The 144,179-nt window shown below is 35.4% G+C and overlaps 2 protein-coding genes across 3 annotated transcripts in view; both read right to left on the bottom strand.

The window, feature by feature from the left end:
* Window positions 1-18,722, bottom strand: part of LOC145676069 (uncharacterized) — a 23,891-nt gene extending 5,169 nt beyond the window's left edge. The window contains exons 1-2 of the mRNA XM_081746936.1: window positions 17,897-18,722; window positions 8,588-8,747 (exon numbers count right to left, since the gene is read on the bottom strand). Of these exons, the coding sequence (XP_081603062.1) occupies window positions 8,609-8,747; window positions 17,897-18,345 (588 nt within the window). The 5' untranslated portion in view covers window positions 18,346-18,722 and the 3' untranslated portion in view covers window positions 8,588-8,608. The remainder of the gene's footprint in view (window positions 1-8,587; window positions 8,748-17,896) is intronic.
* Window positions 18,723-56,979: 38,257 nt separating this feature from the next.
* On the bottom strand, window positions 56,980-124,714 carry LOC145676056 (MAU2 chromatid cohesion factor homolog). Of its 2 annotated transcripts, none has more exons than XM_081746925.1 (10): window positions 124,255-124,714; window positions 109,613-109,792; window positions 99,405-99,527; window positions 94,166-94,294; window positions 91,054-91,150; window positions 85,793-85,957; window positions 78,656-78,903; window positions 72,514-72,719; window positions 65,536-65,738; window positions 56,980-60,858 (listed from the first exon to the last, which is right to left on the bottom strand). In XM_081746925.1, exons 1-10 carry the CDS (start codon window positions 124,477-124,479, stop codon window positions 60,665-60,667), a joined length of 1,770 nt encoding a protein of 589 aa, XP_081603051.1. In that variant the 5' UTR covers window positions 124,480-124,714; the 3' UTR covers window positions 56,980-60,664. The 2 variants fall into 2 exon arrangements, with proteins under 2 accessions (XP_081603051.1, XP_081603045.1); XM_081746919.1 differs by having other exon boundaries at window positions 78,611-78,903; window positions 124,255-124,713.
* Between the last annotated feature and the right edge of the window lie 19,465 nt (window positions 124,715-144,179).

Here is a 144,179-nt window from a genome sequence, read left to right as displayed (position 1 = left end):
TATTAACAAGTAGGCCTATGTAAAGATCAGTACAACGTATTTTTATCAGGAGTCCTTCGTGAGTGAGTCGGCAATCGCATTTGTGACCAATTAGTCCCGGTTCCGTCTCCAAATGGACAATTTCTCTTGGATGTAAGTCGAGAAGCGGTTTGGATTCCGCTTTAAGCTTATGTGACCCCTTCCAGCATAACCTTGTTGTTGCATAATAACACCAAGGCGAAACAAACTCATTTCTGTTCATATCTAATATAAATACATAGAGTAAATTATTTAAACAAAAAAAAAAAAAAAAAAAACCTGGTATAAACCCAAAAAACCGGGTTTAAACCAAAAAACCTGTTTTTTTTTTTTCAATAAAACCCATGGTTTTTGCCAACCCTGCGAACAGCAATTAAATATTATTTCATGTTACATATGCTGCATTTGCGGGGCGAATGATTTTCACCAGAAAAAAAATTACAGATTATCACAAACTTTTGTTACCATGTATTTATTTATCAGGGTAAACGTAATAATCCGGGAATTTTAGGACTCTGAATTTTGACACTAAATAAAAGTTATTATATTATGTATTTTTTTTCTGTTGACATTTAGAAACTGAGTTTAGAAGATTTACACATATTCGCATATGACTATACAATCCCTATTAGACTGCGAGCTCCCTCATGGCTAAGCGGTTAGCGTACGCGCTTTTAGCGTGGAAGATTCAGGTTGGATCCCAGCGGGAGCTATGGTTCGGATCCTACGTTAAACTGTACGTCCACGTCTCATATAGCCTCGCTGCTGAGCGGGACGCTAAACTCACAAGTCAAATCAAATCAAACCTATTAGACACACTAATCCAGGGTTATTCTTTTGCATGATGTCTCCCAAGCAGCGAACTGACAATAAAAAATCATACTACTTCTTCCTAATTCACCAACGCACTAAAATTTATTTGTAGATTTATTTAATTCATTAGAGATACGATGAAGGCAGATTTTCGAATCGAATATTTAACTGCTTTTCTGAATATTTAATAAATATTTAATTAATATTCGGAACCGAATATTTAATTATCGAAGCGAATATTTAATTGTTGTTCGTAGCTTCCAATCCTATTCACCCACACCATCTGGATTTATCATGAAATGAAACATGAAAGGGAGATTCATGGTATTCTCTTTCATGATATTCCTGTCGAAAGCCCTGACGCCAACCTAAGGACTTCTACGCATTTAGAGTGGTCGTGTCTACAACATGCTGGCCTATGAAAACTCCCTGGGGAGGAATGGGGCGGAACTCCTCTAACTGTGCTCCAACGTAGTTGCTGCAATGGAAACTGTGGCGTCGGGCGAACCGGTGGTGGTGACACAGCTTTCATAAGGTTAGTACACTTTGAAAAGTGATCGTATACTTGTATAATCCGATCAACTTTCTGTATATCTACCTTAGACTCACTCGAAGTAAATTCACTAGCTTATCGGGTAAACTATGTGTACGTGATTATGTTTGCGTACGTATTAAAACGTTCTTTCCTAATAAAGCCGTTACTAAAAACTGGAGTACCCAGATGTTTAAAAATAAGCAATATACTCAACAAATGGTCCATCATATAATACATAAAGTAATGAAGGCACACCAGCAGTAAAACTTTTTATGCTGAGATACTGTAAATAACAAAATACTCGGACATTTATTTAATTAGAAAATTACACGAAAGAGTTAAAAAAAGGGGGGAGGCATATGTAAAAATGGTTATGAACCTGAGAACATTCATGAACTGAGTAAGATATTGTAGTGTATTAAACATCGATTAACATGTTGACATGCACACAAAGAAATGGAGCATTGTTACCTGACACGATTCTATGTTTAAGTGTCGGGCCTTTTGAATTTGAAAACCAGCTCCTTTAGTAAATAATATTCCAGAAACAGGCTGGTTAGCCTAGGAGGTACGACACTTATACGTATTTTCCAAAACATCTAAACAACTTGAATATCAAGGTCTTCAGTATTCTTATAGTTAGCAGTGCTACTTAAGAATTAAGACATTGCGACATTTATAAAAAATGTCATTTCGTTACATGAATGGTTTTCTAATTCAGTGGTTGTATTTGATAATTACACCCTCAAAAAACAAAATAAAGTCTACTTAACTATTTTACATACGGCAGACAGCAGTTTAGACTGTTTTTATCTGTGCCAGACATTTTTTCAGGTACCAAAACAAGTACTAAGAGACAAACGTAATCTTTCTAGGTTTGTTCTGACAGGATGTAACTAATTTAAAACATATACATATACAATCCATTAATTGTCTAGTGTTTTTCAGAAAATCGCAATTTTAGATTATCCATTTGTTTATTTCTGAGTTTTACCTCCCACAATTCCGTCTTTTAGGCTACACGTAATGAAGAGACGTGAGGATAATGAAATGAATGATAAAAGGACTTCTGACAGACAGGAGTGCCATTACTAACCAAATGATTTAAACCACTCTACCATGTTTACCTTCGCAAACCATGCTTATTTTTGAGTGTAAAGAGAAAATATTGTTTTCTCTGGGGAAACCCATATGAAACTCAGGTATAAAATTTCGTCTCGATACGTTGAACGATCGAAATCTAGATCTCTATACATAAGATTGACTGTCATTTTAAAAAATCGGCATTTAGTATTCATGAAATGTATAAATCAAATAAAGATTCTCAGTGTCCTCGAAAAGTGATAAGCCAGTAATGGCAGATGAAGATATTTGTACCATGAATGTCTGGATGAATTGACCACCCTTTGGATATCCATGTTTGATGATATGTTGCGACTAGCAATCATATTTGGTACCTTTCCGGTGACAATGAAACACATACACTTTTACATGAGATGAATCCAGATAGAGGGATTTCATTCTCTATTCCAGGAACTATTTTGTGAAATAATCTAAGTTATTTGCTGCAAGTGTTCTAGAATGAAAATTGATATGAAAAACTTGTTCCCTAGCAAGTGTCTCCTACAATGGTTTCAAAATTAATATATAAACATCCTAAAGCAGTATGGTGTTTTCAAAATTGCTTGGCTGTCTTGGAGTTTTCTTTCCCTCGCACCACTGATACTACATGGGATGTGGAAATACAACCTAACTTGAAATCACAGAACCACATCATAGCGGCCGGGTCAAGTGCTTCGATAACGTTAATTTATTATTTCCATAGGTCATTCATTTAAGTATTCACAGTCAACAAGCTACATTTCACAGAATTTCAAATGACTTGATTTGATTTTCAGTTTAGCATCTCTTTCAGCAGTGAGGCTATATGAGACGTGGATCTACAGTTTAACGTGGGATCTGAACCACATGAGTTTCGACCGAGAATCGAACCCGGGTTTCCCACGCCAGAGGCGAGTATGCTTACCGCTTAGCCACGAGAGAGCTCAATTTCAAATGACGTGCAACCATTATGTTATTACTTTTTCAGACATGTTTCAAATTCCAAACACTTCCTAGTTTCAAGTTTATTCGTAGCAGATTGCCACTCTGTTCTATCACATGATGGTTAGTCCTTTAGATGTTATAACTTACTCTACACTAAAAGTATCGAAAACATTATGTAGTGCTATTTTATACGCAGGATGTAGGCAATTCTCGGAATTGGATTATTGAGTTATTTAGAAAATTTCATAAACGTTACCGATTAGAATAAGAGTGTTAAGTCAAAAATAGCTAAACGCAACTACAGTTCCTTTACATTAGGTAGATTTGGGGTTAATTTAGCGTAACAGAATTGTATTGAAAGTATAAGACAGCATTGTGTCAGTTCTTGGATACAAATTAGAATCTACTCTTATTCACGAAGAATTGTTCTTCATGACCAAACATAATCAAGAAATACACTACTATACAAAATGCAAAGGAAGAGAAAAAGGCTAAGAAACCAGCTTGTTTGTTTTATTTGTTGAAGTTGAGGGTACCTCTTCAGAATTAAGGCTACATGAAACGTACTCCTACAGTTTAAAGTGGAATGCAAACCATTGTAATTTCTTTAATGCTCTTCCCACCAGGAATCAAACCCAGGATCATGTTTACCATATTCGCACGCTAACCACTAGACTGGTGGAGAGGGCTAAACATAGTCATGCTTAATAAAGCACACTAACATATTTATTTACGTTTAGTGCATTTTGATTTATTTCAGTACCTTCTTGACTACTTTCATGTGGGGACGTAAGTTCATAGAAAAATGAGAGCCTCTACTATGATCAGTTGTGATCAGATTCCATTATTTTACCAAAACTCCATGTTCAATTCTTGTGCTTCGGTTCTTTTCTAAGTACACTAAAGAGTTCTTTCTTTAATCTTATATTTTATATTTGTAAAGCTAACTAGAAAGGTGGACATTTTTTCGAGCTACCCGGTGTTTGAAAGAGCAATAAAACGCGTGCTGGCTAAATAATATTACTTATGCACTCTTTGTTAATACTATTGATGTTACTGTTGTTGTTTATTTTTTAAATTCTTTTTCTTTTTTTCCCGTTTGTTGACATTTCCCTGTGTAAAATGGCACCATTATGCTGTATCTGGGAATTTGTTCAATAATAAATAAATAAATAAATAAAAAATAGTGAACAAGCAATAAATGTTACTTTAAAAAAAAAAAATCAGAAACATCCCTCTTTACAACAGTCGCGCCAATGTTGTTTCAGTGTTGCCAATTCATAAGTCCATCTTGTTTCCTTTTAATGAGTAGAAAAGTTCTGAAAATGTTATTGAGTTCGATTTGAATTCTTGAACTTACTTGATTCTGGAACTTTTCGTATTTAATTACATTATTCCATTGTTTATCTGAGATATCATTGTCTTGGTTTAATTTTACTTCCATGGTTCCAATAAAACATAGTACATATTCGTTACTTCCTGCATTCTATACGACAGTTTATGCCAAAGCTATCCTATTCTCCGTCGCTAATTTTTTTTGCCCTACTTTTTTCTTCTTCTTCTTACTTTTGTAAACTTTGAATGTCAGTATTTGATGTTTATTTAAAGTTGATTTTCAATATCATTTAGTTTGCTTAAATCGTATAACTGCTTTTTTTTTTCTTTCTTGAGATACTAATTTACACACACTAAATAAAAAACGTTATGCAAACACTGGCCTTAACTATGAATGAATGAGGTAATGTTTTATTAATGTAAAAAATTAAAGCACTTTGTTTTCTCTAAATATTTGTGTGAAATTTATTTTTTCTTCTACTAAGAGTAATATCTAAGAGATTAATTTTATTTTTGTTCTCCAATTTCGAGGTAAATCTACTGTTTTGATTAATTTTGTTTCATTCCTATCGTAAAGTTTCCAAGTTCTTGAAACTATAAATAAAAAAGATGTCAATTACGAACCTGTAATATTTTACATAATGCTTCCCTGCTCAATATCCTTGTAATAATACCTTATTTATTTATAAGAATGACAAGGACTTGCAAACTTTACTAGAGAAATTAAACAAAATTCATTTAAAACAAAAAGTTACTGAAAACTTGGAGAAGAAAATAAATTTCTTAGATTTTATTATAAAAATATAAAATTTGCAAATATTTACAGAAAACAAAATGCTTCAAACTTTCACATTAATGAAAAAATCAGCCCATTTATTCAAAGTTAAGGCCAATGTTTGGGTTCTCCCCCCCTCCCCCCGAGTATATAAATTAGTATCTCGTGAAAAAATTCAGAAAAAAAATTATAAGGTAAATGAGTTAGGCACACTAAAAAGATACTGAAGATCAACTTCAAATAAATGGCAAACTAGTCATTAAATAAATCTTCAGGAGTATCCGGAAAGGGAAAAAAGAAAAAACGGAGAATTGAAAATTTACGAAAGTGACCTAAACTTTCGTTTATCGCCCAGATGCAGAAAGTAGCAAAAAGTAATGTTTGTGAATAACTGTAAAGTCTCCTATAACCTTACTGAAGCACTTAACGGAACCAAAATTATTACACAAATAGCCAAGTCCTTTCAGGCATTTACTTTGGAACATACCAATATAAATTTCCTTAGATAGGTATGCCACAAGGAAATTTAACAATAAGAGTTAAAAAACACATAAGGAGCAAGATCTTATGGTGTCAGGTTTTTCAAGACATCTAATGGAAACCAAACATTCCGTAAATAAACGGAAATACTTTACATGACTTCTTAGCAAATTGAAAGATATCTTTTTTCTTTTGTACAAAATGGGTAAATACTAACTACGGTCGCTGCACTAGTGCTTTCTCGACCATGTTACTTGAAACTGTTTATGTAGAGATTGATTAAATTTGTTACACAATTTGCAAGATAAAGATGGCGCAGACAGAGCCCAAATCGTCTGTTTTCACATTAAGTTCTCCATCAGTAAATTATTGTTAATACACTAATAGTATGACCCTGGATGCCATGATATAACATCACATACAAAATAAAGTCATTTCAAAAGTAAATTTGTCACAAACTTAAAATGCTTCCTCGTTTAAATTGATTTTAAAAACAAGATTGTTTGTTGATTGGTACGGCACCATCTTGTTTTCTCAACAACCAAAATTGAGAAAAATACGTATGAATCGTATTCTATTAGAACCATGGAAAAGAATTAAACCAAGGCAATAGTATATAGCATTAACAATGGGATAATATAATTACAAATTTTCAGAAGTATGTATGTTAAGGAATTCAAATAGACACAAAAGCATTTTCAGGGATTTTCTACTCGTTAAGGTACATTTTCAGGAATTTTCTACTCGTTAAAAAGGAGCTAGATGAACTTAGGAATTGGCAACACTGAAACAACATGAACGCAATTATTGGAAGTCGTACGTAGGGATGTTTCTAATAAAAGTTTAACATTTATTGATTTTTCATTATTATTTGTGCTAAATTTTTACATACATGTAATAAAGACTGGAAAAGGAATTGTTAGTGTACTTTAAGAAAAAATTGAAGTGCAGGAATTGGACACGGAGTTTTAGAAAAATAACAGAAATATGATCGTACTACAGAATCTCATTTTTCTTCGATTCCACGTTCCTTGATGACAGTATCAGCCAAAAAGATACTGAACTATTAGTTAAGAATTAAAGTACAATGCACTTAAAGTATATTTTATTTTAATTCACTATACATTAATGAACGAGGGTCATTTAACTCGAACTGGCAACACTGCTACGATTAGAGTGTTGTGTGGGCACGAGACAAATGACGAACGTAGTGTGTTCCGTAGATGTATACAAGTCAGTTCAATGCTGCTGCGGTCACATATTACGGTGTGTGTGGCGAGTAGACATTGTTAAAGTGATCGTTGTATGAAATACCGCCCTAACGCAATGTTCACGCGTGCAAAACAGCGTGTGTTTATGAAATTCCAGGTGGCACGAGAGTGAAATGGTACGACGATTCCCAGAGGATTAGTAGAGGCCTGTGGTGAAGCTGCTCTACCGTACTGGACAGTGGCGAGATGGGTTGTAGCATTCCAGGCGGACGACAGTCAACAGACAAAATGCATGGTAGAGGGCATATGCGAACGGCTACGGACGAAATTCATATTGCAAGACTCCGGATACTGCTTGACGGTGATCGGCGCTGGACTTGTAGTGAATTGGCGCAGAAGCTGAACATCTCTTCCGGGTCAGTGTTCCGCATGCTAATACAAGATCTTGGCATGCGGAAAATTGCAGCCAGATGGGTGCCCCATGCTCTGATCGAGGTTCAAAAGTGGCACAGATGGGAATGTGCGCGCCTACACCTTTAACGTTACAATGAGAAAGGCGATGACTTCTTGCACCGCATTATTGCAAGTGACGAAACGTGGGGAAGATCCCACGAACCTGAATTGAAACATCAGTCGAGTGAATGGCGCCACCCAGAATCTCCACGACCGGAAAAGCTTAGGCAAGAGCCAGCAAACGTGAAGGTGATGATGATAATGTCATACGACCACGAAGGCATTATCCTATCACATCAAGTTCCACTTGGCGTTACCGTCAATGCTGCATACTATGCTTCATACCTCAGTCACCATTTGCGACCAGCATTGCGGCGCAAACGTCCACACCTCCTGGAGTCAACCAATTCTCTTACACGACAATGTCAGATGCCATACAGACAACCCAGTACAGACTCTGTAACGACAATGGGGTTGGGAGGTACTGGGGCACCCGCCATACTCCCCGATATGAGCCCCTGCGATGTCGATCTTTTCCCCAACATGAAAGAACCTCTGAGGGGCAAACGTTTCAGAGACATTTCCAGGCTTAGGACGCACTGTCAACAAGCTCTCACAAAGTGGGGCTTTGACAGGTATTCAACAGTTACCAGACATCTGGCGAAGGGTTCAACAGGCTGCGGAGACGACATCGAAGGATTGTAAGCTTCTTAAGGTGAGTGATTCATTACATTACATTTCACAACTATGTCGCCACTTCGAGTTAAATGACCCTCATAAATGCGTAAACGAAAATCAATACTTTAACTCTTCATAGCTCATGTTTTCACCACAATTACTTTCTAACTTCACAATGCACACTATTTTACCAAATTAGCCCAAACCATCACATGCAGAAATTATATAAAAAATAATAATTACAATTTACTGTCATCACCCATTTCACTGTCTAGAGTGATTTGTAAGGTCAAATACTGTATTATCCTCCTCCTCTTCATCAGCACCCAGTGGAGTCATTTCCAAATCCTCTCTATTAGCTACAATGCCATATTTTCTTACTTTAGTCTTTCTTCGTCGTAACCTACAAAAAGGAGAGAATATTACAATGGAGACTAATAACAATATATTAATACCCTTCATAAATATATGTTAAACTTAAAAGTAAAGGCTAAAATTTTATTACTAATAATATTACTTTACATATAACATAATATCATGGCAAGATTTCCAAGATCTTGAGGTTTATTCACATTACTACACTGTTCACAAACACGGATTTCCTCATTATGCTACAATCCAGTCTTTATGACAGAGTTACAAACCTGTGCATTCGACAATTACTTGCTCACGTACTTTTCATTTACAACTACGAAATATATTATCAACCCAGAAAATACTCTACGTATAATAAGCTCTATTAACGAACGTTAATGTTATAAATGTAAGGAAGTAATACTCATAATCTGGAAAACCTTCTTCAACGTTTAATTATTTGGAATATTTTTTAGTTATTTATTTATATTTTTTTCTTTAATCTTTATTATTACACGAACTAAACGAGAAATGGACAGATAGGTCAATATGAGACCCGAACCAAGGCCGATTATACCTACCTTTTAGAGGAACCCACACACAAAACAAGAACGCTAAAATTCAATCTGATACGAAGATAAGCTCACTCTTTTGTGCGCTACGGTCATCTTAAGCCTTGAACCTGAAACCAGACACCAAAGTTCAACACACAGATTGGATAAGGGGCGCTCACCTCTGATACAACCCGATGGCAGAACTTTGTCTTTCTGCGATGAGCTTTTTAAGTCAAAAATTTTCTACAAGAATTCTCCAAAAAATTTCTGCAGAAGAAACACTTGTGATTGTTTAAAATACGCTTTACGCGACGTAAAAAATAATTCAAACTATATTTATGCGCGTCGTCCCTGCATTTAAGACATCTACACATAGCAGACATGTTTTTACATTTTTCTGTTGGCTATATTTTTTTCCTCTGGCAATTTTTCTGCACAGGCGCGGCAAATTTTCTACGATCACATCGCAGATCGCGGCATGCTCTGCTATGGGGTGATGCAATACTAGGTCATGTGAATTTGTAGTAAACAAAATTGTGTCCGTGCGTTCTTCTGTTCCCTCTTACATTCTCACTCCACCAATTTTATCGTAATGATTCACTTTCATTAACTATTCGTCTTCTCTAGTCTTATAGACATAAACACGGGACTTTAAAGTTTCACTTCACTTCATTTTTCATTGCAACAAAGGTTAATATAAAGGAATACGATTTCACAAGTATTTTGAATTCACCATTATGTATTTACTTATATACGAACAAAATTCCAGAGCTTCATCGTGGCTAAGCGGTTAGCGTCCGCGCCTTTGGAGTGCGAGACCCGGGTTCGATTCCCGGCGGGAGCTCATGTGGTTCGAATTCCACGTTAATCAGTAGGTCCACATCTCATATAGCCTCGCTGCTGAAAGGGACGTTAAACTCACAATCAACTCAAAGAACCAACATTCCAGGTACAGCTAAATGCCAGTTTACATTGGAATATATAACAAATTTTTAAGACAATAACATGCAATGCAATAATAATAATAACATCTAAAGTAATAACAAGAAAGGTTAAATAATTGTGAATAAAAATTATCCACTAATACGTTGTAATGCAGAGTTATATGCAGCTTCAGTATTAAATAAATCGACGGGTGTATGTGATATTTCGTTGTATAACTTAGGAAGCCCGTGGAACAGAGGACGTTGACTATTGAAAGCCTACGTCGAACTATATTGAAGAGAGGTGTGTTACGTGTCTGCCTGAATGAAATCAGAAATACAATCTTAAAAGTAGGATTTTGAAGTTGAGTTTGCCATGCGTGAGCTTATACAAATATTTACGATCACTGATTTTATGGTGGGTGTCAGGTAATTGGATGTTTAGTGTTTGTAACAGTTCGTGCGAGGTACTCTGAAACGTACTATTGCAAGGAAGAAGTTAAGAACTGAACTTTTCCTGGGCAGATTTATAGGAGTTGCCATTGTTCAGGTAGGTCAAGAATATTATTTTCTTGGGAGGAGGAGGGAGTAGTGTAGTCGTTAACGCTCCAGCCTTTGTTGCGAGAGGACCCCGGTTTGATTCTCTATGGACACACGGTCGAAAAAGTGTAAAAATTTTTTTCAGGTCAGCCCAATCTGAACGAGATTTTCTTCATTCACGCCAGACAGGTCCCAGGCCGCTTCCTTCCTCCCCCAATTCTTTCTTAATTCCCTTTCCTCGGATAGTGTGATTGCCGAGGGACGTCATGCCTCATACGTGACGGGCTAACAAGGCCATAGCTACCGAGAATCCCAAAATCTAACTCCCAATCCTAGTATTCATATGTATAGAAATTATTGCCTTGTAAAACACTGCTAGAGAAGAGAGGTCTCGTATTTATGTTAATCTATACGAAAGTCGAAGAATCCTCATCGACTGGTTAGTTATTGTGATTATATGTACCGTAAAAGTTAGTTTAGTGTCAAAAGTAACTTGAGATCCTTACTATTGATTCTCGGCGATCCATTTATATTATATGAGGTATGTACAAAATTTCTCTTTAGAGAAAATGTTATGGAACTCCTCTTATCAGGATTCACTTTTCGAGTCATGTGTTACATCATGGGGAGAAATTACTTGTCTCGTTTTGAGGTCATTTTTATTGTTGAATTCCCATAAGATTTTGCAGTCGTTTGAAAATAACACGATTCTGCTGGAAGTTAAGCACTGCACACAAAACTACATGATGTATTTCTAAAAAATGACAAGATATGGTTGCGAGTAATCCAGTTCTGTTAAAACAAATTCAAGTGCAAGAACAACAACAAGAATAAACTAAAACTACTGAACAAAGAACTACTACAGCTTTAACTTCATTTCACGCAATTAAAAGATTAAAACTCAACATTATTATTATTATTATTAATTATCTTGATCAACAAAATTAATTTCCTACGATCAAATGTAAAAGAATTGCTCTGTGCAAGCTCATATTTTTATATTCTTAAGAAGTACTTACCCCAAAACATCCAAAAATTATCCAATCGTGAAGTTTCGGCAAAATATTATGCCTTCCTCAGCACATATATATATATATATATATATATATATATATATATATATTATTATTTTTTTTTTATTTAGAAAACTAACGTTATCTCTGGAACTACATCTCCTTGATTATTCTTTTCCGAATAGTATTGTAAAGTTCAGGAGGAAGGCAATAACTTTCTGCCGAAACTCACGACTGGATAATTTTGGGCGCTTCTGGGGAAGTGCTCTTTAAGAATAAAGCACGTAGATCATATTTTCATGTTGCAGTGAAAATTCCGTCAGTTTAATTGGTAGTTCCCAGATAAAGTCTAAGTACGAGAGGTGCTGATAGGTACGTAGTAACCTTCTTTTCCAATTGTAAGGTGAAGTTTTAAGAGCACTTTTTCTAGATACAGACCACAATTTTTATGGAGATCTAATATTTTTCCCTCCCTTTTTTTAACGAAAAAGTAATGTTACTGACTATGGAATTTTCCAATGTTAACTGAAAGCGATCGAGAAGTATCACTTCGTACAAAAGAAAATCCCACAAGGAAATTCATGGTACCATGTGCAAATATTAGGAGAGAAGGCCCTTCCTATGAGACTACGTAGAATTGGTGTTCCAATTTCAAATGTGGAGACTTAGGTACTGATGATGCGTCCAGGAGTGGAAGACTGTGTGAAGTAAACAACATCTGACAAAATAGACCTGATCCACGATTTTAGCCGATCGGAGTATTTGGGCTAAGAAGATTGTTGAGACAATGCACATATCCAGGGATTGTGTTGGACTCATTAACCACCAATATTTGTGCATGCAGAAACTTACATCCAAATGGGTGCCCTAAAGTTTGAAGGCAGATCAGAAACAGTATCTTATGGAGAATTCAAGACGAATATTGCGTCATTTTGAACAATCGGCAAATGATTTTTCAGACTATGGATGAAGCATGGCATCACCACTATGGCCAATCAGGTTCATCACAGTTAAAAACAGATCAAGACACAGAAGTCTGCAGGAAGAGTGCTTGCAACACTGTTTTCGAACAAAGATGGTGTTGTGATAATTAACTACCTGCACAAGAGCCAGTCAATCACTGAAGATTATTATTGCAGCCTTTTGTACTAATTTAACATGTTCTGAAAGGAAATAATCGAGGGAAGCTTCGAAAAGGTATGCTGTTTCTTCACGACAATGCTCACAAAGTGCACAAAATTCTTGTTCTGAGGGACTTACAGCTTCAAAGCACTCATCATGTAACATACTCACCAGATTTGGTCCCCAGTAACTATTCCCAAATCTTAAAAAAAACTTAAAGGGGAGGTTCTTCTCAGGTGACGAAGACAACTTTATAATGTCGCGCAGAGACGTTTATTTCCAGACCAAGCTTCAGACTTTTATTTGCAACTGTTAATGAAGTTACAGAAACGTAGTCAGAGGTGCATTTACCTTTGTGGGAAATATGTGGAATAATCTGTAAGTTTCATTGCTGCTGACCTTTTCCTTCCTGGTCGGGCTGACTTATCAACACCCCTTTGTTATGTCCTTATAAAATGGAAATAATTTTTCCACATTTGATCTCAGGGTATTGCAATGGACTATTAAAACCATTTTTGTGATTTATCTCGAAATGCAGCTTCCCATCGAGCTAAACTGTTCGAAGTGAATTTCTTTACATAGGTCTTAAAAGTCTCTCTTGAGCTTCGACCAAATAAACCAGATCGGGTTAAGGCAGCAATAATAAGGCTGAAGTCTTAAAACGTAATGGATATAGTCGAGCACGATACTGTCAATTACATAGGCTTTACCTATATTTGCCCTTTTAATTTCATCCAAGAGGGCAGCCTTTAGGGGGGAGAGAGTCGGGCACTGGGATATTGTTTACCTGCACGTAATGAACAATGTCTTGTACATTCATTGACATAGTTGGCGTCTTCAACTTTAGACATGAATGGTATGCAACATTATCTAAAACAATTGCACACTTTTCATTTGTTGGCAAATTAGCCATAAGGGTCTCTGAAACCATTTCTCGAATATCGTAGAATTCACATCGCCACGATTGTCAGTCATTGCATCGTCAATATTTTTCGCTGACAAAAACAGTTTCATATCCATCCGTCATCACCGCCAGCATTTTCATTATCATTTTGACCCTAGATACGTGAGATTTTGGGATACAAGAGCACGAGCTATCATCCCATCCTTTCCTTGAAACATCGTGGGTATCAAATATATTTCACCTAAATATATTACTTTTCCATCCTTATTCCATAATTGCCTTAACTTACTCAGATCCATGTATAGTCAAGTAACGATTTTACTTGATTCCACTTTCACTCTCATAGTATTTGAAACCTAAATATTTTAAAAGTCGGTACAATGTAACGCCCCATAAGGAAAGTCACATATTTTACAGAGATGATTAACAATTTCGTTTAAGTAGGTACGTACGTAGATATACCTTACCGTAGATATACGAATTGCAAGGCGGATTCAATTATCAATTTTTGTGAAACGTATCTTATTTCTACATTTCTTTGATGTCTTTGGGGCTCCCGTATCTTCTATCTTTCTCATGGTATTCCTATAAATTTCTAAAATCTTCGCAGTTTCACTACACGGTCCACTCCCAAATTAGTTTTTCAGTGCGTAGTCATACGCACTTAAAACAAGTTTCTGGCTTCGTTTGCTAAGTACCTCACAAATAAAGGTCACGTTTGGGTGAATCGAGTTGCTGCCCGAGACATATGTGATAGAGTAGTACTAAGTGTGCTTAATATGTCAGGGAAGTTTTAGGTGCAAAGCTCAAAGGGTTTATGAGATACAGCCACTAGAACGTCACATGGAAGTACATGTTATAGTCTATTTCAGTACGTGATGTTATGATCACTCATTGTGAATGTCTTCAATACGGATCAAAGTCGCTTCGAGAAGGGAAAGCAATCGTACTGGACGTTGAAGAAGAAAGCATTAGTGAAGATCAGAACAACAGTGGGATATGTGAGTGAAACATCTCTTTCCTATAGGATATTGCCGGTTGTGTCCATAGACGGGGAAATTCTGCGTCCCACGTATGTTCTGGTGGTTGAACCAAACAGTAGGTTCCCTGCAGTAAAACTAGCCGATCCGGCTAATATACTCTTAATCTCATTTGCTGGTAAAACAGCGAACATGAACAAGCAGAATCTTAAGACTTTCTATTCGGACGTCATATGGAAAAGACTTCCAGGTGATAGGAAGAAAGTCTTTCTGTTGCTTGATTCATAGTCTGCAAACAAAGACGACAGTCTTTCGTCACAGTGTGCAGAAGGCTTTGCATTGATCAAACGGCTAATACCTGGTGGATGTAGTGTCATGATTCAGCCCCTACATGTTCACTTCTTCCGTCCATACAAAGCCTTTGTTTGTTTCAACACTGATATAGCAATAACAAGAAATGACGTGAACATTTAGCATCGTGACAGGTTCATACAACTTCAGTCGTTCAGAATTTACCAATTCAGTACTCCTCGTTCTCGCAACATAGTTCGATTCGCTTTCTATAAAGGCTGGATTCTTGAATAAGGAGCCTGAAAGTTAGATCGTTTCTTACGATTACTGCTTTGACGGAATTATGAACGACAAATGTTTTAACTGCGACTTGATTTCGTTTGTCAGGTATGCTCACTATGAGCACAATATTTATGCAAGGCATGCACTCTTTTCTGAATTGCATGTTGATTGTAGTAATTGGTAACTTTTCTATACAATAACAAAACCACATCGGATTTGCAAAACAAACAATTTTCTCTTGTGCTTTATCATCTAAATATATGCCAGAAACACGAATATAAACTAGTTTAGAGGAAATCATAGGTATAAGACTTCTTCCTTATATTTTGCACTATGTATTAAGGCTAGAAAATGTACCTCTATGTGATGTTCTAGTGCTTCCATTCGGAGTTATAGGCTCTTGAAAACATGAACTTTAAAGGTCTATAGCTCCAAAACTACGGGACCAACCGTAGTCGGGTCAAGACTTCCCTAAGGAACTAATGTGTGTCCTATCCAAAAATACATGTTTCAGAATCCTAAGGTACTCACGAGGCAATTTTTATTGAGGGAGTTTGGCTACGGTCATATCTTTTCAAGTACTCTCCAACTGCCTCTATAAAAATTGTTGCGGAAGTACCGCAGGATTCTGAAACATGTATTTCTATATAGGACACATACTAGTTCCTCAGTGAAATCTTGACCCGACTACGGTAGGTCCCATAGTTTTGGAGCTATGGACCTTTAAAGTTCATTGTTTCATGTTTTCAACAGCCTATAACTCCGAAAGGAAGCATTTGTGCACCCAAGATGGTATATACTTTTTGCCTTATCTTGGTGTCAGGAATGAATCACCTCTCAAACGTTGTCGGTGTTGTTTTGAAACACCTATATATATATATATATATATACAACAGTCTTCTAGTCATTAACTTACAAGATAGCGTTTGTAACTATGGTCACTAAGACCAAATGGAGTTGATAAGCGACTGTCAATTATTTGAAACGTTGGTTCTGGTAGGCTATTTAGTTATCGGGAGTGTTCTTCGCAAGATACCTCGGATGATGATTTATTTATGGCACAAGCCACCATCGTAGACAGCATTCTTTATGTACGAACTGAATTTTAGTTGAAGAAATGAACTATACTTAACCTATGTAGAGTAGTAAAATACCCCGGGGCGTAAAAAATTTGTGGGCAGGGGGAAGTGACTTTAAAGGTTGAAGTATCTTAAATGATACCTCTAATACCGGGCATCTTGCACAGGTTAGTGCGTGTGTTTTGAAGAAGTGATTTCCATCTGTTTAACAAGGAATGCTAAGTGAGTTAGGTTCTGACCTCTTCCATGAAACTTAACCATTACACTCTATCGGTACACTTATAATTTTATCATCTCACACTTCCCATGTGCAGAATTAAAATAGCAGCGCATAAAGGTAAAGATTAAACAATATCGTATTATGCATAAAATCGACGTCTAATGATACGTAGATTTCATTTTACTAGGTGTACACAAACGAGGGGATTTGTTTTATGGTCCAGCCGGAAGTGTAGGAGTCTTAATGAAAAAATGGAACTGAAATTTTGGTGACTCTTTACTTTGGGCAAGACGGTGATATCCTGTCACTGTTAGTATTATTCACAGGTTGTCCTGATCCCTTGCTGTTCCTTATTCACGTAGAAATTTTATCATTAATGTCGTTGCGGTTCCTGATTCACATAGTATTGCCGAGCGAGTGAAGGTGGGTTTGAGTCCCGCAGGGCACGTTGTTTTCTTTTTGTTCTTGGGAACTGTAACTGCGGGAACCGTTTCAGATGAATCGGTTATTCTCACTGCCTTGCTTAAAGACTCGCCGAAATTTTTGTTGAACGTCCAATGATTATGCTCCTTAGGCTACGCGAGACGGATGTTACAACAAGTGAATGATAATGTAAGAATCAGTGGAATGAGAACAACACCGAGAAAACACGGACGACGTTCTCCACCACAAACTTACTTGGCAGAGAGTCTAACCATCGATACCACTCATTAGAGGTAAGCGCTCAGCCTTTCAGCCGCAGTGCTTCCCAGAAATCTGAATGAGGCGGCAGGCGATTAGCAGTTTTAAGTTAGTGCCCTGGGGAGCCTGCAGGGATATAGTATACATGAAGCTGCATCAGTTCCCGAAGGAGTAGGGCGCTCATACTTTTAGGGATTATTCATTGAGTATGTACGGACTTACAAAGGGGTAACAAAGCGACTTTTATTTACTTATAGACTGATACGAAAATAAAAAAGAACGTACCTGTACTTTATATATGCATGTGTAGTGCCTTTGTACTTTATCTATGACTATGTGTATGTGGGGGGAGGGAGAATTTAACGCATATCGCATGTCTTATGCACATGGATACTTCTTACTATTGCACTACGTAGAAAATTTATGGTATTTCATGTAGAAGTGGTAATAGAACAGAGAAGAAATGCAGATCAGGTGGTTTTCATGTATACTATTACCGCGTGCTTTTTCATTCATGTGAACCTACATGAAACAAACTTTTTATAATACCAACCTTGCACTTATTCACATACAAAGTCAAACAATTGTAGCTTCATTATTTCAACTTACCTAACAGCCCTGACCACTAAATATGTTATCACTATCACACTGAGCCCAACAAAAACATAAAACCCTCTTAAAACAGCTCCTGAGTTCAATCTTACTTTGAATTTCATTCTATCTGTAAGTGAAGTATTATTATATTCAAAGTCTTCATTTTGCTCTATTATGCTTTGTGTTGTAGAATTATTTTTATTATGTATTTCTACATTTAAAGAAGACGCTTTTTCACTTGGATTTTGTTTATGTTGTTCCGGACTAACTGTTGGTATGATTGATTTTTCTGGGGCATTTCTAGTATGCCGGCTTTCTAGTGGCAGAGACAGGAGTTCTCTATTAGTAAATCTTTGATACAGATTTTCATTATGCACTGTTTGTCCGTCAACACGTGTCATATATGCACTTTGAATTATGATCAATAATAAAAAAATAGCACATTTCACCATTGTGTTGTTCATTTTCAAGGAAACCAAAAAAAGTTCACAGCAGGCAATTATTACTCAATCATCTGTTTCCTTTCTCAATTTTCATTTTTAAATAACTTTTCTGTGTCTCCTTCCTTTCAACACATTAATAAATCTCATAGAGAATGTGTAGAACATTATGGTTATCTCTGAAATAAAAACGTAAACACACACGTAGTACTCTTTCTGCTTACTTCACAATTTCGAGTTTGGTCTTTTTTTCTTTTCTGTAACCCTTCCCCATTTGCTTCACAAAATTATCCACATCCTTTGAGCAACTCTTCAAACTTTCCATTTATTCTTTTCTTTTCAACATTATTATAAATTCAACAGGAGCACAATACAAGAGTCTTATCTGTAGAGTTCTTGTGAACTTCTGGGTGCAGGAACACGACACAAAAATGCAAAAATTAAATAAAATTGCTATACCCATTATCAAAAGTTTGCGTTTATTTGACGCAAGCCTGTACAGAAACAGTCCCTACGTCTGGTTCTTGCATGATTTGCGGAATGCAACCCGATGTGTAATACTTCTTGTAGACGATCCAAGAAACCTTGAACAAGACTCTTATTCAAGACCATTCAAGACTATTTGATGAAAAAGACGTCAGCACTGACGTCATTTTTCTCTTGAATTCAATAGTTTCGTTCAAGAAATTTCGTTTCGGTCCTGTTCTAAACAATCCAATTCAAGAGCATTCAATAGCCAATCAGCGTTCGAGTTTGAGTGCAGGAAAATACAAAACAAGTAAGATGGCGTCGTGAGACAGAGTTGAAGTTGAATAAATATCTTTTCGTTACTCTTTTCCATAATTATATGATATTCCAAGTGTGTATTATGATAAACAAAGCTAATATTTGCGCCGGAAGATATTGTTAGTATTTTTTGTTGATAATATTCACGATTTATATAGTTATAATCCTTGCATGCCCATAACTTTTGTTAAATTTTGAGGCAATGAGAAGTATAAGTATTAATTTGAGAATTTAATATACAAGAATACCGGGTGTAGATTAAGAAAGAAGAGTCCATTAAATAAAAAATATATTACTGACTTTTCTTGATTTAATAAGACGTTTTGTACTGTTATTAATCTCTGATAATATCAAATAATTGCGTACAGATTGATAATATGCTCACAAACTGAAGTATCCTGGAAATGATTACATGTTATCCTACTGTAATCTAAGTATTTTATCACGAAATCCACACGTAGTATTTGATAAGTTATTTCTTAATGTAGAGGTTGCTTTCATGTGTGCAGATTAATTTTACTAGTGCTTTCCCATAAGGTACAAATGTGCATCCTAACATATGCTACAAACAAGACTGTGCAATAATAATAATAAATAAATAAAATCGAAATGCTATTTAACAGTGTCGGGGCAGGAGCATTGAAGGGGGTCCACGGGAGAGTAGTCCGTACGGAGCAGGCGCGTCATCGACTGAGGTTATAGTACAAGTATAAGAATAATGTATAAATTAGAATAGTGCAACAAACCCTTGACATCGTATTCATTCATTTGAACTGAACTATAGCTCTTGTAATGATTTGATACTGGTAACATTAAACTTCTAAACATAAAATACTGGTTTCCTACATTATGCAGACATGTTTCGACAGTGGGAGTTATTACGGTATCTCAGAAAATTCTGCTTCATACACATTTTAACAGTAAAAATTACTATTCGTTTGACGGGTTATTCTTAACCAGTACCAAAACAGGGATAAATTTGTGAAGAAAGTCTGATGCAGATATGGGCGGTAAGTCCTGTAGCTGAAAAATTTTATCATTGTTTCGTTTGGTTTTCTGTGATTTCAGCCTTTTCTTTAAACAGTCTTCGATGCAAAGCATAAATAACATCAAAAGGCAGTCATTGCCTCGTGATACACACAATGTCAGGAAAAAGTTCGATTTTTTCTTTCTGAGTGTGGTTCTGTCATCAGCACTCCATTTGCAGAATCATATTTTTTTTTTTTTTTTTTTTTTTAGAAAAAAAGCTTAGTATAGGGACGATTTTATACCTAAGCAGCATTTTACTTTTTTAACGTCACCTAACCTAACTCGCATTTAATGTAAAAGGGACAAACTACTTAGTGAAAATTCGATGGGATTGCTGCAAAATCAATTGACCTGTTTTCTAAATTATTTAATATAATCTATTAAATTACAAATGCCTGCAGAAAGTTAAGAAAAATATGCTAATATTATAGCTATTCATGCGAAGGTCTGAACTAAATCACTACGCTGTTTCGCTTTCATTTGTTTTCATAGTTACAGGCGCTTGTTTTGGACTGCCATCTATTAACAAGAATATAAAACAGATTCAATACCTCTATGATCGTGTAAAAGTTGTTTCAAGTCCGTTCGAGACTATTGTTCAAGTGTCTCGAACAATACTCCTTTGAACGTGTAAATTTGAGGTATTGAATGGTCTTGTTCAAGCTTTCTTGGATCGTCTACAAGCAGCATAACGAAATCTAGCTTCTTAATTTTCAACGGTCGGTACTAAGCAGGCTATGAAATCCAAGGAGTTCGGAAAAAATCACTTAATATTTTAGGCTGGGTGAATCAATGACATAATTTCATCGTGCGAATTAGGTTATTGACGCTGAAGGGATAAAATGAGGAAATTACTTAACTTTTATAACTCTTTTATAGATAGGGACATGGATACAGAAAAATCAAAAAGTTAAAATTCCAAAGGATCTGTAACCGGGAATGGAACCCGAAACTTCATACACCAAACTAATTAGATCATGACCACTTCGCCCTAATGGTTACATCACTGACGTCTTCAGAGACATTTCCAATCTATGCCACTACTTCTAATCTTCTACGATGTTTTCCTGTTTCATAGAAATTTTCGCATCATTTATATTGATGTCACTCACCTCTAATATGCAAAATGTCCATTTGCAACTTCTCTCTCTTGTGATCGTGTGCATCAGACTGTTGCACAGTGTGTAAATTCACGAATCTAGGTGGCCAAAAACCATATCTCGACAAAGAATACTCTAATTTCCATGAAATCTCGTATTTCAGGTGACGTTTTGATTGCCACCCCATGTAAAGCTTAATAATAGTAAGTATGATAACTATACAGGGTGTCTCAAAAGTTCCCTGACATAGAGTACCTCTGTTATTATCAGAGTTACAATATAATGTAAGAGGAGAAACTGTCTCCAAATATAATGTTTCAATCTAAAGTGAAGGATTTTTATTTTTATTTTAATTGGACGAGCCGTTTGGGCTGTACACTCTTTACGTGTCCAATGTTAAATGAAAATGCAACGTTGCCATTTACCTGAACTCACAACATAAGTGAATGAAGTTACTGTCTATTACGCTAAGGTGTCAATGGCCAGCCACCATTTCAAACATGCACCAATTCACCATATTCTTACATACGTAACATCTCTGAGATGACTGGGAATACAAGGCACTGCAAACTTTCCCGTCCACCATTGTTAAGAGCAGCTCAGGTTCAACAGTAATTTTGAGTTTATCATTCACAACTATCTCTGTCCGCACCAGATCTTTTTCTTCTGTGTGAATACTTGTTACCTCTTCCCAGGCACGTAGCCAGGATTTCGTGAAGGGGGCGGTCCTCGACATGAAATACTGTGGGTTATCACACCAGGGGCTCGATCATTCTAAACTATTTTACTGGAACATATATTGGTTCGTTAAGGGGGAGGAGTGACATGAAATTCTGAAGGCCCAGGAGCTCGAGCAATCTAAACTACTTTACTATCAACATATATTGGTTTGTTAGGACTATAAAATGATTATATGTTGGTAAGTATTTTAATAACAAACTAATAAGAAACTATGAAGAAATCTTTAGTATAATAATAATAATAATAATAATAATAATAACGTATTGAAAAAGATTTTACAATATTTGCGTCCTTTCTCTGTTCATTCAAATATAACAATTTTCCTTTCATTATGACCTCAACTATTATAAAAAGTACATATTCACTATTATAAAAAATTTATATACTCAATAATGTCTTGTAAAATATTTTATAATATTTACGTTCCTTTGACTGTTGAATCAAAACAGAACTTTCTTTCCACATAAAATTTTGTTTTTATTATTCCGTCAACTACTGTCTGTTCCAAATGCCAGATTAAAGGAGCAGTAGAAAATTGGTTTTGAAATAATATGTTTGATACTGTAAAGTAGCAGTAGAAAATTGTTTTTGAAATAACATGTTTGATATTGCAAGAATGCGATGACGAAAAATTATGATAAAAAAATGTCCACGCTGTTACACAACGGTACTATGTTTTCGGAAGCTTGAAATCTTTATGACTAGTACAGAAATTCTGAGAATTTCGTAACTTTTCTAGAAATTTCAAATTCCCTGAATATTCCAGGAAGCTCGCTCATCTCCCCACCATGTTTGCAAGTAATACAAATCTCCTCATAAGAAAGAGTAGCCAAAAACTTTCTGTAGTTTTTTTTATTATTTTTAACGCTGATCCTTCTTTTTATCATTTCATTTTGTTTCATCCTTCCTTAATTTTTTTTTTCATTTCTGATCTCGAAGGTCCGGACCCCTCCTTGGCTACATGCCTGCTCTTCCCTAATTATATCCACATTTTCTTTCACAAACTTCAATTTATTGGGTCGACATTAGCGGACTGATTTCGTCTAGGATTTCGTCAAACCTCTACGTTTTATTCGTTGTGAATGGCAACAAGCTTGAGTGGCACAAGAGAAATGCTAAACAAAGATTCGTCGCTCGCTAATTCACCCACCACCAGTGGTCGAAGTGAGGCGGTATGCGGTGGTATGCCATACCGCCTCTGTTTTTTCAATGATGAAGACATACCGTCACTAGAAATACCTTTAATAAATCCATTTTTATTCACAGTAATTGATGAATAGCTTAGCACGTAAAAAGATTTTATTTCTTAAGTAGAAATAGCTTCTAAGTTGACAACACCGACATTTAAAAAAATCTTTTTCCTACCTTTGTTTTTAAAAATGAGATGTCTTCAAAGAAATTCATCTAATTTATATTTTGATGTGCCATATTGAATTGTTACTTCCTTATGTGCGTGTGTGTGTCTTCTTGCCTTAATGCATATAAATGTCGTGCTTTGAGCATGGGCAGATTTAGGAATTGTCTGCTGTGGCGGCAGAACTTCCGGGGGTTTGGAATATCCCTCAGTTGAGTGGAGATCCCTGAGTTTTCCCGCAAGAAATTGTTAATATAAAAGCTTGGTTTTTGAGGGTTTCGTGTATAATTCTCTATAATACAATATAAGGGAATATTTTTTCCAGAAAATTGTTGGGGAATCAAAGTCTCCATGTCCTCCTCCGTAATTATAGAGAAGAGCTCCAATGATTTTCAGTCATTATGTAAACAGAAACGCGATCTTTTAGACAACATACCCTCGCTGTATTCAGTATTTAGATAGCCGGTATGTCGAGTCAAAATCCTAATAAAACATACCGCCTCTGCTTTTTTCCCCCACTTCGAACACTGCGCACCATGAATTGTTGTTTATAGCGGCTTTGATCGGAACTACCATTACAACCTCACTTAGTCAATATGTTATATCGTTGTTGTGGCAAACTCGTCAAAATGTCTAGTTGAACTTTACACAAACGTTTATATTAACTGTATGATCAAGTAGATCTTGGAGAGATAAATCTCTGCTGCAGATATATCTGAATCGGTAAAGTTGGCTGGATAGCAGTTGTTTTTACTTTGACGCAGTTGACTTTTGTACGCCTTTGCATTGTCTCGTAATTCCTTATACTAGTTGGAGGTCAGTTGTAAATCTATCATCAGGGAGAGAGCTTCATCAGGTTACGTACCAGATTTACCTTGCACGAACATTTTTTTTAAGCTTCGTTGCGCGTTGTGGAGAGGCAATGACACCTCTCCCACTATGCTGGCAGCATCCTTTTTTTCCTGAATCACACATTTTTGAGTGCTGCAGCCACTGTTTCTTCATGTGATCCCTCTTCCACAAGAGTTTTAACTTTCCTTCTCTTAGATCTTCCACTTGGTTCTGCACAACGTTTCTGTGGACGTCCATGACTGTTGCTGCTGGGTGTATCACCTGCACTCTGTTGCAATGAGCATGACGCTACTTTATGTATTCCTAAATCGAGATTGGCATCCCCATTTAACCACAGTCATTGTATTTCAAAAAATTCGTCCTACTTCTACCATATTTCGTCCATCTGGATCTCATTTTCGCACACAGAATGCTAATACTGTTCTTCACTAGTTTCTGCATCTCTTCAGGATGTTGGTACAAATTAAACTGTTCTTTTACGTACTTCCAAGTGTCTTTATTACGTACACTTTCGTCACATTTGTTCCACTCGAAAATAACCCTACGAGTTAATGCACATTTTGTCAATGAAACAATGTTATTGTCACTCTGTTTGCACCTGTTTGCAGCAAACATTTTTTGTGTCCCTTTAAGAACACAATGAAAAATATATTTACAAAGTTTCGTCGCGGAAGACAGGAGTAATACCTTCTAAATGTCTACATATAAAAGTCTAACTTGTGATGCCGCGCTCCTATATTTTCCGTCTCAGGTTACAATCAGTAATGCAACAAATTTCGGCGCACTGTTTAGTTTGGAGGAGAGTTCATATCTTCATGTATTATATCCGCCTCTTAGATCAACAGACACACAAACTCAGCTGCCTTGCTGTGCACTTTTTACCACATTGACTGAGTGCTGTTACCGTATTTGTGAACTTACGTAAAGGACTCTGTGGTCGGGCATACGAAGGTCAGAGAACAAACCACACATTCTAGTTAGGGAGAATTTCGTGCACGTGATTATTCACCAATTGAGCTCAAGTCTCATTGTTGACGATAACGATTTTTGGCCACCTAGATTAATGAAATTACACACTGTGCGTTGTTGCCTCTCCCGAACAAACTACAGATCTGACTGATTTTTTAGTTCTCCGTACCAGTCGATACAAGGATGCCCGACTCACAAAACATGATTTAAGTTGTTGCTCATCATTGGTAATGGCCCACCGCTATACAAGCTCGAAATAGACGAGCTAGTTATTTCTTGGCTGAAGGATGGACATCATTCCGCTATGGATGATTTACCACGAAAAAGTTACCAACAGAAAAAAAAAAAACGATTTCAGATTTGTTTTAAGGTGGAAAATTACGAGTTATGGAAAATGTATACTTGTATTACTAACAGCTTATTTGTGTTATTCAACTTTGTACCTAATTTTTAATAAGTCTCTTGTTTGTTTTAGGTAAAGTACTTTGAATAAATATTCATAATAATTGCAATTATGCATATTTGTAACTTAAATTTAACGTGGTGTTTTAGTGATTACACAAATTACAATTATGAGCATACTTTATGGAGATGCTCTCACATAGGGTACCCGAGCACCTTTATAACCTATGAACAACTGATTTTTCAAGTCTTTTGTGAGAAAAATACTGTGAACTGAGAAACCATAACCTTTTCCATATTGTACAGGGGAATTTTGCTGCAAATAGAAGTTTCTTTTGGAATGCGTTCAGAAATTAACACTTGCAAGAATATTCTCTTAGTACAAATATATTTTAGGCACACACTAATTTCCCCCACCTCGAACTGTTTCAATTTCCTCACTGACAAACACTTTACCATTTTATATCGTAAAGGTCAGATCCACCGTTATTGTAACAGAGTGGTGCTTGAGCGATTGACTAGAAACTCGAACTCCGATTAGTGACAATTTCACAGTCTTGTTTTATTACAAGTGTAAACTCTTTAGTCAGTTCAGAAGAGGCCGTGGATCGTGTTCAGAGTTGATGACGATGGATTTTGGTGAGTTAGAGTAGGTCAAAGTGGATGAGAGTGATTCATGATGGGTGGTGGGTCACGGTGGGTGGTGGGTCAGAGTGGGTCACCGTGGGTGGTGGGTCATGGCGGGTCACAGTGGGTCACCGTGAGTGGTGGGTCAGAGTGGGTCACGGCGAGTGGTGGGTCAGAGTGGGTCACGGTGGATCGTGGGTCGTGTGTCATGGTGGGTGGTGGGTCAGTGGGTCGTGGGTCAAGTTTTCATTGACCCACGCCAACTCTGATATATATATATATATATATATATATATATATATATATATATATATATATATATATATATATATGTTCCTGATAACCTGATATTTTAGTTTCATATTGTAAAAGTTACATGGGTTTCGCAGCAATAATAAGAGCCTCAACAATTTTAACCGAGCAAATCATGTCTATTGGTACGGAGGGCATGTACCAAGGGACAACCATATATAAACCATAGCTTGCTTCCTCATTCTCAATAGAATGGGGATTTTTGCATTGTCAAGTAACTTTGTAAATACAAGGAATATAATGTTATATAAAACAAATAATATTGCAGCTTTTTCACATTATTTGTTGAAATGGCATGGAATGAGTATGGAACTAGGCGCATCGGTTTAAAAAAATACAAATTCATAAATTTATTAGGGCTACATTAAATAGCTATCATCACATGCAAAGTATTGTCCCTTGATACATGAAAATTTGTATCCCTTGGTACTTGCATCGCCCAATTTATAAATATAAGTAAATTTAACGAAAGGAGTGCATAATAAATTAAAGCGATCAGAATGTAGACATAGGTATCTTAAATATACTGGAGCATTTACTTGTTACTTCCACTTACGCGCAGCAAGAAACTTTGATATACGAGAAACATATATTGCCTTTCAGTTTACTTGTTTCTAACTATATGCAATTACTTTATAGTGCCCAAATGAAGTATAGGAAACTGAATTCAGCAATACGAAGGCAAAATTGGTACGAAATTCAGAAGGGTTGTAAGGATGGCACGTCCCCTGGTACATTATGTCCCTGGAACGCTTGACTTCCCCTACATTACCTATATTCACAGGAGAAAATTAAAGAACTACGTAGATTGTTTTTATAAGAAATTAAAGAATGCAGATATAGCGTAAGATCAAATCTTTAAACCACATTAATAATTTCTCTGTTAATAGTTTTATTAAGAAAATGCACAAATGTCTGTCAAGTTACTACGATTCCATGCGGTCCAGATCGGATTGATTTCCCGTGAGTACACCCTGGTACAGACAAAACACAATCATTTTTGAAAAATAAAATTTTTTAAGGGTCCGGATCCGTTGGACCCCTCCGTGGGTGCCCCATGGCTGTAACTATATTTCCCGACGGTTGATACTAACATGCCACTACAACAGTATGCTAAGAATCTCATACGCTATTCAGGAATATTAAAGGGGTTGTCATATATGCTGCAAAATGATGAATATATTGCTTATAGACCTAATTTGATTTAATGATTTAAAATAAAAATTCCTTTATACTATTTAATTCGCTTTCTTTCTTTCTCTATTAAAATATTGCGATCAACATTATTATCAATCAATTCTGCTGGTTAAATCTGTTTCATTAAATATTTGCTGTTTCAAATTTTACAATCACTTCTGCTTGTCCATGATGGCCAATTATCATGGGTTCTCCCGAAAATTTTAAATTGTAAGATGTGTAATTTCGTTGACAAGATAATGAAAACAAACTTTTTTAAAAAAATATATAGGAAAGCGAGTCCTTCAAGTCCATCTGCAAGTCTTCTTCTCCCGTATTGTTGACCTCCTTCTCTTCTAATTACATTTTTTTAATATTTAAGTTGTACTGGAAGTTTAGCCAACCATATTTCTCCGATTTGGTATTTTTACATACCATTTCTTTTTATTAAAAATGTTTTATGTATAAAAAATAACTGTATTTCTTTATTCGCAATGGTTTGTGTAATTAAGCTGCAACCAGGCACGTAGACAAGGGGGGCGGTCTGAACCAGAAATGAAAAAAATTAAGGGAGGATAAAACAAAAAGAAACTAGAAAAAGAAGAATCAACGTTAAAAATAAAAACAAACATAGAGCAAGCATTTGGTTACTCTTGCTTATGAGGAGATTTGTATTACTTGGAATACATTGTGGCGAATGAGCGGGATATCCTGAAAAAGTCAGGGCATTTCAAATTTCTAGAAAAGTTACGGAATTTTCAGAATTTCTGCTACTAGTTAGGGAAATTTCAAGCTTTCGAAAGCATAGTGCCATTCTGTAACAGCATAGACATTTTTTTTTTAAATCATAATTTTTCGTCATTGCTTCTCTGCAGTATTAAACATGTTATTTCAGAAGCAGTTTTCTACTGCTCCTGTAACTTGTCAATTGGAGCAGACAGTAGTTGATGGAATAATGAAAAAAAGAAGTTATGTGGAAAGAAAGTTCTGTTAACATTTGATTCAGTAGAGAAGGGAACGCAAATATTGTAAAATACTTTGCAAGGCATTATTGAATATGTACTTTTTTATAATAGTGAATACGTGCTTTTTATAATAGTTGAGATCATAATGAAAGGAAAATTGTTATATTTGAATGAACAGAGGAAGGAACGTAAATATTGTAAAATCTTTTTCAATCCTTTTTTTTTTTTTTAATGCCTTTATTCGAAGCTTCTTCATAGTTTGTTATTAAAATATTTATTAACATATCCTCATTTTATTGTCCTTACAAACCAATATATGTTGTCACTAAAATAGATTAGATTGATCGAGCTCCTGGGCCTTCAGTATTTCATGTCAGGCCCCCCTCCCACATTACGAAATCCTGGCTAAACGAACCAATATATGTTCCAGTAAAATAGTTTACCATGGTAGAATAGCCCCTGGTGTGATGACTACAGAACTTCATGTCACGGACACCCCCTTTACGAAATCCTGGCTATGTGCCTGCTGCAAGAGTTTTAAACGACAACGATTTATAGTAAAACTTAAAACGAAACTATTTTACACTTTAAATACAGAAATAAAAAAAATAACCCGTGACTAATTTTTTAAAAATTATGGGCCTTGTGCATAGTCGTTTTGACGTGTGATTAGTGCCACACTAAAGAATTCGATTAACGTGTTTCCTGCCGTAGTCAGGCTTTTAGTGTGACGCTAATCATACGTCAGAAAGACTGCATAAGGCGGTATAATTTTAAATTTTATTATTGCTTGTATATTTATTTGTTTTTATTAGATGTAAGTGTAATTTGAGAACATAATAGTTAACGTTTACAATAATGTACTTTCACTCCGAAATGCACGAGTAGAACAGTAATAGAAAATTATGAGTTTTGATAATTAAAGTAGATTTTAGGTAGTTCTTTAGACCCTAGTAGCAACAGAATATAAGAAATATACGATTTAAAGCAAATTTCTGATGTAATAGATTTTCACTGAACTGTTACATGACAGTGTTGTGTTAAGAGAACTAAATAACTTGAAGAGATGATAATGAGTGCGGGGAAAGGGGGGCTCAGAAGCAGGGCCGGATTTCCATGTTTTGCACCCATGGACCCTAGCGAAATTGCCGCTCATAACCACACCAATCGCATCGCTTTTCGAAACTTCCATTCTTCATGGATCCACTTCTTAAAATATTACTTTTACGTTTGCTACTAAATTATAATTATTGCTATTATCGTTATTACTGTTCTTATTTATCATTACTCATTTTATGTAACATTTTAATTCCTTCCCAGCTCGCGCCATGTGGACTTTGTGGTGGACAAACACCGTGCTTGTGGGTTTTCTCGGGGTTCTCCCATTTCCTCCCACTTTCTTCATTCCACCATTTCATTCATTTCTCATCATCACCGTCTCCTTTAGCCTAACCAGCATAACCGTGGGACGTAGAACTTAAAAATTTCATTTCATTTTTTTAAATTCCTATATCTGGCATTTGGAGTAGATTCATTAAAACTTACCTGGCTTCTGCCTAACCTATTCAACATTACATGATGTAAAAGACGGCAAAATATAAATCAATCTTAAATGATACAAAGTTATATTATTACCTAAAAATTTACAAAATGACGTTTCTGAAACTTTTGTATCAAAACTGTTTGCGTCTTGCTTTGGTATTGACAAAATCATTAATAACGTCATCAAAATCAAGTTTAACAGTCAAGTAATTTTTGATGGCTAGAACAGCTAGATTAATCAGTCTCTTCTGATTGTGAAAAAGAGTAGATCTCAAACAGTTTTTAATTCTTGACAGTGTGGAAAATGATCTTTCCGCCGCACAGTTAGTTGCTGGTGTGCGTAACACTTTAAGGCAAATACTTATGTTAGCACATAAGTTGTGAAGATTTTTCGATATGAGAAATAGGTTAAGCTGCGATAGTGACATTTCTTCAGCACTTCCTAACTTCTCTTGAGCTAAAAGTCCTTTTAAACGAACATACTCAACAACAAACGAAGATTCCTCGATGTCAGATGCATACACTTCCTGCAGAGAAGTCGTTCCTGTGGTGATTTCTTTAGCACTCAAGTTGCATAGATTTGTTAAGAAGGAAAATCTGCTGAGAAATTCATTGTAGACCGCGATTCTTTTGTTAAATTTGCAAAGCTTGTCAGTGATCGCAACAAAGGTTTCTTGGAGACGATGATCTGGGTTTTCCATCACCTTTTCCTCTTCTGATTCAAATTATTCTGATTCATCAAAGAATTTCTTCCTTTTTCTTAATCTTTTAATGTTAGGCCTGATTCCTATGCATTCACAATAACTTTTAGGAAAAGTCTGGACAGTCTTTAGTTTTTTTTTTCTTTCACCAGCCATCTTATAAAACTTAAACATACCTTTTAGTTCATCCACAACTATGAGTGTCGATCTACGTACTGCCGCCCTTTTCAGCAGATCCATCGACAACTGATCAAACCACCATAATAACCGAATTATGACAATATTTGCTACTCCTAATCTGCTACAATATTATCGTAGTCACGGCAATTTAAAAAAAAAAGTTTTGCTTATTTTATTGAGACGTTGATGAATAGTATTTTCAATAGTTTTATCGTGTTTTTAATATTTTTAAACTGTCGCTCCTTAAAATTTGCCGCCCTGGTCCCGGGCCCATGTGGCCCTTGCTTAAATCCGGCTCTGCTCAGAAGTAAATATAAAAAACATTATAACAAGGTCTCCTAAAAGATTCTTCCAATTTTCAGAACTAAGGGGCCATGGACCCTCCTAGGAAAATATCCTAGTTACGCCAATGGTAGTGGTAGCAGTAGGAGGAGGAGTAGGAGTAGTAGCAGGAATGGATTAGAAGCCCCGTAGGATTCGTTTTGTTCCTCCTTGACCCCCATGATATAAATTTAACCTTAGCTGCATCCTTGTGACCAACTTAAACAGCTAGCTAGGGTAGCCCGAGAAAAAAAAATACTTCCGGGAGTATTACTCTCCCGAAAGGGTCGTCTTATATTAGATCTTTATCACAAATGTACATTTCTCAAATTACTATACTTTTCTTTTTCGATAGTATTGTGAATCTAATATTTGTTTAGTACATATATTCAATCTATTTTCCACTAATCTTTGTTTCTTTTTTCTTTTACAAAGCTTTTCTTTTTTAATGATGTTTAGAAACTAAAGAAAGTTTTAATTCTGAAAATCAACCTTGAATAATAATAAATCTCATAAAATGTCTATTGCCCCAATCACTTTTTTGTTTCCGGAGACATTAACGCTCAACTTAGAAAACTCAATAAATGTAAAATCATTAAATATAACGAAAAAAATAATAAATTATACATTGCCTTAAGCGTCAGGATATCTTGGTAGAAGCCTATCAGTTCCATAACTAAGTTTTAGGAATTTAGTTTATCATATGAAAATATAACAATTAAATACGGCATATTAGTTACCACAACAAAGCAAGTATATATAGAACAATATAATGTAAAATTTCTCTGAACGTTGATATATTATTTTTCTTATTCTATTGTTCGCTTGTTTCTGTTGTATTAGAGAAGAAACACCTCCTCCAGTTCCTTTCCAGGCGGCAACGTACCAAGAACTGACAAATCGTTGCCACGTTGGACCGCAATGGATATACGTTGGAATAAGAAGGATGCTGAACGAACATCTCCAGAAACGCTAGATATGCGTCTGCCTACCTCTCTGATAAAATCAAGGCTTCTAGAACCCCATGCTCCACTGGTCTCGATAACTATTGGAGCAAATATAAATTTATCGAGGAGATTATTGTATTTCCTTTCCTTTTCTGCCTCTCTACGTCTAGCAACTTCTCCAGCATTCACAACGGTCAATGGCAGGCTTGAATGGGCGAATGTGTCCGAACATGTAAAATCCCATACTAGAGATTTGCCTCTCATCATGCCATCAGGTCGTTTACCATCGGAACGACAACAGCCTGACGGTTCACGAATCGAATGAATTCCTGCCGTCGTGAGAGCTCGCAAAATGATGTCATTAACAGATGAATGTCTGGTGTTTCTGCCTAAGCTCTTCATGCATGAGAGGCCATGCAGGCCGCGTTGGGTAACTTGATCCCCGCAAGCTGGACAGCGATGTGGCTCACAAACAGCTGAACCTAGTCTTAGGGCTACTGCGATTCGAAAGGTTTCATTAGACATGTGAAGGCCTAATTGGGAAGAAGGTAACGCATTTAACCATGCACCAGCATGGGGAGATGACGCAGCAAGAAGTCTAGCTTTATCCTCTGGAACAGCAACGAATTGTAAAAGAAGTTTATGGAAATGTACTGCTATTGGTGTGTACCAAGATGCCTGAGAACCTCTTTTGCTGATTTCTGGAAGGTCCGAATCTGTTATATTTATCCATTTGGTAGAGCCTTCTTCAACTATCCCATCTGGGTCCAGGTGGTAGCCTTAAGGAAGGAGAGCCTCGATTAAACGAAGGGATCCGTGGTAGGACGCTAAAAATGTAGGAATCGCCATATCAACGGTTCGTCGAATACCAAGGCCTCCTAATCCAACAGGTAAGGATGCTTGCATCCAAGATTCGTCACTCAAGGAGCAGTTCAAAATTGACTCCAGACCCATTTTGAGGATATGATCATATTTCTTCAGCAGTGGAATCTCATTCCAAGATGGAAAGCACCATAGAAAGTAGTTTAGGCGAGGGATTGACAATGAAGCACGTAGAAGAAAAAAAGCTCCGTGCGCTGAAATCAAGTCAAGACGAGACAGAAAATATTCTAATTTGGATATTTTGGTTGATAGCACAGTTGTAAATGCTTCCTTTGTGAGAGCAGAACCCAGAAGACAAGCATCCTGTTTGCTTAGGAGACGTATTCCTGGTGCAACTTCTCCAAATCTTCTGAATAACTGTTCGGATGTGACTTCATCTGATCCAAGAAAACCAACTTCGCATTTTGAGAAATTCAAATGTAAGCCAAGGGCTGACGCTTTCTCATTTATATGTGTTAACATTGAAAGGACTGCCTCAGGTTTGTCAGCAATAGTCCCATCATCCAAATACCAGATGTTTAGTTCAGTATTAATCGAATGTACTAAAGAATGTATTGTTATGGCAAAAAGTGCTGGGCCCAAGGGATCACCTTGTTGTACTCCTCTCTGGGATGAAATGGTGTCTTGGCCTAAGAATAGAAGAATGCATTAGTTTGTTCTATTCTATAACGCTAATTCTATATTATCACATATAATAATATATAGTTAACTAATGCATGCATTTTAATTACAACCATTATATTATCCTATTGCACACAAATATATCATATATTTATTTGTATGTAAACTAACTATACGCCTTCTATAACTGAAGTTATATAGTCGACTGAGGAAATAATTAAGTAACTGAATAAATAAATAAATCAGTCCACCATTGCCTATAGAGGAAACAACGTCTAGTTGAAAAAGTAACGTAAGGTAGCATTGATTCTGATTACCTCTGATGACAAGCATGTTTGAAAAATATGTGCAGTCAACTGATCAACCTGTTTGGTTGCACATGAAACAAATACCATTCACCGCCAATAAAAATAACAGAAAGAATTGGTAACCCTGCATGATCGAAAGGTACATTTTGCCAGCCCCCCACCTTGGAATTTCGAAACAAAACCTACGCCAATCGTTTGTGCTACGTTTGTGCCGGAATGTACCGCAAAAAGTTTCGTTTGTACCACTTCCGGTGCAGAGTTTAAAGTGGGGAGGCTGTGGAAACTGCAACCCCCACCTTGGAATTTTGAAACAAAACCTAAGCCAATCGTTTCTGCTACATTTGTGTCGAAAGGTACCTAGTGGTGCTATTCTAATTATTTTAACAAACGGTTCTCTCTCTCTCTCTACACACACACACACACACACACACACATATATATATATATATATATATATATATATATATATATATATATATATATATATATATATATATATATATAATGTGTGTGTAACTGAGATATATAGTAGACGGATAGATATAATTCTCTTGTGACGTGTAGCGACCTACAGAGCATATAAATGGTGTGACGAAATTATGTTGCACTTCGAATATCTTGGAAACGAATTATCAAGATAGATGGTTGTCAAAAAGTATTTAAAAGACCTTCATCCAGCAATGAATCAACAATTGTTAATAAATGGTATATATGAGTTTCAAATATAAATAACCCTCACTGTTTCACTCATATTATCCCAGTTCTCATTCTTGATATCTGAGTATTTGAGATTAAGTAATAAATGTCTATACCTTCTTCTGAGAGATTGTACTTTACCCTGTAGCTGTAATAATTTCTAAGTACAAAGACACTTAAAATAAAATTTTACCGTTTCCCCTGTTCCATTAATCTTCTTCTATGTACAGAGCAAAGTAATGTTCTTCAAATAGGTCAATTCTTTTTGGCTGTGAAAAATTTGTATTCCACAAGCTCTCTCTTCCAGCTGAAATTTGCAATGCACACACTTGCTATGCTAATAGAAATACAACAGATATAGAAACCTTATCTGCATGGTTTATTTTCGATTGCCAAAAATGGGTTCCGCTACGTGAAGTTGCCACCGCCCATTTTGTTCTTGATACATGTTGTTTATAAATCCTGAACAAACGAAAATTTTATGAAAACAATCGCAAACAAACGATCTGGATGGTTTATTTTTAAAATTCTGAAAATGGGTTCTGCCAGGTTTAAATACATACTTGGTTTGGCTTCTTTCTTTCACGCTTGGTTTGGTGATGTGTGTATGTATTATACATGTGTATGTAGGTTTATTTCGGTATAACAACCGGTTCTGCGAACTCAAAATATTTTAACAACCGGTTCGCCAAAACCGGTGCGAACCGGCTGAATAGCACCACTGAATGTACCGCAAAAAATTTAGTTTGTACCACTTCCGGTACAAAGTTATAAGTTTTAAAGTGGGGGACTCTAAAAGCGGCAGCCCTTCCACCTTGGAATTTCGAAACAAAACCTATCCCAATTGTTTGTGCTACGTCTGTGCCGGAATGTAGCTCAAAAATTTTCGTTTGTACTACTTCCGGTACAAAGATATAAGAGTTTTAAACTATTCAGCTCCCGTCTCCACAGGTTCCCACCATTGAATTTCGAAATAAAACGTATGTCGACCATTGTTCTACGTTTGTACCGGATTGTACCGCAAAAATTTTCGTTTGTACCATTTTCGGTACAAAGATATAAAAGTTTTAATCTAGAGGGCTGCAGTCTCCACAGCTCCCCACCTTAAAACGTCTATATCTTTTTAACGGAAGTAGTACAAACGAAACTTTTTTCGGTACATCCTGGTACAAAGGTAGCACTAACAATTAGCATAGGTTTTGTTTCGAAATTCCAAGGTTGAGAGGTGCCATTTCCCCAGCCCCCTATTTGAAAACTCTTATTTTTTTGTACCGGAAGTGGTACCAACGAAAGTTTTTGTGGTACATTCTAGTACAAACGTAAAACAAACGATTGACATACGTTTTATTTAGAAATTCAATGGTGGGGTAGCTGTGGAAACCGCCGCTTCCTATTTGAAATCTCTTACATCTTTGTACCGGGAGTGTTCCAACGAAAATTTTTGCGATACCTTCCGGTACAAAATAGTACAAGCGACTAGCATAACTTTTATTTCGAAATTCAAAGGTGGGGGCCCCCCACTTTAAAATTCTTATATCTTTGCACCGGAAGTGGTACAAACGAAAATTTTTGCAGTACATTGCGGTACAAACGATTGGCATAGATTTAGTTTCGAAATTCCAAGGTAGGGAGCTGCCATTTCACCAGCCCCCACTTTAAAACTCCTATAACTTTGTACCGGAAGTGGTACAAACAAAAATTTTTGCGGTACATTCTGGCACAAACATAGCACAAACAATTGGCATAGGGTTTGTTTCGAAATTCCAAGGTGGGGGGCTGCCGTTTCCACAGCCCCCACTTTGAAACTCATATCTTTGTACCGGAAGTGGTACAAATGAAATTTTTTGAGGTACATTCCTGCACAAACCTAGCACAAACGATTGGCATAGGTTTTGTTTCGAAATTCCAAGGCGGGTAGCTGCCGTTTCCACAGCCCGCTCCACTTTAAAACTCTTATAACTTTGTACCGGATATGGTACACACGAAAATTTTTGCGGTACATTCCGGCACAAACGATTGTCATAGGTTTTGTTTCAAAATTCCAAGGTGGAGGGGCTGGCGAAATGTACCTATGATTGAAGCTTACTAGGTCGACGCGTTGTATTCCTCACTTACTCTCAAACTACTTTCGCCTTTTGATGGGCTTAGCTTCTCGACTGCAAACACACACTATGAAATCAAAACGACTGAAATTCCATGAAACAAATACACTTATTCAAAGGTTTTTCATTGTATTTTCATTAACATTTTACAAACTATGTGGCCTTAATAACAGATAATATCCTGGTGACGTCTTCTGGATATTCCGTGGACATCACGACATAAACAGAATATCAATGGGAGGTCCTAGAAATGTATTACTTGTTCTCGTATGGTATCCACAGACCGGTACCAACTGTCGCAGAACCGGTCTTTTGATTCAATTTTCAGATCTGGTGCAAACACCAGTCCTTCCTTCCTTCTGATTTCTCAGAGAGAGCATCAGAACCGGTTCTAGAGTTTTCTTACATTTAAAATTCGAGTCCACTCTTACCTTACATAAAAGACTAACACAAGAACCTAGTTTCTTGACATCTGAGAACCAGTTCTGGTCCAAACATGTTCTTGAACCGGTTCCTGAACTGTGGTCAAAACGCAGAACCGGTTTTGAGAGCGGCACTGAAATGTAGGCTTGAACCGGTTCTGGGAACAGTTCTTAACCCTTTCTCCTCGAATGCGGCGAGAGCCCCGACATTCGAAATTTTCCTTTCTGCTTGTATGTCGGGGCTACCCCGCACTAATTTCGACGCTTTAATTACTCGCATGTCGACAGAGCCCCGCTTGTATGATTTAGTCGACAACTTCTGCCATCTTTTGGCCGTCTATTCAACTCCTTACTCGGCCGTTCCTTAGTCGACAACTGCTGCCAGTTTTATGCGTAAATCGGTGAAATGGTGGAGAAAGTTATTTTTCTGGCTATTAGAGGTAGCAATTGTGAATAGTTTCTTATTATTCAACACGCAGAGACAAATGAACCAAAATCCAAGAGTTGCCCATATTGACTACAGAAAAATGTTGATCACTCAGCTGGTAGGCAATGTCCGAAATACACAACGCAAGCGAGGGAGGCCGTCGTCTACAGATACGGAAGAAAGACTGAATGGTGCACCACATTTTATATATTCCAATCCAAAGAGCAATTTCAAAGACTGTGCAGTGTGCAGTGATAGAAAAGTAAAAGGTGGGAGGAGAGAGACTGTGCATTTTTGTAATACGTGCTCCAGAAAACCTGGATTTCATCCAGGTGAATGTTTCGAAAAATATCACACACAGCGTAAATATAGGTAACATATGTAAAAGGGCAGTTTATGCTTAATTTCTGATGTATTTTTAAATAAAACAAAGGTATTGTCTGTAATGTGGTTGTTTATTTGTATTGAAATGGTAGTAAGCAGAAATCACAGAAATTATCTCAAAATAAATCCGAGTAGTACAGCTTGCTGTGTCAAAACAAATTCGAGGGAAAAGGGTTAAAGTTCAGAAACCAATGGAACCGGTTTTGGGAAGGGTTTCTAAAGTTAACAAAACAATAGAACCGGTTCTGAGAGCAGTTTTTAAATTCAACAAAAATGAGACCGGTTTTGGAACCACTCCTAACTTTATCATGGGTTCTCGGTTCCTGAAATGATTCTGGAACAAACAGATAGGGATGCGCACGAGTCGAGACACGTCTCGAATCTCGGTTCAACCCGACTCGAGATTCGACTCGAGGCACACTTTGAAAAATTCGAGACAAACGTATTTCTCGACTCGAATTTTCGAGTCGAAACTGTTCGTAAAAATCTCGACCCGAATCTCTCGAAAATCTTTCTATAATTTTTAATATTATTTTGAAGAAAGTATTCACTCAGAAACAGCCTTGAAACCAATTCCAGCATTTATTACTTTAGAAAGGTACAGAACGCATAAACTTGATAGTTAATCTTCCGAGATCAAGATTTAATTTTCAGCTCAATTCAGTTAATTAAAACTAATAATTAATTGTCATGATATTTGACTGTACTTCAAATTTAATAATAATAATAATAATAATAATAATAATAATAATAATAATAATAACACTAGCCTGCAATGGTTCTGTTTTTCAACATTTGATGATGGATTAATATGTATCTTGGTGCGCTTAATCTAAAAAGGACCTATCATCATAGTTTCCATCACGTCAGACTTGTTTGCAAATACCAATGTACCAAATCTAGTATATGTCGAAAAATATCACAAATATGCGACTTAATGGCGTAGTTGTATAATCGATATTACCTTAAAATCACCACACATGACCCATTGATGATCGTCATACTTCATTTTCTGGAGAACAAATGGTAAATTTTCGTTACGTTCCTGTAAGTGTACAGAATGTCCCATGGGTATTAACGCATACCTGTTTTCGTTGTCAAGCAGGCAAACTTGTTAGGTTTCGTTTCTACGAATAAATGAATAGTTTCCAATCAGTGCTTTCGTACGGAATGTTAAATGTCTGGAACAGTCCACACACATCATTGCAGAATGCTAAGTCTCCTCCTGTCGACGAGTCTGAAAGAAATTGTTATTCTCTGTGCCTGAACCAGGATAACGAAGTACCAGTTGCTAGCAAATTCTTTTCTTTTGGCCTGGAACAAAGTAGTTCTGCCCCCTGTTTGGCAGGGAGTAATCCACACACCCCAACACCCCTCCAAATTTCTTTACACCCACCCCTGGATGGAAAAGGAATACCGGTACTTCCCCAAATCCAATTTTATCAATCAGTATCATATAGGTTATTTATTACATCAAGTTTAAAAAGGTTCAGCGTTTAGGAAAGAAGGCAATATTCTTATTTATTTATTTCGCTTCAAAATACGAAGCGACCTCGTTCTCATGTACGGCTTCGAGAACCACACGATCTCATTGTTTCGGGCGGTATTTCGATCAAAACAATCGACAAAACAGACTTTAGAGCTCATTTCTGACAAAAGAGATTGACGGACAGATGCAGATGACTGAAATTGGCAACGTTTTGAGTGGTCATTCACCTACCACCTCCTCAATAAAGAAAAAATTGACAATATAATAAGAAGCCTATATCAGATTCAGTTAGTAAGTGCTACTCTGCAACAGGCTCGCAATCAGAGGGGGGTTGGGAAGGCCTGGCCCTTCCTAAATTTTTCATGTCCCCTCCAGACTTCAATACAAAATGCACAATTTAGATATTTTTAAGAGAATTTTTAATGACTTGGCCCCTCCTAACATATTCATGGCCCCCCAAAGCTCTGTGGCTGGTTTCGAGCCTGCTCTGCAAGTGGTGTATCAACGGGCGGAATATGTTGGTCACTAAAAGTTGGTCAAGTTGGTCACTAAAAGTTACTTTTCTTTCAAATTTGTCACTAAAAGTTACTTTTTTGAGAGGTAAAGTGACTTTTTCGTGTGATTTATGTTTTGCATTGGCAGTTTTCTAAGAAAAGTATAAAAACAAATGGAAAAAGGCAGAAACCTGTTACTCATTACTCTTCTGAAAGCTTCAGTACTTGCTGCCACATGTGAAACAGTCAGCTTTATTCTCACTTCAGCTTTTATTCTTTCTAAAGCACAGTGGACGCTTGGTGGATGCTTAATTTCTCAAGGTGGGGTTGAGGACCCTTGTGTGTCTATTCTTTCTCCTATCATAATAATCTTTTAGTTTTCTCTCGTAATAGTTAACGCTCCGTTTAACGTTGTGTGGTGTGTTTGTGTGGTTCATCATGTCCGTCTTCTGTTATGCTTCTTGTATGTTCTTAAGAGTTGGTGATGAATTTGAATATTTCACGTTTTTGAGAACTCATAATGCTAAGTTAAATATATTGTCTGTGATGATGAAATTCGGAGATAGGCCAGAACTTGTTCCACTTACTCAGAAGCTTCTTACATCTGCTAAGTCAGCTTACCGTAACTACAAAGGATACTTAGAAAACCTAAGAAAGGAGGAAGTTCAAGAAGAAATAAAGAAGAAAAGATGAAACAAAACAACAAACAGAGGGGTGATGGAGAAATTGACAAAGAAAAAAGGGGCATGATGAGATTTTGGTCACTTTTTGGTCACTTTTTCGTGTGCTTTTGGCCATTTTTGGTCACTTTTCAACTATTTACAAGAGACCAGACCACTATAAGCCCCGGGATTATTAAAATTAGGGTACATTAAAAAAGACAAAACAGATGATACAAAATGTTTGTAAATTGAAAAACTGGATTTCTGGAAAACAATTAAATCAATTACTAATTTTCTTATGAGAGATATTCAGAGCCAATAACGTAGCCAGGAAGAGGCAAGAACGGAGATTAAGAGATCAAATAATATTACAACAATTAACGTTAACAACAGGGTTAGAATATTAAAATAATGAAATTGGAACTATGGACAGTATTAATTACTAAACGAATGTGATTTCAGCATGAGACGAGGGAATTTCTTCCCAATCAATATTTTGGAAAACAATCACCCACTAAAACTTGCTGGGGGTGAATAAATTGAAATAATAGCAGAATTTTGCAAAATAATTACAATAATTCGTATGTAATCAATTCAAATGTAATTACTGGGTAAAATAGTGGAGGTTAATTCCTTATACAGTGAAACCTCTCTTAACGGCCATCTCTCAATAGTGGATATCTTCATAAGAGAACAAACTTTCTTTTTCTTCCATGCCATAAATATGTGTGGTGTTATGAGAAAGAACCCTTCCTTTTAGGGACATCTCTCATTTACGGACAAATAATCGGTTCCACTGATGTCCGGTTTGAGAGGTTTCGCTGTATTACTTAGTTTAATAATAATAATAATAATAATAATAATAATAATAATAATAATAATAATAATAATAATAATAATAATAAATGCTCAAATGTGTGAACTTACTTTATTGAACCTACCACTGCGAAGAGCTGATATTATTATTATTATTATTATTATTATTATTATTATTATTATTAGTAGTAGTAGTAGTAGTAGTAGTAGTAATATTGCAATAGTTGCGTAACAAAATATACTGTTCTCTTTGAGTTTGTTTAAAAATGTATATCACTATTCTGAGAGCACCCCCATTTTATTTTAAACACCCCCAAGTAAAAATTTCTAGCGTACTTACTGCTGTTTAGTGAGATGTAATTACCAAACAGTCGCGAATTACATCGTTCAGTTCCGATTATGTCAATGGTTGTGGTTCAGACGTGCCAGGTTCGAAAGAGTCGTTCTCGTCGGTGATTTCATTTTCGGAACCATCTACATCAGGCAAACGTTCTGGTTATACTAGCACGGACACGTCTGGAATATGAGGGGCAGGACATGACGCCGATGGCACTTTGGAGAGACAATGTTTCTTTTAGTCTTGATATTGAAACCGTAAACATTGGTTGAACAAACGCCACAATCAGCACTGTGATTTTGTGGCTCGCGCCACACCATCGGAACGCGAAATCTGAAAGCCTGTTGTTCTCCCGTTAACCACCGTCTTAGTCCTTCAACACATGTATAGCAAACATAGTGGGCTGCCCAAGTTTTGTTTCGGTGTCCTGTTTCTACACCGAAATACGCGAGATACGCGGTTGCACCAGCACTAACAGTTGTAGTGTGCACCACGTTTAATGATGCAAATGCTGCATCTGCCGTTTTACGTTGCAAACGATTCGTTGTTATCATAAACAAATAGATGGCAACATTTCCTATGTCCTGATATTTGTCCATACGTTTCATATTTGTGATGATTTTAGACATATAACACATTGTGACACGATTTGCAAACAATTTTGACGTGTGGACAAAAACTAAGATCATTTTTGGATTAAGCTCACCAAGATACATAGGAATCCATCGTCCAATGTTGAAAAACATGACATAACCGAAATAATGCAGATCTGTGTAATTGATTATCTAGTTTGTATAAAACTATTGCGATAAAATGAAATTCATAAATTCTCTGAATGAGCAATTGGCAGTCTACAGTAATTTAACACAGTTATAATTATTGTTTTCGGTCCCACGAACACAATAGGGCTACATAACTCCTGGATTATTCGCTTTCCCAACTATTTTGAGGCTTTAGTTGCAGCAAATCACGAGTTACGGATAATATATAATCAGTGGTGCCCACCCCTCCTTATGTCCATGACGCACCCCCCCAATTGTCTACCCGTAAGTGTTCTTCCATGAAAAATATCTTCTTTTCGGTTAATTTTTACACTCCCTGAAACATATTTATACAGATTCTTAACCCCCCCAAATATTTCAATGACGCACTTTGCGTCATAGCCCCCCCTTGTGGGCACCCCTGATATAATGTAACATTTGTTGTACATCACATACGAGACTATTTTACATAGTATATTACAATAAATGGACTGCTTGAATACCAAGAACTAGTACAGATAGGTACATTTACGTTCTATAGATAGGTATTTTTTTAAAAGGATTTTTGTAAACACTAAATTATAAAACAATAAACTACACACAGTAGTTACGGTTTTGGCTCTCAACATAAAAGAAATATGGATTCTTCATGATCACTCCTGGAAAATTTCAATTTTGGAGTTAGGCCAAAATACACTCCTCACTTTAGACTAGTAACATAGTTGTTCAGGACCCTGGGATTTCCATCCTCTCAAATGAAATCTGAACGATCGCTTGATACATGCTGTTGTCGATCATATAGGAGTAATAGTATATTAAGTTTTCGAGCATTGGTGCATATCTGTATTTACACACTGATATAACTTTTAATATGAATTTATTTAGCCTTCATTTCTTATTCACTTAACAACGACTTCTCTCTGTTCTCATGGAGGCGTTCTTTCACTAGACATCGCTTCTGCGCACTGCTGAAGGAAGGATGGGTTTAATAATTTTTATTTTCCGAAATTCACGTATAAAATGTATTTCACTTACTCACTAGTCTAGTTGCAACGCTACTTCCTTTTTTCTTTCTTTTTTTCAAGACAATTCCAGATAGTTTTGTTTTGTGCTAGGAGTATTTTTATATTCACCTAATAAAATTACGTGTTCATTATGTAATCAGTTTCAAATTTACAGAAAATATTAATTTAAGTTCACAATTAAATCGCGCTAATTGTTTAATGTATTTCGAAGGCTTTTCTTTTTATGCAGCTCATTAAGGAAAATCTATTTCATAATCATAACATTTCTGTACTGAGAAACTATGAAAGTAAAGTGGATTCGACCTAGCCCCGAGGCCGCTGTGACTCAGTGGCACAGCTTTCACTCTTGGTGTGTGAGTATTCTGATTCTATTCCAGCTGGTGCCAAGTTGGCTTTGTGGCACAGAAACATCGTATGTGTAGATTTTCTCGTGGGTCTCTAGTTTCCTCCCACTTACTTCATTCCACCATTTCATTCATTCTCAACGTCACCGTTTTCTTTAGCTTACAGGGTATAATCGTGGGACGTGACGTAGTACTGAAAAATTTCTGGAATTTTATTTATTAAACTTTATTCTTCCTCACGTAACTTGGACACTTCTGTTCGTATATGTACCTAGTTGTATACTGTTGTGCAATTCTTAGAATGATAGTAAATTCCGCGTGCTATGTCACTTGCGAAAGTAAATTCCGTATGCCCGAATTGGCATAGATTGGTGGAACTTGAACCATACATAGAAAGTATGATAAGGAAGTAATAAAAAGAAACACATGATTAGAAAAAATGACACTTTTATTCAGAGTCAACGCTGAAACCACTGCGATCCATGTTGTTTCCTCAGACATTACAGAAAGTATTATTGTGTTTTTCAGATGTAAAGCATCACGGGCAGTAGCCAATGCTGTGCGATATTCCGCGCGGTGTTGCCGGATTTCGGACTCCCCTTTCCCTTCTCGCTCTTCCTCTAGTTGAGATTATTACACATACATTGGCAACATTATTCACAATGTAAATATACTATTTCAGCAAACTCAAAGATTTTGGCTGTGTATCCTAGAAGTATATATAGCAACATACCTGAATAACATACCTATTAACTTATTCCAGTGGAACTGCTAAACGTTCGTCTTCAACACTACTTCCACTATCGTCTATGTCAATTAATATTTCGCCATTGTCTGAATCTGACTCTTGTAAATTTTTTATTATGAGTTCCAAAAGTTGTAAACACAAAAAATAATTCTTCGAGCTTCACTTCGTAGCTTTTTTTCTTTTTCTTTTTTTTTAAAAAAGAAAATTCCGCACTTGTACTGGGTTTCCTTAAAGATATTGTCAACTATAATTTTGGAAAACAAATGAACTACCACGAAAGAAAGCAACCCAGACACTGATGAATTCTGTTTATGCTAGAAGAGAAGATGCGTTCCTACACACACAATCAGCTCCTTTGCTTCCATGTCTGTTCCTATAATAACATACTCTTGTACTTGATGTAGGTCTCACAACAACAATCCATCTGATTCGTAAGCAACCCGATATGGTCGAGTTTGTTTTGGGTTACAATAATTTATGACACCACTCAGACGCCTGGTGCTTTTGCATCCCTGCTAGAGGAGTAAACAAGGAGTACGTAATTGGCCACACATACGTAAGGTATTGAAACGAAGAAAAAAATCATACTGCGTTTCTTATGTCGAATAAGGAAGAATCTTCCATGAAGGCAATTTCAAAACAATATTACGAATGTCCCATACCTTCTGTTCTTCCACATGAGCTCCCGCCGGGAATCGAATATATATATATATATATGGATCAAATTGCAGAGGCTTGTTATTTAATTCGATCGCTTACTATTCTCAAGGGTGTAGAAACGGGGGAAAAGAGGGCCTTGACTTTCCAAACTATTTCCAGCCCCGAAATGAGGTTCATCTGGTATATGTTTAGCAAACTTATTTAATAGTTAATGCAAATTAGGAACGTTTATAATAAAATACGATTTTTTAAAAAAAGAAAAAAGAAAACATCATCAATACAGTTTCTGTACCTAATTACAAGGACGCTGATTTCTCTGTAAATTGGGGGGGGGGGGGTGCATTCAGATGCAGAAAGCATATATGATGATTTTAAGACAAATTGCATTCAAATTATGCCTAATATTGCACATTTACAAATAAAATGAGGGGCCCTGGCTCCCTCAGTCCCCCAGGATCGGCGCCCTTGCCTAATTAAAACAACTAACATTAATTATATGCTTTATATTCTCATTTTCCTAACTGGACGCTCACTGTGATCTCACTACTATATTATTGCATAATAATATCTGAGTTGATATTTTTTCGAGTTTTTTTCCCTTTAGTATTTTAACCTACATAAACACAAAGTCGGATAAACAGACTGCTAGAAACAGCATTTGTTTTCTTATGAATAGCTTATTGATTTATCTCTTACAATCCGGTTTTCAACTTCAGTACTGTCAAGATCCGTCTTTTGTTAAGGTAGCATCGAGAAAACATAATATGTGTATAGTATACATGGTGTGTTAAAATGCTTTCATATTCTGAAAGAGGTCATTTGTTCTGTTTTTAATGTGTGAAAAGCTTTCCTCCCCCTGAAAGTAATGTTCCCCTAGAACAACCTGTTGGTTACACCCCTGATTATCCTTTAATAAAAGTTGAGTTCCATTTCCAAATCGAAGAAAAATCCACTGGAAATTAGACGGGACTCAACGCTCGTTTTACTAATTGTTTTATATGGAAATCTTTCAAAGCGTGTATCATGACAACCAGTTGTCATAAAAAGATGTAGTTTTCACGTATGTGTTAGTAATTCTTTTCTCTACTTCGTAAAGTGAGCAGTTAATGTGCTAATACAATATTTCTAATAAGCGCCTCTGCTATTGTCAAGATTCGCAGTAGCGCGAGAAGTCAGCGTGCAGAACTGCTTGCCGCGAATTGTCAACACCGTTCAAAGCCAATTGGACGCCGCGTGAAGCCAACTCAAGGCCATGCCGCTTATCATCTGAAATCCAGTGTAAGTGGTTATTACAAGGTTCTATGATCACCACAGACAGTGATGCATGCTCTGCACTGTGCTTCCATGATACTTACAACATTGGTAATGAGTTGTTGAGATATGGAGCTCCATTCATCCACCAGCGCTGTTGAAAACTGCTGGATGGTCCTTGATGCATCTGGACGTGTTGCAACATGTCTCCCCATAGCAACCCAAATGTGCACGATGGGATTAAGTCGAGGGAAGGGGTAATTCAGTCAATTCGCCGAATATCCTCTTTCCAAGAGTTTTACCTCCACTGTTCGATGCGAACGCGCATTGTCATCTATGAAGGAAACGGTTGGGGCCGATGGCACCTTTTAAAAGACACATTTGGGGAAGGAGTATAGTGTCACAATAATGTTGACCGGTGAGTGTACTGCGTTCAAATATTGGAAGGTCGGTATGTACATGCACCATTATGTCCCTCCACATGCAATGGCACGGTTTGTAGCCATTGTTCTTTCCATTATTTTTTTTTAAAAAAATGTTTATATGATATAGGAGTTATATATGCGTTATTTCGTATTACTAACAAGTAGGGTATACAATATCTGAATTTTAGTTTTTATTTTAAATCTATTTTATAGTGTATTGATATAATTCATATATAATCATTGATAGTAAGATTTTTTGTTAAAATAATCATTAAGTATGCAAATATGTTCTTTGCGTTTGTTGCTTGTTATTTATTGTAAGTGTGAACAATGTATATATATTAGGCCTAATTAGAAGATATTTTCTATCAATTTTAGCCTGAAGACAAGACTAACCAATTCTACAGTATACTTTAGTTGCAACTCTTCGATTGGATATGGGAAAGCTTGGATAGCCATTTTGAAAAAAAAAAAAAAAAGTTCTAGAGAGAGGACTTTTATTTTTTTTTTTCCTTTACAACAGTCTCTTTCTTCTGGAGAAGTCCTTCCGTTCATTATATAATAGGCCATTCTAAGTATTCTTGGCGGGTTTGTTTAGGAACTGACATATCTAGCCGTAAGCCACATCTTGCATCTCAGTGCTGAATCTAGTTTTATTCACACGCCTTTAGAATCTAGCATCTAGGTCAAATTTAGCATAATTTCATTCTTTTATCAGGAGAACATGCAAAGAACGAACATTTAATGGTTGGAGCGATAGTGACGGTTAGAGTAATAAACCAGTCCGTATTCCTACTGCGTCCTGTTGAATTCACAGAAATGTTCAAAAATAAATTCAAGAAGTAAAATAAGATCCTACAAAAGACTGTTTACTTGTCCACAAGTTTCATTATTGTGAACTGAAACTCAACAGCGAAGTTATCTTGAATATTTCTATTCCTTTCCACTTTACAACTTGAGGTGAGATGAGGGTCAGAATAGATCTAGTAATATATTGCTAAAAGAAATGCTACAATACAGTGTCGGAAGCGGTATGCATTGTTTATTTTACTTACAGTGTTACCTCCCCATAAAATATATATTCATCCTTCCTCCCCTTCTCTTTTTCGAATACAGTGAATCGACTCTTCTGCTGAAGAAAGATACTAAGAGAAAATAGGAACATCTCTGTATTAAACTTTCTTTGAAGCACAGTTTTTTGTATTTGTAGGATTTTGCGAGTGTGTTTTCACACCAATATGAAGAGATACCGTGCCAAATCTTTTATCATGAACTCCTGCTGCGAATTCGTCAAGAGTAAACACCTGATCTCGCTATGCACATTTTCTCTCGCACACGTGAAATGGGTTTGTTGTTTCCAAAACAAATGGGAAGATAATTATCTGGTGCTTTTGTGCTTTTGTACGCACACAGGTATCATTGCTATGTTTTCAGATATCAGAAGAAATATCAAAATCATCCGATGCACATGATACGAATCAGCGAACAGAGGAAGGCAAAGATAATAGTAGACCAAGATTTCCACGTGGTACCATTATGGAGAATAAATACATTATAATGTCACGTAAATGCGCTTAAACCTATTCCATCTGTCCTTATAATTTTTCTGGTCTTATGAATTTCTCGGAAGAATAAATACGTCATATGTCTAGATTTGTACTCTTTCTAAACTAGGGAGGCGCGGTGGCTCAGTGGTAGAGCGTTCATCTCCGGTGCTTGGGGTCCCTGGTTCGATCCCAGCTCGCGCCGTGTGGACTTTGTGGTGGACAAACACCGTGCTCGTGGGTTTCCTCGGGGTTCTCCGTCTCCACTTTCTTCATTCCACCATTTCATTCATTTCTCATAATCACTGTCTCCTTTAGCCTAACCGGCATAACCGTGGGACGTAAAACTCAAAGATTTCTTTTCATTTTTTCTTTCTAAACTAATGAGTAAACTCATTAAGAATACCAACTGATATCAATAAACAGGAAAGAAAACAATACTTCTATCATTCGGTTCACATCTCTGTGAAGTTGTTTTCCTCAGAAGCATAGCTTACTTCTTTTCGAAATAGCTCCTTCGTGTCCAACTATGTTTAGTTTTGTTTCGTGCTAGGATGAAAGGGAGAAATGCAACATTTGCTTCGCGGTGAAGTTACACAGGGTGGCCCATTTTAATTTTTCCACGGAAATATCTCGAAAACATTTGAACATAGATGAACTGAACAAAAACTCAAATAGGAAATACCATGGGGCAAATCGAATGGTGATGTCGCGGTGTCCCCCAGGGCCACTCTTCAAGGGGGCCCGAGGCCCAACTTCAAAATTTTAAAAGGAAACATGGGGGGAATGACATCTCGTTCGATAGATCTTTAAAACCTAAAATGCGATGTGGTGAAAGATTTTTCATATCGGTCACCGTATTCAAAATGACTGACATGATATGTTACCTGTATCAGATAAATATCCAGTACAACCAATATGAAAACAGTTGAACATAAATGAACCAAACAAAAACTCAAATAGGAAAGCCATGGGGCAAATCGAATGATGTAGTCGCGGTGTCCCCCAGGGCCGCCTTTCATGGGGGCCCAGGCTCAACTTAGAAATTTTAAACGAAAATATGGGTCAAGTGATACCTCGTTCGATAGATCTTAATATACTAAACAGTGTTGTGGCAAAAGATTGTTCATATGGGCCACCATTTTCAAAATGGGCGCCAAGACATGGTGCCTGTATCTGATAAAACGTCCAGTGCTACTAATATGAAAACGGTTGGAGATAAATGAACAGGATAAAAACTCGTATAGGAAATCACACGGGGATAAATTTATCATTCCACGCCTCGCGAATAATCCAACGGAGAAAAAGATTATTAAAGTATAAGTGACACAATGCTAAAGAGGAAATTTAATTCTTAGAAAATTATTTTTCCGATCTCCCTCCGTGAGTGAGTGAAGTGGGAATGAATGGTAACATCTCAAACGAGAACCACACTTCTACTTGCAATAGGCATGGTTTGTCTGAAACACTTGGCTGTACAAGTGAGTGGTACTGTAATGAACCAATATTGTGCAGACGACTTCTGAAAATGAAATTTGAAATCTTTGAGTTTTACGTCCCACGCTTATGCCTGTTAGGCTAAAGGAGACGGTGATTATGAGAAATGAGTGAAATGAAGAAAGTGGAAGGAAAGGGAGAACCCCAAGAAAACCTACGAGCACGGTGTTTGTCCACCACAAAGTCCACACGACGCGAGCTGGGATCGAACCAGGGACCCCAAGCACCGGAGGTGAACACTCTACCACTGAGCCACCGCCCCCCAGACGACTTTTGAGCACAACCGTTTGTACCCATTGTTCTAAAATTGCATTGTTCGACAAATTGGCTTCGCATTTCAGTTGATTCATTTTTGCACAAATCATTGCCTGCAAAAAATGGAAGTTTTAACAAGAATTTTACCTACTTTTTTCCATTACAGACATCTATCACTTATAAAAACACATTTCAGATAATTTTGTTGTGTCGATACAATTTGCAAAAACTAAGGTTCTCATGTGCAATTTCATCGTTCCTTCTCGTCCCGCTTCACCCACTTACGGAGGACGTTGGAATGATGATTTTCTAGGAATTAGATTTCCTCCTTTGCATTATGGCACTTTTACTCTAATCATCATCTCCTCTGTTGCAACATATATAAACTCGTGGGGGCCCAGGCCAAACTTAGAACTTTTAAACGAAAATATGGGTCAAGTGAAGCCTCGTTCGACAGATCTGCATACTCTAAACAGCGTTGTGAAAAAATATTGTTCATATGGGTCACCGTTTTCAAAATGGCCGCCAAGACATGATGGTGGTTGCATTATTCTCGAGCTGTGGAATGATAAATTCCCTCTGTGATTTCCTATACGAGTTTTATTCTGTTCATTTATCTTCAACCGTTTTCATATTAGTGGTACTGGACGTTTTATCTGATATAGACACCATGTCTTGACGGCCATTTTGAAAGCGCTGACTCATATGAACAATCTTCAACCACAACGCAGTTTCTACCTACAAGAACATCTGCAAGCCAAAACGATCATGTTCGACAATGTTCCTGGGTTCACTGCGTGTTTTCATCTTTTGGCAGATGAATGTATGTCCAGAATCACTATTGGAAATCGAGTTGCAGACCGCGAAACGCATGTCTAATATGTAGTTACTGGATAGCAAAATTCGTTAATGAGTTAAGCAATTTTAAGAAAGAAGTAATTGTCCTATGAAAATTAAATTCAGTGGCGTACGAAAGAAGGGTCTCAGGTTTTAACATCCCTTGAGGAAGATATGTAAAAATAAACATCTACCATATTAAGAAGTGTATACCAACACGCCAAGTAATATGGAATTGTAAGCTTGAACTTAAAACCCTTGACGGAATTCTGTGTACGCCACTGAATAAATTTTATAGAAAACGTAATCTTAAAATATACTGATACTTGAAATTGAATCTAAGATTTTGATTACTTGGCTTTATAGTTCGAGATTTGTTGTTGTTTGTTGGAGTATAGTGTGTTTTCAGCACAGAGGCTATATGAGATGAAGACCTACAATTTTAAGTGGAATTCGAATCACAATAGTGTGTTCAAAATCTTAATGCTTTCCACCTAGAATCAAACCCCGGGACCACGTGCATCAAAGGCACACACGCTACCCACTAGAAATCGGGGAGGGAGAAACTGAGCCACCGCGGCCCCATTTCCTACCGCAAAAATGTTCCATACCGTGTCATAAGTTTCGGTTGTGAAAGGAAGTTTACAGAAGGAATTTACTGCAGATAAAATCTTCGGCTTCTCACTCCGAATGACATAAAAGTGTTCCAATTCAATACAAAGGCTGTAAACTAAACACTGCCCACAGTTCTTTCCACTTCCGAAGAGTCTGTTTGGCATTAAGATGACGCCGGTCACGTCAAACTCCTGTTCTGTCACAGACTAAGCTGCACTTGTATGACCGCCTAGAGATCTGGAGATGATTCATCAAATAGGTTTCCAATTCTTTTTCAGATGTAACAATATACTGGTTAACAACAAACAATATATATATACTATATATTGCTATATAGTATATCACAATCTTGTGAGTCCTTCGTGCATGTATAGTAACGAACATTCGTTGTCGCGAGAGGCCTGAGTTCGATTCCTGGCAGGGACTTTTGTAATTCGAATTGCACGTTAAGTTGTAATAAAATAATAGAGTATAACAACAACATACCGATATTCCTAATCCTAACTCCCAATCTATTCACCAGTCCATCTCTCTAATTGGGGTCTGCGATGGCTGAGTGGTTTCACCTCTGTTTCTGGTTTGACCCCAGTTCCCACCAAATGAGTCTTGTAGTGGACAAGCATTGTGTGTTTAAATTTTCTTGGGGTTCTCCCGTTTTCTCCCAGTTCCTGCATTCTACTGTTTCGTTCATTATCATCGTCAACGTCTCCTTTTGCTTCGGAGTAGGATTATGGGACGTAAAGCTCCAAAATAATATTTCTAATCTTCATTTTTAAAACACTGTTTTGATACACATGGTAACGGAACTGGCTACTCTATTAATGATCTGTATGCCTTCCCATTGATCTAGTCGCTAGCGCGTGCGCCTTTTGTGCATTTGATTCCAGGTAAGATTTGCAATGAAAGAATATTAAATTTAGAACGCATTACACGGAGTCGTAAGCTGGGCAGACCGGTAAAACAGGACAGGCAGCGAACTGTGGCGGAACTAGCATCAGACTTTAATGCTGGGCAGAGTACAAGTGTATCTGAACACACAGTGCACCGAACACTCCTAACGATGGGCCTCCGCAGCTGACGACCCATCCTTGTGCGAGTGTTAACACCACGACATAGGTAACTACGACTGAAATGAACAAGTGGCCATCGCCACTGGACCTTGGCGCAGTGGCAGCGCGTTGCATTGTCTGATGAATTCCAATACCTTCTTCATCATGACGATGGGAAGGTGCGAATCCGTCGTGTTCCAAAGGAACAGCTCCTTGACACATGTACTGCGGGATGAAGACAAGTTGGCGGTGGCTAATTACGCTCTGGGGAACATTCACGTGAGCATCCATGTGTCTAGTGGAGCTCGAGCAAAGCGCCATGACGGCCGAGGTGTATCGCACACTGCTTGCAGACTACGACACCTCTTCATGACGACCATGCTTCCCAACGATAATGTCATTTTTCGACAAGATAATGCACTATGTCTCGAGGCCAGAGGTGTGATGGAATGGTTCGAGGAACACAGGGACAAGTTCCAAGTGATGGATTGGCCACCCAACTGGCCGGATTTGAACCCAATCGAACACATCTGGGATGTGATTGAATGTGACGTCAGAGTGCATCGCCCCTCTACCCGGGATTTACGGGAATTAGGTGACCTGTGTGTGCACATGTGGTGCTAACTCTCTCCAGCGACCTACCAAGGATCACTGCGCCCATGCCAAGACGCGTCGCCATTGTTATCCGTGCTAAAGGTGGACGCCAACTAGGTAGGTAGTCATAATGTTCTGGCTGATGTGTGCGTATATTTTAACTCGTATATTTTGTCTCGACTCGAATTTCGAATCGAATCGAATCGAGATACAAACATATTTTCGAGTCAAGACAACATTTTCTCGAGACAGGCTTAAATCTCGACTCGACTCGATTTGTGCGCATCCTCACAAACAGCGGATTTTTCCATCCCTGGTTATAATTGATGTTTGCAAGTTTTGCTTTGGGTTTCGCTCCGTTATTTTCTCGAAGGCTAATACGGAATAAAGCCCCGGAGTTCCAATCTCCGCCAGTCCAATTTCTAAGTTTTCTCTGTTTATTCGTCATTATTCTATGCCTATTGATACTAAAATGCATTTGAAAATATTTAAAAATAATACTAATAATCAGTAGTTCTAGAACTGTCTCCACATGAGGTAAAATCCACAAATTCAGTGTGTGCACTCGTGAAGCACCAACATATCTTGTATATAGTTAAAAGAAAGTGAAATGCATTCTATCATTTCAGTAGTGTTCGAGAGGGCACTACAGTGACAAGTACGACTTAGGAACATTTTTAAGAACTAAGTTCATCCCAGCATTGCATGAAAATCGATCCCCCCCCAAAGATGTTGCTCATGTGCTTGTCCATCAAGATTATGCTCCTTCTCATCTAGCACTCATAACTTATGATTTTCTTCGTAACAACTATGTGTTGTCTCATAGTCCCTACTTACCAGACCTCCCTCCTAGCGATTTTTAACTCTTTCCAATAATAGACTCCCATCGTGGACGCTCATTTTTCAGTCAACACAATTAAAGAAGCGTTCTTGACGACCATGGAATCATGGAGTCGACGTTGTGAGAAATGTGTTGGGATCTATGCATTGTACGGAGTGGGGAAAAAAAGCAGAGGCGGTATGTTTTATTACGATTTTGACTCGACTATCTAAATATTGAAATACAGTGAGGGTATGTTGCCTAAAAGATTGCATTTCTATTTACATAATGACTGAAAACCATTGGTGAGCTTCTCTGTAGTTACGGGAGGGGAACATGGAGAGATTTTGATCCCCCGCCAACAATTTTGTGAAAAAAAAATAAAAAATATATATCCCCTTTTGTTGTATTATAGAGAATTATACACGAAAATGCTCAAACACCGAGCTTTTATCTTAACAACTTCCTGCGGGAAAATTCGCGGACCCCCCACTCGACTGAGTGATATTCCAAAGCCCCAGAAGATCCACTCCCACAGCAGATAACCCATAAATCCATCCATGCTCAAAACACGACATTATGTGCATTAAGGCAAGAAAACACACATAAGAAATAATTTAATATGGAACATCAAAATATAAACTAGATGAACATCTTTGAAGATACCTTATTTTAAAAACAAAAGATAGGAAAATGATAACAAAAATGTTGGTGTTGTCAACTTTGGAATTATTTCTACATAATAAATACAGTCTTTTTACGTAAAAAGCTATTCGTCAATTACTGCCAGTGACGGAGTCTTGATCACTGAAAAACCAGAGGCGGTATGCCTTCGTCACTAAAAAACCAAAGGCGGTATTGCATACCACCACATAACGTCTCACTTGTTGAGAAGTAATACAAGATTCAACTTCCTGAAGGGAGGAGTTTGTGAAATAAAACAAGTGAGTTTCGTTTCATAGTGTGACGACTACGGTAGACTTCCAAACTATATGAATTCAATACTCAAATTTAAAGTAGTAAATTCTTAACTTAGGAACTACAGATTGCAAAGATAAAATCTGTTACTCGGACACTGCATCCATATTAAAAAGCCATTACCCATTAAATCTTACTCTTTTTCTCTATAGAGCTTAACATTGAAATCGGAAGTACTAATTATTGTCTATTCTATTCTGTTGTAATAAAGGAATAAAATCAAAAGTGAACACACAATTGCGGTACTCAATCCATATCAAAAAATTGCATTTCGCTATTTATTTTCGTTTTATCCATTATGCGATCAGTGCTGTATGAAAAAATCCTACATTTTCACCACTTTATTGACGTAAGGTCAAGCATATAAAAACACCACCTTTTCACTACAAACTAAATCAGTAAGTTTTAACAAGGTTACCTGATAACTTTCACTCTAACTTGCACATATAGACATACATACTTCAAGAAATCAGTAAATCTCAACGTGATGGCCTGGTAACTCTACATACGTTTCACAGCGCTGTTTGTGACTCGCAGCTGCAACAGAACCAAGATGGATCGATTTAAATCACTTAATTTTTTAAATAAAAGTCGTTGATTTAAATCAGATTCCGAAATAAATTAATTTAAAGTGAAAATAAGTAAAATTCCGTTTCCGTTTTGTTATTTCGATTATGGAAGATAATCACAATACAATGAAATTTAATGTATGTACAGCACAGTAATGAAAACCAATGTCATGCAGAGGATGATTAGGGAAAATTCAGTTTTGAACGGGTAACAGGTCAATCCTGCTTTCTTCTCTTCGTAACATAGGAGTTTTAAATCGTTAACTTTTCCAACGGGGAAATCACCATTGACATTTAAGAGAAAAATTCTTTTTTGTGTGTGTCTGTTTGATTGTTCCCAGATAATAGGGGCGTATTTAGAGGGGTCCGATCCCCCCTCTGAAACTTAATTTTTTTTTTTAAGATTTTATAACAAGGCGAATTTATGTATTTTATACGTATTTCGTGCCGTAAGCTAGTTCCGACTTCTTAAAAATATGCCCCTGCCAAATATCAGTAACTTTTGTGAAAAAAGTGTCATGTTGATAAATATTGCTGTACTTTATCCTTAACGCTTAAGAAACATTGTTTGGGATTGAAATAAGTAAACGATTGGGAATTAATTCAAAATTCAACCTCAATACTTTCATTTAAATGGCATAATTAACATTTAATGCTAATTCCTAGTGTTTTTCTTCAGTTCGCGACTTGTACTGTACGAGAAGAAAAATTTAAATAAAAAATCAACAAAAATGATTTTTTTTTTTTTTAATCATGAATTTTGTCGACTCTGGAGATTACGCAAGTTATGCTCAAACGAGTGTTTCGAGCCACAGAACGGCTGTAGGAAACACGTGTAGAGTTGCAAGACCATCACGTTGAAACTTACTGATTTCTTACACTACGAGTGTCTGTATGTATAAGTGAAAGTTACAGTTATTAGGCAACCTTGTTAAAAATTACCGATTCATGTTAATAGTGGTATACTTACGCCAATAAAATTTGTGTAGATGGAAAATGTTCTCTTGCATATTGCAGGTAACGAGCAAGGCAATAAAATACATTTTGTTTGTTCTTCAGCCTTAAGATATATTTATTTCCTTTTAAAAAGTTTAAAAATCTACAGAAAAAGAGTCTTAAATTGTCCTGTGAACAAAATATTACTTGATTTTGTCATGATCTACTTCAGTTTTTATAAAATTTTGGCAGAAGAAACAAATAATAAAAAAGTCAATAGACTTGAAATAACGTTACTGAACTTAAGCACACAATCATTAAGAAACAATGTACACTTTTATTTGTTTTCAAAACAGGAAAATTTTACAGTTACTTTTCTTGATCAGATATTGCTAAGAGGCATAAAAGTCATACTCTTTGTATCTTTTCAGCAACACAGAGTGAAACAGTCCGAACTTGGACATTAATTGTAAACTGTACTACTATCATACAAATTTTCCCCAAATTATCAGACCGCTTTTGCACCTATATTAATTCATTTGTGCGGAAAGATGCCAGATCACATTCGTTCAGTTTAGAAATACAAAATTATTAAATATTAATGAATACTGATTTTGTTTATATTAATACTGGGTTTTAGGCACCAGTTTCTATGTGAGTACTACGAAAACTATGATGTTTATAGTTTCTATTTGTAAAAATGATAACATCGTTTATATGGGAAATTATAACACGAAACAAAAGTCAGCTGATCACTTATAGAAGATATCCAATTTCTGATTTTTCTTATGCATGACTATATATAAAGTATACATAAATTGTTGAACAACTGAAATATAAGTCCTAGGTGTTTACGTTTAAGAGTATAAGACAACACATCTGAACAACCCTGAGTATTAGTCAAATATGTTTGTCATAGAAATGAAGTGTAAGTAAAGACCAATGCAAAGTAAATATTTTGCTTTGAATAAAATTTGATCATAATCATATTTTCAACTACGACGATATTATCACCGTAATATATCTCAACTAGTTTAATCACGTAACTATAAAAATTTTACCTTCAATTCCTGAAAACAGTTGAGAATTTTAACAGTTCTCTTCTGACTGAAGGAACTGGTACATATGAAAATTTTTTAATATATTTCATAAATTTAACGTGTTACTTTACCAAGTTTACATATTAGATATATATCACTTTGCTTTACATTCTATATGGTAGGAAAAAAGGTTATTCCCTTGTTTTATTAGTGCTATAATATTATTCTAACTAGATGAACACTATATAAAATGTAACATAATTATGTATACGCTAAATAAGGCGTCATAGAATGGATTTGTACTGAAGATACCGAAAAGATAGCTTCTATTACCTGCATTTAACTGACCGAGTATTTTACTAAAAACAACGAGTAATTCTTATGACACAAATATAAGTGGTACAGCAATACCAAAATGACTAAACATGCCTTAATCTTGCAATTGCAGTTGATTAATGTTACTTTCAAACACTTTCAACAAAAAATACAATACCCCTTAAATTTAACGCTGGTATTTGTTTCAATACTCGCATGTTACCAGATCTAACCTTAGTTTATTGTAACACTTACACATTTAAGTACCAACAATGTCAGTTAATCGAATCTGTATCTAACACGATCATATACATTAATATAGAAAACAGAGATGATATTTTATTTAATACTGTCGATGTATACACATATATCTATTTAAATACGATAAAGTTAATATTTCAGCTAAATTGGCAACAGATCTTTTACATCAACCCATATAATCTCATACTCACAAAATAAATATTATACTCTTTCTTATCTAAATTTGCAAAATACATTACTAATTAATTTTAACACTCATCCATTCACTCATCCTGATTCTCAATATTATTCTTTCACAGCTCCATATTTATTTCATCCTGTCTATTAAAATGTATTTACATCTGAGATATCCATTGTCATATACCAAGTCATTATATCACATGCAGTCACGTACAAGTAGTGTATTTATCTCAACATTAAACCAACATCTTTGGAAAACTTCCAGAGACAATTTTGATCCAAGAACACGGCAGTTAGTTTAATTGAAAAGTACGTTTATATTAATGTCAGAGCATGACAATGTCAAGTATATTTATTAGTTCTACGAACATTTGTAAGCTTCTGAACATATTTCGAACATTTTCAAAATAAATGTTACTTTGACCTTCATGACATTTTCTACAGCTTAACAGTTGAAACATCATCTGTGTTAAACGAAGAGCCCACGCTTGAAGGAAAGTAGACTATTTTTACTGACAATTATTCGAGGTGAAACACATCGATTTGTTGGTATATACAATCAGTTAGCACCTTACAGAGTTATATGGCATATATTAACTTTGATTGCTCAATATACAATATTAGTACTCGCTTTACAAAAGCATGCCTGTACTATACAATATACTATATCACGATTTTATATATAATTCTTACACAAAATTGGAACTGCAAGTAGGAGCTTAACTTTTCTTCATTGCAACTTTCTAATCAAGTTTGGAAACCTCATAATTAAACATATACAAATGAAAGGAAGCGGAAGAATTAGAACTATTTCTAAGCGACATACCATTTTATGGTAAACAGTACTTATACTTGATTTCGTTTTTTAATATGAAAATATTACGTGAATTAGTAGTACTAGAAAATGATCCAGTTTATTATATGATGCGTTGCTTATTCTCGAAATGACATCTCCAATAGTACTGGTAATACATTATTTATAAATCACAACACACATGCAAATCGAAGCTCCTATTTCATAATACTTCTGTCTAACGACAATATACCTTGAATAAAATTTCACAGAAAGTTACTGAATAAACTTTAAAACCTTTTAGTTTAGTATTGGCACGGAAACAAACAAGAACAATATAAAATACTGTATATATCAATTCAGACACTTTTACCACGTGACACACTTCCTATAGCGAAGTGTTTTACATTTAAGAAAACGAGTTATATAAAAAATTAAAAGGCAACCAGTTCTTCACCGTACATTTCAGTAAACTGAAACAAAAATCGTACATACGACACACAGCACAAGATACCCACAACAGCCTCAGTTTTTTCCTCAATCCTCACTATTTTCCATGTCATCCATGAAGACAAAATATTATGACATAAGTTTCTTTATTTTCTTCTTAATATAGTCTTTAGTATAAATAGGCCACTGTAAAAGCAGGAGATAGTACTTCGATATCGCTATAGGATGAAGAATTTGAGGCTGTCTATGACGGAAGTGTTGTTACGTAAGGGGAAAAACAAATCAAAACTGGAACCATGATTGATCAAACAGAAATCCAAACTTTCACGTACTACTACGTCGTTTATGCCATAACTAAAAGATACTATACAAATGTATCCAAAAGGAAGAAAAATATCAGTTATCTGTCATAGGCTCTGTATTGCCTTCCGGAGATAGGACTATACATAAGAAGCGCGTAAGTTATCTCAAAACATTCTACCTATAACATAATGCAGAATATTTTACAAAAAATAGGTGGGTGATTTGAACAAGACTGTACTGTGTCACTGTTTATCACAGAATCGTCGATGTGAACCTTTATGACTATTCGTTCAAACCTTCGAAAACCTTGGTGAACATGTCTTGACGTAAAATTGTTGCGTTGTTTCAGGTACATTATTTAAACAACAAATTTACTAACGGATTACTTATGAGTGCACCATTGTCAAAATATTATGTTTATGCTAACGAACTGCTCTGCATTTCAAGTTTCAGATAAGAGCTCCTGATGTGCTTGGAGGAATTCCCACCGACACAGGAAAGTTCCCTTCTGTCCAGTTGATAAGTTTATGTTCTGACATTTGAGAGGCTTGGAAATGATCTTTGAGAAGCATTTGTGAGAAATTACAATGCATCTGGTAAGCTTCATTTTCTCTTGCTGGATCTCCACACAATCGATACAAGTCTGAAATAAAATAATAATAAAAAATAGGAGGTTTTGTATAAACGTTCTCCTTAACCCTTGGCCCCAGTGTGATTTAGAGTACTACGAAATGGCAATTGCACAGGGAAGAAGATGGCTTAAATCTTTCCTCCAACTTCTAACAGATCTTTCGAACTCTTGCGCGTAAAATTTTGTACAAATTTGCACATTGAATCCTAGGCTAAGGATAGGGTGAAGTTTTACGAAAAGTGAAAAGCGGGCTTGGACTGTTTGTCGCTGTTCACCAGATCTCCAAAACAGTTGGGCGTAGGTAACTGAAATTTATAAAAAATGTTTCCCTCAGACTCTAAACTAAGGACGAGATAGAAATTTCTAATATTCTAAATGTAAAGAGGGTGAAAAAGGTGAATAAATCTATTCTTGGTCTTGAAAGTTGAAATTTTCTAAGATGGAGTCTTAAGTAATTCTACTCCAAGGCGTACGTAGCTTTATTGGAAAATTTTACATTATTATTACGAATTTATTTTGAAATATTCAGTATACAGCCATGAAGTTCATGAAAATCTCATACAAGAAGATAATTCGGCTAATTACAGACGTTGGGGTTGATTTCCTGAAAATTCAATTTGTAGGATATAAATCTTTAGTAACAATTAACGGGAAAAAATCTTTCGATTTCGGCTGCAAGAAAGCAATTTTACAATCTAACATTGATAAAATATGCTCCTTTAAAATATATATACAACACAACACACAACAGCACCGACAACGTTTGGAAGGTGATTCCCAACACCAAGATAAGACGAAAAATATAAACCAACCTGGGTGCAGATGTGCTTCCTTTCAGAGTTATAGGCTGCCGAAAACATGAAAAATGAAATTTAATGGTCCATAGTTCCAACACTGTGGGACCTATCGTAGTCGGGTCAAGACTTCAACTAATATGTACACTATCCAAAAATACATTTTTCAGAACCCTGCAGTACTTCCGCAACATTTTTTATAGAGGTACTTGGTGAGAACTTTAAATTGTATATCCGTAGCCAAACTGCCTCTATAAAAATGATATTGCGTGAGTACTTTAGGATTGGGAACCATGCACATATTAGTTCCTAAGTGAAGTCTTGACCCGACTGCCATAGGTCCCATACTTTTGAAGATATGGATCTTTAAAGTTCATTTTTTTTTTCGGCAGCTTATAATTTCGAAAGGAAGCATTTGTGCACCCAGGTTGGTTTATACTTTTCATCTTATCTTGGTGTCAGGAATCACCTCCCAAACATTGTCGGTGTTGTTTTGAAACACCTTGTATATATATAGCGTTTTATTCCCAAGAATAAAGGCGCCGGTGCGCTGCTTCATAAAGGAATGGCAAACCTTTCAGGATACTACTATTATTATTAAAAATAATGTTCAGTAGCAAGCACATCATTGCAGAATTGTACCTAAAAACACTCACGTACACACATATAAAAGATGCTTTGAAAATGTCTGATTTATTGATAGGATGGCATCTTAATTTTATAATAAGGTAAACGTAACGATAATCAATATTCCTCTGTAGTTTGTTTCTTGCCTTTTCCTCTTTTTGTAAACGGGTGAAAGTAAGCTGCTATTGTTTGTTTTCAAAAGGCATCAAGAGTTCCATAAATACTGAATTTCAATAATAACACAAATACAGTACATTGTTCACATAATGTTCTTTAGAATACTAATCATGCTACCAAAATGTTCTACAAACCTCTACTAAATTAATGGATAAACTTTGCGAAAAATATCTAGGAGATGTTTTCACTTAATTCTCTTCCTAATAATAAATAAAAACAATTAATTGCATACATTAAAATAGGAACTGAACAAAGGCTCCTCTACGGAGAAAGTATAGAGATGGAGTACCAAAAGAATTTTTACACTGGCTTTCAGTTAAGTCGAACTTCAGCGACAGACAAATCTGTTGGGATTATTTCGTTGTGGGAGGTCAGTCTTTTCAGAAAAAAAAATCTGGTTGGTTCAAAGCCTTTATGGTTTATATTACCGTGCGAAGAAGGAACGAAAGAAACGGAGACGCGAAGACGTGCCAGCGAGCGAGAGACAGAAGGGCCCAAATATTTCTAGTCCCTGAATAGAATTAATTGACTTCAAGAAGGAACAAAGATTCGCAATTCTTTCTATATAGAGAGAAAAAGGTACAACAAACAATAAAAACTGTGATTTCCATATTTACTATTTGGTATTTTCGAGGAAAGGAAATATTCAATTTTCATTAAAAAAGTGCCGGTATCCCGTACCATTGCGTATCGCCAGAATATATATATAAACACATAAATAAAAAATCTGTTTAAGCAAAACTAGTAATTGTTATTGTCAATGGACATGTTTTTCAGGGTCATAAAATTGAGCTTTCGTTTGAAGGTATTATTATTTGAGGGTAAAACATTTGAGGTACAAAATTAATAGAAAAATAAGAGGGCTCGAGGCAAACTTATTGAACAACCCTACTATTATGTGATAGGTCCTAAGTAGTAATGTTCGCAAATAAATACTGTTTCGGTAAACCTAAACCAAAGATCTGCTTTAACTAAACAATTATGAGCCAAGTTATTTGATTTACTTCGTAGTATATATATAAATATTAATGTAACGATGTTTATCCGCGAACTTTTGGTAGACTGCCGCACGATTTTGATTATTTTTGGTATATGAGTTGACCCTGACTTAATTTTGTTTTCCATCGTATTATGAGCATGGGGTTGACACATAAAAATAACAGAAAACAATCGATTTTAGTGTCTAATCCAGAGCTTCCCAACTTCGGTGTCGCGAGGTATTACCAAGGATATCATGAAATGTTTTGTTATAAATTGAGAATAAGTAAACAAATTAAGAACTTATAAGAAAATAATACTAAATTTCCTTCCTTCTTTTTGTCCAGCGCATTAATTATGTGATCTACAATTTTGTGCGAGTAGCACTCAATAGTAGCATTAAATATGTCTGTTCTTAATACTGTAAAAACATGAAAGTGAGACTGTATAATGAGGAATACGTAAAAATGAGTTTCACGTGGTGCAGCGTTGAAGGGCGTCCTATATCGGAGTCCCTGAACGCGGAGAAAAAATGAACGGATATTATGACAAATTATGCCTCCTAATACGGTGTATCCGCGAGGAAAAAGTTGGAAAGCACTTGTTTAATCCATAGTTTTCGGAGTCGCAGAGATGCATAGTGACACCCTCGATGCCGTGTGAATTCAAATTCATCCCCCAGGGTACTGGTGGGAAGTGTCCAATCCATAGTTTTCGGCGTCGATGAGATGAATAGTGACTTGCCATTTAAACAGAAATCTATCCTCCGTTATTGTAGCAGTGCGAGGTGAGGGTGCAGGGGAAGGGTGATATTACGGATTTTTATCATTGCATATTCTCTGAAATGCGTACCCTACGGGGGAGGGATTAAAATAGTTTCCATAAGCGTATCCTTCCCGGGCGATGAACGGACTTTTCACATAGGAACTCAATTTACTTAGAAATTTAATATTTTATTATAAATTTTTAAATGTTGTGGTAACAAAGCAAAAATACTAGGAAATGGAAAGGGTAGTTCTTGCTTGTAATAAACTTATTTGTGCATTATTTTTGGTGTGCCTAGTTCAGACAATTTAATCATTTTATTTTGAAGGCTGCTACTTTTCCACGCATAGTGTAAGTAATCGTTGTAAATTCTCGCAACGGATATATCAGCAGCGGAGCAGATGATAGCAGTCGAGGCCTTGGCCGTCGCCAGTAGCCAATCACAATTCTACCTGTGCTTACGTCACTCTGGTAGGTGGGACTCACGTGAGCAGCAGGGACAAAGGGGAAGCTGCATGACATAGCCGGCATTGGGCGCGGAGACTCCGATTCAGGACCAGCACTTCACATATGCTGCTCAACAAAATTCATTAAAAAAATGTAAAGTTGTGCATATCTATTTGTATTTTTATACTCAGAATACATCCACATTTTCTGTTGTTAGAATTTTATGTCACCTGTAGAGATGTAAGTATAGTGTTCAGTACAAAATACAATCACTATTTTATGTGTACCATTGGCGTTATTCTGACCCGGAAATTGTCACCTCATGCTCGTCCATTGTGTTATGCATGGTGAGATATATTGATATAAACGAATTATTATTATTTTAAGCTCTCTTTCAGTTCAAATGATGCTGAAGTTTTATTCTATTTGTAAGTTTAAGGTGGTTGTTTGAATTTTTTCCTACGTGTGGTTAGCGGTGAAAGAAGCTATTACTCTAGTAATAACTTGTTTCGTCGTCAATACTCGAGCGAAATATTCGATCAATGACTACCAAATATGATGCTTACTCTACTTGGATTCCCATCCTATAGGGTAAACATCACATGCTTACTTAACAAAAACAATTCTTTCGAAATATTATCAAATTTATTTTATCAACTACTAAATCTTTAATATGTTGTGCAGAAACAAATTTATAATATATACTTGAATATATGGAACGGATGGTGAAAGAAAGAAAAAGGTGAATGGATTAATTAGGAGCTTCGCAAATAAAGAAAATTTCTTTACTGAGACACAATCTTTTAGCATCATAATATTAAAATATAATGAAGTCCCTTTCTTAAGTAAGTTTTAGTTAATTTTTAACCAAGTGAACACAAAGTGACATTTGGAAACGTACCTTTTAAGATAGCTGAAGCCCACAGTTGAACATGTACATCTGGTATCTTGCTCGCTAATTGCATGGCAGGTGTTACCATATTCATACTCTCTCGACTATTTCCTAGTGACAGAAAAATATGGCCGAGTAATACAAGTGAACAGGATGTTAAACGATTCAAATCTTCCGCATTTGCCATCTTCAATGTTTCCCGCAAATAACGCCTACAATATAAAATATTTTTTAAAAAATCAATAACTGTATGAATTCATCAATGTATGCATATTAACCACTAATTTATATAAAAGAGCGAATATTGTTGCCCTATGAGGTGCGCCAAGAATTAATTTATTTTTCTACTATATATTTCGCAAAGTCCACTGATTCATATAATCCTCCGTATTAATACTTGTACCGCTTCTTAATTCTACTGTTTCAACAAGGAAAATGTAAGTTCTGTGTAGGGTTTTTTATTTATTATTATTATTATTATTTTTAAAGAAGTAAAAATATCTACTAAATTTCGAGCTTAAGTGCTATTTTTTTTAATACCAAACAGAAGAAGAAGAAATTGCGAAGCGGCTCAAGAAGTAATCCGCAGGACTACATGAATAAGCAAACATTGAGGTTTGGGAAATATATAGTAGAAGAATAAAACCCCTTCACTCACACCTCGGACAAAAATATTCGTTTGTTTATACAAGTATATTAATTGTTCAAACAAAATTTTAGTTCACACTGAGCTCTAACACCGTGAGACCCACCGCCTATCCGAATGCTAATAGGATCTATTTCTTGCTTTTCTGTCTTACTTCATGTTATTGCATATCCTTTCATAAAGTCAAAATTTGAAAGATCTTTCTTAGGTATTTAATAAATTAGACGACACTTCGATGAGATTCATTTAAATAAAATCAGTGAATACAATGTGTGCCTACTGAAAATAATCTTCCGCCTTTAACAGCTACTAGTGTGCAATACATTTGCATGTACTACATGACGTAAACGTGCTCTTCTATTTAGTTTTATATGTACTATTAACGGTAGTGTTTCAGTATTTCTTAGGATTAGGAATTAGATTTCTGAGATTTCGGCATCTATGGCCATGTTAGCCCGTCCACATATGAGGGATGATGTCCCTTGGCGATCACACTGCCTTGGGACTATTGTTAGGTACCATCCTGGTATTTGGCTAGTGTGAATGAGGAAAACCCAGGAAAAACCTCACTTAGGTTGGCTGACCTGAAAAAGCTGTTAAACCTTTTCGATGGACTGTCCCCACCGGATCCAGTGCTTCCTGACACATGAGAAATCACTGTCAGATTTTACTCTTACAATATTTTGTTAATATGATAACGTAAATTCTTTACGCTAGATAAAATACTCTTCTTCTTTTGAAATTGTTATTGCTGTGAAAAACTTGTGCAGATTTGAGTAATGTTGTGCTAGTTTGATAGAAACTTAGTTCACTTTTAACAAACTATGAAGTTGTTATAATCTTAAATCTATGTTAAACGTATTATACATTAAACTTCAGTAAATATATACTTCCTTAACTCGCTGAAGCGATACTCCAAAAATAGAAATACATTATATAGTAAAGTAGCTTATGAAGTAGCATAACAACTGTTTTGAGTGTCTGTTCGCTGGGTTGACGAAATTTTTTATTCAATTGTTTATGTTGCCAAGTCTCTCTGTGGTTTGATGAATTTTTGGGTGGTAAATAAATCTTAATCATTTTGATTTTAGTTCACAAATAACATTCTGGGTTCTACGATGTGTGTTCACCTTTCAAAAAGACTACCATAAATAATTTTGTCTTTTGTTTTAACTGTCTTTTATGTAACATAATGAGTTAATAAAGATGAACATTAACAATTCTTATTATTGATAATTAAATTCCATCGTCTATCCAAGTTCTCCTTGCCCATATTCAAACCTGGGTTCCTAATTTTGATGAAAAATGGTCATACACATTTCTTTCAATGTAAAACAACGATCTATATAACACTTCAACTTCACCAACATTATGTCTAAATAAATTACGATATTCCGAGAGACTTGGTACAGGTATATCTCTAACGAGTTCTGGTTTCCCTGTTCACCTTTGTCATTAACTAAAAACACCGGCGAAGCAATTCATCGTGGATTTGAGCCTGCTGCAATGCCATCTGCTAGTGACTGGTGGAACTACGTCCAACCTAGCGACGAACGAGTAATCAGTGTTCCGCCGCTCTGTCTCTAACAGGCGTATTGGAAGCTGTTTGGAGCGAGCAGCCGTCTCGTCTTTTATTCACGTGACTCCACAGTTTCCTTCAGAGACCCGAAAGTTAGAGTGCCCAGCCAAGAATCGAATCTGGGGCAATGTGGACATGAGTCAAACGCACTAACCACTACTTTCTTTTTTCTCATTCAAATATATTCTGAGCATTGACAATTTGCCTGATACAGCCCTGAATTAGTTTTTGCCAATAAAATCATGTTTGTACCGACTTTGTGTTTACTTTTTTTAAAAAGATACCGAAGATCTTATGTAAATTTTTTTAAGACCCACTTTTCGTCCTATTTTTCTAAACTGAAAAGGAAACAAAAGAAAGACTATCGACTTTTTATCTTTAATGTTGTTGTTTGAAACTGTTTTTTATTTTCTTTTTAAAGCCTGAACTTTTGGCTTTTCTAACGTGGTACAGGTTTAATAGTTTTCAATCCTAGAACAAAAATTAATTTACCTGTAAGTTCTTTATATATATATAAATCAGAACATCAGTTAGCCTCTATTTTTATTAACATACTCATAAACTGTAGGATTTCTGAACAACTTAGTCGAAAATTTATTATTGTATGGAAATCGAGAGATCTGAAAAATCTAAGCTGTTACTAGATTTTAGTTATAGTAAATTTTATGTTAGGATAAGTGTTGCAGTCCATTTACTAAAGTTATTAAGTCCTCTTTATAGATAATTAACCTTGCATTTTATTTGTAAGATATTTTCGTTCTGTAAATGGTTTAGGAACAAACATCAAAATTGTCAATATTTAGTTACTACCCAAAAAATTCAGCAAACCACAAGGATACCTGTCAACATGAACTGAAAAAAGACTTAAGTCAATCCAGGAAACAGACACACACAAAAACAGTTATTGAGCTAGTTTATAAATTAATTTACTATATAATATAAACATCTATATGTTTGGATAACACTATATAAGCTAAAAAAGGAGAGTGTATAAATTGAAAATTAATATTAATAACGTTTAACATAGATTTAAGTTTACAACAGCATCTACATAAAGTGCCTGTTAGAAGTGAACAAAATTTCAACAAACTAGCACAAAATTACCCAGGTATTCATTAAAAAACTACTGTGTAAATCTTTCACAGTGATAATTTCGAAAAGGATATGTTGGGAAGTGAAATGGGGGCAAGTGACTTGCCCGATCTGCTGAGGAAGGTGTCAGGGTATATTGAAACAGTACAGTTAATAGTGCATTAAATATTTAAAAACGCAGTAAATAAAATAGTAAGAATTATAATAAATATGAGTCAATTCTTATCCTTAAATTACTATTCCATGAAGACTAAAACTAAAAACTAAACTCACTGACCATCCAGACGTCCTATTAACTGTGACATGGAGTCAGCACATCCACTTATATCCACACTTATGTTTTCTATGTAGATCTTTCCAGATCGGAATTCGCAAATCAAACAGATCTCTAATTGCTTAACACGAAATGATAACCACACCGACAAATTTGCTTCCCCACCAAGAGCAGAAATAAAAGACGCGTGAGGATAATGGAAAATTCATAATAATAATAATAATAATAATAATAATAATAATAAAAAGCCCAGTAGGTTTTATTGAGTAAAATTGAGTTTTAGGGGCAAAATTGAGTTTCGTTAGATTTTGTACATAAAATTAAAGTCACATTTATCGTATTTCTACTCAAAATACCATTTAAGCATTTTTGTTCTATTGTCCACATGAAATTATGGAACTCCTTTGTCACACAAAGGGAAAAAAATGAAATCTTTAAGTTTAACGTCCCACGTTTATGCCGGTTAGGCTAAAGGAGACGGGTCACACAAAGGGAATCTATGAAGCCTCACCGTGTATTGTGAGACACATTTTGCACACGCGGCATTCACTTAAATTTCGATTTCCAGAAGAAAGGAAGTAGCGTAATAAAAATGGATAATTCTATATAGTATAGAACAGAACCCCTAATGCAGTCAGGATTCAAATCCTGGGCCAGCAGCCCTGACTAAACATAATCATAGTCATACATCTTGCAAATAAAATCAGAAAAATAAACACACTGCTGAACAAGACTGCACTTATTTAATATAAAAACACATTTACACGTGACGTTTCGATCTTCTAGCCAAGATCCTCATCAGACGTATACGTATTATTTTTCTTCCATGCAACTCTTTTTCGTTTGTACGTGTGTAATTATCCAAATGTAGCTTTTACAAAACAGAAGATAGTAATTTCGTTTTTTAGGTGAAGTGTTTTCGATTTGTAATTAACTGATACATGGAGAGAGACATTTTATTATTTATCAGGATGTTTAAAAAGTATTGAGTCTTGTGCGCACGAAATGGGGCTGGTGTCCCAAATCTCAGGGTATATGAATCGCAACGGGTCAGGTCTAAGTCATTTGATAGGTGACAATTGCAACTAGTAGATGTGCAGAAAGTGGCGGAATTCTTGTAACCAGACATAAGGTATTGCACCGTAAAAATGAGTGTAATTTCAGGAAAACTTCACTACATTTCACAGTTTTATTTTGATTGCGCAGACCCGCGAAGAAATTTGTGCTATTTATGAACAAGATATATAATCAAAAGCAACAGACAAAAGATTGTTCAGTCACTTTCGTTTCGGAAATTACGATGTCCAAGATCCTCGTCGCTGTGGACGACCAAACACAGCAAAAGACGATATTCTAGCAAAAGTTGAGTAGGACCGGCATGTAAGCAGTCATGACATCGCCAATGACTTAAATATCCATCATCAAACAGTACTAAACCATTTGGAGAAAGCTGGCTACAAAAAGAAGCTCTAAGTTTGGGCGCTACATGATCTAACTAAAAAACAATTAGTCGATCAAATTTCCATCTGTGAGTATCTACTGAAATATACGAACTCGAACCATTTCTGAAGCAGTTGATCACAAGTGATGAAAAGTAGATAATCTACAACAGTAATGTGCGAAAAAGATCGTGGTCGAAACGAGAAGTTCTATACTATCGACAATTAGTGAGAATGCATTTAGCAATTCAAAAGGAACGACCGTTACTGGTCAACAGAAAGAGTGTTGTATACCACGCTAACAACGCCAGACCGCATACATCTTTAACATCCCGTCAGAAATTGAGAGAACTACGCTGGGAGATTGATATATCCACCGTATTGCCTGGACCGATACCATCCGACTATCATTGTGTCTGTCTGCAGAACACCGTGTATGGTGTTAAGTTAGTTTCAAAGAGGCCTGTGAAAACCGTGTGTGCCAAATTTTTGACCAAAAGCCACAGAAGCTCTATATAGACAAGACTACGGTTTTGCGGGGAAAATGGCAGGAGGTCATCGAATAAAATGGTGCACATGTTTATGTTATTTTTTTTAAAAAAATAAATTACTTCTCAATGTTCATCTCCAAAAGCCCAGACTACTTGATATTTGTGCTCATACGCAAGTATGAACTACAAAAAAAAAAAAAAAAAGAAAAGAAAAAAAAGAATGTACCCTCATTGCTTTTTGTTCTAGATTACAGTTGAATACCGTTACAGAGATTTGGTCAAGCACGAAACAAATTAGTTATACATGATTTCCAAACATATTCTCTTGCAAAATGGTATTTTGTTTTGGATATCTTATCCTGATAAGTACATATTTTAAGCTACTTTAGAAATTAGATGTGTACTGAGAAACATGATTGACTAAAGTTATTATAATCACATTGAAATTATCATTTCAATTCAAGTTTTGAAATATATTTTTGAAGAAGTTTGTTGTTTTTGTTTGTTTGTTTGTTTTAGCACCTCTCCAAAAGAGTTGGGATTTTTGCGCGGGGGGAAATTCCAACAACCCTGATGCTAACCATTCCACTACGCGTGAGAACATATTCCCATGAAAACATTAGGAATGAACATAAGTTAAAATCACCTGTAACATATTAAATATAAATTACAGTTTAGCGACTTTTTCAGCAGCGAGTCTATATAAGTAGTAGATTTACAGAGTTTTAACGTAGGACCTTAACATGAGCTCCCTCTGAGAATCGAGCCCGGTTCTCCCACTTTAAAGACGTGTACGCTAGCCATATATCCACGAGGGAGATCAACTGTAACATATCTCGCCAACTAAAACGTTACCCTCCCCCTATTTAGAAATTCTGGGACAATGCATGATAGCTGTTATCTGTTGACCCTATTAAAAGAAAATATATCTTCGGAAAGTAAATGTTATTAATTCTAAAAGGTAAAGAATTTAAAATGAAATGAAATCTTTTAAGTTTTACGTCCCACGGTTATGCCGGTTAGGCTAAAGGAGACGGTGATGATGAGAGATGAGTGAAATGGTGGAATGAAGAAAGTGGGAGGAAACGGGAGAACCCTAGAAAACCCACGAGCACGGTGTTTGTCCATCACAAAGTCCACACGGCGCGAGCTGGGATCGAACCAGGGACCCCAAGCACCGGAGGTGAACGCTCTACCACTGAGCCACCGAGCCCCCCAGGTAAAGAATTTATTTCGCATTGTATCTACCTTATTGTGCGCTGAGAGTGTGTTCCCTAACAAAACAGTTACTTTAAAATGCTCTGCTGTGTTTCTTTGAACACATTTTGTAAATAATCGAAATGCAACATGTGTCCCAAAAACACAACAGAATTTTTTAAGGTTTAGATTATTTTTGGCTAATGCACTGTATGTCTAATAAAGCAAACATATTCAATAACGTTCTTCCCAATTATATATCTACTTACTTTGCTTCGTTATATCTAGCTTGGAAGAAAGACTGAAGACCCTGTACATAATAAGCTGCAGCTCGAAGACTATGGGAGTGAGAAGGAAGATTTTCTGGGTTAATACGTTCCAATAACGCCTGGAACTCTTGCTCACGCTTGGCTCGAAGGTATACAATCGCCAGATTTAGATTTGCAAAGGTCCATAGTTCACGTTCCTGGGACGTCTACAACCAAAGATTCAATTATTAACGAAATCTCACAATAATATATTGTTAAAAAAAATAAAAACTTTTAATATCTATTTCATATCCTTCTGATTAAGTTCAAGAAAAAATAAATGGGAAGAGTGAAGCGTAACCAACGGTAAACAAACCTTGCATTCATGTAGTAGCACTTGATAAAACTGATGACAAATAGTTCGAGGTACGAAGCTTAATTGAAAAGTAATCCCTCCTTGGCTGTAAGTTTTTTTTTGTTTTTTTTTTTAAATTTGTTAACAGATTTTCAAAATTGTTTTTGTACCTGATAGCTATATTTTACAAGTATATGTACTGTACTTGTTTCCTTTGTTCCTAGGTGTCGTTGCTGTGCTGGTAACTTAAAAAGATGGCGTTCAATATGAGGATCAGGTTGACGCAGCGAGTCGTCATTGAGTTCCTGCGAACCCATCCAAATTAATCGCCGAATGACAGCTGTTTACGGCGACGTCAGCATTGTGACATGATGGACCAGGGAGTTGAAACAAGTTAATCCGGCTACCTTTAATGCGCTTGATCAACATAACCACGTAGTGGCCTTCCCTTCAACGCATCTGATGAGCAGCATCGAAATTTTGTCAATGAAATGAATCGTGGTAACCGTCGAATCAAACAGCAACAGGTCGCCGTAGGACTCATTTCCCAAGAAACAGTGCATTTTACCGAAACCGAGGTGGTGCAGGGGTGTCCCAAAATATGTGATCACTGGGTACTACCGATGCTTACGCAAGAGCACAATGTACATAGAAAGCAAGTTTGCCACGATCTGTTGGCCCGTTACGAGGTGAGGATGAAGCTTTTTCCAGTGCATTCTCAAGAGGGATGGAACATGGGTGTGTCGATTTGATCCCGCGAACAAGAGACAATCGTTGGAGTACCGGATAGCACATTTCCACGTTCCAATAAGTTCAAAGTGGTCCAAACTGTGGGGAAAGTCATGGTGACCATTCCTGAGATTTTTCAAGGTGTCGTGCTCATTGACTTCTTGGAACAGGAAACCACGATAAACTCTCAACGCTGGAGTGTGGAAACGTTGGAGAAGCTCCGCGCAGTGTCGCGCTGCGTCCGGAAGGCTTGAACCCTATTATACAGCACAACACCAGCTAGGACACGAGTCGCGAAACACAAGAGGGGTAGCAGCCCACAGCTTAAGGACTCGCCGTGCAGTCCCAATTTTGCACCTTGCAACTCTACCCTCTTCCCAAAAATAAAAGCGTACCTTAAGGGACATTACTTTCGTTCTGATGATAATGTGAAGGCTACCATTCAATTCAGGAGTCGACAATAACCACCGACATTCTTCTCCGATGTATTTGTATAATTAGCCACCCTGGTGCAAATGCGTAGGGATTATGTTAAAAAGTGAATAGTACATTACATACATAGTGTGCTAGTGGTCTACTACTCCACGCTTAATTGTATGCATGGGGAACATACCCGAGACCGTTCGGTCTCTTTAATGGATGGGTTCCGCCAAACAAGGCACCCCGCCCGTAGTTGCTCGTGCGTGGACCTGAGTGTTCGTGCACGATGTGCGCCGTCAAGATTTGTCCCCTAACCTTGACGCCTTAGCGTATAACCCCCATTCAGTGAGGGAGTAGGATACGCCCACTACGCGGCCAGATCGAAGTCCTTAGTGCCTACCAGTTAACTTACTGGTGGAGGCGGTCCTGCTAGCGAGTCAGGCCCTACCATACTCTGCAGGCATGGTGCCTGAGCGTTAAAAGGCATGCTCACCTCCCGCACATGTTCACCGTTACCCAGGTTCCTGGGATTAACTCACATATGATACCGAATTCCACGGTATGACCACAGCCCGACAGAGTCCAACCCAATCCGGGAACCCCAGGCACTGCCCGAGGGGGCTCGAGTCCCGGCCCTGCCTACCTCGATCGTTCAACTGGCAACCGCCGTGTGTAGGGATACCACACACACGTCGAGACGCTTCGCATCTCATCCCGGATCCAATGGTACGTGTTACGTCACCATTTGAGTTTGGTGCCGGCCCATATCCTACAGAGTTTCCTCCCTTCCGCGGGATCAGAGCCGTTACCCAGATGCCTGGGATTGGCCCCTCCTCCACCTCCGTTTAATCCCCCTAGTAGGCAGGAATCCGACACTTCCCTTCCGGTAGGATCGTCCATGCAATACGGGACTACCTCTCTTTAGTACATTACATACAGGACAAATGTATTTATCAGATACAAATAGTAGTTTGAAAATTCATCAATAAATACTAGTACTACTACTACTAATATTATAATAAAAGTTACAGCCATGGCAACATTAATTTTCATTCAAACCTCGTAACTCCCATCTTTTGAAACACTTTTAACTAACACATAACTTACTTTGAATAGGCTTTCCAATTAATTATCTTCTTCATGACAACACTGACTTAAAATTGTCCCATCGTATTTAATCGAGCTAATTTTCTTTTCAATGAGAACGGCAATATGAAGATTTTTTGCTTTCAAAAAACAAAAAAAGTATAGAATCTTACTAGTAACCTGGTCTCTCAAATGTTCTTTGACTTAACCAACTTTATAAATTAAATACTTATTCATTTACAACAAAAACGCTTAATTCGCTTTCAAGATATCATTCGTTACAATTAACACTAATGTGAATTGATTTTTGGGCAGAAAATTTAACAATGACATCTAAGAAAATTAGTTTACGAGAATTCCAGTTAACATATGTAACGTACTCTTTATTGAATTTTAAAATTTCATTTTTATAATAACTGAATCCAAGTGTAGACTATTTTTCTTTTTTAATTTAGATCTCTCTGTCTACATGAGAATTTAGTGTTTGATAAGACATAATAAACATAAATTATTTAGACAATGAACAGTAATTAAAAATAAAATACAAATAAAAAAGAAAGAAATATAAAACAAACGTATTAAAATGTATCCCGGAAAACGACACTAAAGATTGCAACTTCTAAGTGAAGAGTCAAAAAGATAATTTTGGTGACATTGTTAATAACATTTGAAGGTATAAAAAGTGAGTGTTCGTTTTCACTCAACCGTTTAATTCTCTACAATTTGAAAGAGTGGCCATTCATTCGAGCAGGACTAAATTCCGGACTTACAATGCCTCATAATTGTGCACAATGTGGCGTAATTTGAAATTGATTTTACCTATATTTAACACGATAATAATGTCTCCTTACTTGGCTAATAATATTTGTAATTGGCCTGGACGTGTGATAGGTACTCGTTTTGATTAACACACTTTGATGTAATAAACTGTTCACTGGGTTAAGTATTGTCTTGTTTTTATGTTTTATCATATTTCGAAAATTTTATACTAGATGGTAACTAAATTTAACATATTATTTAATTAACTTAATTATTCCTTTATTAAAGGTTTACATTACATATGAGAAAATCTATGATATCAAGTAGAGAGTTGTAAGAGTTCCCAACATTCTACTATTCAACATGATACCACAACACATTATACTTTATTACAAATAACAAAAAGACAATAATAAAATAAACAATTACTAACGCAAAGGAGTGAGGTATCGCGAACATTTAACATTCGATATTCATTTTCTGTACTTGGAAAGCTGATTAGATATTGATATTAATCACGTTTGCAAATCATCTACTACGACTGCTATTAGTTATTAATGATCAAAATTCTAGAAATACGATAAACCTAAGTTATTTATACCGTGTAAGGTAATATAAAAGAAGTTAAAAAAAAAAGAAAAAACTCAATTAGAAAATCGATACTAAACTGATGCGTCTGTAAGAGTAAATATGGTCATAAAAATTACAAGACCTATTACTGAGATCGAATCCTGCACTACCCAATTATTGCGTTCGAGGTGTCCTACCCCCACAAAAAAGCTTGAAAATGAGAAGCGAGTGGTCTGCAATGAGCCTACGAAGAATCTCGAAGATCCATGCTTTAATATGCGATATTAAGTAGTAATTTACGAAAACAGTTTTGAAACTAATTTTTAAGGAGTGTAATTACAGCTTATTAATCTACTTCATACAAAGGATAAAAAAGATGCCAGAAAATGGGTACTGTATTGTTCAAAGTATCACGATCTTAGATCACGTACATATACTTGGCACACTGGGGAAGATACAGTATACACTATATCTAAATTGAACAGGAAGAAAATACATCTGAATACTTTCGCAATTGTCATCAAAGAACTGTTTTGTCTTTTACTAATATAACGCCTTTTCTTCCCTCGAGCACGTGAATGGCCAGACTACAAACTGCCGGTAAAGCCATTTTAAATCACATTTGTGTAAACTTTCTTTAATGGTTTCTATTACGTACCATATCTCAAATAAAAATTACATTAGATCCTAAGGCGATAACAAATTACGAACGAGAAATCAGATCGGAACACAAAATTGACATAAAATGTACGCACTTTTACTAACAGAGGGACAGAATAGAAGGAAAGAAATATTAAAAAGAAAAAAAGAATGAAAAAGTAAGGAATGTTAGATCCGGAGTATATCGGTCTCAAAGTAATCTATATATCTGCAAAACAAGAAATCTACATCACTGACAATTTGCAACTTGAATTCATTCTAATTTCTAATACATAACAATACAATACTACAGAAGGGTGGGTCGCACATATGTGTACAAATTTCAACATTACAAACGCGTACAGTATTGATTGCATTGCGTTGTTTGAAGGTCAACACATATCTACGAGCTTGCAGTACTGTTTCGTTATTGTAATGTGCAATGTTTGCATCAAGGTTCCCAAAGTAAAGAGGATTTGGAAAGGGTATATCGTGGCATTTTTCCACGCCAACTTTTCTGTGTCTAAAAACAGTGCACAGAAATAGATAGACCATAAGATAGAATACTATTAAGAATTAAGCAGTATAAAAATCAAGAGGGGTTTGGTTATTAGTTCACCCATCGAAAGGTGTCGAATGAGACCGTGAGGTGTACTGACTCTACAGAAGCTGCGTCGCATAACTCTCCAAGATCTCTTCTCCCTTACACAACATGTGCCCCAGATAACTGTGAACCGCCCCTGCGTGACCAATTAAATCCCTGAAAGGTAGTCAAGTGCTGACGACATTACCTAGGTGAGGCAAATCGATGGGAGAGGAAGACCAACTGCAGACGCCTCTACGAGCGCCATCTATGCGATAACAAGTGCAAGTTCGTCGTTACACTGTATGGAGCTTGGAAAGCAACTTTCTCGAAAGCATTTATGGTCGTCGCGGGATACTGCTATAATCAAGATTTACTATTCGTCAGGTGTCTAAAAACTAAAATCAATTCTGCATATTATCATCATCACACACTGAGACTTATTTATAGTCCATTCGCATCAGGTTAAGTCCTTATCACATACAACTAATTCTACGCAAGATTTTTTATAGGCATGGAAACAACCACTAGCATCAAGGCTATTTCTCGAGAGGATTTTTATGGGTTTCTTCTCCTGAAGGGACCAGTTTCCTCGCATCGTGTGACTACTCTTCGGGGTCTGTGGAAAACCTGTGAAGAGAAATGTCAGAAAATTCTCTCTCCTTTGCTTCGTAGAAGCTTTCTACAATGAAAGTTACAGTCTAGGGTTATTGTCAAGACAATCTGGGGTTCACAGAGGCCGGCAAATGGTGGCTTCTCGTAAGGTAATTTAGAGTTCAAATTTGGACACATATACGAAACTGAATCTTCTGTACTATTTATACGTACTACAATCATTTATGTATCATAATTCATATTACTACTACATGCAAATAGTCAGAATCTTTACCAAACCACCAGAAAACCCACTATTTCCAACTCATGTACTGACTTGGAGTTTGATAACTGTCCTACAATCTGAGCAATTAATTACATACGATTTTCGCAGGCATTCCATAAATGTGTCTTTCACTTCTGCTCACCCGTAGAGCAGCCGTGAACTGAGCCTCTGCAGAGTCCATACAATTCATGCTCATAGCATACAGGCCAAGCAGAGTGTGAAGTTGTGGGCGATGAGACATTAGCAGACGAGGATGTTGTTGGCACAGACCACACGCCTGGGAGATTTCTTGTAAAGCAAGTGTCTTGTTTCCCATAACAAGTCGACACATAATTATATGCTCCAACAACATCAATTGGAATACAACTAAGATAGGTTTGTTGTCCACGACTGAAAGAAAACACAGACGTTCTTATATTATCAATCACTCATCATTATTATTACTATTATTATTTCCAATTCAATTATAAAATATCACAGGTACAATCACGTTAAAATATTGATCAACATAGTTGTTTTTAGAGACAAATATTTCTACGACGAAAGATATCTTAAGGAAATAAAAATATAATTAAAAGAAAAACCGCAAATCTTGACTAGTGTTGTAATACAAACCGGAAATTTTGGGTAAAAAACCAGTTATTTTTCCCGAGCTTGGAAAAAAAAACGGAAAAATTGAGAAAAATTGAAATCTTCGAATATTTTACTACGTCATTCTTTTAAAATGAAAAAAAAAAAATATTTTGTATTTACTAGTTTACAGTTAAGATCATTGAGTAGTTATTTCTTGTATTAGAATAGGAAAATTTTGTACCAACCAATATATTTACACCACTCCTTTAAAGTAAGCACTGTGATAGAATAGAGTTATGGCTAGAAAAGATACTAAAATGTAATCCTAGTTAGATTAATTAATATAGACGTATTTAAATTATCTTATGTAATATTATAAAGTTACCGTTTTACGCCAGGGAAGTGTTAAAATAACGGAGCCAGAATCATTTTAGTTATAACCAGTATGTTAAAATCAAATATATGTATTTGTGCTGTGTAAAATTTCCGGAAATTTTGAACCCATTACAAAAAATCTTTTGTACGGAAATATTGGCAAAACCTGGAAAATATAATTTAAAAACTATTTCTTTGCCTGATGCTAATCTTATTTGCTGTAACGTGTCTGCAGAATATATACAATGTATTTCGCTAGCAGGAAAAATATTTAAAGCAACAGCTTTTAATTTTACTTTTTAGTTTTCTGATTTCTGATAAAAATTCCTCTTTATCATTTGTATATTTTTCGAACAACTCAAACAGAGATATGATCTTATTTACATATACACACATACGCTGTACAAGTGCGTAAATTTGAGCAGCGACAAATATATTAAAGAATTTAACATGTGAAACTTTCGTTCCTTATTATTAAAGACAAGCAGAATACCCGTTCTTCGCACGGGGAGAATACGTTTTGGGTAAAAAGAACACCAAAACTGTCACCAATGAACTGGAACCCAAACACTATGAATTCGACACTAGTATCAATCATTTTCAATTACTTTTACATGTAACCCTCCCCCTTTACTAGTACTAATGGGGCTGAATTTGGATTTAAACATCTTCGGAAGTGTTAATGTTCATCTCAGAACCACCAAAACCATGGATTCGACACTAATATCGGGCACCTCTCCCCGCTCCCAAGTTACGAGGATGTAAATGGCATCGGAAATGTCACTGCTCATCTCAGTGACCCCGAAAATTATAGATTTGACACTAATATCGGCCACTTTCAGTTATTTTTATATATCTCTTTCCTACCCAAGTTGCGGGCTTGAATTTGGATTTAAATGACATCGTAAGTGTTACTGTTCATCAAAGTAACACCAAAAACTATGGATTCTAGAGTGATATCGGTCATTTTCGATCATTTGTATATATAACTCCCCTCTTTCACCCCCAGGTCACGCGCTGAATTTGGATTAAAACGGCATTAGAAGTGTTACTGTTCATCTCAACGACCCCGAAACCTATGGATTCGACGCCAGTATAGGTCGTTTTCGAACATTTTATATATATATCATCCCCTTTCCCCTCCCTAAAGTTTTAGCGTTGAATTTGGATTTAAACTGCATCGGAAATGTCACTGTTCATTCAGGGGTCCTGAAAACTATGGATTCACACTAATATCGATCATTTTGCACCATTTTTATATAGTCTACCTCCCCCTCCCCCAATTTGCGGGGATAAATTTGGATTTAAACGGCATCGAAAGTGTCACTGTTTACTTCAGCTTCCCCGAAAACTATGGATTCGATAATGATATCGGCTATTTTCCATCTTTTTTTATATACCTCCGCTTTCCCTTTCCCCAAGTTGCAGAGCTGAATTTGAATTTAAGCTTCATCGGAAATGTCACTGTTCATCTGAGCAGCCCCGAAAACTATGGGTTTGACACCAAGATCGGTAATTTTCAATATATATCAGCACTTCCTTCCTCCAAGTTGCACCTTCAAAGTGAAATGCTAAAATCCATCCCAGGCCCTAAATTCATCTATGTTGAAAATTTTTAGAGATCAGTCTGGTGGTTCAAGAGTTTTTAAATTACAAATATATTCACTTTCATTTTTATATAAATAGATAATTTGTCGCACTAGAAAATAGCTATTTGTTTACTTACAAAATTTTGTACATAAAGTTTATAGTGAATTCTGAATTTGAATATTAAATGATAGTAATTATATGTCTAAGTGCACGAGTAATAGTGAAATTTACCTACTGCTCTTTCTTTTAAGAAATAATTTGGTTAAAATTAACAAAATTTCACCAGATCAAAGAGCACATTAAGAACTGTTTCATTCAAGAGCCCTATTTGTTGCAAAACAGAAACGCTTCATGATGTTAGATATGTATGCAATTGTAAAAGTTCTATAATTAATGCACATCCAGGTGTAAACGACTAAAAGGCACATAACGGAAATGAGTGCAGACTGTTAAATTTCAAGAAGATTACAATTTTATTTTCGAATACTTCTTTTTTTAAAATATTCGCTATATTGAAATTTCTCAACTTACATTTTTCACGCGTTCGAAAAAAAGGTCCCATTACTAGTAAAACTAACCTAATACAAAGATTTTTGTTATTTTCCCAATTTTTCCGGAAAGAAACCGGAAAAAACTGTTTTTTTTTTCCAGCAGGTTCAAAATTTCCGGAAATTTTACAACACTAATCTTGACAGTAAATTATGAAGATCTTGTTTAAAACTTGTTCGTACATATAAGCAAGGCATAATGTGTATACACACTTTACATGTTATTGTGTCAGCGACTTTCAAAAGAATTGACCAATTGTAGTAAAGCTATCACTACTGTGACGGTGCTGTGCCATACTACTAACTGCAAACTATTAATTTAATTATACAGATACTTCACACTACCACACAAATTGCTATGTTATCTTTACGTCCAGGAAAACGAAGTTACAATTGGTGGATAACGTTCCGAAGTATTAACGAAAAAAGAAGTATATATTTATTTCTGTTGGTGAACAGTCACATAGTAAACACATATTTTTTGTACTAAGTTACACACTCTTGCCTATACTGAAGACTTACGACAGAAATTATTTTTCAAGTTATTATTACATATTCAAATTAGAAACTGCTTTCTATATCCTAAAGATGCAAACTCCAAGAGTGAAAAAATTAGGCAATATATTTAACTTTTCTTTTTCAACTGAAAATTGAGGCAGTTTGTTCGAAGTAGTTACTATGAAAAACTTTCGTAAAGCTCCGAAAACATTTGAAATTAATAAAGTTTACACTTTTGAAGCTTGCATTCTTCTCAGCACCGAGCTATATGACTAGCGAAGACAGTTTGAAAACGACGGTGCAAACCAAAATATATATATTTATTCACGAACAGAAGTATATATAAGCTTTGAGAAAGCAATATCTTATATATATCATTCGATTCGAACGAAAGTTGCACATAGAACGTGTGTGTGTACAAGGCACCTTATTTTGACGGTACCAGCACCAAGACCACAAAATCGTCGAACAATACGAGAAGTACATGGAAGCAATAGCAATCTTAACAAGGACATTGTACTACAACCTAATCAAACGTTCCCCTAATTGGAATGAAACAAAAACAACTACCAATCAGAACCTGCCTAGAAATTCACATCGCCGCCCAATCAAAATGAGAATCCCAGACTGACATCTGATTAAACGATTCCATCTACCAATCACTTTCTATCTTTTCCTTGTCAGTGCATATATATAAGGAATACTTCTGTTTGATTTTCTTATATTGTACTTTAATGATGAGAACAATGTCGTCAGTACTCGAGCGTTAGACAACGTGCAATTTACCTGGTCGTTATCACGAGAACAACTATAGTCATCACGACACTACGAAAGAATCAGATCTTATTCCATGGAGTGTAGTTGTACGCGAATCCATGGTGTGTGCAACATCACAACAACGTAGCGAATACTTATTGTGCCATTAAGTTATTTCCAGACTGGCCGCATAGTAGGGTTGGACATTCCGTAGAATTGCCGCTCGCATTATCAGTGTTCCCCCAGTGGTATACATGAGCTGAGAAGCTGAGTTCCAGCAACAGACATATCCTCGCCACGCATCTGGATAAAAGGCTTCTGCGGGCTTCCCTAACTGTCAGGATGGCGATCGCCAGTGCAATCAGAGCAACTGTAACAACTATGTGAATACAATACTAAACAATTACCTGTAGCACGCAGGTCTGCGTTCCCACGTTCTTCTCGCACGATTACTTGATTCAATACATGTTTGGTGCTATTGAGAGTGAAGTGGCAAGGAATAGAGACTTGTTCATCAGTGATGAAAGTCGTTTCTTCCTCGCATGTATCCCCGTAGACGTGCAGGAATGCAAGAAAATCCAGTTTGTGTCTGGATTCGTCATTCTGGTATTGAGGGCCCGGTCGTTTTTGATCTTCATTTATGGGAACATAAGCAAGACATCATATATTCGTGACATCGTCAACCGTGTTCTTCCCACCTCATCTGGACACCAACGCAGCAATTACACGGGACCCAATCTGCTAGCACGATAACACGCATTCTCTACCGGCAGGACAATCCAGCATGCTCTACTCGATATACGCCTTCTACTCTGGCCTGCTAGATCTCTAGACCTACGCCTTATGGAACATATGTGATCATCACGGGACGGGCCCTGACTGCCAGCCGAATTACAGCAACGATTATGGCTTAGATAAGCCAAAATCTACAATGAGTACCCGACAGGCACTCAATATCAGTAGACCGGATACCTGTCCAAATGGATGCATGTGTGACCGCAACAGGTGGTTCATATATTATTAAGGTGAGTATTGTATGTTTTTGAGCACTCTGTACAAAATGTTTAGGATGTCCCATGGGCGCCACAATGGTATCACTACCACCTTTCTCTTGTATACTAGCTTTGGACTAGATCCGTAAATTCCTAAATGGATTATCAACAGTGAGGATTTAAACAGAAAAATATGAAATACAATGATGATTTCGACAAGAAATTAAATTGAAGTGAGGAAATTAATTTTGTGCATTTAAAAGTTAAATTTCAGTTTATGAACTAAATCTTGATTTTTTCTAATTCAAAAAAGGTATTAAAGAAAACCCGTTTAACTATCACTCAATCGTGAGTTACCTAATAACTTCCTTCACAATTATACAGATAAAACACAATGTTATTATTCCGTAAGTTGACTAGTTTTTGCGAAACAAAAAGGTGGTAAGGGATGTATAATTGTTTTGGCTTTTATAATAAACTAACTTTCAGCTAGCTGGGAATTTTGCTCCCAGACCCCTGCCTCTACTGGCCTACGAGCTCGCACCCACCTCGAAGTCATTTTTGTAAAGAGTAAAAGATTAGAAATCCCTCTTTCGTTAAAAGTGGAATTTTCGAAAACGCTGTCGCGAAATTTCTGGAAACCCTGTGGCCTATGCCCACTTGTTTTGAAGAAAACAATTTATGTGTTAAGTTGAATAAGGAGTTATATATATATATATATATATATATAAATAACATGTATCTAATCTTATGGGATTTCGAGTACGGCCTTATAACAACTGCAATTTCCATATTTTCCTTCCCGCTTTTTTTCTTCCTTTCGCGGGAAACATCATCAATGCTGAAATAAGTCTTTAATCTTTAATTATTTTAAATAAAAAGAATAAATATCAACTTTTATTTCATTAAGTTAAGAAATTTCGAGATATAATCATCTTATTTTACCAATTGTGACTTCCATCCTTTTATCGTATAAAAAAACGCCGAGACAGGTCTTTAATTATTTTAAATACAAATCTAAATATCCAGATTTCATGTCTCTAACGTTAAAGGATTTTGAGATACGGTCATCGGGTCATAACAATTGTAACCCCACACTTTATTCCTTCCTTCTAGGGGAAATATTAAAAAATGGTGAAATATATGTTTAACTATTTTAAAGAGAAGTCAATATATGTACGAAATTTCACCTCTCTATCCTTCACGGATATGGACATTTCACTATAATATTTGCCACCCTTATCCCCCCTTCCTCGTCGAATTTCCAAAAATCCTTTCTTAGTGGTACCTTACCTCACAAATCCTATGCACTGTTAAAATTTCAAGTTTCTAGCGTAAGTGGCTTAGCCTTGACGTTGATCAGTCAGACACTTACTTACTCAGGTCAACTACTTGTCAACATGACAGAATCGATCATTTTTCACAATTTTAAACAGATTCATATAAAAACGCGTTTTCTCATAAAACGCACGTCTCTCAATGTGCTCAGAAAATATATAGCTAACTTCAGTTACTCACCTCTTCGCAAAGCAGAATTAATTTGTCGAGTGCATTTAATTTGTGCCTTCATAGGTTTCTTTTTCAGGGAAGTTTTCGAAAAGGCAATTAAATGTATTGAAAAGCCTGAGAAGAATATATCCCTAAAAATGCCTTCACGACTTCTACGGGAAAAATTCTTCTTTCTGTTGTTCAAGAGGTGTACTTAATCGCTGTAACTAAATACTCTGCTCAGAAATAGTCTCTTTCCTTCTCTTCTACACCGTCCGAAGAACAAACTTACGACTGTCAAATGCGATTAACAAATTGACTTTATATCAAGGGAGGTAAATAACTGACTTCCATTACTATTTTCAAAATGTCTTAGAAGATTTTTTTTCCTAATATGAAAACTTTGTCCCAATTCCTCCAAATATATATACATTACGTTTACAAAAAATATAAACTTACTTTTTAATTTTTCAATCTGAATTAACGCTTTGTCTGTATACTTCTGAGCTTTGTCCATGTATCCTGCTTGCATACTATGCATAACAGTTACAAGATAAACTAGAACATACAGATGTTCTTTGGGCATCCAAATGAACATATCACCGACATTGGTAGCTGTCAAAACTGCAAGTATAGAAGAAACGATTAAAAGTAGACTGGATTGGATAAAAATAGTTGGCTAACAGAAATAGTACATAATACTGTTATTGGTTTCACTAATAAGAAGAAACATTATACACAAACAAATTGGACGGTTAATGAACGTATGAAGATATTTGTAAATATAATTTATTTTTACTTTATCTTAGATCTACTATTGTACTTTTGTATGATCTATCTAACTAAATTTCTCCACAAGTGACTACTTTCTTTTCAGTTACTTCTAAGCAATTTCCTTGCCCTAGTAGCTCCTGTTAATGTAACACTTCTTATATTAATAGGAAATAGGGTTGCTACCAGCAGAAGACAGATTAGTCTTTCAAATACACAGCAGACGATTATTTCACAAATATATGTCCTTAGAAAACATAAAAATATATTTAAAAAAAGTGGTAAGTATATTTTACAACTATTACATAAAGACGTGTTCGAATGCAAAACTTTATCAGGAGATTCAAAGATTTCAATATGTAGCAATACTATGACCGCACTCAGAGGAAGTTCTTCCCGCTGGTCTATCAGCCAAGCGCAAGCCTTTGATGCATGGGGTCCCGGGTTCAATTCATGGTGGAGCAGTGAAACTTCAATACATTATGATAGGTCGAATTTCATCTTATGTACGTTGTCTCATAGTACTGAAAACGGACAGTGCACTTCAACAAACAACACTCAGTGAATTATGAAAGGCTGTTTTCTACAAGTAATCCACGATAAACCCACAGCAACCTTACCTTATCCATATCCCTATTGAAATTTAAACATTAGGCAAGGCTTCACTTGTGGGAAATATAGTGGTATAGGTGCATCGTTCAAAACGTTACCAATTTCTTTTCAAGTTGTTTTGTTTTGTTGTTTGTTTATTGAAGTTTAGCATACCTATTCAATAACGAGGTTATATGAGACGTGATCTTACGGTTTAACATAAAATCGAATCCAAGACCACCTCCAGCAAAGGCGCGCGCGCACCAGCCACTAAACCAGCTGGCTTCTTTCCAAGAAATGTAGCTCTGTTCACTAGGTACTTCGATACATTATCTGCACAGTTAATTCCTTCCCACTTTCTCATCTCCAAAATTAGCCTCTTTTTTCCTGACACAAGCAATAAACTGAGACTTTATCATTGCTGCCACGTCCAGTAGTGACCATAGTAATAAATTACTTTGTTTAAATTCTCATCAAAGTTTGTAGACTGGTAACATTACGCGTGAGACTACTTTGCCATAGACTGTTTACGAAAACGGAGATCAAGACCACACAAAATATGTAAAATGTACATATATCTATTTTTGTCGAAGACTGCAGAAGATAACACAATAGTAATAAAACTGTTCTTCAATTATCATTATTGAAATGAAATGAAAGCTTTAATTTAACGTCCCATTGTTTTGCTCTTTAATTAATGGAAGGGGCGGATGATTAATCGAAGGGATGATAGAATTGGTGGAAACGAAAATATGGGAGGAAACGGATCTTAGAAATACATGGAGCAAATGCTGTCCACAACAAATTTAATATGGCTGGGATCGAACTAGGAACAATAATTATTCTGTAATCAACATGATGAAGAACCGGAGAGGTAATACCCTCAGACAGTCAAATCAAACTGGCTACATGTTTCACAAAATCTACTCACACGAACCACTAATACTATCAAGAATTAATACTTAGTGATAATGTAATAAAAAAATTATGTGTAACTACCCAAACCTAGCTATTAAATCCATTTATAAAATAATTTTGATAAAATACGTTAAATTAAAGCAATATCCTAAAACATTATACAAAAATTATACATCGTATTTGGTTCGCGGAAAGTATGATATAAAAGGTTTTATTCATCTCTCCGTTCTAAGGAAGGAAAAAAAAAAAACATTCTAAATATACTCCGTAAGCTTTCTTACTTTTCTCGGCTGGTAATTTGGAAGTTAGAAACGGCTTCCTCTTCTTTTATTAGTGGAACATCCTTACCTTTGTTTCATTATATAAATGAAGAAGAACTGCTGTAAGAAAATCAGTGGTTTCCAGATTTGTTTACCTGGCGGCTCCCTTCGTAAAACTGCATACTTTCACGCCCACCGCCCCCAAAACACACACCTTCCAGCTCGTTGGTCATACGTGGTTTTTGTGTGTGTGACCTCTTCCGCAATTTGAGATGCTGCATTGAATTCTCAAATCTTCATTGACAGTAATAATATTAATATAATATTGACTGACAAAAAGAGTTTACACTTGGAAGGAATGGTCTAATGTCGAAGTAATTTCGTACATGTACATGTCCAAAATGATTGTCGCATATCTATAACTGTCTTCTTTTAACAATATAATTTCATAATGATTTTACAGCGTGCTTTTAATACTGATATTATGTGTGTAATCGGGAAATGTATATTTGTGGTAAATTTCATAGGAAAAGAATCATAAATACGAAAATTAGAATGAGTAAAACAAAATGTTGTTAAATGGACAAGAAAGTTTTATTGTTCTTATTTACTGTTCTTTTGACATGAAATTTGCCACATACACGTCTTTGCCGATTATACACATACTACATTATAAGAAATACCAGGCGAATTCGTTATCAAATTTAATTCCTACAAGAACATATTTATAGACATGCGACAATAATTTTGGACATGAGTGTACATACTACCGGCGAATATGCAAATGATTAAGCGATTCAATATTCTGCGGCGGCTCGAACGGCCACCAGAGTGTATTAGTTATGTCATTACTAAACCATGTTATCAGGCCTGATAGAGCACATAAGGGAGCACGTAATGACATAACTAATGCACTGTAATAACGGAGTCACACGGTTAGTGAGCACTGTAAAGCACCACGGACAATGCCGCGTGGCCCTGAGGAAACGTTACCAGCACTTAACAAATTTTGAATAGGGTCTTATTGTAGGTTTGCATGTGGTCGGTGGTCGAATCGTGCAATATCAAAAAAATGTGGGACACTTAAATATGACAGTGGCCCGATGTTGGACTGAATGGAAACGTGGGGAAACGGAAACTCCATGCGTCGTCATGGTTCCGGTCTACCAATTCTGACCACACCAAGAGACGATCGGAGTATTGTGTCTCACACACATCTACGCCTTCCACCCGGACACAAATAATGACCTCATTACAACACCTCGTGTCATCCTATTGAGAAAAGCATGTTGTCAGAAACTCTTTGTTCATAGAAACTTTGTGGATTGTGAAGGTTCAAAAATTGGCCTTCCACATGGATGGTGTCTGTGGTATGCAAATATATATATCATTATTATTATTACAGTCGTGTTTGTACCTTAATATTGTAATAGAGTTTGTTACGCTTGTTCGCAATTGGGGCAAAGATTGAGAAAAAATAATTTCTGGATCTTACTACTTATAGGCAAAACAACAAGTCTGTTATCAAAGCATACTGGAATCCAATACATTTACAAGAGCTCAGAAGTCCTCCGCAAATAGACGTTAGACTTGGAAAAAATTCGTCTGGAGAGCAATCACCATGTTTTCGAAACTAGAGCATGAGAAAGAAGAAAGGTTAATACATCTAGGTGAACTACATGGTAATGACAAAAATACGTTAAAGAACTGATTCAAGAAGTAAGTCACGTTACCCACCAATCGCGAACAAGCGTACGAGCGCGTACACTTGATGATTCAACAACAAAAAGTTCACAAATTAAGCATTTCAATTTTTCCATTTACTTTTAATAATCTCAAGTAACTACGTTAATACAATTGAAAAATCTCATCCGAATATAAAACTATTACACAAATAAGATCATGTCCTCGGAAGTGTACCAGTCACTTATAAATGAACAATTATAAAGGATTAACTATAAGGAAAACGTACCAAATGAAGTAACACGAGAAATTCTAAAGACTCGAACCAGATATTTCTAGTTTATCTAGTCTTTATTGGAAATAAATACACAATAGATAAAGTACAGGTGTTAAAAACATAAAATCATAAACAGAAAGGATGTTTTCGAAGCTTTCATATTTTCATGAAAGAGCCAGAATAAAGTTTGAATTAGTGAACCCTTAATAAATATTAGCACAATATTTATTAATCCCCTGGGAAAATGAGCAATGTCTAGTATGGGATGTCACTTGTGTTGATACTTTTGCAACTTCTCATATCGTATCAACATCTAAGGAAGCTGGAAGTGCGGCAGAAACAGCGTGCAGACGAAAACATTTAAAATATAAATGCTTAAAAGAGGACCATTTTTTCATTCCCTTTGCTGTTGAAACAATGGGTGTTTTCAGCAAAGAATCTAGGGAAACAAATTGGTTCACAGCTGGTTGTGAAAACAGGAGATCCGCGGAGCAAACAATTTTTAATACAGAGACTCAGTTTAGCAATTCAGCGGGGAAACGCAGCTTGTATTTTTAAATCATTCCCCTCTGATCCTACTATGGAAGAAGTTTTTTATTTTAAATAGTTAATCCGTTCCACGCTAGCCACATCTACCATCAAGTACTGTTATATGAAGGTTCAATTATATCACATTGCACAGCACAGTGTTGTCTGGAATTTCGTATATTATGTAATGCATTTATTCTTTGTACATCATTTTGTATATTTCGGTTACCTCTGGAATTGTCTCGGGATCTAAAATTTTTATATAATATAAATATTATTGGAAAAAAGCACAATATTGTACAAAGATACAAATACGACTATAATAGAAAATAATTTGTATTACAAACTTCAAGTTCACCCTCGTGTCAGAGCAATCTAAAAGTTAATTTCTGATTGGCGAAAAGGTTATTAAGCCGCAAGAACAGCTACAACGTAAGTTTAATGTAAAGACATCTTTTTCAATAATAAGGACAAACCTTTATTTCTGAAACGAAGGTTAGAGTAATCCATCAAAAGAAAAGAAAGTCAGAATCTCAACTTTAAATTATTGTTGAGTGTACTCACTGAATACAAATTTAAATTGGTTTTCTTTGGAGTGAAAGTGTATGGCAGATAGTCTAATTTCTATTACATGAAACGTTTCGAAAAATGCGAAAAACTATATAACTAAAAATTTACACCAAGAAACTTACGCTCGTCCGATGGCATTATAGTTTGAATACTCTGCTGTAACTGTTTCAAGCAGGGTTTCACAGTTTTTACTTGACCAACCATAAGGTAATGACAAACCTGCAAAAAACAAGCAACAATTTGTAAAATGAATGCACCGCTAAAACAACTGAAAGTAAATGAAAAGTTTTTTGCTTATTAATTTCATCAAGCATTGAATTTCTTTAAATGTATTCATTTTCTTTGCATCTCGTTATTATTCTTAATGAACCAACGACTTTAATTTTATACAAGATTGGTTCGAAGTATATGCAAATAATTAGCACACAATTGTACTGCTGAAACAATTATGAGTATGAGAAAAAATTATTCTCTCTCAATAGATTGTAAAATTTTCGTTAAAAATTAAAACTCAAGTTTTAGTGTGTAAAACTCAAATATTCAAGGCTTAAATTAGGCTCCTAAAATAGCACAAGGGTCAAAGAAGGAAACGAGAAAAAACAGCACATAAATGTTAAATATAGATGACAAATATCTTCTTCCCTCAATAAAATATACAATAACAAATAAATGATTATACGCTGTTAGCCAAGAATATTACAAAATGAAAATTAAATACCAGAGAAATACATCTACCTTCTATTCAGAATACAGAAATATTTCTTGAGGAAGCTTTAAAATAATAACAAGGTCACCAGGTAAATGGTAGTCCCGAGATCTTAATACCTCTTTTTAAAACAATAAAAGGAGAGAAATTCTATTTGTTGCTTAAACTACAGTTGGAAATTATGAAATATTTTAATATTTGCATCATTTCAATTTTTTAAATGAATTTTTTAAAGTAATTTCCACATTTATAGAGAAAACCCCAACGCAAACGTGCAATGAAATTCTCGCTTCATGACCAAGAGAGAGATTCGTATGTGTAATTATTATTATCATTGCAAAATCCACCAGATTAAAGCAAGAATGGGAGTGTTACGATCTCCTCCCCACTTCTCTTCGAAAATTCTTTTGTTCTTTTCAGAATTTCCTTAGACGAACTATATTTTTTTTCCAAGTCTCTTTAATTTTTATAATATACGATTTTTACTTTTTAAGAAAGGTCCGTTTGAAATTTCACATGCCCTTGAGAATGCGTGCGCGTGCAGGTGCTCGGTATCCCTTGCGTACAATTAAACGCCATTTTTCGTTCACAGCGTCACACTACGCTCCGTAGTACGAGACTTAACATATTTTAAAAAATCATGCGGTCCGGCGGATTTGAAACACAGTCATCCGGTTCCTAATAGCTGCGATTATTCATTACCAGATATTTAAGGTGACAATTGCAGTAAGGTGCGAAAGTGGGTTAGATCGTTTAAGGAAGATCGTGAAAACGACAATGCAAATCACTATTGGAGAAGAATTCGATAATTTGCCATACACTTCAGGTCTTCTGTCTAGCGACTATTACCTTTTCAGTCATCTCGAAGCCCTTTCTCAGTGGAAAGATTAAGATACTGACAAAAAGACAAAAAACTATAATAACTGGGGATCACTGCAGGAGATAGAATTCTATAAGGAGGGTATCCAAAAACTCGTTCGTCTCGATGATGAAACTGGCAAGGAAATTACGTAGAAGAATAGAATACTGTACGCAACTTCAGAATATATACATATTTTGTACAATGTCTATCTGTCTCGCTTTTATTGCGAAACAAACCTTACTTAAAAATTAACTTCCATAATATCCTAGAACATGTAACCTTTAAAAGGATAGGTGAGTAATCAACTCTTAAAAAAAGAGTACTTATCTTTAAATGTACAAAATTTTTTCCCGCTTTTCTCCAAGTACTCTTTCCCATTTTCAATTATTAATGCCATGTTTAACCTTGAAGCTATCTTGTGGCTAGATGACTAGATTTCTCGACCTTCACGCAGAAAATAGGTTTGGTTCCATGTCAAACTGTAGACTCACGTCTATATAGCCTCGAAGCTAAAAGTAATGCTATACTCCCAAGAAACAATTTACCATGGTTTTATTAGTTCTATCTCGAAGTTGGGTGATAAATAAAGAAGTTTAAATTCCTAAGATATGCGAAAACGAAGCACCAAAGACACAAATGAGAATGGATCTGTGAAGTCCCAGACGTTCAAAGTATTTTGAATGATCCAGTGCTGAATTATGGAAGTTAATAAAGAAAATTATATTATTTCCTCACCTTCATTGCATATAAAAGATAGAGCTCTGGAAATCCATGTATCAATACCAAAAATGATCCTCAAAACACGTAGAACTACATCAGAACTACAAGAAAATGGTCTTTAAGTATGGGGTGCTTTGTGCCTAATTCTCTCGTAGGTGGGATTGAATTGACCGATGTTTATTTCATTTTACTTGTTAAGCAAAAATAACAGCACAACTTCAAGCTCCATTTAATTGAATGCAAAAAGAATAAAGGAAAAAACGAAAAACAAAAGTGTCCGTTGATTCTTTGTTGAAAATTCACAGATCCATTCTCATTTGTGTTTTTGGTGCTTCGTTTTCGATCTGAAAAAAAACCATTTTAAATGGTTTTTATTCTTGTGTATGTGTCTCTTGTCTTGTATATCTCCATCTCCATCTTTGTAGGACTGGGATGAATTTAAAATGTTGACTCAAAAGAATGGAGGTCAGAAACATGTTTTCTTTTTCCACTTAGGATGGTTTTACGAAGAGAAGTGTTTTTGAATGTACTTGCTACGACTTATTTCTTGCTATATATATATATATATATATATATATAGTAGCAGATCCAGGATATAATCAAGGGAGGGGCTAAACCATAGTTTGCCGCTTTATCCAGTGTAAAGCAGGACTGAAGCCCATTTTATCCAGTGTATAGCTGACCGTCAAGGGGAAGCTATAGCCCCCCTTGCACCCACTGTATATATATATATATATATATATATATATATATATATATATATATTCAAAATATGGTAGCAAAGTTTTAATATGCGCAAAAACATTGACATTTCTTTTCACGTAAAATGAAAAATATTGGTCATAATTAAAAATGAAACGTGCACTACATTCAGTGCTACACTGAAGAGGAAAATATGTTTTAACTCCGATTTCTGCAATCTACTTATCAATTAGATGATACGCACCTGAAGGACTAAGAAAAATACTTTAAGATATTCCTTATGATGTTGACTACCTTGCCAGCCATCTACCAGGTGTCCGGCTTGGTTTAAAAGCGCGTGTACTTCTTGAATCTTTTTGTCTATCAACAATAGCTGCAAAAAATAAAATATATTAAGATAGAAAAATGCTCTTAATAAAACTTCAATTAATTATTTCGCATATCTTCCTTCCTGATCTATAGAACTATACTAAGAATACCGAACACCTATCGTAACTAAATAAAGTATTTTAAGTAATTAGCTACACTGAAGTTCTATTCCTGCGATTAACATTGTGCAGCTTGACTAAAATTTGCTAATCTTTAATAAAGAATATAGTGGTAAAGATGTAACTGAAATATTAAAGTTATCCACTTGGTATAAAAATGTATTTGGGTCATTCCACATCAACTCAACACAGTCATCCAGACTGACCTGTTTGGATTTCGATGAATTTTGGTACAGTTGTTGGATTCATAGACCTATGGAAAAATATCAAATTATAGGTCTCTTGCTCGATTTGTTCGTAAGTTATTTCTCTTTGAAATTTGAAAATTTCGAGCAAATTGGACGCGTTTTGAAATATTTAATGAAATGCAGAACAGCAATCAATTAAGATACAGACACGAGAGTCGTAGCGTTTAAAAGCTCTTTTAATGAACTTTCATATGAGATGCTAATTGGTATGGGTTATTTTGAAAAAAATCAAAAATGTGAAATTTTCAAAATTATTTTTTCAAAAAGTGACAATTTTAAAATTTTGAAAAAAAAATTTCAAAATAAGTTTATAATGTCTGTTTTCACCACCCAAAGTTTTGTTCTGGGATCTCCATGGGATCAGGAATTACAGTGCATAACTCGCACACATATTCAGGGAAAAAATGCAAAATATGTACATATTCCTTTTAAAAAAAATAAATTAGTATAATGTTTACACTTGTATCACTATCTCTGGTGACACACCTTGAATTGCTGGAATTTCTCCAGTTTTCTTCACATCCTTTTCTGTAAATTATATGTTCGACCAGTTGCTGTGACTGGATTGACTGTGCATATCACATCTGCAATGGAAACCCACAGTATATCAGGTGCTGTAGGAAAGGAAAATGAAGGTGATGGTCCTGAAGGGTGTAGGAAAGACACTTTATCATCTGTTGTTCTTTATCTTTGGCCAGAACATAGCTCATCCACCACCTGTCACCGTAGATGGAAGTTACATATCCATTTATATCACTGAAGGCAACCCCCTTTCCGTCAGTTGTTACAGATTAGGTGGTTGTAATGGTTGAATTGGAAAATAATTTAACATTTACCTTTGTCCCACCCTGTAGGGGTATGAAAGCATGGAATTGTTGTGTACCTGGAATAGCTATAGCTTTACTGTATCGGTTGGCCATTTGTTCTGTAGTTGTAATGTATTCCTCAAGGCTTACATACGTGAAGTCTATATTAGAGATATTCTTCAGCCCATTCAAAGAGTTACCTGGGAGTTACTATTTGGTCTTCATATGGCCTTTGAAGGCTTGCCCTAGCTGCCAGTCTTTTAACTGTTTCCCCAAGCCCATCACATGGGCCCTTTCCACGAGCTGTGGCTGCAAAATGCCATTCAGCTTCAACTCCGAAGTCTTCTTTATGATGACACTGGTTGATATATTTTTTTTATTTTTATACTAGACAGCCGACCCATCTGAAAAATAGTACATTTTACTAGGAAATGATTCAAACTTTGATTTCAGGAACTGAATCAATTTTGTCTGGAATAGGTAAACAGCAGCAGTGTTATGGTGGATACGATTACGTAATTGAAATGTTTTAATCCACTCTGTTTAAAATACACAACAAAAGGGTGAATTGTGGCCGTGTATTCAACCAGTGGTATGACTGTTCTTCATCTTGCAAAACAAATGAGTAATTCTCAGAAAAATCACAAATAACAACCCCTCTGTGTCCAGTAAATGTTCCTTCAAAACACTCAAAAAAGAACTCTGCTGTTTAGCGATGAAGTCACGATGAAGTAGTGCAGGTAGCCTCTCACAAAATAGGTCCACAAATTCGAGAACTGTTGTTTTGGAGTATTTTCAAGTTACACCTATCGACAGAGATCCACTGGCGGAAGGTAAGTGTCTCAATACCTTTTTCATCAAATACCTGCTCCAAAATTGTTCCGATACTGTTTGTACCTGAGCATGAAATACATTTTGAAAAGTAGCAGTCTACAGAAGCTGGACTACAAACCATCATCTGTAGACAGTCCTTGTATGTAGTTACCTTCCCGCTAGTAATTGATTTCATTCTGCAGTTTTCTATCATGAGTTTTACATTTTGATGCGTGGTACACACAGAGATTGAATGTGTACCACTCTTACCAGCAAAAACACAGTTTTCTTTGGCCTCAATTCCGCAAATTTGGATAAACCCACTTTGAATGGGAACTTTTCTTTGAAGAGTTTGTAGGCTTCCTGTAAATTACAAAGCATCAGTCTTTTCGATACTTTAACTTTAGTACCTGTGTTGTCCACCACAGAAATGCAGTCCGTAATTCCTGGCATCACTCGACTGACTTCGTCACTTGCATAAAAGTCTTTGACACAGTTAACAGTTTACGTTGGTAGGTCTTTTCCGGGTTTCATGTCAGGGCTCCACAAGACACCTTTTTCTTTCAAAAGTATCTTCGCTTGTCTTACAATGTAGTTGGGAGCCTGAAATTCCTGCATTGTTTTTCTTATACTCCAATTATCGGGCACAAGGGTCAGTAACATAACCTTCTTTTTTCTACTAGCGCAGCTTGCATATATCTTTTTGACATATTTTAGGAAATTACATTCAGTGTCACTGTCTTTATCGGTAGGTGCATGCAGCAATTTCCTCTTCACTGCAACACTGATCGTTGCTGCTTTCTCCTGCGAGTATGACTTGTAACCAATCTTCCTTTTACCCACAGGTGACTCTCCCATCTCTAAAAGAGAACTGTTTAGAGATTGAAGTGCCTCTGTTGTATTTGAATAAGGTAAATTACAAACATCTGCATCTTCCTGACTGCTGCCTGGTAGATGAGAAGCGGTATCTTGATCTTTCAAATTGGAAAGTTTCTTCCTGCAACTATCACACACTTTAGAATTGTCACTTGTTCCTAGCATCAAGGCAAACATCCACTGGGTCACATGTTTCAATCCTTTCCTAACGTGTGAATGGTTAGGTTTGTTAAATAGGTTAAAACAATTCAAACTCTGTCTCTTGTCTGAAGGATCCATTCTGCAGATTTGTAATACAGAACTCACTAGGACTAATGGCTGAACACAATGCATTTACATGAATCAACTACTCTCTTTCAGATCTGGAACTCTACTCTCCACTGACTAATTATAGTGGAGTACGATTGGAAGAAGCAGTTTATAGTCAGGTGCGGATATGCATAAACTTGCCCAGACTTAGAGTGGCAATACTTGTCATTGAAAAAAAAAATGAAATCTTTAAGTTTTACGTCCCACGCTTATACCGGTGAGGCTAAAGGAGACGGTGGTGATGAGAGATTAGTGAAATGGTGGAATGAAGAAATTGGGAGGAAACGGGAGAACCCCGAGAAAACCCACGAGCACGGTGTTTGTCCACTACAGAGTCCACACGGCGCGAGCTGGGATCGAACCAGGGACCCCAAGCACCGGAGGTGAACGCTCTACCACTGAGCCACCGCGCCCCCACTTGTCATTGGAAATTCTGCAAAGAGAAACTTAAGTCTTAAGCAGTGGCGGTGATTGGACGTTAAAAGTGTGGGGGGAGGGGGAAGGGCAAGGCATGATCTGGATATTTGTATATCAATGTTAGTTTTCCTGGTTGTTTCTAACATTTTGTTTGACGAAAAGTTTTATAAATCATAGGATACTATCTTTTTCAGTTAAATTACTATATAGCGTATTTCATATTTTGTTAAGTAAATTGACAAGAGCAACGCACGTACGTACTAGCCCTTTGTACTCTTAAACAACGAATGTGTAAGAAGAGATTTGATTCCTTTCTCATGAACATCTTAAAATTCTGCCTGGAAAATTGTGTGATCAGATTATTTAATAGGACTAACAATTTGCAAAACAAATAAATAGAAAAGATAATATTAATCATAGTAATGAACAATAGGCTTTTTTTTTTTTTTTTTTTTTTTTTTTTTTGTAGAAGTTATATTGAAACTGGGGACTAATAAACAACTTATATTTTTAATTCCACGTGCCATTAAATGTATGTTATTACCCTTAGAAAATGAAAAACAGTAAATACAAGCATATGCTACGGCATTTAAAGAAATACGCCAATTGCAATACTAATTGCTTTCAATTGCAATTAAAACGCAATTCCTGTAGCTTTCTCAACTCCACGGGAAGACAACTAATACGTACTCACGCAACGGCAAATATTATATGACACCATTTTTTCTATGAACCAATAATAGATACAAAAACTTTACATTTCCAAATAAAACTATATACATTAAGGGGTCACTTCAAAAAGTAGGAGGCAACTGCCCCCTCTTGTTCCCCCAATAATCGCCGCCCGTGGTCTTAAGAACAGAATAGGTACCTTTCTGGTAACTTGATGTACAATAGTAAATTTGATGAGTAAGTGATAAAAGTGTAAATATTATACTAATTTATTTTTTTAAAGCAATATGCACTATTTTGCATTTTTCCTTATATGTGTGAGAGTTACGCATTATAACTCCTGATCCCATGGAGATCCTAGAACAAAACTTTGGGTGATGTAAGGAGACATTATGAACTTATTTTGAGAGTTTTTTCAAAATTTTAAAATTGTCACTTTTGAAAAAAAATTCGAAAAGTTAAAAAAAAAAGTTTTTTTTTTAAAAAAATAACCCCTACAAAATAGCATCTCATATAAAAGCCCATTAAAAGGGCTTTTAAACGATACCACTCTCATGTCTGTATCTTAATTGGTTGCTGCTCTGCACTTCATTAAAGATTTCAAAACGCGTCCAATTTTCTCGAAATTTTCCAATTTCAAAGTTAAATAACTCAAAAACCAATGGAGCAAGAGACCTAAAATTTAATATTTTTTCATAGGTCTATGAGGCCAACAACTGTACCAAATATCTTTAGAATCTGAGATTTCAAGTCAGAATTTCCTCTGAAATTGTGTTGAACTGACGTGGAATGACCCATTTGTAAACAATGACAACTTTGTGGTTAAAACTATGAAAGACATTAACTGTACTCACCATTCCCTTGCTGAGTAGGAACAGAACTCTCGTATAACTCGCTCCAGATAAATGAGCGTAATCAACCCCAACTCCTAGTAAGCTGCTTGCAACTCCATAATCTCTTTCTGAAGCATGAATTTGCTACGGGAGGAAAATAAATACAATTTCTTAAAATATCACACGCTTTATCACTGACCTTACAAAATATAAAATTCATAAAATCTGAAGAAATTAATTTTAGAGACGTAGTACATTACATTCGGCTTGGTTTTATACCATAGCAAGAACAATTGTTTGCAACATGTTTGATGGAGAATACAGTTAGCTTATTTTTTTATTATTGTAACCTGCATTTCACAACAAAACGTCTTTTGGAACTGACACAGAACTATAATATCTACACCGGAATTCGTAAATTATTAATTCAAATAGAGTTGCGAAATAAGAATATTCACCTCGAACCAACAGACTTAAGGAACGAAAATACCGACTAGTTAAAACGGAAGAAGCGAAAATAAGTCAAACGAAAGTTGCGATACACATAGAAAGCTAGTCAAAGTAAACGATGTAAATCTCAAACCACAGAGCTCCTCTTCAATCAGGAAAATGTGAATATTACAAGGAGAGTAAGCCTTTTGCTTGGCAGACAACGTAATCGTCATGAAATATAAAAATAAATAAGACACCTATCAAACACACTACGAGTATGCACACAATGAAATCATCTTGAACTACACTGACAGTTCGAAAGGCAGCTTACGAAGTTCCTGGGTGATGCCTCAACTTGGGAATAGTCTATTCTACGGAAGTAAAGGTTCATACTTTCCTGTACGAAAATTCCATGCAGTGAGTCATAGAAAACAGATTAAATTCTGCGGGTTTGACCCCTTTACTGGAGTACTTCGTGCCCCAACAAAGAACGAGAGTTACACCAACCAAAGGTGGCACTTTTTGGTAATCTGCTGTGAAAATTCAATTTTCAGCATGCATGTGTTTAGCCAAACATACCTCCTGTTTCGCTGTTTTGATGAACCTAGCTGTTCATTGTATGTTCGTTAGTAGAGTGACTCACCAAAGGAAGCCTTCCCACCCCACGTCCGCTGACTTACATTCCCACCTTAGTGGGTATGAAAAGCACATAAAAGCTCATAATTTTAGCACGTGCAGACTAGTTCGTCATGGGTGATAGACGTTGATACTGTTACTCCGGTACAAACCGAAGATTCCGCTATCGTGGAGAATGAGTTAGTTAGACCATGGGCATGGTATGCGGGAGAAGAACTTAGAAACACAAGGAGATCGCCGTATCATCGCGGACTCTGAACTTTGTATTTTGCAGCGTGACGACTTATGAACTCCCAACTCAAGGCACGACCCAGTTCACCGAGGATTTCTAGCCTTCAAGGTAATCACCATTAATATTAGTCCGCCTGAGGTCGGTGAAACTAACTGATACTCGAGCCAATTAATATAATGTAAACTTATAAATGTTTTAGGATTAAAGTATTTTTGTCAACTTTAACCAACATGAGGAAAACTTAGAATCTGCATTGCATAAACTGATTCACCGATGCTACTGTACTATGCGTTGATGGTAGCTAACCTGTATTGTAATATATTCACTCACTCTCGTGTTTTCAATAAAGTAACTTAAGCTGAAACTAGGCCTTGACTAGTTTCCTACCCTAAGTCATATAATGTAGCTCTGGTCCTAGTCTAAGGATGTTACGCTGTCTTTAGAGTAAGAACTTATCGATTACCCAGTGATACCAGATTCCCGTGAGTACCTCATTTGGCTCCACAGAACGTCTCACCCTCAGATTGCAGTACAGGAGTAAATGGCAATGCTTTTCCTTATGCCCATTGTTGCCAAACTTAGCCTGAATTTCAGAGTTTTTTTTTTTTTTTTTTTTTTTTTTTTTTTAACTAGATATGGATAGGTTATTGTAGAACATTGTAATTGTATTCTCAATCAAATAATCTGTTTTTCCCATATCAAGAAGAATTTTCAAGTATTGAAATAAACTGAAACAGTGAAATCTTACTAACGGCAAATTCTAACATCGCGTTAAATATATCACGTCATAAGTTCGGAACTATAAGAGATACAAAGTTGAAACTTGAACAGGTATTAACACCATATTTGGTGTCAATGTTGGAAAAGTTTGCATTCAAAGATGCTTTTCGAATTTTAAAATAAAAAATAAAAGATAAGAGAAAGTGCATATACTATTGCAATGCAATATCTAAAAAGTTGACTAGTGAGAAACTTTTTTATTTTTCAGCTTAGATGGGAGTGCAAAGCGAAAAAAATATTGAGAAAGGATTGAAGTTATTTTTAAAACAAATTACAGGTCGATATCTTTCTTTATTTAGGTTTTATGACTTTTAGTGTTAAGAGTCAATTTTCCAAAGCGCGCGCATCTGACCAGAAGAAAGGCAGTGACAAATCTTGCCAATGTTATTTTCCTTATAATGTTTGTTTTAAAGTCACTGATATAGAGTTTCTTGCTATACCGATGAGTATACACTGTTGATGCTATGCGAGCACGAATCTACTGCTTAACAGAAGCATGATCGCAAAATCGAATGCTGGACCACACCTACGAGAAACATTGCGTCAACTCCACTCAATCTCATGTCTCCCTTACTTTACTTCGCTCGTTTCCCTTACTAACATTCAGACGTATAGTTTTTATTTTTTCTTCCAAGAAAGACAAATTTCAATCGCGGGTGAATAGTAATTAGTGAACACGAATCAGGATAGTAATTCAGTTAGCAATAACATAAATCACAAAAATGCAGTTGGCACTCAAAGAAAACCAACTGCTTCTTCAGATCAATATCTATGGAAGAGGAAAAAGCAGGCCAATATCTGTTAATAATAAAACTCCTCACTCATTGGTGATGAAAAGTTATTAGCTTTTGTAATTGATTCGTTTACAGTTCGCTGAATGCTGAAAATTTTGACAGCGAAAGTTGGTTTCGTTTGTAATTCAATTTTTCTTATTTACTGTGGATACGCAGATGAAAATGAAAAAAAAAGAAAGAAAAAAAAAAAAAGCGTTCATAACAAATAACTTCATGAGCTCACAAAACAGAATGAAAAGGATCTTTGTTCTTTTCCCCCTATGTTTCTTTAGGAAGCATGAAAGAAACAAAATATATTTTCGGAGTTTGATTATTCTGTATGTTTTTGTTTCTGCGCCCTACTATCTGTACCTAGTTGGCTGTCACTAAACGTGATTTAAAGTCACAACTTGTGGGTTTGTTTAGAACAGATATAATAGGGTATCTTTTCCTTCTTCTGTTTCCAGTTTGATAATGCGTGTCTGAGGTGTCAGAAGTGAGTATAGAAACTAGGGCGATTAAGTTCCTATTCACCATTACATTTATTGAATGTTGAAATATTTAAAATATTTCATGTGTCGTGTGCAGTGTTGTATTTACTGTGTTGTTCGTCATGGAGAGTGAAGTGCGAAAAAGACGTTTAATTGGTACGCTGCGTGGGAGAGAGGGTCAAATTGTGCCGAAAGTGTTGTAAGTGGAAGTAGTGAGAGTGATTAAAAGGTATTTAGGATGCGTCTTTTCTCCTTTTATTTTATATTTACAAATCTTTCGTTAATATTCGCAAATGCATTTATAATTTATTTTAACAAAAGAAATACTGACCAAAGCTTCAAACCCACTGTATTTTAAACTATAATATGTAACGGTTTCGGATATCTAACATATCCTTCCTCAGACACTATAAAACATAAATGAAAATACAGACATAGTCATTATTATGAACAATTTTCTTTTAAAGTTCTTTTAACAGACATATATATAGTCATTGTTATAAAAAAGTTTAATTTCTATTTGCTGAGGCCTTCAGCCAATCCCCTAAGTCTCTGTGTTCACTTTCCAACCAATCACGTTCCGCCATTTTTGGTTCTTATAAGGGCCTTTTTTATTTTCTTCTTGTCTACGCTATCCAAACTTCTTTGCCATAATTCATTAATAGGTAGGCTTCCTGTCCAGTTCATCAATTTATCTCTTCCTACTATAGTGTGATGGTTCATTTAGACCTCCTGGTATTTATTAAATATCATACTGTTGTTCCGCGGATAAAATCGTATCTAAACCATCGAAAGTGGGGAGCAGCCGTCTTCACAGTATACTTACCGATGTAACTTTTATTTGACAAACGGAATTGGATTTGTGGATATTTTGTGTTTTCGTAATATAGACGAATGAGCGTTTTCATACGTCATGTTTTCTCGACACGTATCACTATCGCACTACTCCAGATTTCACTCTTATCCAACTTCAGTAGCAGTATTTTACCCATTGTTATTCCTTAGTTTGCCGCACAATTGTTACAGGAACTTTCTGTGTGAAACTGTTTAGTCTTTCATTTATTTCAATCAGCGGTGGATCCAGGACGGACTTCTAGGGGGCGGTGGATTGTAATACTGCTACTTAGAGCTACTTTTAGCTCCAAGCTGTGGGATGGTTTTTATTTATATATAAAATAAGAAAGTTCCCTCTTGTGGAAGGCGATCGCCCCCCCCCCCCTGGATCCGCCCCTGATTTTAATCATATGTTTTCTATTCGTTTCATATGTTCTTTCGATGTCATATTGCTCTTATCGAAATTTTATTGCAAATATATAAACCATCATAAAAAGAAATTTCTAACACGCAATTATTATTCTGTTGTTTCATACTCTCCAATTAGCCGTTCCAAGTGAATTTGACTGAATGAAATGAAAAAGGGGTTCAAAATATATGAATTTAAGGAAAGCTTTATTTACAGACTGTGTCACTCTTTTTGTATTTCTTCAGAAGAAAACATACAGCGGAAGAAATGTGGCAACAGCGCGCTCCATTTACTCTGTACTGCAATCTAAGAGTGACACGCTCTATAGTATGAGGACATCAGGCTACCTCGCTCGCCGATCCTCTAATGTTAATTGTCCGATAACCTTGTATGTATGATGTATATCCTGACGTAGTCCAGATTTAGTATGGCATAAATACTCCAGTGTGGCGAACTTCCACTCACTTTGTCGGACAGAGAAGAATGGCTAGCGTATTTGAGCTTCCCAAATCGTTTTCTGACCGTACCAGCCGCTGAGAAACTAGTTAGCTAGCATTTCTTCCGTTCGTCGGCATCTCTCAATAACGGACCAACAAAAGAAAAAAAGCTACGCAACATAACACATCGTGTTACTTGTACTAAAATAACTCCAAACATATGATTAGATCAGTAATACACTCTGGGACCAAAGTTACGATACATATAGTATAGAACTGTTTTCCAATAATTTATTTATTTATTTATTCAGTGACAACATACTTTGGTAAACGCCCATGATATCGCGACACACTTGTTTCGTTTCTTTTATTATTAATAATATAAATTATAATACTGTATGCTGCTAATTTTCTATAAACTAGTGCTTTTGTAGAACTGGGCATTGTTGCAGCTGCTGGAGGCGTTGACTTGTACACTCTGTCTCAAAATTGACTAATTAATTATTAAATGCTTCGTAAAGTTCTAAAATTTCGTGACACAGCTTCTGGCACAGCGCGACACACCGGTTGGGAACCACTATAATAACGACACACCACATAATAGAACGTTCTTTACTGCTTATGACGAAGTCAACTCTCGGAAACATATCACAATTCTGGGAAACTCCTATTCCTGTCACGATCATTCTTTCTATTGCTTTAATCTTTGAGTTCCTGACGGATCAGATAACAGTTTGGTCTCAACCGATAAATTTAACATAATCGATTACTATAACCGATAACAAAAGAAGCGCTTTATCAGAGGGAGCTCTTAACCTATGTGCAGAACCTCTACTTTTACGCTCCCTTCATACTGACGTCGCCATCGAGAAACTTAAGCTTGTCTTCTGCTTCGTGCGCTAAGATTTACTAAGAAGACAAACAACTCTATTTATTTATTTTTTATTTTATTTATTTTATTTTATTTTATTTATTTTTTTTTTTTTTTGTAGGGCAAATTTTTATGGTAAAATCTTTCCGTTGTATGTTCCGGACTACGTGGACAAATGTCATATAATGGTTAAAAAAAATGTTAATATCTCGTAAGATAATATATTCTTTACGTGCGCTTGGCTGGACAGATATACAGTATGTGGCTTTGTAGAAGATTAAATTCTGAAAACAATATTGCAAGATGGTGTGGTCAACTCCAGTACGTGAATACATATATTTGTCCAGTATCTTTCGTGTTTTCTTGTGTGTGTGCATGTGTAAATAAATATGTTCTCTTGTGCTGTAGCAAGCGCAGCAATAATAATAATAAAAGTACATGCATTGTGTACCACAATTTTCCAAAGAATTCTCTTCTTGCTCAACAACTGGTTCGTGCATGTAAAAGAAAAAATAAAATAACTTTGAAAAATACAACTACTCGTTGTATACATTACACAGAAAAACCTTATTTGTGAAACCTGAACTTCAACTTCAAGCTTGCAGCCAGGGTAGAAAAAAAAATCATGATTTTTTTATTTTTATTTATTTTTTTTAAATATTTAAATCAAATCTTTCTGCTAATATAATACAAGTTCCGAACTGAAGAAAAAACATTCGGAATTAGTATTAAATGCTAATTGTACCATTTAAGTGAAAGTATTGGGGTTCAATTTTGAATTAATCCCGAATCGTTAACCTATTACAATCCCAAACAATGTTTCTTAAGCATTAAGGAAAAAGTACAGCTTCGTTTATCAACACGACACCTTTTTCCATAAGTTACTGATATTTGGCAGGGGCATAGTTTAAAAAAAAAAAATCGGAACTATTAAGATGGATCTTGCAGAAATAGGAATAAAAAGTAGAAACTTGATCAAGTTGGCGAAGGATAGGAGTCAATGGATAGCTTTTGTGAACACGTCATTGAACCTCCGAGTTCCATAGGCCATAAAGTTATTTTTAGTTATAAAATCTAAAAAGAAAGTTTCGGAAAGGAGATTGGACCCCTCTAAATACGCCTCTATTATCTGGGAACAAACAAACAGACACGCACACAAAAGAATGTTAGTCTTAAATGTCCATAGTGATTTCTCCGTTTGAGTAGTTAACGATTTAAAAATCCTATGTTACGAAAAGAAGAAAGCAGGATTTAACAGTTACTCGTTCAAAACTGGATTTTTCCTAATCATCATCTGCATGACACTCGTTTTCATACTGTGCAGTACCTACATTTGAGTCTAATTGTATTATAATTATTATCTTCCATAATCGAAATAACGGAACAGAAACGGGATTTTACTTATTTTCACTTTAAATTAATTTATTTCGGAATTTGATTTAAATCAACAATTTTTATTAAAAAAAATCAAGTGATTTAAATCTTTATTTAAAACATTCCACCCTGCTTGCAGCCAAAGAAAATTCTCAAATCAAATGCAGTTTCCTCAGGCATTCAAACTCCAATTCCTGTACAACATGAAACAAGATATGTTGAAGTCTATCTTTCATCTTCAAGTGTTTCGTCTTGTCTCCAAGTCGCACCGACAAGTATCTTTTTAAGTTCCGAGTCTAAAACCATGACAGTTTTCTTCTCTAATCTCGTTGGCAACATTCGTTCACCCAAATATTAGACCTCAAACAGTGTTTTAGTGTTACACGATTCATAATTAAAATAAATACATACATAAATTAACTCGTAACGAGCGCATTCATTTATCAACTATTAAAGATCCGCAAGGCATTACAAAATATACTCCAATAATAAATATTAGATCACACTCTTCGTGGATATCTCGTGGCTCAGGATTTTCATCATTTCTGGTTGAAATTAAGAAAAATGCCAGGGCATAAATTTATTGAACATAAGAGAAAAAATTCGAGGTGAGACGATAAACCTTCGAAAATCGAGTCAAATGAGACATCTACAAAAATTACGAGATGAGACAAAAAAAATAAATACATAAAAAATAAAATAAATAAATAAATTCCGTCTGGACTCATGAGTAATATTATTTAAGATACAAAGTATTTAGATATGAACCAGACTTTTTTTTAAGGACTTCATTGTATTGATATCGCGAAGTGCAATCATAACGTCAGCAATGGGTACATTAAACATAAACGTGTGGTGCATAGCCGACGTGACGTTTAACACGAAGGGATTATATTTTATAAAATTCATATGGAGCAGATATAAATTTGCAAATTTTAAACTTTAGGCCTGGATGTCGAATTTTCAACAAATTAAAATGTTGGACATCAAAGACGTTTCGCAACTGAATACACAGATAATCTATTATTATTATTTCTTATGGTTTAAAATATTTAATTAGATATCCCTATAAATAATCATAAACTAATTTATTCATGCCGGGTGTGGAACTCACCTCTCCATTGGTTCCGAAATTTACATTATCTCCAGGCCCAGCAAACTGCAGGAATTGGCCTGGTAACATACAAATCTATCTGTAACTTGGCATACATATATTCACAGTAACATTTCCTATATATATTAATTTTTAAACTGTAATTGTGATACAAAAATTATGTAGCTCATTAAAAAAAAATAACTGATCATGCAATATACATTGTTAATTTCCTATAATGTAAATTGCGTTAAAAATGTTCTCTTTGTTGCTGACTTATTTATTTATTTCTAGTTTCTGTGCAAGAGAGTCGCAATAGCAAAAATATTATGCATAAAGAAAGAAAAAAAGCTAAGTTCTGCCTGCATTGCGTGCTTCAACACACAATTGCTTCTCGCTGATGACACGCAAAACGAAGAGCGAAGCGTCTGCTCGTATAGCCTAACTTTCTTTCTAGTAATCTTGCGCCTTGTTTGTTTCTTCCGTCACTAGTTTATATGAGGAAGCATGTTTTCCTTAAAACAAGCTGGGATTTTAATGTTTTGATTTTGCTGATTTCTTCTTCAAGACTAGTCCGTTCCGTTGTCAGAATCTATTTACGTTGTAAATAAATTTAGGACCCCTTTCACTGTTTACGTTACTCGAGGCAAGATCCAGTGAGTACGGAGGATGATGCAGCACCATGAAACCCAGAGCATGTCAACGGTCCGCCGATTGCATTGTGGTGTTAGAGAACAGACGACATTGCAGAATGTGCAATACTGATCACTACCGAAGGATGTTCCGGGGTGAAACCATTCCAATAGTATTCCCTCCTGATCCCAGCAGTAATTGTTAGCATATTTCTACACGCTTCTACTTCTGCGCCTGGATGAAACAATTGAGCACCCATTGGGCAGATTTCTTCCAGATGCAAGTCTTGATGGATGATGATGTACAATGTTCTGCGTGAGAAGCCTGTTGCGTTCGCCAGATCATCGAACGTGATTTGCCATTTCTCCTGTATTAGGTAGAACACACGCTGAATATTGTCTGCTTTGCGTGCAGTTGCTGGACGCCCATTACTCTTTGCCCTTTCCCGTATTGTTCTTACCGCTTTGAACTCAGCTACCCAACAAAACTAGGTTTTGCGAGTTGGTACTGCGCTTCCACATACAATCACTGACCTCATGGATGTTTGACGTACCTACGCCTTCCTTCCAGAGAAACCACATATTTCTCCGTTGCCGTGTTAGCGCATACTCACGTCCCCACACTACCAGTTTGACGCTGCACTTATCTACCTGTGCGCAGTAACAACGTGGTCTGGTGGTTACAGGCAGCAGCATCGTATGTCTTCAACACACACCACTGACACACTTAGTCCCCGTTTAATGGGGCGAGTGTTAATTATTATTGAGCGACCTTAATACATCACAGAATTTCATTATTGCAGATATTATTTCTTAAATAGCTTATGTATGATTTCAATGAGATTGTGCTTGTTTCTCACCATTTGATTATATTCTACAAAAGGAAACCGAAGCTTTTAACAAATATACTGCTGTCGTAAAATATTTTTTTTTCTTTCTTTTCTTTTTACTTTTCTTTCTTAAGTTCTTTAATCTTCTATCACTTGTATTACACTTATTAACAATTCGATTCAATTATTCAAATTCTTAAACAACGTAACGTCTATAAAGACACTATTAGTATATATATTGAACATTATGAAAAATTCGTGTATTTCTCGTAATTGAAACATTAAATATTGCATAACGTCTTGTCTGTAAGTCTCTACAACGATATACATTGTGTTTATTATGTTTCCCCTGGTCTATAGAAAAAAATCGACTTAATATGAAGACCTAGAAATATGAATACTTACCGCTAACTGAAATATGAGACGACAGTGCCAGTAAACACTATGTTGAGAGAGTTCTATTGCTTTTCTCAGTATTGGTTTCGCTAAGTTGGCTTGAGATTGCTGTTCATAAAGTTCCGCCAGAACACTAGCTGCTTCAAATTTTACATCATCAAATCCATTGATATTCTGAGACATATACCACTGAAAAGAAACACAATTTAACAATCATAAGAGTAACTGAAATAATTATATTGTATTAACAATACATACATATATAACGAGAGAGGCGTAAAAATAGCACCAGCGAACTGCAAGAAGTGATTCCTTATACAGTTTTAATACACTTTCTTACAGAAAAACTACTTATGGAGACATAAACTGTCGTAAGTTTGACAAATCATTTTTGAAGTATTCTAGAGACCCTGCTGTCGATGGGTTTTCTCGTACCTCCCTCAAAAGAGAAGGGACAGATTACTTTGGCCGAGATCTTTCAATAGTTGGATGTGGACAGGATTGTCACATAGACGGGTTTCGCTGTGCACTGTCTCGTTAGCCATCCGAAGCCTACTATCTTCTCACTCTTTTTTCCAAAGCAAAGGGAAGGTTTCCTCCGTAACAGAGCGGCGGGGATAGGGCCGAATATGTTTCACATATTTTCCGTGGGCATACATGAAATGGAAAGGCTCTAATTTGAAATTATAGAACTCAGTTTAAGCTGTTAGTGAAATTATACAGAAGTTTAATCTTAACATCCACATTTTAAGAACCATACCGACCTATGTACGATACGGTGGATACAAAGATTTCCTACAGTTACTCAACGAACTCTCCCAAATCCGATGTGGAAATATGGTTCGCAAACGGATGCTTAGCACTTGTACTACTTCTTTTATAGTTTATGAAACTGTTTGAGATAACATCCACAATTTTAAAGTACCGTATTCAAATGTATATTTTTCGAACTTTAGAAATTCTTATAGGTCTGAAAGGAGGCGATCTATGTTCATTACAATACATTTCCTTCATTTAATGACTCATTTCCTGCAATTTGATAGTTTTTTCTGTAGAACGACGATAGACGAGAAGGAAGCACGTTGACTTGATATAACTAATTCGAGATTTGAACAGATTGACACACATTTCATGACCCCTGAACACCAAGAAAAGGAGTTTTGAGTCTGCCCGTCTGTTCATCCCAATGTACACTTGTCGAAAAGCTACATTGTTCAACGTATCCACATCAAATTCTAAAAGATTTTTATAGGATTCTACAGCCCCTGTTCTCTTTAGATTAAAGACGAGATCTCGTCGTCGCACTATCTCATCATGGTTGGTTGGTTGCTTTGGAATTTAGAGTCCTGTTCAGATTGAAGCTATATGAGACGTAGACCTATAACTTAACGTAGGATACAAACCATAAGCACCCGCCGGAAATCGAACCCGGGTCTCCCGCGCTAAAGGTGCGTACGCTAACCGTACAGCCATGAGGGAGTTTACTATTACATCAAAATACCACTGAAAAATATCGCGAATTTGGCCTGGGCCAATCTCAACTCTATGATTTTTTGCTATTTGAGGTGACTTGACTCCGTGATAACTGGATGTGTTTTCCAATGCAAATAGCAAGATAAACAAGAAGATATTTAGCTCATGTTGCAGTATCGTACATAAAACTTAATTACAATATATTTTCGTATTATTTTCAGGTAGTATCTGTGTGAACAGAACTGTAAATGAAACCAAATATGCCAAGAACTTATAAGAGAAAGCGAGGTAGCGGCACTTATGTAATTTTACGCCAGAAAATTGAGAGAGAGGTTTTAGGTAGAATTTAAAGAAAGGAACTGACTCAACGAGCTGCTCAGAAACCGTATAGGATATCCAGAAGTACACTGAAAAGAAACTTGGTGAACCTTGGTGAAAAGAAGGTGAACATCTAGAAGTTCCAGGAGGACAGACGGAACCGAGGTTAGTGCTGAAACCGAGAAAATCGGATATTTCCCACAGTATATTTCCCATCATGGCAGTGTGAAGGTGGTTTGTGCTCCGCAGATTTTTGTGTATTAATATGGGAAGAAATATCCGATATTGAACTAGATTTAATGTGAAGTGAACAGTAAGTACTGTAGATTATAATGGATTATTAACTTTACTAGCTACTGGTTCATTTCAGTAAATTATCAGCAATGAAACATTGAAGTGATCGGTCTAAAGAATATAAACCAGTGACAGCATTGGAAACTCAGTGTGAGAAAATTATTGTGATGGAAATTCAGTGTTACTAGGTCACATCTCGAAACTTTCATAACTGAAATTGCCGTGTTATATCAGTGTCATAGATACTTTTTAAAACTACACTACGACTAAATACTTTTATTAAATATGGTTAACATGAGATTTCCCAGTTTTTGTTAATAAAATTACGAATTTGGAGCAAGTTTTTGTACTTTTTGTTAAATATCAAGAAATTTATTGTTAAATATGGGAGTTTGTAGTAAATGTTCCAAAGCTGTTCCCAGGCAAGAACTGAATCTGAAAATTCAATGCAAAGCTTGTAAAAACATATATCACGGTACTTGTGTTAATCTCGCGGAAGATGATATTAAATTTCTTCGATCGAATGATCAAGCTTGGCGTTGCGACAATTGCGATCGAGCTAGGCGTTCTAGTATGGATAGTGACAAGTTACTGGAGACAACAACACAGTGTCCCTCCTTACTTGAAGTTTATCATTTACTGTTATCTATTAAAGAAGAAATTAGTGACTTGAAAAAATCGAACAAAGAAGTCGAAGATGAATTAGGAAAGTCGTTAAACTTAGCACACGAAAAATTAGATGAAAATTCGAAGCTTCTCAAAAATCAAAGTGAACTGTTAAAAGCATGCCAAGAAACTGTCGATACTTTAAAAAGTGAAAATTTAAGGTTGCAAAAACAAATAGATAAAATGAACTTACAAATTGATGAGTTGGATCAATACGGACGGCGTAACACGTTGGAACTGTGCGGCGTTCCTGAGCTACCAAATGAAAACATATTAACTACTGTAAAAAATATAGGTCGTGCTATAGACGTAGATATTAATGACAACATGATTGATGCGTGCCACAGAGTAAAAAAACATCCCGGTCAGGATGCTGCTAATATAGTTGTTAAATTTGTAAGGGGAATAGATAAAGATAGGTTCTTACATAGAAGAAAGGTTAAACGTAATTTAAATTGTAAAGATATTGGCTTTACTACAGGGGGACCTATTTACGTAAACCAATGTCTCTCTGTACAAAGAAAAATTGTATTCAGTGAGGCGCGGAAAATTAAAAGAGAAAAAAAATTACGAATATTTGTGGGTCGATTGGTCTAGTAACATTAAGTTGAGAAAAAGAGCAGATGACTCTGTAATTTATACACTTCGTACAATAGAGGATATTCGACAATTAACATAATTTATGAGTAATAATGATAGAGTGATTTCAATATGTTACCAGAATGTACGAGGAATTAATACTAAATTAAATGAAATATATACTAGTATTTTAACAGAAAACTATGATTTCATTGTATTGACAGAAACATGGTTGAACAATAGTGTATTTGATAGTGAATTTATTGATGACAGCAAGGATGTTATAAATAGAGGATCTGCCCATATGTATCTTCATCCTATTAAATCGATGAAGCCAAAAAACAACCGAGCATCGGCACGTCTGATTGGCTACTCTCGTTTCTGCCATCGTCTGATTGGCTACTTTCGTTTCCGCCATGATTGTTGGCTCAAAACATTGTGATTCTATTGGGCGGAGTGGGCAGAGTAGGGGTGGCGAAACTGTGACGTATGGCTTCAAGATTTTGTTGTAAGGGCAGATCCTCTATTTTATAAGATCCTTGGATGACAGATATATAGTTTTTCGACAAGATAGACCAAATAAAATAGGAGGAGGTTCACTTATAGCAGTATTAAAAAAGTTTCAAGTACAAGAAATTAGGATAAATATTGAACATGTTCAAATTGTCTGTATTAAGATGATAACAGGAGGTAGTACTTATATTATTGTATCAGTATACTTTCCACCTAACTCAAAAATTGAATCATATTATGATCTTTTTAGAAAATTTGAGGAGATCACTAATTTTCAGTTCTATAAAATTATTATCGTAGGTGACTTTAACATACCCTCAATTACTGATTCCAGTTTTAATCTTATAACTGGAGGTCATATTTGTGTTGCGCTTGCAAACTTTTTGTCTTTGTTTAATCTTCAATCATACAATAATATAAGGAATAATAATGGAAGAACATTAGATTTATTATTAACAAACTTAAAAGATATTAATATTACTAGGAATAATTGTCCTTTAGTAACTGAGGACTTACATCATCCTCCTTTATTAATTGAATTCTCTATTACATTTAAATGTTTAAAAACAAAGTTTAGTCCAACTATTATCTTTAACTATTGTAAAGCTGACTTTTACAATTTTTATAAGGATCTACATAAAATGGATTGGGGTCAGATATATCAATATGAGAACCCGAATGATTCATTAAATTATTTTTATAAGAAACTTGATGCTGTAATTAATAAGAATGTTCCTAAACGGAAAATAAATAAAAGAAGATCTTATCCATGTTGGTTTATAGCTGAGATTATAAATCTTATAAAACAGAAAGAATATTTTAGAAGAAAAAGGAATCATTCCAATTTTAATTTCCTCAAATTTGTTGAATTACGCAAAAAGTTGAAAGGTATGATAAGTAGATCTTACAAATTATACATTAGTAAGGTAGAGAATAATATAATTGAGAATCCAAAAACATTTTGGAGTTTCATAAATAATAAAAAGAGGGATAACAGGAAACAGAATCAGATGACTTGTGAAGGTAAATTGCTTAATTCCAGTAAAGAAATAATGGATTCTTTTGCAGATTATTTTAAGTGTGTTTATTCCTCGGATTGCTCTTCTTATACAATTTCTGAACCGAGTTATCAAGAAACAACCCACTGTTTAAATATTTCTACTATCACTGTAAAAGATTATGAGATATCTGTAAAAAAATTAAAATCAAGTAAAGTGAGTGGTTATGATGAAATACCTACTTATATATTTAAAGCATGTGGGGAAGTTCTTCGTGTTCCTCTTTTATATATATACAATAGCATCTTGAAATCTCAAATATTTCCAGATATTTGAAAAATTAGTAAAATTGTACCTATTTTCAAGTCGGGCAATCCATGTGAAGTAAAAAATTATCGGCCGATTTCACTTATATCTGTTCCTTCGAAAATATTTGAGCAAATTTTATACCAGAAAATTTTTGAGCATGTTAAATCTTATATATCAACTTATCAACATGGCTTTTATCCGAAAAGATGTACTGTTACTAACTTGGTCACATTTACTCAATTTATATCTGATTCTTTCAATGATGGCTACTCTGTGGACGCAATATACACTGATTTTGCTAAAGCATTTGATAAATTGGATCATACCATTTTGCTTCAGAAGTTGTCTAATTTTGGTTTTTCCTATGAATTACTAAAATTAATTTCTTCTTATTTAAGCAACCGGAAGCAGTTTGTAGTATATAAGCAATTACACTCTTTTATGTTCAATGTAAATTCAGGTGTACCACAGGGATCCAATTTGGACCCTTGTTTTTTTTTTTTTTTTTTTTTTTTTTTTTACTATTTATAAATGACTTACCACGTGTTATTAACTTTTCAAAATGTCTTTTATTTGCTGACGACCTTAAAATTTATAAGAAGATAACTAATCAACTCGATTGTATTGAGCTACAACACGATATAGATAGTTGTTACATATGGTCGCTGCAAAATAAACTTAATTTTAATATAAAGAAATGCTTAGTCTGTACATTTTCAAGACAATGTACTCCATACATCCATGAATATGTTATGAATCGTGAAACATTAACCAGAGTAAATTTTACTAAAGATCTGGGTGTATGGCTAAACAACAAACTTACATATGAATTACACATTGAAAAAATAGTTAATGAATCTTATAAGGCACTTGGTTTTGTTCTACGAAATTCTAAAGTTTTAAATAATATTCAAACTGCATTCAAGCTATTTAATAGCTATGTAAGAAGCAGACTAGAGTACGCAAGCGTGGTATGGAATCCTTTTTATCACTGTTATATTAAGAAAATTGAAAGAATTCAAATTAAATTTTTGCGACATATGTACTACAAGAAATATAGAAGCTCTTCATATGAAGAAAATATTTCTTATGATAATTTGGTTAATGAATTTACTTGTGACACATTAGAATTAAGGAGAGAAATAACAGATCATTTATTTTTGTATAAAATTGTAAATGGCCTTCTGGAATGTGATGAGTGTTTACAACTATTGAACTTCAATGTTAAAATGAAGGCGTTACGTAATCGGCAACCATTCTATTGTAAGAAATCTAATTCAGTGTCTCATCAAAACTCACCACTTATAAGACTCTCCAGGAAACATAATAATGCCATTAAAGGAAAAAATGAAATCGATTTTGCAATGACAATGAAAGTATTTTTGGCGAATTTAAGGGAGAATTTAAGTACAGGAAATAATAGTACTGGTAATTGTTAATAACGCCAAGTATTACTAAATTTAGGAATTATTTCGAAATATTGAATTTATATTGCCTTAAAGAGATTATTGTTGTGTAATTTTATGTATATATGTTTTTTGCTTTGCTTCGATTTATTGTGTTATTTTATTCATTAAGTCTTTTTTTTCTTATTTCTGTTATTGGTATATTCTTCTTCACAGTATGCTGTGGCTGTAATGTTGTGCAATGGTTAAGAATTATCATGTAATTGCAAATATTTATATTATATTAATTATTTGTACAATGTAATTTCGAATATGTTTATTATATATTGATTATTTGTACAATGTGATAGCTTATGTATGTTGTGATGTATGTTCGTAAATCTGCATATTACTAATTACATAGTTATAATGCCTATTGTAATTGGAGCTCAAGCTCTGTTATAGGTGATAGATAATAATAAAATAAATAAAATATTTAGAGATAAAACTGATATATTCCATGTTTGGTTTCCCACTGGATAGTTTTTATGTCAGAGTACTGGTGAAACCCTTACTGGACACAAATGGAGATACCGAAAAAAAAAAAAAAAGTTATGAATGGCACCAAAAGTTTCATGTCAAGACATCCAGAACTGACAAAAAGAATATCAAATATGAAGAAATCAAAACCCTGAGTTTCAGCTGAAACCTTGTACGAATATTTTGACTGTTTATCTACAGAAGTTGGAGATTTGCCCCCAGCAAATATCTTCAATTTTGACGAAATAAATTCCTGGTAAGATGATCCTGGCAAAAAGAAAATCATTACAAAGCGAGGGCTCAAGTATCTGGAAAGGATTTTGACCACCACCAAATTAATGTTGAGGGATTTTTGCATCCTCCTTAGGTAGTTTACAAATCGAAAGAACTGTAGATCATATTGACTGAGTCTTCGTAGTCTTCCTGGACGCAGATATAATTGAATAACCTTTGATTATTGGTTTTCGACACTTGTCTTACATTTAAAAAATAACAGGGGTTGAAGTACTCATTGGTGAGAACGTGTCAAGCCATATTGAATGTCAACATAATATAGACATGGCAAAAAAATATTAAATCGTTTGTCTACTACCAAACTTGTCACATCTGACGCAGACTTTTTTTTTCCTATGAAAGGCGCATGGAGGAAGATACTAATATACTACAAACTCAAAACTGAAAAGCCTCCTGTATCTAAAAGTTACTTCCCTAAGTTGTTCAAAGAATTAATGCCAATTCTGAAAATGAAACTGCACTGGTAGTTAACGAATTTTTATTAAAGATATCCCTTAAACAGAGATGGGATCATTAACAGATTATCAACTCTATATCATCTTTCCAACCAATCCAAAAATACTGCTGACGCTGAGGTCAACAGTCCACAGATGGGATGAAAAAAGAAAGCATGAAGAAATCATCTACGTCACAGACTTCTAAACCTAAGACCAACATTACTAAAAATGGAAAGGATAAGATTGCATCAGTAGCAAATTTGACTCTGGCTTCTCTGTTTACAGTGAATTTAAGGAGAATTTGGTAGATGAAATCAAAGAGAAGGGTAAGACAGTTGATGGTGACAAGGGAGAAGGCAAAAAGGAAACTAAACCTCTCAAGTTCAAATAAAAGGTTACGAGGTACAAACTTTGTGATTGTGGATTACGAAGGAGATTTCTTCCCTAAGGATGTTTCTGACAGAGATTACATGATCAGCACCATGATTATGAGTGATGCCTCTCACTGGAAGTAGCCCACAAATCCAGATCAGAGTTGATATGTCACTGATATTAAAGAAAAAGTTCAGCCCCTAAATGTAGTTAAGATGCAAGAGAGATATGTTCTGTTCCGGAACTTAAGTGGCTTTTCAAAAAGGGCCACTCTTTGTAATTACATGGTATAAACCGTGTCACCTACCCATGGATTGACTTGCACTGCCAATTTTAATTAAAAAAAAAAAAAAAAAAAAAAAGAATCCTTACGAGTAATTGATAATAACTAGAAAGTATGGATTACGACTCTAACTACATTAAAATATTTAATGAAAGAATCTTATTTGTTAAGATACAATTATGTTTAGCCTATAAAAAAAGTGAAGTTAGGTCATTCCACTTTACAGTATGTAAAATGCTAACACATTATACGCTTCCTATTTTACTTTGATTGTTTACTTGTTAAGATGCTTAAAAAAAGAAAAAAAAATATAATTACCATACATTATCTTTTTTTTTTTTCGTCCTATCATTGGGATTTCATTCACAAGATCAGGGTGCCCCGCCGCTCTCAGTGTTGAGTGAACAATAAATATTGCTACTGAGAAACTGTTGCGTGCGAGGAACACCTTGCAAAAAAAAAATCAACATATATGTCAGGAAATTTCTGATTTCGCTATTGTTCTATCATCACCTAAATTCTATTTCTTAAAAAAATGACAAGTGATTTAATTTTTTAAAAAAAAAACAACAATTTTTTTTTAACCCTGCTCTGGAGCACTAAATACCTAGGGAAAGCATAGTCAATAGTGCTTTGTATTCCGATTTCCTAAAAAATCATTTTACACCTGCTACACAAAAGCAAGGAATGTGTACTACTGGCAAGTGCCTTGCAGCAGGATAATGCCCGTCCTTACATTGCCCGTGCAACGGACGCCATTATATAAGATACTTATCATGAATGCCTGCCCCATCTTCCTCACTCACCAGATCTCACCCCGTGATTTTCCTTGGACCACGTTAAAAATGAAATGAAATCTTCCAGTTTAACATACCACGATTATGCCCTTTAGGCTAAGATGGATGATTAAGACATCTAAATGACGATGGAAGAATCGGTGGAATGACAAAGTGGGAGGAAACGGGAGAACGCCGAGAAAACCCATGGGCACAGTGCTGCCCACCACAAATTAAAGACACTAGGGGGAAAGAAATTCCAATTCCATAAAGACATGTAACAAGTTGCGCATAACTATTTGCGCAGCCAATTATAAAGCTTTATCCCAGAGCTACTGAGGAACTTTCTAAGCGATGGGAAACTTGTACTGTGCGTCGCAGAAATTACATAGAAGAATAGTATTTCTGTGTTCTTCATTAGTTTTTTTTTTTTTCTTTAAGTTTTCATTTGATCGAGCCTCGTATAATTATGTATTTTACTTTATAGCAATAGGTAGTTTATTTCTTCATTAGATTGAATAGAATCAATTATTCTTGTTATTCTTTCTTCCTTCTATCAAACGTAAAGCCAGTATGATTCATTTCCTTCACAAATTTTCAAACGAAGTCCAGTTTCATAGTGAAGATGCCAAACACAGAGTGCTTCATTTATTACGCTCTTCTTTGCAACAATGAAGACTTTTCTCTCTAGTTATCGGTTCTTACGGTAATTTTTGTTGTTTCAGTTATGTGATCTCGGTAGCCTAGTTGTTAACTCTCTGGTTTTTGGTGCGAGCGATCCTGAGTTGGATTCCCTGTGGAGAGACTCGGTCGTAAAGATATAACAGCGTTTTCAGGCCAGCAATCCTGAGTGAGGTTTTCTCTGGATTTTCCTCATTTACACCAGACAAATGTCGGGATGGTATCTACCATAATGGTCTCAGGCCGCTTCCTCCCTTACCTATTCCTTTCTTCTTCTTCAATTCCTCGGGCTGTGTGATCCCCGAGGGACCTCATATGTTTGACAGGCTAACATGGCCTTAGATGCCGAAAGCCCAGAAATTGAATTTCTAATTTTGGTCCAGTCACGAAGTATCAAAACCTTAATTAGAAATTAAAATTATATTCACTAAAGCACTTAAATGGTAACTGCGAACTGTACTGTGTGTGTAATAGCGATAGCCAAATATTTTTCAGTGTTTTCATAACCAAGATTAATTTTGGTATCCTGCATGTCACTTTGTGAAGGAGACTGGTTCCGTGCTTTAAATCTTATTTTAACAAGTCCTGGAACCCATATCGTCTGGAAGGATTTTACGAACATCTATCCTGGGCTAGGTTTAATTGGAATACCTAATAACAAGAGTGTGCTGAATTACAAGTTATTGGGAAGGGCACTAATTTTACAGAATTACACTGTTTGGGGATTAAATATGTTACCAAAGAATCCCAGGCAAACTAATGTGCAAGTATATTAAACTAGGTTACAAGTAAAATTAAGAATTTTTGTTTGGGACAAGGTGACTTTTTAAAATGCATTTACCACGCGTTATTACTCAGCAAAATTGAAATTCTATAGTAGCATGTTGGGTCTTGCGAAGGATCAGCCCTTTTCTCGTTACGTCACTTTGTAAGTACACTGTTTTTCGTTTCCGTAAATACACTGTGCCCTGGCCATAGTACGTACTTAAAATAAAATTTCGTTTTACTTTTTGAACTTTTTGTTCCGATTTCTGGTGGGGAGCACAAAAATTTAATTTAACAATCATTCACTTTCATTAATCAACAGTCTCCTTTAACTTAAAGGGCATAACGTAGGATGTTGAACTGAAGAAAAAAGGGGGAAAAATTATTTTTACCAGCACACGGTAACCATATTTTCGTACCAAAAATGAAATGAAATTTTTTAGTTTTACGTTCCACGGTTATGCCGGTTAGGCTAAAGGAGACGGTGATGATGAGTAATGAATGAAATGGTGGAATGAAAAAAGTGGGAGAAAACCCACGCACACGGTGTTTGTCCACCACAAAGTTCACTTGGCGGGGACTGAGATCGAACCCGGGACCCCAAGCATCAGAGGTATTTTCGTACCAAGTGGGTATGTGGTATATAAACATCGTGTGCGTGGGTTTTCCGAGATTCTACTACTGTAGATTTTATTTATTTATTTTTATTTATATTATGCATCAAGGTTACCGAGGACTGTGGTAATGAAATGAATGATAATAATGGAATGAAGAAAATCAGAAAAGGGTTCACTCGAGCAGACGGTTCTACCAAATAGAAAATGTTTAGGTACCATACGATGTGAAACATTTTTCGTGAAGGAATGAGAGTGTGAATGTAAGTAATTACTGTCAGTGCACAGGATCAGGGTGGAAAAAATCATGATTTTTTTTTAAAAAATCATTTTTGTTGATTTTTTTTTATTTAAATCGATTTTTTTTATTTAAATCAAATCTTTCTCCTCGTATAATACAAGTCGCGAACTGAAGAAAAAGCATTAGGAATTAGTATTAAATGCTAATTATGCCATTTAAGTGAAAGTATTGGGGTTGAATTTTGAATTATCCCAAATCGTTAACCTATATTAATCCCAAACAATGTTTCTTAACCCATTTAAATTATGCCTCTTTTTAAAGGTAAATTATAGACTTTCAGTGAAGCAGCTACGGCATCATCCCTACTTGTCCTAGGATAATGGTACATAGATCACTCTCTTTAGAACAGAACAGCTTTTGAAACGGTAACATTCACATTTCCCTATCATGTCCCAGAAGCGGGAAATTTTGAAAGTAATCGGCATTTTTCTTCTTTTTTTTTAAATTTTGATCTTCTCTGGATTCCCCTGTGTTAACGCACAGACCTCAAAATCAACTGGGAAATACTAAGGGGAGTACTGGTACTAAATATGTGTACAAAATTTCAAGCTTCTATTTTTAGCTGTAAGGGTGAGGAAACTATTGAGCTAAGAACTTTCCTACAATGCCCCAGATGACATGGATGTAAAATTTCCTCAGACATCCCTATTTATCCTAGGATCATGATTTGTACATTATTCTCTTCAGAATAAAACAAATTTTCAAACGGTACCCTTCAAATGTCTCCATCATGCATCTGGGGCGGGTAAATCACGAAAAGGGGGATTTTTTGTTAAAAATATTTTATTTTTTAAATTTTTTACCTCTGTGGACCCTCCCCCTGTTTTAAAGCAGAGATCTGAAACAAATCTGAAAAATATTGAGGGGCCCACTGAGCAAATGTGCAAAATTTCAATCTTGTAGGCGCAAAAGTAAGCCCGCGAAAAATATTCCCCAAATACCCCAGATTCCCGTATAAAACAGGATCTCAGGTAACAGTTCCCTGAGACATCCCTATTTATCCCAGGAGCATAGTACGTACATCATTTTCTTTAGAATAGAACAGCCTTTCAAACGGTACCATTCATATGTCTCCATCTGAGGCGGGAACATCACGAAAAAAGCCATTTTTTGTTAAAAATATCATTTTTTAAACACTTTTACCCCTCTGGATCGTACGCAGAGATCTGAAAACATCTGAAAATTATTAAGTTGTGCAGTGAACGAGTGTGCAAAATTTCAATCTTCTGAATGAAAAATGTAACCCCCCAAAAAATATTAGTAATAAGCATAACAAAAAATATCTTTTTAAATTTATGACGTCATCACACACTATGCCTCAACGCAGAAAGGCGTGAAAGCATATGTAACGTGTTCTAAGATGGCTCCAGTCTTGAAGAAAATGAAGTAAAAAGCCTTATTGGTACTTTTTTAGTCGAATAATGAAGATTCTACCTTATCACCTAAAAATAGGTGATATAATTTAAAAGGTTAAGCATTAAGGAAAAAGTACAGATTTTACAGGACAAGACAGTCAACATGACACTTTTATTCACAAAAGTTACTAATATTTGGCAGGGGACTATTTTTAAGAACTTACAACTAGCTTGAGGCATGAAATACATAAATTTCGCCTAAAGTTCTAATATTAACAAAAATAAATAAATAAAATAAATAAATGGAAGGGATAGGACCTCTCTAAATACGCCCTATTATCTGGGAACAAACAGACACGCAAAAAAAAAAAAAAAAAAAAAAAAGTCTTAAATGTCGATGGCGATTTCCCCGTTGGAATAGTTAAAGATTTTAAAACCCAAACCAAATGTTACGAAAAGAAGAAAGCAGGATTGCTCCGTTACCTCTTGAAAACAGGATTTTCCCTAATCATCCTCTGCATGACACTTGTTTTCATACTATACTGTACATTTGAGTCTCATTGTATTATGATTATTAACTTCCATAATCGAAATAACAAAACAGAAACGGAATTTTACTTATTTACACTTTAAATTATTTCGGAATTAGATTTAAACCAACGATTTTTATTTAAAAAATCAAGTGATTTAAATCAATCCACCCTGCACAGGACATTGAAATAAATTTTGAAAGATAGTGGAAGTCCGTATGTGTGTGTTCTTCCACTGTCCTCATTTATGTGTATACCCTCGTCGCAGATGGACTTCCTACTGACGCATCCCCTCTGACTCGGTTAACAGCATTCGTTCTATTTAGTAGCCACCTAACACAAATTGTTCACTCTGTATTTACTGAGCCCTCCCGAAGGCAATCTGCAAGTAGTAATGAAGCTCCTCATTTAGTGCATGCTCTGCTAAATGAAATACAAAGCTTGAATGAAATTTAGTATCCCCCTACAACTCGCTTCATAGCCCCAGTACCGAGTACCTTGTTTTCTAATAAATTGTGATAAGGGTAGAAAAAGCGGGCCCTGCGGGACTTCTGACTCCTTTCGCTCTCTCACCTATATTTTGTAAAGTAAGTAAAACTGGAAATCTTATATGCGCAAGATTGGGGGAGAAACTAAAACATACCCGCCAATGCACCGGATTCAAATCCGGTCGTGGCTAGGAACCCATGTTAATAATAATCTCGTCCTTAGCAACCTCGGTGTTGCGAAGGACGCAAAACTCAAATCCAGCATAGGAATACATATAGCGGCTTTCCAAAGCCAATTTTGACAACCGGAGACTCATACACATCAGTTGACTGACAAATACGTCTCTACACCTGAAAACGTAATTTTATAGTTCTCCCAACGAAATAATGTTTTAAAAAACGTTCCAAGAAGAAACGTACTTCAATATTTTCAGCATGAAAAACGTAATTCAAATATTAAAATCCCTTATCTTTCTTACATCTTAATAAACCGGCAAAAGAATAAAGGGCAACAAAACCAGTTTCTTACAATTATTGCATAGTTTCATTAAGTGTTTGGAGAGTACGGATTGCAACTGCAATATTTAAATATGTTACTGACGTATACTTCCTATAAAGTAACATACATACAAGCATGAAAAAATATGAACTATACTCAAAATATTTACAGACCCACTTACCGCTTGTTCTAAATGGCTTCTTGCTAAGTCAATATTCTTCGTATGTGTCAACAAAATACTCCCCAATTGCAGGTGTGTCCTAGCTTCCACTCTTGGTGGAGGTTTGAAGTTAAAAACTGCTTGAAGGCACTGTATACACAATTTAATGTTGGGCGGACTAGAGGTTCGAAAATTCTCTGCCAAACCTAATAGAGACAGATACCAAGCATCTTGAGATGACGCCATTTCTAACACAGCTGGAGTTATGCATAGTGTTGCCAGTTGTAGCAAAATTGGCGCAAAATCGAAAATGTCCCAACTCAACACAAAATATCCAAGAAATAATTATAATATATACCTACTCCTCAAACTAAAAAGCAAAATTTGCTTGTCATTGTGGTAAGCCGCTATAAAATATGTCCCTATAAAACTCACTTGCTGTTTCCCGACAGGCTTTTTTTTTTTTTTTTTAATCTCAACAGAGTAGGAAGAGAGGAGAACTTGGACAGCATTCCGAAGCGGCTATAATAATAATCGAAACGCACATTTGGAGTTCGCCGTATCGGCATACCAATTGTAAGCAGTTCCTGCATTAATTGCGTTGCATTGCGTTTTGTAAATTTTAAGAAGGCTATTACGGAATGAGGCTTCTGCCAGGCTGCGAAATGCTGGGAGAGGGAAATTCAACTCGTAATAATTTTGATGAAGATTCCCCATTGTATTGCAGTGAATAAACCGATTCTGTTGTCAGAAATTTGAAAGTAGTTACAATAATTAATTAACTTGTCATTAACGGTATCCCTAATTTTTGGACGCTACGCAATCATTTTCAGCGCTAAGCTTGACTACTGCTAACTTCCGTGCAGTATTCAGAAATACATTCGTGGAGTTACCAGTCAGTTGATATCAATTGTCATACTTCCGAATTTCATAAGATGTCCATGATAAAGTTAAGTCATTGACAAGGATGTTCGGAGTTCGAAGCCAAGATACGATTCTAATCTCAGAATGACAGAGACAACGTGCAATACAAAATCCAGTTACATAATGCTTTTCCGGAAGTGTCTTGACGTTTTATACTATTACTTTTGCTGAAGTTGTTACTTACAGTGCCCGTGGTCATAGGCGCCGACTTTGGGGGGTCAAGACATTTTTGGCTCCCAATATTTAAAGGTGCAGTTTTGGCCCCTTCATTATAATCCAGTCGAGGAAGAATTAACAAAGAGGAGCCAGAATTTCTGTCGTAAGCTTCGTCGTGCCTTTAATTAAATATTAGGAACAGCTTTCTTAAATAATTCAATAGAAAACGCCGTTTTCAAAACTGTTTAATAAAGCACTAAAGCTTCAATCAACACTGGCAGCACTGATATGAGAAGTGAAGATTAATGTGGTGCGTAAAGTTGCAATGAAGTTCCCAAATTCTGAACTTGAAGTTGTTTTATTGGCTTTAGGCAAATATGACTTAAGTCGTGAATTTCGCAGCGGAGCGAATGGAGCGGAGTAGTGGACCGAGATCTGGGGGAAGAGAAGAGGCGCTTTATCAAACAGTTGATAGAAAGCGGCTGAATATGATGATGTTAATTGTTTGGACCCCCAATATTTTCTTCAAATCTGCGCCTATGTCTGTGGTTATGACGTAGAGGCATATACTCGAAAGGCAGACCCAGAAGTCCGGGCTCATGTACAAATTGGAATTTGATCAAACGATGGAAATCTGTCAATGCAAGCTTTACATAATGAGGAAGTTCATTATGTAAGTTAAACTGTCTTCAACCAACACATAAAACGAATTCACAGACGAAATTATATTATCATATTTTACAGTAGACTTTCTAACATGAAATTATGTGTAGTGATTTTTATTTCTGGTTTCCTCAGTTTCCAATTGACAAACAGCATTAAATTTGAAAACAAAATACAATAAGAATAAAAAAAGTTTGTAATTGGTGAGTTACAATACCTTTCCATAAATATTGAATATTTATGCCGATTGATGACGTCATAAGAAGTTACAGTTTTATGCTAAAGATGATTTCTATTTCGTAAGGTCAATTACATTAGATAATTTATAGTTATACTAGTCGATGTGAAGATTTTAAGAAATGGTTGTGTACATTCTAAAGATGATGTGCGTTGTTGAAGAGTGCAATCCTCCCTCTCACTAATTTCAATCCCAAACATAAGATATAATTAAGTTTCTAACGTGCGATAAAACATACACTATATTTTACCGTATAAAAAGCTAAGGGTATTTAATAAATATTCAAGAAAATATGATGTATAAAGTTGAGTTGAATGCGCTCCCTTGTTATCGGCCAGGCCCATATCCAGGGGGTCTAGGAGGCCTGGCCCCCCTAAATTTTTACTGTCCCCTTAAAATTTTCACTCTAGGCTTGCAAATGAACTATATATGGTTGGATCGATCCCCCCTAACTTCTACCGGCACCCCTACATTTTTGGACAGACTACCGGTCTGTTATTGGCCCATTTTAACTGCTGGAAATTGAGACGATTAGAAATTCTCAGAATAAATTACACCATATTCGACTAAAGTGTATTTTTTTTTTTACAAAAGTTATATTACTAAATTTATTTAAATTTTCGATGGGTAGCAGGTTAAATGAGTTTTGATATTTGATTGGCTATAACTGGAAGAGTGAAAATTATGAGTTCTTCAATATATACATACTGTGGTTATGCTTAAGGTTTATCCTAATGGGGGTACATTGCGAGAGGTTTCCTTTCTTAAACATAACCGACTCCGTCCTATACTCCTGATAGAAGTGTTACGTAACATTAAATAAACTAGGAAATTCTAGGCGTGAATAAAAGATACAAGCCTCAAATGTGTGATTGATTTTAATTTTAGTGAAGTCATGAGATGTTTGTGAATTGGTTTATGTGTAGAGACATTTTGGCAGTTGACAGATTTCTTAAGCACATACCTGATTTTCTTGTTGAAGATTATTGTCCCACGACAGTCACTCCAGGTCCAATCTCAGCCCAAGTCCTTATTGACACAACAGTGACTTTCCAAATTTTATCTGATGTAGAATTTAATGTTCGAAGTCTCAAGACAAATTTGTTTCAAATAACTCAGTTACATTGAGACTATCGACGATGTAATCTCTGGTCGCTCTTTTTCATCCCGGAAATATCGTGAGGTTATATACTATTTCTTTCGCTGAGGTTGTTACCCAAAGTGACGTAGATCCATGCCATGACCCAGAAACACGGGTTCATGTACAAGTCGGAATTTGGTTCAGACGAAGAAATCTGTCAACGCAAGATTTACATAATGCGGAAGTTCATTATGTAAGTCAAACTGTCTTCAGCACATAAAACGAATTCGCAGACAAATTACATAATTCTTAACATTTTATTATAGAGTTTTAATCTGTATTTAGATAAAGAAATCTTTTCCTGTTTTGTTCATCTTTAAGAGTTGAATTTAGAACCAAAGTACAACACAAATAAAAAGTTTATAACTGGCCGGTTACATCTCCGGGCCTGAATCCTGTGTTGCTACGCAAGACAGAATATATTTATATACAGGAGTAGAAATAAATAAGTCTACATTAATAACATAAGTAAAGTAACGGTTAGTTGAATGAAAAAATAAGACTGTGCAATAATAGTAATACAACAATAAAGCAATAATAATAGCGAAACCCTAATACAAAATCTGGAATTGAAAAATATTAATTTTAATCATAAATGTTTCTGCTTGTACAAAGCAATATGCGTGCTAGTCTTGTAGTAAGGCAAATATAACTTTGTCCATTATTAAATCAGCTCCAATGTTAAATGTTTAGACGTCTTAATTCGTGCTCAGAGACAAGAGACAGAAGCAAGTTTATCAGTTCAGTTCACACAAGAATGCTAAGTAAGCATCATATTCGTATCAAGTTTGACTCAGCGACTCAGCTTCATACATAGTCTCCGGGCTGCTTCCACATAGTTCAGAGAGAGAAAAATACAAAAAGTCGGTGCACAGTGAGCTGAGTGCGAGGATGTTGTTAAATTATTATTTCATTTATTTTTGTTTATTTATATATTAAATCAAAAGAAAAAACACTTAATCATGATGACACTGAAGTAGAATTCACTTCACTACGCTAAACACTGTTGAACGTAATAACACAATGTGGTGTAGACACTGTAGATGCTATATTAATTCGTGAACACGGGACGCACAGGCAGGTAAGTATTTTTTCCTCATTGTTTGTTTAACGAAAGAGAGGAAGATTTGCTATACATATTTGTTTATTTTTAGTTGAAGAAAGATGATACTGTTCCTTGTCATTGTCCGTGTTTGACGTTTTAGTTCCCACAAACTTAATAGGTTTTGAAATACCAGTTTTTGGAAAAGGAGGAGGAGGAGGAATATGAAGTTCCTTCTTTATTTGAGCATTGTAATTTGTTGTAACTGGAGATTTAGGTGGTGATGGTAATTCCACATCCATATATATGTGCTCAAGTCCACAACTGCCATGTGTACGTGTAGGTGAACGTGTATTATGTTCTGTCTCTGTCTGTGTGTGTGTGTCGATATGTTTTGTAATAGTGGCGTATGGAGGGTCAGATGCTCGAACCTCGTGTTGCGTATTAGTATTCGTGTTAGTTTTCGATGAATCAATTATATCGAGTTTGATGGAATTTCCAGTTTGTAGTGTTTGTTTTGAATGTGGCTTTGAAGCTTGTTCTTTGAATGTAGTTATATTATTTCGCCTAGACTTACATATACAGATTATATATATTAATACCTTTATAAAAACGAACACTCCAAGACCAAGGGAGATAAATAGCAATATCTTTGAAGTTTCCATTCTGAAAATAAAAGAAATGGAAGAATGTATGAACTTGTATATATTCTTTTTTTCATTCTTTTTTTAATGAATATTTACATGGCCTATCCGTAGTCTCTTTTTAAGTGACTTTTTTTTAATAAAATCGGCCTCTTTATCCAGCTTTTGATATGGATGAACCATTTCAATTCTTTGAATTGCGTAAATTAAATCCATATCTATAAAATTAACCTAAGGTATGTGGTACTTCTTGAATGATTCTTTGAATCATATTTATTTAAACCACATGAGATCAATCTACTGTACAAGTACGAGTGATTAATGACTAACTTAATATTTCTTATCTTTTAAATTATACTAACCTATTCTATAGTCAATAATAAATTCTTTTTTAATGAATACCGGTACTAAGTCTATATTCATTAAATAATATGGTTTACTAAAATATAATACTATAATCATACGTATATAATACTAGATAAATAATTACATATGCATATGCTAAAATATTATTTGATATATATACTTTTTTAAAGTAAGTTACTTTGTGTACGAGTACATAATTAAAAGGTAACTCAGGCGTTTCTATTCTTTTTCTCTCTAGTTTCTCCCTAGTATTCAAGTCTAGTGCTATTTTTTTCTATTTTCATTTTAGGGTGGCGGTAGTAGTCTTTTTTACATAATAACATATCTGTATTTTTACATTTTGATTTTCAAGAAATGAGATTAGGATTTAGTTTAATCTCGATGGGCCTGTGGTAGATAAAGCAGCGGGCCGTCTCGCTGCCCAAACCAAAATGCAAAACACTTCTCTCGTTGATGACCTAGATGTTGAACTTGACTAGTTTCATAATGTTAGACTATTATGTTAAAATATTGCACTAATTGACAATCAGTTCAGGAAGCTAACGTGCCTTAACATAATTTTCTAATTTATTAATATAAAAATTGCTGTTACTTATAATGAACTAGGATTTTCTTATTTTTTACTTTTACATATTTACTACAGTTGTTCCATCAACTTAGATTAAAACTACCTTGCACTTTATTGTCTAGTAAGTGCCAATTATTCTATATTATTTACTTTGTATTTGTTTATAAGTCTGACTACTTTTATATAAGTAAGGATTGATGCCACTATCAACAACACTACCAAAACTAATATTATTATAATAGTAAACGTCATAGTTGAATGAGACATTTGTAATGCCACTATTGTTGAATTGATCTGTAAATTTAATAAATCATCCGCCAACTTATCTAAAATATAGGTCGAATTTGTAAGATTTAAATGAAACATTGACCAATTTCCCACTAAATTAATTTTACCATTTTTAACTTCAACTAATTTTCGTGTCGGTAAGACTGTATTATTAAATATTAAGCTATCAAATTCATGATATGCTAGAAAATAAGATTGGTTTTCCCATATTCCATTTGTTTCGATTCTAACATATGATTATCTAGTCTTATTGTTTTATATCCTGGAATATGAGATGAATATAATATTCCTGCATTCGTATATTGAAAAATCAGCTTAGCTTTATATGTTTCGGATAACAATGTACATCCTTCTAAGGTCTTATTCAGTACAATATTATTTAAGCATTCTGATTGAGGTGTTATAGTAATAGTTGTAGTATGACAAAAATAAAGAAAAGATTTCCATTCACATAACTCTTTTTCTAGACTATGAAACTTTCCATTTGACAAACAAGCTGTTGTTGGTAAATCATAATGGTACTTTTTATTGCCAATGAGAAAACCTAAAGATTTTACTTCGTACATTTTTGATATGCTTGATGAATAGATAATTGGTGTTCGTAATAACAAATCTAGATTATTTGATTCCAAATCGAAGCGTACTAAATATATACTAGACAGTTTATAAAATAGGCCTAAATCATGAATATAAAGTGTTGATTTCAAAATATCGTGTTCCTCTAAAAATCTGAGCGCCTGATTATTATTTAAAATATGGAATGTAAATTCATTAGCCATAATATTTGAAAACATTTCCAGAATATGTTGTTGCGCCGTATGCATCAAAAAATTAGAAAGCAATTGTTGTTGAATAGCAGATATTCTACAAAAAATATAGTCCAATTGATTTCTAAAATCTGAAAGAACATTTTTAACTGTTATTACTACCTTATGAATTATTTTTATTTGATCATTAAATCGGTTCTTTAAAGTTTGGATTTCTCCAGTTAATAATTCATCATGTTTCCTTAATGCCTCTATTGAAGACGATAATTTTTGTTGTTGTATTAAGTTGTATGTAGATAACCCAATTAAACCAAGTCCTAAAATCCAGGAAAATATTGATCTTTTGTTTCTATTAGAATGTATACAAGATGCGTTACCGTTTTGATATTGATACGCACATGGAATTGTATTCATAATTTTTCCCCTAAAAAGTCTTCCATTTTTCCGAATTCCCTCTTGTATATTTTTTAGTCCAGGACATTCTGAAACTACCGGTATTGCCTCATGAAAGTTTATATGTATTTTTAAAGTAGTGTAAATGTCTTCTGTTGTGTGCACTGCAAAAGAATTATGCGATACGGCTATCCCTAATTTTTCCATAGTAAACTGTTGTGGACTGGCAGTAGTATACATTACCATAATGTAGTAGAATAGAATTTCTAATACTCGCATTTTCCCTGAAAAGTAGAAAATACTATCCTCACTATAATGAAACTATTTATTTTATTTTATGAAGCTATATGTTTAGTTATACCAATAAATTAATACATCAATTATTTTAGTACACCCGTTTTTTTTAAGAAATCATCTTACGTTTTCAGCGTGTGCAACATTGAATGGTTTTATTCTTCTTATGTCGAATGTATCAACCTTCTGTTCATTTTTGTCTGTTAGATATTTGATTCGATACGAATTCTCGTTTATTTTTTCTAAAACTTCACCTTGCGTTTAAAATTTCTGTCCGAAACATGCAGGAACACCCGGCTTCTGTGCAATGTCTTGAATGAGAACCTGTTGACCCGGTTCAAATTGTTGTGATTTGAATTTTTGTTCGATATATTTTTTCTGGGTTTTGAATCTTCGCTGAAGATTCCTGTACGCTAAATCTCGTGCCTCCTTTAAGTTTTCAAGTCGCATTTCGTTCTCTTCATATTCGCATGAAATATCTAAAGAAGCATCTAATTGTGTCCTCGGTTCGAAACCGTGCAGTAAGAAAAACGGAGTGTGTTTCGTTCCTTCATGAACATGAGAGTTCAATGTAAAAATAATAGACGGTAATAAAATGTCCCAGTTCGTCATCTTTTTGTCTGCATAGTGCTTTAGACAATTCTGTACTACGTCATTCATGCGTTCAGCTAGACCTGCAGAATAGTGTGCCCCTGTATTTGCAAAATTTAGGTGAATACCGAACTTTTCAGCCATTTCTTCCATCAATTTTTCCCTTATGTGCAGATAGCCTATCTAATACTATTTGTTTTGGTATACCATATTTTAAAATGATTTCGTCATAAATAACTTGACTAATGGAATCGGCACTTAAGTCTGGTATCGATTTAGCAATGGTAAAGCGCGTAGCCATGTCGACCATTATACACACATACTTATGCCTGTAGGTGCTTGATAATGGGAGAGGGCCAAATTCGTCAATACAAATTGACTCCATTGGCGCGTATTGCGGATAAGTTTAGGGGCGCAATGGTGTTCTCCCCGGTCTTCTTTTATTAACCTGACATGTGATGCAAGTTGCGCATTTATCATGCAAAAACTTTTTCATGTTTGGCATGTAGATCTTTTTTAATGCATTATTATAACATTTTGTGAAAGAAAAATGACCTCCCCCGTACTGGTCTGTGTGTTACTCCTCCTAGACAGAGAAAATACGTAATTACTCAGGTATCTGATACAAGATTAACGTTTAGAAGTACGAACAATTCTGGCAATATTAGTAGCGATCAAGGTCACTCAAACATGCAGGCTAATCCAGTAACGGTAAACATACAGGCAGATTTATGCAAGCTACCGCGTTTTGATATAAAGTCAGGAAATGACATAGTTGCATTCTTTGAGGAATTTGACGACGCATGTCAAATCAATGGTTACGATGATAATAAGAAGAAATTGTTATTGTCAGCTGTTTTCAAAGGTCAGTGTATTCAATGGATAAAAATATTCTTAGACAGGAAGGATGTTGACAATGCACAGTATAATAACTTGAAAAAGGAGTTAATAGAAGAATTTCGAAATTCAAATTTTGCATTAGACATTGAAGAAAGAATTAGGGATAGGTTGCAGAAGGAAGGAGAGCCTATAATAAATTTTGTATATGTTAGCCCTTATAGAGAAATTTGACAAAGACATGGACGATACGAAGAAGATAGGGTTAATAGCATCAGGGTTGCTACCTTACTATATAGACAAAGTAGGAATAAAGACGTACGACACTATTGATGAGTTTAAGAAGATTTGTTAAAGGTAGAGAAAAATAAATGTAAAATAGAAAGAAGGAAGAAGCGTGAAAAGGGAAAAGAGAAAAAAGAGTCAGTTTCGGTGCAGGTATTAATAACTAGAGTTAAGAAACCAGTACGAATAGGAGATTCATCAGATAGTGATACAGATGATGATAAAGTAGTGACAGCTAAGGAATCAAAGAAGTCTCAGAGTAGTCAAAAAGACTCAGTAGAAAATAAGGAAATTAAGGTAGAACCATCATCTAGTACGCAAATGGCGCGAATAGAAAAAACCCTAGAAGAGTTAAAACTAACAATGATTAGTCAGGCACAAACAGTAAACAATACAGAGAAAGAAAATAATTCGTCTCAAAATTTTCGAGGTGGAAAGCAAAAGAATTTTAGAGGTCAAAATAAGCAAAATGGTCAGAACTCGAATAATGGTAGAAATTCGAATAACAGAGGAAATTTTAATCAGAATAAACGGAACTGTTCTCAGAATAGAGGTAATTTTAATCAGAATAGAGGTCGTGGTAAAAGACGTTATCAAAATAATTACAATAATAGGAAGGGTTGGAATCAATGGAACGGACCACCACAACAGTATCCTGTGTATTATCAGCCAGTACAACCACAGGGGCATAACAGTAATTTAAATTACAATGCTGTACCTTTTGTACCATATGGTCAGGGTTGTTCCACATGTAAAAACTGTCAGAATAATTCAATGCAGGGAGTTTAGCAAACTTTAAACTAGAAAAGACTGTAAATGGTAGAGGCGCATTTACAGGTTGTATGGTTAATAAGAAAAAACAAATATTAGCCTCCATTCAATGTGAGAATGAAATGATATTCTTACCAGTTTATATAGAAAATAGAAGAATGAAAGCTGTCATAGATTCTGCATCCCAATTGTCCATAATAAATGAAAGTTTAATTCCACCCGATGCAGCAGTTAGGAATATTGAGACTAGGATTAAGGGAATAACTCAAAATTCTATTTCAGTAAATAAAATAGCAATTGTTCGGTTTTCCATTGCTGGGAAAAATTTTCACCATAGCTTTCGAGTAATAAAAGGATTTCCTCACGATTTGTTACCAAGCAATGATTTCTTACATCCGCACGAAATGAAATTAGATTATGGGAACAAAACTTTGACTTTACACAGATTTGGGAGACCACCCAAGAAAATAACAAAAAGTGACAAAACACCACTTCCGGTTTCTGAGAAAGTACATAATATCTTAAAAACATGTATAGTGTCAAAATTTGTTTTGAGTAAAACAGTGTATTTTCCACCTAGAAGTAAAGTACATGTTCCAGTAAAATTAGTAGATTCGTGGTCAGGAAACGAATATTTGTTGGAGCCAAACAGAAAGCTAGAACATGACTATAAGATATTAATACCGAGAACTCTACTATCTAAAGAACAGAATTTGCTAGAAATTACAAATCCTTAGAGAGGAAAGTAGTTTTGAAACTGAATACAGTAGTAGGTTATGGAGAAGACTATATTAGGGAAGAAAAATGTTCTACAGTAAATAGTGAAGACTCAGAAAATGAAATAGAAAAAGAAAGGCTAAAATTTGATGAGAAAAAACTAGTGATAGGACAAAACGCAGATCCTGAAGTTAGAAAGAAATTAGTAGATCTCTCTTATGAGTTTAGTGACATATTTGCATGGGATTCTAGTACTATTGGAAGGGTGAAAAACTATGAACATCACATAGAACTTAAAACAAAAACACCTTTTCACCGTCCCCAATATCCCTTACCGGCAGCATGTAAGTCATTGGTTCGTGACCAGATTAACACACTTTTAGAACAAAACAATAGAGCCTGCGTCTAGCCCGTATAATAGCCAAATGCTATTTATAAAGAAGCCAGATAACTCGCTCCGGTGTGTTTTGGATGCCAGGGTCCTCAATAAACATGCAGTTTTTCATTCAACGTCATTAACGCCTATACATAATATTTTGTCAACAATGGGAGGACATCTTTGGTACTCAGTCTGTGACGTAAAATCAGCCTATTTTCAAATCCCAATTACTGAAGAATCTAGAGATTGTACAGCATTTAATATACCAGGCTTAGGGAGTTATCGTCATGTAGTTCTACCACAGGGGTATCTATCAGCGCCCGCGATCTATACCAGAATTATGTCTATAATGTTAGCAAATGTTGCCCAGGAGAACGTATTGTTCTATATGGATGACATTTTTGTATATTGTAACAATCAGGAGCAAATGGTGGCCATTTTGCGTAGTGTATTTGAAAGATTAAGGAAAGCAGGTTTGAAATTATCAGTAGAAAAATGTAAATTCTTGCAAAATCAAATAATTGCTCTCGGACATATTGTTAGTCCTATGGGTTTTCAAATCAGTGACAAAATTATTAATGCTATCAAGTGTTTTCAAACACCAAAGACACCTAAACATTTAAAATCATTTCTTGGGTTCTGTAATTATGTAAGAAAATACTGTAAGGACTATGCCTCTTTGGTGGAGCCATTACAAATTATGCTTAGACGAGGAAAAAAATTGAGTGGATGGAAGAGCACGAAACCGCGTTTCAAAATTTAAAAAAGTACTCATGGAAGCTCCGATTCTTTCACCTTATGTAGAGGGAAGACCCCTACGATTATGTACAGATGCATGTCAAAAATCGATCGGAAGTTGTTTGCTACAAAAGCAAGAAAATGGTCAATGAACACCACTGGGGTATTACAGCAGATTATTAAGACCAACGGAACAGAAACGCCACATAGTAGACCTTGAATTATTATCAATTTTATCAGCTTGTAAAGCGTTTAATTTTTATTTATACGGGAACGAATTTGAACTTTACACAGACTGTAAATGTTTGACCTACCTTAAAACCGCCCCTAAATTATCCCCAAAATTGGTTAGATGGGCATTACATTTAGAGGATTATAAATACATACCAGTGCATGTGAGAGGCGATCACAATCCTAGTGATATATTAAGCAGGGACACGAATATAAAACCAACAAAGGAAGACTTTGATTTTGATGAGTTAAATACATTCATGTCATTTGCGGAAGGAATAGATGTAGGAAAACTACAGGAAAGTGATCCTCACTTTGGGCCAATATTTCGTTCTCTCGAAAAACCAGAAGAATGTGACGGACGGATGGAAAGACAGGCATCTGCATTTGAAATTAAGGATGGCCGATTGTTTAAAAAGCATCGTTTCGCAAATAAAGTGAAATACTTGCTTTGCATTTCTTATTCATTACGCGAATATGTTTTTCAAAAGCTTCACACAGACCAGTACGGGGGAGGTCTGTTGCTTCGAGGCTTTTAGTTTAATGATTCTTGAACTCTTCTGGCAGTTGACAGATTATATAAATACCTATAAACCTGTATATCTAAAATACGAGTCAATCCCTTATACCATTTTAACATTATTAATAATCACCTACATGTTAAATTAACTTATAAATTATACCTATATTATTGTTTCATTATTAAAGATTGTAATTCATTTCACTTTTTTTTAGATCTTACAATAACCTAGGAAAGGCGTAAGCCCAACGCGTCTCTCACCATGTGGTTATGCTTAAGGTTTATCCTAATGGGGGTACATTGCGAGAGGTTTTCTTTCTTAAACATAACCGACTCCGTCCTATACTCCTGATAGAAGTGTTACGTAACATTAAATAAACTAGGAAATTCTAGGCGTGAATAAAAGATACAAGCCTCAAATGTGTGATTGATTTTAATTTTAGTGAAGTCATGAGATGTTTGTGAATTGGTTTATGTGTAGAGACATTTTGGCAGTTGACAGATTTCTTAAGCACATACCTGATTTTCTTGTTGAAGATTATTGTCCCACGACAGTCACTCCAGGTCCAATCTCAGCCCAAGTCCTTATTGACACAACAGTGACTTTCCAAATTTTATCTGATGTAGAATTTAATGTTCGAAGTCTCAAGACAAATTTGTTTCAAATAACTCAGTTACATTGAGACTATCGACGATGTAATCTCTGGTCGCTCTTTTTCATCCCGGAAATATCGTGAGGTTATATACTATTTCTTTCGCTGAGGTTGTTACCCAAAGTGACGTAGATCCATGCCATGACCCAGAAACACGGGTTCATGTACAAGTCGGAATTTGGTTCAGACGAAGAAATCTGTCAACGCAAGATTTACATAATGCGGAAGTTCATTATGTAAGTCAAACTGCCTTCAGCACATAAAACGAATTCGCAGACAAATTACATAATTCTTAACATTTTATTATAGAGTTTTAATCTGTATTTAGATAAAGGAATCTTTTCCTGTTTTGTTCATCTTTAAGAGTTGAATTTAGAACCAAAGTACAACACAAATAAAAAGTTTATAACTGGCCGGTTACAATACATTGAGGTATTTATATAATTCTCACTCCATAGTTATAACCAATCAAATATCAGGACTTACTTAACCTTCTACCCACCGAAAATTTAGATAAATTTTCTAAGGTAACTTTTGTAAACTAAACTCGAATAATTTTCGTTATCATTTTTATTATATCATTATTTTTTTAATCTTGAGGGAAGAAGGTTCACTCTCTCGTTCTCAATTGATTTTAAATCAAATAGTTGATATGATTTTGAAGCCTCAAGAAGTATAGAGAAAGTCCTCCGAACTAAGCTATATTATGCATTCGGTATTAGATAGCAGGAGAGTATGTGCATGCATCAGTATGAGCAGTATTTATAATTGTGCAATATAACTTATGCCCAATTTTCTTTGTCTAATATCGTGTTAAGAAATGTGATTAAAAGTTTGTGCATAAGAAGACGCTTGTCAAAAGATAACGTTACACATGTAGTTCTGTGTATTTAGTTAATTTGTTGATTTTGTATGATCATAGATTACATGTGTGTTCTATTAGATCATAGAGAGTGATGATACTATCGGAATTATATTGCTTAGAAATAGAGAAAGACATCAACACACATCTGTCCTACAGTACCGACCAAGTATTTTTCAGCCGATTCCGGACAAAAATAATTTGAAATTGAACATTGTGAATTCATCCACATATTGTACCTTATAGTGAATTTTGGCATGACCTTTTTCACAGTACTATAAATGCTGAAATAATTCTTATGGATGTAAACTGTAATTCTACATTTTAGGGAAGTTAAAATCAAACCGCGAGAAATCTAATTTCAGCATTTATCGATAGTTACCCTTACTTAAATAACTTTACTCCAACGAGAGTGTCTTTACAAGGACCTAGCTGTCCAAAAATATACAGTATATCACTGACTAATCACCGGTTGTATTTTCAATCAATTTGGTTGGTTTATCAGAACCCTTTGGAAACCGATCACTTCCTCATCATTGGGATACAGCTGTTTCGGTGTAGAGTGTTTCGATGTACGAGTCTCTCAATGTAAGGACGTTTAGGTGTGTCTGGTTCGTTGTAAAAGTTCCGATCTTTACACCGAAACGTCTGTTCTTCAAAAGGAAAATCATTCGTTAGGGAGAAATAAATTCATGAAAAATACAATATAAATAAATAAATAAATAAAAATAAAATGTTGGTGAAGTAATTCTCTTTTGTGCTCACTTCAGCAAGAATTTGTTGACATTTTCAGTTTCGACCAAATCAGAAGCAAAATTTCGTTAAATTTTTAGCTGCATTTGATTGGTAGTCCTGAGAGCAAGGTGCATTCTGATTGGTTGTTTAGACCTTCACATTATTCCCAATTAAGTTTCAACTGAATTAACGTTCTCCTTATTAGACCTATAACTATCATAATGGCCAATTGTTTGAAAAGCAAACGCAGTAGTGAGAAGTTCGTTGATGAGGGATATATCCATCAAAGACATTAGAAAGACAAGGTATGTTTACTTAAATTATTTTAGGATGTATGTGATTGTTGTACAGTTTAAATCTGTATTGCACTTAACACTGGAAACATTTGATTGTTTATGTACATTGTTTAATGAATTAATATTGTAATAATACATCTTGTTAAGTAACCAAAGTTACATTATATTAATTTGTTTATTAAGCTATAATGAGGCTACTTTATTTATTTTATGAATCTGGTTCTTAAACGTAACTGTAAATTCACTCTTTAATTATATCATTTTTATTTCAGGTGTCTTGACAATGTGAAGAAAAGGTTTCACGTAAAGCTACCTTAAATGATATTGTCATAAGATAAGTAAATATTCATTCTCATGCTCCAGATTCTGCGAAAGTAAAGACAGGCTATTGCATATTCGACAATGAAGAATAGAGCCGTGAAAATAATCGAGATGAAGCAATGTATTGTTTCGTCTGCAGTGTCACAAATGAGCGTATTTGCAGCAAATAAACATAGACAGCACAAAGAGTAGGTTCAGGTAAGATCTATTTTGCTACTTTCCAATATATGTTTATTTACTGTTACAGTTTTAATTCCATATTGTGAATTTGCTGAAAAATATAAATATTCAGGATTTATGTAAGCAATACTTGAGCTTGTAAACATATTGAACAGATATGAGTTGTGAACAAGATTTCCAGTGAGAGCTTCAGATGGGGAAAATATCGGGAAAACTCCATAACTATAAAATAACGTTGTGAATATATTTGTAGTTTTTCTTGTTATTCCTATTGTATTATTTCAGGTTGGAAATATAGGTAAATTATTGTCCAGCTCCTTAGCCAAAACACGCGAAGGAAATTAGTCTACTTGAGAAATATCAAGTGACGAAATCGGGGAATATTTTCTTGTGGTTTGATTCTGGTACAGATGACGATGAACGGTTTTTAATTTTTGAAACTAGAGGTATGGAACGATTGAAAGAGCATCATATTGATATGCCGATGGAACGTTTTAAGTGGTTCTCCCTCCAATTTTTCAACTATATACTATATATGTCAATCATGATTCTCTGTTTATACCGATATTACATGCTCTACTAACAAGAAAGACAGCGAGCCAATACCAGGTTCCTAGAAGCTGTTATGTAAATGATTACACCTGCTGATCCTGAGCACATTACGCTTGATACTGAGACAGCTGCTTTCCAGAGGGCATTTCAGCGCGAAATTCATATATGCTTTTTTCACCTTCATTTTCACCAAAATGTATGGAGGAAGATTCAAGCTGAAGATATCTAAGGATTATATAGTAGTGACGCAGAATTCGCCATAGAGTGCAGAAGGATACCTGCCCTTGTATTTACGCCAGAAGAGGACGTTTCTACTGCGTTTGCTACTTTATGTGGAAATTTAGAAAACACGTTGTAGCCTGTATTGGACTATTTTGAAGACTGTTAGATAGGACGATTGCTTGGGAGAGGAGGGCGACGAAATGCAAGGCACGTGCATGTGTGTGTTCTACTTAAATTAATTGTCACGTTTTGTTTGTCTTTGACTGCAGGACTAGAATGTAAATCTGTCACGTAAAATCAATAACAAAAGCTATTCAAATGTCTATATATGTTCTTAAATTAAATAAGATGAAAAGGCGTAAGGTTATACAGTAGATGCATTAATTGATGCTGTGTGTATTTAAAAATAAGTATTGTAGGCCTATACAGACAGATTGAAAGACTAAGATGTACAGAAAACTATAGATACAAATTAATATCACACAATCAGTATATACTGTTTGAAAAAGTACACTGAAGTATATCTTTGAATATGTAATGGAATAAGATATTATTTCCCTATTTATATGTATATACATAGTAAATTTGTACAATGGGCATTTTTAGTAATATTATATGAATGTGTTTTCAGATATTTCATACACATATGAAATAAACATTTTGCAGCAAAGATAGAAGTATTCAGAACGAGCAACAACATAGATGCTTTGCATCGGGGATTCAAGTCGAATATAGCGGGTGACATCCAGAAGTCCTAAAGTGCAGAAGTCCTAAAATGCAGAAGTCCTAAAAATATGGGCACTAGACCTAAATTTTAGGACTTCTGCACTTTAGGACTTCTGCACTTTAGGACTTCTGCATTTTAGGACTTCTGCATTTTAGGACTTCTGCACTTTAGGACTTCTGCATTTTAGGACTTCTGCACTTTAGGACTTCTGCACTTTAGGACTTCTGCCGTTTAGGACTTCTGCCATTTAGGACTTGTGCCTTTATCATTCACTTGCTTTAGTTCTGAAATTCGCCACCACCACACGAAATTGGGACTATGCAGCAACTAGTTGGCAATAATGTTACGAACGTATCTAATTCCAACAGTAACAGCTATATTTGTACTACTAAGATCGTTATTATCACTATCTGTTCTGCACTTATACACGAATTACATAATACAACCTATTTCATTCTAAGAATTAATTACATAATTTGTTAAGAAATTCGTTTCTTTCGAATGGAGATACGAGAATCCCAAGACAAATTCCTAAAACAAGAATAAATAAATAAATAAATAATAAAAAAATGTTTAAAAAGAATATTTTACCAGACTTCTGAAACCAAGCAAACATTCAGAATTGCAATATATACTGTGCGGAGCGTATTTTATTAAGAGTAGGACAAAAATCCACCAAAGTTTACTTAATTAGGACAAAAGCACACTAGACATTTCACGAGTGAACATTAAATACCAACTGTATACATAAAGAACGCAGTAAATTTAAAATTGAGCAAAGAACATTTATTACGCAATACAGTGGGTGACATTAATAAGTCTTAAATGGCACAAGTCCTAAAAATATAGGCATTAGACCTAAATTTTAATTCCTGTGCCATTTTTGCAGAAATTACTACATAGTCATTTAGGGGTGTAGCCTGCAAATTTTTCTAGGGGAGCATGATTTTTATATATTAAAAGCAAATCAAAAGTTTATTTCCAGATTACGAAAGCTTCAATAAGACAATAAATTTATACATATTACACATGTACACAAATACATAATATTATTATATTTCCAGTTAGTTCCTTTTTGAAACCTGGACCTTGACAGAGCGTAAATTTAAAATCACAGCTTGTGGGAAATGTACGAATCAGGTAGTTATAAGAAATCGGAAACTGTTCATGGAAATCCATTTGTTTGACTGTATTTATCTTCTGTACTCTTATATAAAAGAGTAAAGATGAGTGATTTTTTGGGCATACTACTACAAGTAGAGTCGTTAAATTTTAATTATAAAATATAATTTTCTTATGAAAGCCGCAGTGCAGGACATAAGAAAGAATTTTTGGAAATAAGGATCGTAAAACGGGTGGGGCAAGATTTTTTTAAAGGGTAGTGTATCTCGCAAGTTTCTGAAGCTAGTAAAATGAAACTTGGCATATAATCTTTCCTGTTAAAAAAAAACTGAAAATTGAACACATAAAAAGGAAAGAGCAAAGGGGGCACTTTTTTAATGTTCGAATTCCCCATTACTTACTCAGAAAATATGTAAATAAATTAAGGAAGGATTTGTTTAAGCTAGATGCGTGAAACTCGGTATTTGAACTTTTAACTAAAAGTAATAAAATACTATATGTTTCAGTATCTTGAAAATTACACTTCTAAGGGGAAGGAGGGTCAATTTCTATAATATTAAAATATCCCACTGCTTATAAGATTTGGGCAGAAAACTCTTTTCCTTTAGGCCTCGGTTATTCCAGTTAAGCAAATGAGAGTACAAAGTGGCTAATTAATTAGGTTCTTTTAATTATTTTAACATGTTGACGTAGTTTAATTCTTTTAAAACTGTATTCTTTCACATTCTATTATAAACATCCTTCATTTGCTGTAATTATTAAACACGTTTAAGAACAAAAGAGTAACTCATAATAGAAACAATTTCTGCAGGAACAACTGGTAGGATTCAGCCTCTTGTTGTGTTCTTTAGGCCGTTAAAAATTTTCTTGAGACATTTTTCTGACACTGTCCTTCTCTACAACTATAACATGAATTTACATCTCCGTAATAATATAATTAAGATCTCATCACTGATTCATAATCAGTTTTCTTTTCCTAGATTTGCTAATCTTATTGGGTATGCATGATATAAAAGCGGTTATTGGAAGAAAAACCATCTGTGTTTGAAAATTTTCTTTCAAAGATTGTGCAGCATTTTGCGATTTGTGCACAGTTATTGTCGTAATAAGGTGTGTGTGGTGTACACAATGTTTATGCATCACACAGTTTTTTACTATATATCATTACCGTAAAACGTTTTCCCAATCAATTAATAATTATAACATTTGAGGATATAAGAAGTTCTGACATAGAGTGAAGCGAGGGGACTCACTATAAATAAGTAACCCTTGCTAATTACAGAAACATTTAATTTTTATTTTATTTATTAATTTATATATTCTACTTCGTGAATTTATTTCTCCCTAACGAATAATTTTCATTTTGAAGAGTGGACGTTTCGGTGTAAACATTAGAACTTTTACAGCGAACCAGCCTGACCTTAACCGGCGAACGTCCTTACACCGAGCAATCCGTACACCGAAACGCCCTGCACCAAAACGTCCTACACCGAAACAGCCGTATCCCAGGAGTAGTTAATTACGAATATGACAATTATTTGCTACAGAAAGACTTCTGTACAAGAAATATATGTGTAAAAATAATTTACTTCAAAACAACACAAGGAAAGCAAAATTTATGACGTACATAACTAAAACACAATATTATGTTACTAATATGAAGTCAATGGTGTGGAAATAGAGAAAAACAGACATTATGAAAGATCTGGGAATCACATTTGGT

The sequence above is a fragment of the Thermobia domestica genome, chromosome 2 (assembly GCF_964235325.1).
Source record: "Thermobia domestica chromosome 2, izTheDome1.hap1.1, whole genome shotgun sequence".
Lineage (NCBI taxonomy): Eukaryota > Metazoa > Arthropoda > Insecta > Zygentoma > Lepismatidae > Thermobia > Thermobia domestica.
Note: the sequence above shows the minus strand (reverse complement) of the source record. Positions and strands in the feature narration are given on the sequence as shown.

Excerpts from the sequence above, each read along its gene's own strand:
- LOC145676056 (XM_081746919.1), bottom strand. The coding sequence starts at position 124,479 with ATGGCGTCATCTCAAGATGCTTGGTATCTGTCTCTATTAGGTTTGGCA. Across the intron at positions 99,528-109,612 it reads GTCTCATATTTCAGTTAGCG|CAAATTCATGCTTCAGAAAG; the intron begins GTAAGTATTCAT and ends TTCCTCCCGTAG. Across the intron at positions 94,295-99,404 it reads TCCTACTCAGCAAGGGAATG|CTATTGTTGATAGACAAAAA; the intron begins GTGAGTACAGTT and ends TATTTTTTGCAG.